General features: G+C 47.9%; 2 protein-coding genes across 4 annotated transcripts; both read right to left on the bottom strand.

Annotated features, from left to right (window-relative positions):
• Positions 1-44,082: 44,082 nt before the first annotated feature.
• LOC119978787 (peptidase inhibitor 16-like) lies at positions 44,083-72,088 on the bottom strand. The gene is made up of 6 exons (XM_038820665.1): positions 71,871-72,088; positions 69,895-70,113; positions 62,664-62,773; positions 62,259-62,347; positions 55,997-56,029; positions 44,083-44,237 (listed from the first exon to the last, which is right to left on the bottom strand). The coding sequence occupies exons 1-6, from the start codon at positions 72,036-72,038 to the stop codon at positions 44,137-44,139; spliced, it is 720 nt and encodes a 239-aa protein (XP_038676593.1). The 5' UTR covers positions 72,039-72,088; the 3' UTR covers positions 44,083-44,136.
• A 5,441-nt stretch (positions 72,089-77,529) lies between these two features.
• On the bottom strand, positions 77,530-131,963 carry LOC119978342 (peptidase inhibitor 16-like). 3 transcript variants are annotated; one of them, XM_038819915.1, is made up of 6 exons: positions 131,590-131,963; positions 99,906-100,124; positions 96,853-96,962; positions 95,944-96,032; positions 81,981-82,301; positions 77,530-79,098 (listed from the first exon to the last, which is right to left on the bottom strand). In XM_038819915.1, the coding sequence occupies exons 1-6, from the start codon at positions 131,590-131,592 to the stop codon at positions 79,001-79,003; spliced, it is 840 nt and encodes a 279-aa protein (XP_038675843.1). In that variant the 5' UTR covers positions 131,593-131,963; the 3' UTR covers positions 77,530-79,000. The 3 variants fall into 3 exon arrangements, with proteins under 3 accessions (XP_038675843.1, XP_038675841.1, XP_038675842.1); XM_038819913.1 differs by lacking the exon at positions 131,590-131,963 and adding an exon at positions 111,612-111,902; XM_038819914.1 differs by lacking the exons at positions 77,530-79,098; positions 131,590-131,963 and adding exons at positions 80,817-81,361; positions 111,612-111,904.
• Positions 131,964-132,529: the final 566 nt, after the last annotated feature.

Here is a 132,529-nt window from a genome sequence, read left to right as displayed (position 1 = left end):
CCAGGGTCAAATATAACACCAAGTTTACAAACAGCCTGTTTCAACCTCAAACAGTTGCCAGGTTGAGGAAGAGAGTTAATCACTAAGGAATTAAGTTTGTCCAAAGACAGCTGGGTTCTCCGTGGCTGGGATCCTCCATTTCGCCAGCAGCGCACTCACGCCCACGGATTTCCCAACGGCGTGGGGTACCCACAATGGGGAAACCCACTCATCAGCTGCCAGGACAGCGAGTCTCGTTGTCGGCAGGGCCAGGCGCCCACGAAAACGGGTGCGGCAGGACGGAGAATCCCTCCCAATAGTTTCAGTCTTTCCAATGTTTAGTTGGAGAAAATACTGCACATCCAATACTGAGTACTGAAAAAAGCAACCTGGTAATATTGCAGCAGTGGAGGAGTCGGGAAGGTGGTGGTGAGGTACAACTGGAAATGTGTACATATAAAAACAAAAGCTGTGTGTTTGGATGATGCCGTCAAGGGACATAGGGGAGTAAAAGGAAATACATACAAATTAAATATTTATGTAAGAAATTATAATTCATATGTCATATGTTGTGAATAAATCAGTTGAAGAACTGTTCTTATCGCATATGCATCGAATATGGAATTTAGTTTGGTACATATTATAGCATCATGGTTAAGACTGTTTGAAGAATGTGTCTGGAAAATACAATTATCATTCCTTTTACATTTTATTTATCAATGTCAACTTTTGAAAATATTTTTGCTGGACAACATTACTGTTGAGGCTATCCAGAAAAAATAAAGGGCAAAATTCTCCGACCCTGCCCAGGGCCGCCGAAAATCCCGCCCCCACCGTGGCAGAAATTCTCCGCCACCCGGGAATTGGCAGGGGCGGGAATCACCCCTCGCCGATCGGCGAGCCCCCTGCGGCGATTCTCCGGCCCGCGATGGGCCGAAGTCCCGCCGTTGGGGGGCTTCTCCCGCTGCCGAGGTTTGAACCACCTCGGCGGGATCAGTGGCGCGAGCGGGCCCCCGGGGCCCTGGGGGGGGCGCGGGACGATCGGACCCCGGGGGGTGCCCCCACGGTGGCCAGGCCCGCGATCAGAGCCCACACATCGGCGGGAGGGCCAGTGCCGTGGGTGCACTCTTTTTCTTCCGCCACCGCCACTGCCCTCCGCCAAGAATCCCCCAGTGCGCATGCGCCGGTGGTGATGTCAGCGCCAGTCGGCGTGGTGCCAATTGCTCCGGCGCGGGCCTAGCCCCCAAAGGTGCAGAGAATTCCGCACCTTTAGGGAGGCCCGACGCCGGAGTGGTTGGCGCCACTCCCCTACGCCGGGACCCCCCGCCCCGCCGGGTAGGGGAGAATCCTGCCCAAGGGGTGCAATTCTCCCAAAGGGAGACAAACAGCCAACGCCAGAGTGAAACCCGGAGTGTTTCACTCCGGCGTCGGAGGCCGCCACTCGCCCCCTATTCCCCCCCCCCCCCCCCCCCCCCCCCCCCCCCCCCCCCCCGGGGGGGGGCTAGGAGCGGTGGCACGTGAATTCTGAGCACCAGTCCTTGATGCTTACGTCAAAGCGGCACGCCGGGAATGACCCGGCCGGCGACGCCTAAGTGACGTCAGCCGCGCATGCACAGGTTGCCGTCTTCCCCTCCGCTGCCCCGCAAGACATGGCAGCTTGATCTTGCGGGGCGGCGGAGTGAAAAGAGTGCGTCTTTTAGAGACGCCAGCCCGACGATCGGTGGGCACCGATCACGGGCCAAACACCTCTTGAGCACTCCCGTGGTGCTCGATCCTCCCTCCGTCCCCCACAGGCCCACACACAGCGGTCCCGCGCTGTTGACGCCGGCAGCGACCAGGTGTGATTGGCGCCGGCGTGAACCAGTCGGGTCCGGCAGGCCGCTCGGCCCATTCAGGCCGCAGAATCCGATTTTAAGTCCACTTGTGTTTACATTTTCCATATATGGTACAGTTAAGCAGTGGAACAGGCATCTTGGCCAGCCGTTTCCTGGAAAACAATGTTAAACAGGACAAGATGGTCCTACAACACTTCAGAACATGTATTACACAGCCTGCTCCTTCCTACAGCCTTTATACATTCATCAAGCGGCCTGTCGCAAAACGCGACTCGCCATTTTGGGGGGGGGGGGAGAGAATCGCGGGGGTACCAGGGCAGCATGGCGTAATTCGCCAGGCCCTCCCGCGATTCTCCAAACTGGCATGTGGTGCGGAGAATCGCGCCCAAGGTGTTGCTATTAGAAAGTTGCAGATTATTTTACTGTGACTGCACACAATATTATTCTTCATTATTAGCAGCACTGTAGTGTCCAAACCTGCAAGGAATCCTGAGCCCAACAACATGGGTTAAGAGCAGCGATGATGCAATCAATCACAGTCACTTCCCCAAGTGATATCATCATCCCTTACTATTCAAACAATTGCTTTTCAGAAAAAGAGACAATTCAGCAAACAAACATTTGTATTACTCATAATTCTTTGTGAAAGGATTAGTAAAGAGGCCCTGATGGTGAATGTCCTTTTATATGATTCTGTCACCCAGGACATCGCTCAGAGTTTAAACAAATGCTTTACCAATCAAAGTAACAAAGAAAATCCCACATGCAAATCATTATTACAAAGTTACTGCACAACAGGGAAAATATGTAGCACACATATGTAGAACAATTCCTTAAAAATCAAAGGGGAAGTGAAATGAAAACCCACAGAATAGTTCACGGGTAAATAAACGGGGACGAGGCGGAACAGCACTTGTTGGGGGGGGTCGGTCTCCCAGGTGGTCAGAGGTTCTCGGGTGGTCAGCCTCAGGCTGGAACCCTGGCACTGCTGGTGCTACTCGGACATTGCCAGCCTGACATCTTGGCAGTGCCACTTGGCACCCAAACAGTGCCACCTTGGTGCCAGCCTGGCACTGCCAGGGTGGCACCACCAGTCTGGTAGGGGCACTGCCAGGGTTCCAGGTTGGCAATGCAAAGGTGCTAGGCTGTCATTTTGTCCATGCCAGGGATCGGGCCCGGGGATGTTCTGCATATGTGAGGTAGGGTGCGTAGTGGCCCTGAGGATCTCATTATAGGTGAGTTGGGACGTCTGGGGGTCACGCCTAGGGGTCTCTGGACCTCCTCAGTGGGAGGGGGGTATTGCCCTCCGAGACCTGAAGTAGCAACAGAGTGCTGTCAGATAACAGGGTTGTTCCCAGTGCCAATCCCGCTAATCCCGCTCAGAACAGACTCTGATTTTTGGGATTCTGCCCAAAGTGTGATTGAATACCGAGGCACCCTCAATTACGACGCGAGAGCGAGGTCGGTAATCAAAAGGCTTTAATCTACAGAGAACTGAACAGCATCCGAGAGATATGTGCTCACCACATGGAGCCTTATCCTATCTACCGTTTCCTGGGGGCGTAGCCAGAGGTGGAGTCCCCCAGGGTTCCAAGCCTCTTAAAGGGGCAAGGTATTAAAGGTCAGGTACCGTTTACGGCAGTTATTAATACCGTTCATCACATTCACCCCCTGTTTAAAAAAACACATAGTCCGTCGGGGGTGAAGTGGAGTTATAAGTTCAGTCTTTGTGGTGGTCTGATCGTCCATGCTGATGGTGGCGCTGTGGATGCGGTCGGTTCCGATGGTGGTATATCCGGGAGCACGGTTGACTAAGCCTTTGGCCGCCTTGGAGAGGGGCGTACCAGGGGTGATTAGGGTGATCGGTGCCAACGCCGGCCGGGGGGGCAGGGGGCGCTATGGGGGGGGGGCACTGCCGGAGTTGGCGATCGGTGCAGGGCGGGGAGCATCGGTAGAAGGGGGGGGGGTCGGTGGGGGAAACGTCGGGGTCGGTGGGAGAGTCAGTGGGGTCGGTGGGAGAGCCAGCGGGTGCCAGGTCTCGCAGGGAGACGGTATCCTGTCTGCCGTCGGGGTGCTCGACGTAGGCGTATTGAGGTTTTGCGTGCAGCAGATGAACCTTCTCGAATATTGGATCCGTTTTATGGCTCCTCACGTGTCTCCGGAGTAGGACTGGACCCGGAGTCATCAGCCAGGGTGGAAGCGAGCCCACAGAGGTGGACTTCCTGGGGAAGACAATCAAACGATTGTGAGGGGTCTCGTTCGTGGCCGTACACAGGAGCGACCTAATGGAGTGCAGGGCATCGGGCAGGACCGCCTGCCAGCGGGCGATAGGGAGACTCCTTGACCGTAGGACTAGGAGGACAGCCTTCCAAACTGTCGCGTTCTCCCTCTCCACTTGCTTGTTTCCCCGCGGGTTATAGCTCGTCGTTCTGCTCGAGGCAATGCCCTTGCTGAGCAGGTACCGACGCAGCTCATCGCTCATTAACGATGTACCCCGGTCTCTGTGGATATAAGCGGGGAAACCAAACAGTGTGAAGATGCTGTGCAGTGCCTTGATCACGGAGACCAAGGTCATATCGGGGCAGGGGACAGCAAAAGGGAAGCGGGAGAACTCACCGATCACGGTGAGGAAATAGATGTTGCGGTTGGTGGACGGGAGGGGCCCTTTGAAGTCCACACTTAGTCGCTTAAAAGGGAGAAAACGTGGTCTTAATGAGTGGTCGGTCTTTGTCTAGTGTGGATCTCACCCAAAAAACGGAAACACCCTGTCAACCTCACCCAAAATGATGCTTGGGGCAGCGAGCGGGAACTGTCCCGAGTTTTCCGGTGCTCGGCCCAACGAGGCCGGCAACGCCATACACCATTAATTGGTCCACTTAGCGAGGCCCCAAGGGCTTCTCGCAGCAAATGAAGGCTCGCCAGCCAATTCGCTAGCACCGCGCTTGCCAGCCCTCATTAACAATGTCTTTTTTTAAAAAATAATTTTTATTGAAATTTTTGAAAAATGTATAACAACAAACCAATAATAATAACAATAATAAACACCCCCTGGACCCGTAACAACGTATATAATGAGCCCCACCAACCCCCCCCCCCCCAAACCCGATGAACAACAAAATAAATTAAAAATAAATTAAATTGACTTCCGGTTGCGGCTATGACCAGCTAAGTTGCACGTTTGGCTGCTCCTGTTAGGAAGGTGTTTTCGGGCCGATTGGAGGGCCCCTAACGGCGCTGGAACGGCAATTCCCGGTGGGGGAAGGTTCCCAGAGGAGAACCCCGAAAAATTTATGGTCGTCACCCGAAGTGGGGCAGGAAAAAAAGCGGCAGCAGCTCCCCGAAAAAAGCGGGGGAAGAAATCCAAAATGGCGGCCGGCGGCGCACCCGAGGACTGGAGGAAATGGGCGGAGGAGCAGCAGGCCGCTCTCCTGCGCTTTTTCACGGAGCTGAAAGTGGAGCTGCTGGAGTCGATGAACGCGACGACCACCAGGCTGATGGGGGCACAGGCGACCCAAGAGGCGTCAATTCGGGAGCTGCATAAGGAGATGACTGTGAGGGAGGAGGAGGCCACGGTCCTCGTGGGAAAGGTGGAGATGCACGAGGCACTCCACCTGAGATGGCAAAACCGATTGGAGGAGATGGATACCCGCATGAGGCGGAAAAACCTGAGGATCCTGGGCCTGGCAGAAGGGCTGGAGGGGTCGGACCTCCAGGGGTATGTGGCAGAAATGCTGGGCTCACTGATGGGGGCAGGGGCCGTCCCTTCACCCCTGGAATTGGAGGAGGCCTACAGAGTAATGGCCAGGAAGCCAAGAGCAAACGAACCCCCGAGGGCGGTGCTGGTTCGGTTCCAGCGATTCAGTGACCGGGAGAGGGTGCTGAGGTGGGCCAAGAGAGAGAGGAGCAGCAAATGGGAGAACTCGACGGTGAGGATCTTTCAAGACTGGAGTGCGGAGGTGGCAAAGCGGCGGGCCCGGTTCAACCGGACGAAGGCGGTGCTGCATGCCAAGAGAATCAGATTCGGGATGCTGCAGCCAGCGCGCTTGTGGGTGACCTATAAGGACCAGCACCACTATTTCGAGTCCCCGGAGGAGGCGTGGGCCTTTGTCCAGGAAGAAAAGCTGGACTCGAACTAGAACCAGGGGATACTTGGCGGTCGTTGCCGCTCTGGTACTTTAAGCTGGACACGTGGCTTTCTTTTGGTTGGATTTTCACTTGGCCGTATTTTTGGACCCTTTTTGTTCTCTATACCAGTTTTTTCTCTCTTTTTTCTGTTATTTACAATGTTATGTTGGGAGGGCGGGGTGGGGGGGGAGTGCCGGGGGCATGTGTTTCTTGTGGGGTTTTGGTTGTTTTGTATTTATCGGTGTGAGATCGGGGACGGGGGTGGAACTGAAGATGGAGGGGCGGGGAGGGGCAGGGCGAAAGCGCGGGCTTTCCTCTGGTTTCCCGCGCACGGGGCAGAGGAGGGAGGGGGGTGGGAGTAAGGGGCGTGGTCAGCAATGGCTCCCTTTCCCGCGCTGGAGCGGGGTCAAGGAGGGGTGGTAAGGGGGGGGACGTCCCCCATGCCGGGAGGAGCCGGAGTGTGGCGGGGCAGCCGGGTCAGCGTAAACCAGCTGACTTACGGAAGTACTATGGAGGGTGCATCGCGGCTAGGAAGGGTCCTAGCCTGGGGGGGGAGGAGGGGGGTGTGGGGGGGGGGGAGGGGGAGGGGGGAAGGGGGGGGCCACCGGGTTGCTGCTGAAAAGGCCAGGGAGGAGAAGTTGAGGACTGGAGGGGTGGGGGGGGGGGGGGCGCCATCGCCATGGGGAGCGGGTCAGAAAGGGAGGGCTGACTCGGGGCGAGCAGGTGACAGGATATGGCTAGTCGGCAGGGGAAAGGGGCGGGCTGCCCTTCGACCCGGCTGATCACTTGGAATGTGAGGGGGCTGAATGGGCCGGTCAAAAGAACGAGAGTAATCTCGCATTTGAAGGGACTGAAGGCGGATGTAGCAATGCTACAAGAGACCCATTTAAAGGTGGCGGACCAGGTCCGCCTGAGAAGGGGGTGGGTGGGACAGGTGTTCCACTCAGGACTGGACGTAAAGAACCGGGGGGTGGCGATCCTGGTAAGGAAGTGGGTGTCGTTCGTGGCGGCGGAGGTGGTGGCGGATAAAGAGGGTAGATATGTCATGGTGAAGGGTAGGCTGCAGGGGGAGAAAGTGGTGTTGGTTAACGTGTATGCCCCGAACTGGGACGACGCTGGCTTCATGAGGCGCCTACTGGGCCTCATTCCGGACCTGGAGGCAGGGGGCCTGATCATGGGGGGGGGACTTCAACACAGTGCTGGACCCCGTGTTGGACAGATCGAGTTCAAGGACGAGTAGGAGGCCGGCAGCGGCAGAAGTGTTGAAGGGGTTTATGGAGCAGATGGGAGGGGTGGACCCCTGGAGGTTTGGGAGGCCGAGGGCGAGGGAGTATTCCTTTTTCTCCCATGTCCACAGAGTCTATTCTAGAATTGACTTTTTTGTTTTGAGCAGGGGACTGATCCCGAAAGTACGGGAAGTGGAGTACTCGGCCATAGCGGTCTCAGACCACGCGCCACACTGGGTAGATTTGGAAATGGGGGAGGTGCGAGACCAGTGTCCGCTGTGGCGCCTGGATGTGGGGTTGCTGGCGGATGAGGAGGTGTATAAGAGGGTCCGGAAGAGCATCGAAAGATATCTGGACATTAATGACATGGGGGAGGTGCAGGTGGGGATGGTATGGGAGGCCCTGAAGGCGGTGATCCGGGGGGAGCTGATCTCCATACGGGCACATAGGGAAAGGAGGGAGAGACAGGAGAGGGAGAGGCTGGTGGGGGAGCTTCTGGACGTGGATAGGAAATATGCGGAGACACCAGAGGAGGGGCTGCTGGGGGAACGGCGTAGTTTGCAGGCTAAGTTTGACCTGTTGACCACCAGAAAGGCGGAGACACAGTGGAGAAGGGCGCAGGGCGCGATTTATGAGTATGGGGAGAAGGCGAGTAGGATGTTGGCGCATCAGCTCCGCAAGCGGGATGCGGCTAGAGAAATTGGGGGAGTGAGGGAGAGGGGTGGGAACATAGTGCAGAAGGGGCCAGAAGTAAATGGGGTTTTCAGAGACTTCTATAAGGAGCTGTATCGGTCAGAGCCGCCGACGAGGGGAGGGGGGATGGAGGGCTTCTTGAACAAACTGAGGTTCCCCAAGGTCCAAGAGGAGCTGGTAGAGGGGCTGGGGGCGCAGATAGGGTTAGAGGAGCTAGTCAAGGGGATTGGGCATATGCAATCGGGGAAGGCGCCGGGGCCAGACGGGTTCCCGGTGGAATTTTACAAAAAATATGCGGATCTGGTGGGACCTGTGCTGGTGCGAGCCTTCAACGAGGCATGGGAGGGGGGGCTCTGCCCCCGACAATGTCGCAGGCACTGATCTCTCTGATCTTGAAGCGGGACAAGGACCCCGTGCAGTGTGGGTCATATAGGCCTATCTCGCTCCTGAATGTGGACGCCAAGCTGCTGGCAAAGATCCTGGCTACCAGGATAGAGGATTGTGTGCCAGGGGTGATACACGAGGACCAGACGGGTTTTGTGAAAGGGCGGCAGCTTAATACGAACATGCGGAGACTGCTAAACGTCATCATGATGCCGGCAGTGGAGGGGGAGCGGAGATAGTGGTGGCATTGGACGCGGAGAAAGCATTTGATAGGGTGGAGTGGAAGTACCTGTGGGAGACGCTGGAACGGTTTGGATTTGGGGAGGGATTTATTAAATGGGTGAAGCTGCTCTATTCGGCCCCGACGGCAAGTGTAGTGACGAATGGTAGGAGATCGGAGTATTTTGGGCTCCACCGGGGGACCAGACAGGGGTGCCCCTTGTCCCCCCCTGCTCTTCGCACTGGCAATTGAACCGTTGGCGATGGCACTGAGGGGCTCAGGGGGGTGGAGAGGGCTGACAAGGGGCGGGGAGGAGCACCGGGTATCGCTATACGCGGACGACCTGCTGCTATACGTGGCAGACCCAGAAGGGGGAATGCCGGAGGTGATGGAACTGCTAGCAGAATTCGGGGACTTTTCGGGGTACAAGCTAAACTTGGGTAAGAGTGAGGTATTTGTGATACACCCAGGGGACCAGGAAGAGGGAATCGGGAGACTCCCGTTGAAGAGAGCAGGAAAGAGTTTTAGATATTTAGGGGTGCAGGTGGCAAGGAACTGGGGGACTCTCCACAAGTTGAACTTCTCCAGGCTGGTGGAACAGATGGAGGAGGAATTTAAAAGGTGGGACATGGTGCCGCTGTCGCTGGCGGGCAGAGTGCAGTCCGTTAAAATGACGGTCCTCCCGAGGTTTTTGTTTTTATTTCAGTGCTTGCCCATCTTCCTCCCTAGGGCCTTCTTCAAAAAGGTGACGAGCAGCATCATGAGCTACGTGTGGGCGCACGGCACCCCAAGGGTGAGGAGGGTCTTCTTGGAGCGGAGTAGGGAGAGTGGAGGGCTGGCATTACCCAACCTTTCGGGGTATTACTGGGCGGCTAATGTATCGATGGTGCGCAAGTGGATGATGGAAGGGGGGGGGGCAGCTTGGAAACGAATGGAGAGGGCGTCCTGTGGCAACATAAGCCTGGGGGCCCTAGTAACGGCGCCATGGCCGCTCCCTCCCACGAGGTACACCACGAGCCCGGTGGTGGCGGCCACCCTCAAGATCTGGGGGCAGTGGAGGCGACATAGGGGGGAAGTGGGAGGTCTGATGGAGGCACCGTTAAGAGGGAACCATAGATTCATCCCGGGGAACATGGACGGGGGATTCCAGAGCTGGCACAGGGTGGGCATCAGGCAGCTGAAGGATCTGTTTGTAGATGGGAGGTTTGCGAGCCTGAGAGAGCTGGAGGAGAAATTCGGGCTCCCCCCGGGAAACGTGTTTAGACATTTGCAGGTGAAGGCATTTGCTAGACGCCAGGTGGAAGGGTTTCCCTTGCTCCCCAGCAGGGGGGCGAGCGATAGGGTGCTCTCGGGGGTCTGGGTCGGAGGGGGGAGGATATCGGACATATACAAAGTAATGCAGGAGGCTGAGGAGGCATCAGTAGAGGAGCTGAAAGCCAAGTGGGAGGGGGAGCTGGGAGAGCAGATAGAGGATGGGACATGGGCTGATGCCCTGGAGAGGGTTAATTCTTCCTCCTCGTGTGCGAGGCTTAGCCTCATTCAATTTAAGGTGCTACATAGAGCCCATATGACGGGGACAAGGATGAGTCGGTTCTTTGGGGGTGAGGACAGATGTGTCAGGTGTTCGGGAAGTCCAGCGAACCATGTCCATATGTTTTGGGCATGTCCGGCACTGGAGGAGTTCTGGAAGGGGGTGGCAAGGACGGTGTCGAGGGTGGTGGGATCCAGGGTCAAACCAGGATGGGGACTAGCGATCTTTGGGGTTGGGGTGGAGCCGGGGGTACAGGAGGCGAGAGAGGCCGGAGTACTGGCCTTTGCGTCCCTAGTTGCGCGGAGAAGGATACTGTTACAGTGGAAGGACGCGAGGCCTCCAAGCGTGGAAACTTGGATTAATGACATGGCAAGCTTTATCCAGTTGGAAAGGGTCAAATTCGCCCTGAGAGGGTTGGTACAAGGGTTCTTCAGGCGGTGGCAGCCTTTCCTCGACTTTTTGGCTCAAAGATAGGGTGTAGAGGTCGCAGCAGCAGCAACCCGGGGGGGGGGGGGGGGAGGGGGGGGGGGGGGAGGGGGGGGGGGGGGAGGGGGGGGGGTGGCAACAACGGGTGTGGTGGGTTATTTAAGGTTGTAATGCGGGCAAATTTGTTCGCAGTTCTTGTTGATGTTAATTGTTGCTTTGTTTGTTTTTGGGGGGGGGAGGGGGGGAGGGACAGCGCGCGCGGGGGGTCGGGCGGGGGGGGGGGGGATATCTGTTAAGAGGGAATATTCTGTAATAGTCTATGGTTAGGTGGGGTAAAATATTTTCATGTAAAAAATCTTTTCAATAAAAATTATTTAAAAAAAAATAAATTAATTAAATTAACATAAACAATACCCCCCTGAAACCCCCCCCCACCCCAGGTTGCCGCTGCTGCTGACGTAGTTCCCTATCGTTGAGCCAGAAAGTCGAGGAAAGGCTGCCGCCGCCTAAAGAACCCATGTACCGACCTTCTGCAGCTTAATGAATCCCGCCATGTCACTGATCCAGGTCTCCACGCTTGGGGGTCTCGCATCTTTCCATTGCAGCAAGATCCTCCGCCGGGCTACTAGGGACGCAAAGGCCAAAACACCGGCCTCTTTCGCCTCCTGCACTCCCGGCTCCACCCCAATCCCAAATATCGCGAGTCCCCAGCCTGGCTTGACCCTGGACCCTACCACCCTCAACACCGTCCTCGCCACCCCCTGCCAGAATTCCCCCAGTGCCGGGCATGCCGAAAACATATGGGCATGGTCCGCTGGGCTCCCCGAACACCTAATGCACCTGTCCTCACACCCAAAAAACCTGCTCATCCTCGTCCCGGACATATGAGCCCTGTGCAGTACCTTGAACTGGATGAGGCTAAGCCTCGCACACGAAGAGGAGGAGTTCACCCTCTCCAGGGCGTTCGCCCATGTCCCCTCCTCAATCTGCTCCCCCAGCACCACTTCCCACTTAGCCTTCAGCTCCTCTACCGACGCCTCCTCCACCTCCTGCATCACCTGGTAGATGTCAGACATCTTCCCATCCCCGACCCACACCCCCGAAAGCACCCTATCCCTTACCCCCCGCAGGGGCAGCAAAGGGAACCCCTCCACCTGCCGCCTAGCAAACACCTTGACCTGAAGGTACCTGAACATATTCCCGGGGGGAGCTCAAACATCTCCTTCAGCTCACCCAGGCTCGCAAACCTCCCGTCAATGAACAGGTCTCCCAACTTCCTTATGCCCGGCCTGTGCCACCCCAGGAACCCACCATCAATGTTCCCTGGGACAAACCGGTGGTTCCCCCGCAGCAGAGCCTCCACCGAGCCCCCCACTTCCCCCCTGTGTCGCCTCCACTGCCCCCACATCTTGAGGGTAGCCGCCACCACCGGGCTCGTAGTGTACCTCATTGGAGGGAGCGGCAACGGCGCCGTTACCAGTGCCTTCAGGCTCATGCCTCCACAGGACACCATCTCCATTAGTTTCTATGCTGCCCCCTCCCCATCCATTACCCACTTGCGTACCATCGAGACATTAGCCACCCAATAGTACCCAGAGAGGTTGGGCCTCGCCAGCCCCCCTCTATCCCTGCCCCGCTCCAAAAAGACCCTCCTCACCCTCGGAGTCCAGTGCGCCCAAACAAATCCCGTGATGCTGCTGTTCACCCTCCTGAAAAAGGCCCTCGAAATAAGAATGGGGAGGCACTGGAACAAAAACAAAATCCTCGGGAGCACCGTCATTTTAACGGACTGTACTCTACCCGCCAACGACAGCGGCAGCATGTCCCACCTTTTAAACTCCTCTTCCATCTGCTCCACCAACCTAGTAAAATTAAGCTTATGCAAAGTCCCCCAACTCCTGGCCACCTGAACCCCCAGGTACCTAAAACTCCTCACTGCCCTTTTTAGCGGAAGCCTACCAATCCCCTCCTCCTGATCTCCCGGGTGTACAACAAACAGCTTGCTCTTGTCCAGGTTCAACTTGTAGCCCGAGAAACACACAAACTCAGCAAGAATCTCCATCACCTCCGGCATTCCCCCGACCGGGTTTGCTACATACAACAACAAGTCATCTGCATAAAGTGACACTCGGTACTCCTCCCCACCCCGCACCAGACCCCTCCACCTCCCCGACTCCCTTAGCGCCATGGCCAGAGGCTCAATTGCCAACGCAAAAAGCAAGGGGGACAGGGGGCACCCCTGCCTCGTCCCATGGTAGAGCCTGAAGTACTCGGCCCTCCTCCCATTTGTCGCTACACTCTCCATCAGGGCCTCGTACAGCAACCTCACCCATTTAATAAACCCCTCCCCAAACCCGAACCTCTCTAACACCTCGCCCAAGTACCCCTACTCAACCCTATCAAAGGCCTTCTCCGCATCTAATGCCGCCACAATCTCCGCCTCTCCTTCTGCCGCCGGCATCATTATCACATTTAGCAGCCTTCGCACGTTAGTGTTCAGCTGCCTCCCCTTCACAAAACCCGTCTGATCTTCATATATCACCCCCGGCACACAGTCCTCTATTCTAGTGGCCAAGATCTTCGCCAGCAACTTGGCGTCCACGTTCAACAGTGAAATTGGCCTATATGATCCACACTGCAGGGGGTCCTTATCTCGCTTCAGGATCAGGGAAATCAGCGCCCGTGACATCGTCGGGGGCAAAACTCCCCCCTCCCATGCCTCGTTAAAGGTCCGAACCAGCAGAGGGCCCAACAGGTCCGCATATCTTTTATAAAATTCAACCGGGAACCCATCCGGTCCCGGCGCCTTCCCCGACTGCATGTGGCCAATCCCTCTAACCAGCTCCTACAACTCGATCGGCGCCCCCAGTCCCTCCACCTGCTCCTCCTGCACCCTTGGAAATTGCAACCTGTTCAAAAAGCTCTCCATTCCCCCCCCCCCCAACCACCACCGGCGGCTCCGACCGGTACAGTTCCCTGTAGAAGTCCCTGAAGACCCCGTTGACCTCTACCCCCTTCCGCACCACATTCCCACCCCTATCCTTCACTCCACCAATCTCCCTAGCCGTGTCCCGCTTGCGGAGCTGATGCGCCAGCATCCTGCTCGCCTTCTCTCCATATACGTAGACTGCTCCCTGCGCCTTCTCCCACTGTGTCTCCGCCTTTCTGATGGTCAGTAAATCAAACTTAGCCTGCAGGCTACGCCGCTCCCCCAACAATCCTTCCTCCGGGGCCTCCGCATACCTCCTATCTACACTCAGCAGCTCCTCCACTAGTCTCTGCCTCTCCCTCCTCTCCCCCCTCTCCCTATGGGCTCAGATGGAAATCAGCTCTCCCCTAATCACTGCCTTCAGAGCCTCCCACACCATCTCCACCCGGACCTCCCCAGTATCATTGACCTCGAGGTACCTCTCGATACATCCCCGGACCCTCCTACACACCTCCTCATCAGCCAACAACCCCACGTCCAGCCGCCAAAGTGGGCGCTGGTCCCGCACCCCCATCTGCAGATCCACCCAATGCGGAGCATGGTCTGAAATCGCTATAGCCGAATATTCGGCATCCTCCACCCTCGGGACCAGCCCCCTACTCAAGACAAAAAAATCAATACAGGAATAAACCCTGTGCACTGGCGAGAAAAAAGAGTACTCCTGGGGCTCGGCCTCCCAAACCTCCAGGGATCCACCCCTCCCATCTGGTCCATAAACCCCCTCAACACCTTGGCCGCCACCGGCCTCCTGCCCGTCCTAGAGCTAGAACGATCCAGTGGGGGATCTAGCACCGTATTGAAGTCTCCCCCCATGATCAGGCCCCCCGCCTCCAGGTCAGGAATGCGGCCCAACATACGCCTCATGAAACCAGCATCATCCCAATTTGGGGCATATACATTTACCAACACCACCATCTCCCCCTGCAGCTTACCGCTCACCATCACATATCTGCCGCCACTATCAGCCACCACCTCAGATGCCTCAAACGCCACCCTCTTCCCCACCAGGATTGTCACCCCCCGGTTCTTTGCGTCGAGCCCTGAATGGAAAACTTGCCCCACCCACCCCTTCCTCAGACGAACCTGGTCCGCCACCTTCAGGTGAGTCTCCTGAAGCATGGCCACGTCCGCCTTCAGCCCCTTCAGATGGGAAAACACCCGGGCCCGCTTAACCGGCCCATTCAACCCCCTCACGTTCCACGTGATCAGCCGGATCAGGGGGCACCCCGCCCCCCTCCCCCGCCGACTAGCCATAGCCCATCGACTGTACTCCCTCCATAGTACTCCCGTGAGCCAGTTGACTTCTGCTGACTCCGGCAGCTCCCTCCCTAACTCCGACCTCTCCCGATATGGGGTCACCCCCCCCCCCCCCCCCCCCCCCGCAGCAGCTCCTTGGCACCGCTTCAGCGTGAGAAAACAGAACTGATATCCACGCCCCTTGCCTCCAGCTCCACCCCCCTCGTCCCGCAGCGCGGGAAACCAGAGGAAAGCCCGCGCTTTCACACTGCCCCACCTCACCCCCTCAACGCAACTCCCGAATAGCAGTCCCAACCCATCCACCAAACCCGTACAAAAAAACCAGACCCCCTTAAAGCACAAAACCATAACCAACACCATCCGAAAGCAGAAAAAAAACAGAATAGCCAGCAACAGCATAAACAGTGAGACAAAAACCCCCACAGTCCCCAATCCCTAGTTCGAGTCCAACTTTTCAGCCTGCACAAAGGCCCATGCCTCCTCCGGGGACTCAAAATAGTGATGCCGGTCCTTGTAGGTGACCCACAAGCGCGCAGGCGGCAGCATGCCGAATTTCACCTGCTTGCTGTGGAGCACCGCCTTCGTCCGGTTGAACCCGGCCGTCCGCTTAGCCACCTCCGCACTCCAGTCCTGGTAGATACGCACTCCCGAATTCTCCCACTTGCTGCTCCTCACCTTCTTGGCCCATCGCAGCACACACTCCCGGTCACTGAACCGATGGAACCGCACTAGCACCGCCCGCGGGGGTTCATTCGCCTTAGGCCTCCTGCAGTGGCGTGCAGAGGTCTGGTGATGCCCGGGGCAAATCTTGATTGTATGCCCCAAAGTCCCACGTAAATATTTCATTAAATATCACCAAAAAACCTATAGAAAACGTAGTTGCACCCGTTCTAGAGCTATTCACTGACCTCTTTATCTTTAGAACATAGAACGATACAGCGCAGTACAGGCCCTTCGGCCCTCGATGTTGCACCGACATGGAAAAAAACTAAAGGCCATCTAACCTACACTATGCCCTTATCATCCATATGCTTATCCAATAAACTTTTAAATGCCCTCAATGTTGGCGAGTTCACTACTGTTGCAGGTAGGGCATTCCACGGCCTCACCACTCTTTGCGTAAAAAACCCACCTCTGACCTCTGTCCTATATCTATTACCCCTCAATTTAAGGCTATGTCCCCTCGTGCTAGCCACCTCCATCCGCGGGAGAAGGCTCTCGCTGTCCACCCTATCTAACCCTCTGATCATTTTGTATGCCTCTATTAAGTCACCTCTTAACCTTCTTCTCTCTAACGAAAACAACCTCAAGTCCATCAGCCTTTCCTCATAAGATTTTCCCTCCATACCAGGCAACATCCTGGTAAATCTCCTCTGCACCCGTTCCAAAGCTTCCACGTCCTTCCTATAATGAGGCGACCAGAACTGTGCGCAATACTCCAAATGCGGCCATACTAGAGTTTTGTATAACTGCAACATGACCTCATGGCTCCGGAACTCAATCCCTCTACCAATAAAGGCCAACACACCATAGGCCTTCTTCACAACCCTATCAACCTGGGTGGCAACTTTCAGGGATCTATGTACATGGACACCGAGATCCCTCTGCTCATCCACACTACCAAGAATTTTACCATTAGCCAAATATTCCGCATTCCTGTTATTCTTTCCAAAGTGAATCACCTCACACTTCTCCACATTAAACTCCATTTGCCACCTCTCAGCCCAGCTCTGCAGCGTATCTATGTCCCTCTGTAACCTGCAACATCCTTCCGCACTGTCTACAACTCCACCGACTTTAGTGTCGTCTGCAAGTTTACTCACCCATCTTTCTGCGCCCTCCTCTAGGTCATTTATAAAAATGACAAACAGCAACGGCCCCAGAACAGATCCTTGTGGTACGCCACTCATAACTGAACTCCATTCTGAACATTTCCCATCAACTACCACTCTCTGTCTTCTTTCAACTAGCCAATTTCTGATCCACATCTCTAAATCACCCTCAATCCCCAGCCTCCGTATTTTCTGCAATAGCCGACCGTGGGGAACCTTATCAAACGCTTTACTGAAATCCATATACACCACATCAACTGCTCTACCCTCGTCTACCTGTTCAGTCACCTTCTCAAAGAACTCGATAAGGTTTGTGAGGCATGACCTACCCTTCACAAAACCATGCTGACTATCCCTAATCATATTATTCCTATCTAGATGATTATAAATTGTATCTTTTATAATCCTCTCCAAGACTTTATCCACCACAGACATTAGGCTCACCGGCCTATAGTTACCGGGGTTATCTCTACTCCCCTTCTTGAACAAAGGGACCACATTTGCTATCCTCCAGTCCTCTGGCACTATTCCTGTAGCCAATGATGACCTAAAAATCAAAGCCAAAGGCTCAACAATCTCTTCCCTGGCTTCCCAGAGAATCCTAGGATAAATCCCATCAGGCCCCGGGGACTTATCTATTTTCACCTTGTCCAGAATTGCCAACACTTCTTCCCTACGCACCTCAATGCCATCTATTCTAATAGCCTGGGTCTCAAAATTCTCCTCCACAATATTATCTTTTTCCTGAGTGAATACTGACGAAAAGTATTCATTTGGTATCTTGCTTATCTCCTCAGCCTCCACACACAACTTCCCACCACTGTCCTTGACTGGCCCTACTCTTACCCTAGTCATTCTTTTATTCCTGACATATCTATAGAAAGCTTTTGGGTTTTCCTTGATCCTACCTGCCAAAGACTTCTCATTTTCTCTCCTTGCTCGTCTTAGCTCTCTCTTTAGATCCTTCCTCGCTTCCTTGTAACTATCAAGCGCCCCAACTGAAACTTCATGCCTCATCTTCACATAGGCCTCCTTCTTCCTCTTAACAAGAGATTCCACTTCTTTGGTAAACCACAGTTCCCTCGCTCGACCTCTTCCTCCCTCCCTGACTGGTACGTACTTATCAAGAACATGCAATAGCTGTTCCTTGAACAAGCTCCACATATCCAGTGTGCCCAACCCTTACAGCCTACTTCTCCAACCTACACATCCTAAGTCATGTCTAATGGCATCATAATTGCCCTTCCCCCAGCTATAACTCTTGCCCTGCGGGGTATACTTATCCCTTTCCATCACTAACGTAAAGGTCACCGAATTGTGGTCACTGTTTCCAAAGTGCTCACCTACCTCCAGATCTAACACCTGGCCTGGTTCATTACCCAAAACCAAATCCAATGTGGCCTCGCCTCTTGTTGGCCTGTCAACATATTGTGTCAGGAAACCCTCCTGCACACATTGTACAAAGAACGACCCATCTAGTGTACTCGAACTATATCTTTTCCAGTCAATATTTGGAAAGTTAAAGTCTCCCATAACAACTACCCTGTTACTTTCGCTCTTTTCCAGAATCATCTTCGCCATCCTTTCCTCTACATCCCTAGAACTATTAGGTGGCCTATAGAAAACTCCCAACAGGGTGACCTCTCCTTTCCTGTTTCTAACCTCAGCCCATATTACCTCGGAAGAAGAGTCCCCATCTAGCATCCTTTCCGCCACTGTAATACTCTCCTTGACAAGCAGCGCCACACCTCCCCCTCTTTTGCCCCCTTCTCTGAGCTTACTAAAACACCTAAACCCCGGAACCTGCAACAACCATTCCTGTCCCTGCTCTATCAATGTCTCTGAAATGGCCACAACATCAAAGTCCCAGGTACCAACCCATGCTGCCAGTTCCCCTACCTTATTTCGTATACTCCTGGCATTGAAGTAGACACACTTCAAACCACCTACCTGAACACTGGCACCCTCCTGCAAAGTCAAATCTGTGCTCCTGACCTCTATACTCTCAATCTCCCGTACCCCAAAACTACAATCCAGGTTCCCATGCCCCTGCTGAATTAGTTTAAACCCCCCCCAAAGAGCACTAACAAATCTCCCCCCCAGAATATTGGTGCCCCTCAGGTTCAGATGTAGACCATCCTGTCTATAGAGGTCCCACCTTCCCCAGAAAGAGCCCCAGTTATCCAGAAATCTGAATCCCTCCCGCCTGCACCATCCCTGTAGCCACGTGTTTAATTGCTCTCTCTCCCTATTCCTCATCTCACTATCGCGTGGCACGGGCAACAACCCAGAGATAACAACTCTGTTTGTTCTCGCTCTGCGCTTCCATCCTAGCTCCCTAAAGGCCTGCCTGACATCCTTGTCCCCTTTCCTACCTATGTCGTTAGTGCCAATGTGGACTACGACTTGGGGCTGCTCCCCCTCCCCCTTAAGGACCCGGAAAACACGATCCGAGACATCACGTACCCTTGCACCTGGGAGGCAACATACCAAACGTGAGTCTCTCTCGCTCCCACAAAATCTCCTATCTGTGTCCCTGACTATTGAGTCCCCAATTACTAATGTTCTACTCCTTTCCCCCCTTCCCTTCTGAGCAACAGAGACAGACTCCGTGCCAGAGGCCCGTACCCCATGGCTTACCCCTGGTAAGTCGTCCCCCCCACAAGTATCCAAAACGGTATACTTGTTACTCAGGGGAACGACCGCAGGGGGTCCCTGCACTGACTGCTTCTTCCCAGTCCCTCTTACAGTTACTCATCTATCTCGTCTTTGGTGTAACTACTTCCCTGAAGCTCCTATCTATGACCCCCTCTGCCTCCCGAATGATCCGAAGTTCATCCAGCTCAAGCTCCAGGTCTCTAACACGGTTTTTGAGGAGCTGGAGTTGGGTGCACTTCCCACAGATGAAATCAGCAGGGACACTGACGGCATCCCTCACCTCAAACATTCTGCAGGAGGAGCATTGTACTGCCTTCCCTGACATCACCTCTAGATTTTAAAAAAAACAAGAAGAAGAAAAAGAAACGAAGAGCTTACCTGATATTCCCTCAAACCCTGCTCCCGGTGAAAGATAAGCAAATTTAAAGGCACTCACTCACCTTCACGACAGGCCCCAAGCTGCATCTAGGTCATCTCTGAGGTATAGGACGGCTGCCTGAGGTTAAATTGCGCTGTAAGAGTTAGTCAATTTCCCCATAGCGCTGGGATTCTAGGGATATTGTTCTCTTCTTCAGTCATTTTGCTTAGCAGCAATGGGTGAGATGTTATGTCTCGAACGTTGTGCCTCCCTCCTCTGCAACCCCCATGGAGAAGGATACGAGCAGCAACATCATGGAAATACTGTTATGACCCTTGTGGAAACAAACTACAAACAACCCAACTAAGACCAATATACAAGACTTCACTTTTATATTAGCAATCACACCAAAATCAACGTAAATTAAACATGAATTAACAGGAAAATTGCAATAATATGACCGATAAATTACACATAGCAGATACAAAGACATATCTCACACATTTCTCAATCAGCCCATTCAGCACGTATCGCATTCATTTCAGCCACAATATCCTTCAAAACGTTGAACTTCTTCAAATCATCTTCAAATTCCATCTTCATTTCTCTAAAGCTTTAGCACCAAGTCTCATCAAACACCGGCATTACTTCACCCAATTTCCACAAATATAATTTTCACAGTCGACACATTTCCAGATCACTTCTTCTTCACAAAACCCTGCTCATGTGGGGCCTGTTTGTGCACTATGCCAGTGCATAAAGGGTCTCCAAATCCAGATATAAAGCTCTGTTCAAGATCCGAGCTCCAGCAGCTTGCAGTCAAGTAGAACATAGAACATAGACCAGTACAGCACAGAACAGGCCCTTCAGCCCTCGATGTTGTGCCGAGCAATGATCACCCTACTCAAACCCACGTATCCACCCTATACCCGTAACCCAACAACCCCCCCCCCCCCCAACCTTACTTTTTTAGGACACTACGGGCAATTTAGCATGGCCAATCCACCTAACCCGCACATCTTTGGACTGTGGGAGGAAACCGGAGCACCCGGAGGAAACCCACGCACACACGGGAAGGACGTGCAGACTCCGCACAGACAGTGACCCAGCCGGGAACCGAACCTGGGACCCTGGAGCTGTGAAGCATTTATGCTAACCACCATGCTACCGTGCTGCCCCTGTCTCTGAGAATCTCCCATTTATAGGACCCTGGGCTTTAAGTATAAAGGGTAAGAGGGCAAAAGTTAAGAGGCCATGATGAATCTTCATAAAATACTGGTTCTGTCCCAAATGGGTGCCCCTGGCCCAAATGTCAAATTCTGGGCACGACAGTTTAGTAAAGTTGACAACTATAGAGAGGGTGCAGAGAAGAGTTTAAAAATGGATCAAAAGATAAAGATAAAGAATAAATAAAACTCACCCATGGTGGCATTGATTGCCATCGATTCGGGAGAAGAATTCGCGCCCTTTTTGTTCACTCCGGCGCAGGCGCAGGCACACTCCGGCCGACCGCGGTGCGCAGGCGCGCTCCGGCCGACCGCGGTGCGCAGGCGCGCTCCGGCTGACCGCGGTGCGCAGGCGCGCTCTGGCCGACCGCGGTGCGTATGCGCGCTCTGGCCGACCGCGGTGCGCAGGCGCGCTCTGGCCGCCCGCGGTGCGCAGGCGCGCTCTGGCCGACCGCGGTGCGCAGGCGCGCTCTGGCCACCCGCGGTGCGCAGGCGCGCTCCGGCCGCCCGCGGTGCGTGCTCCCTTCTCTTCACGCTGCTGCCCCCATCCAATCGATGCCCGGGGCCAGCGCACCGTCGGCCCCCCCCTCTGCACGCCACTGGCCTCCTGGCCAGTACTCTGTGGGCCTCTTCCAGCTCCAGCGGCAGATGGAAAGATCCTGCCCCCACCAGCGAGTTCAGCATCACGGCCACATAAGCCGACAGGTCCGACCCCTCCAGCCCCTCCGCGAGGCCCAGGATCCATAAGTTCTTCGTCCTTGACCCAAACTCCATCTCCTCAAAACGATCTTGCCACTTTTTGTGGAGCGCCTCGTGCATCTCCACCTTCCCCACGAGGGCCGAGACCTCATCCTCGCGCTCAGAGGACTGCTGCTGCAACTCAAGGATCGCTGCACCCTGGGTTGTCTGGGTGATGTATCATAAATTGAACGCGAGACTAGTTGCTGAACAAAAGTATGGCTTTAATATACTAGATGTTAAGCCCTGCGGTCGATTACAGTAGAAGAATGACCGCCGGGAGTACTGGGTATTTATACCCCGCCCTGGAGGCGGGGTTAACTCAGCCTCTCGAACAATCGGGGAGCCGACACATGACTGGTCTCAACCAACCGGTCGAGAGGCACATGACAGACCAGGGCCAATGGTAAGCCGGTGTTCTGCACCAATGGCAGGCAGCTATGCTAATCATACCATCACATTCACCCCTTGCGGAGAAAGAAGCCGGGGGGGGGGGGGGGGGGGAGGGTGTCAACGAGAGCTGGGGGGGGGGAGAGAACTGGTGGTGTGAGTAGTAAGGAGAAAAAAAAATGTATCCTTGGCTTCCCACTGGCCCAGACATTTAGCAACTGTACATAGTGTCCATACAAGGTCCATGGTGGTGTTGAAGTTAAATGGACTCGACCAGCCTTTTCGTTGCCCATTACGTCCTGGCAGACTGCCGCAGGGGAGTTCGTGACGTTGGTTCAGCCGATGGTGGTGGTTCAGCTGAAGTCCTGGACTCCGGGAGCGGTGGTCCTTGAACTGTCTCCGTACCCCGGGCTGGTGGTGGAGACGCCATGGATGGGGAAGGGGTGGCCTTGGTGGTGTGCTGGGGGAAATGGGGTGGGAGGGTGGTCTGTGGTGAAGGGGGGGAAGGCCGCTCGCCAGCGGGTGCCAGGTCCCGGAGGGAGACCGTGTCCTGCCGACCGTCGGGGTACTCCACGTATGCATACTGTGGGTTAGCATGGAGTAACTGGACTTGTTCCACCAACGGGTCGGGCTTGTGCACCCGCACATGCTTCCGGAGCAAGATGGGTCCGGAGGCGGCCAGCCACGTCGGGAGAGGGGATCCGGAGGATGACTTCCTGGGGAAAACAAGAAGACGTTCATGAGGTGTCTGATTTGTTGTTGTACAGAGGAGGGAGCGGATGGAATGTAGGGCATCGGGGATAACCTCTTGCCATCGGGAAATAGGGAGATCTTTGGACCGGAGGGCCAGTAGGATGGTCTTCCAGATGGTACCATTCTCCCGCTCGACCTGTCTGTTACCCTGGGGGTTATAGCTGGTCGTCCTGCTAGAGGCAATGCCCCTGCTGAGCAGGAATTGATGCAGCTCGTCGCTCATAAATGAGGACCCCCGATCGCTATGTATGTTCGCGGGGTAGCTGAACAGGGAGAAGATGGAGAGGAGGGCCTTAATGACGGTCGATGTGGTAATGTCGGGGCAGGGAATGGCGAAGGGGAAGCGGGAGTATTCATCGATCACCGTCAGGAAGTAAATGTTGCGGTTGCTAGAGGGAAGTCTATGCTGAGACGTTCGAAGGGGCGGGATGCTTTGATCAGATGCGCGCGCTCGGTGCGGTAGAAGTGCGGTTTGCACGCTGCGCAGATGTGGCAGTCATGGGTTACTGTCCTGACTTCCTCGATGGAGTAGGGAAGGTTGCGGGTCTTTATAAAATGATAGAAACGGGTCACCCCTGGATGGCAGAGGTCCGCGTGGAGGGAGCGGAGGCGGTCTATCTGCACGCTGGCGCAGGTACCACGGGACAGGACATCAGGAGGCTCATTGAGCTTCCCAGGACGATACAAGATATCGTAGTTGTAACGTGGACAACTTGATCTGCCACCGCAAGATCTTGTCGTTCTTAATCTTGCCCCTCTGTGCATTATCGAACATGAAGGCTACTGACCGTTGGTCTGTGAGGAGGGTAAACTTCCTGCCGGCCAAATAGTGCCTCCAATGTCGCACAGCTTCGACTATGGCCTGGGCTTCCTTTTCGCCGCCGAATTGGAAGGTCAAGCTCTCCGAGGAGTGGCGGAGTTCGGAAGCCTGGAGGGTTCTGGAGAAGAAGGCCACGGGTCTGCCCGCTTGGTTCAGGGTGGCCGCCAGAGCTACTTCTGATGCGTCGCTCTCGACCTGGAAGGGGAGGGACTCGTCGATGGCGCGCATCGTGGCCTTTGCGATGTCCGCTTTGATGCGGCTAAAGGCCTGGCAGGCCTCTGTCGATGGCGGGAAGGTCATGGACTGAATGAGGGGACGGGCCTTGTCGGCGTAATTGGGAACCCATTGGGCGTAGTAAGCGAAGAAACCCAAGCAGCGTTTGAGGGATTTGAGGGTATTGGGGAGAGGGAGTTCCATCAGGGGGCGCACGCGCTCGGGGTCGGGGCCTATCACTCCGTTACGCACTACGTAGCCGAGGATGGCTAGGCGGTCGGTGCTAAACACGCATTTATCCTTATTGTAAGTTAGGTTAAGGAGTTTTGCATTTTGGAGGAATTTTCAGAGGTTGGTGTCATGGTCCTGCTGGTCGTGGCCGCAGATGGTGACATTATCAAGATACGGGAAGGCAGCCCGTAATCCGTACTTGTCGACCATTCGGTCCATCTCCCGTTGGAAGACCGAGACCCCATTTGTGACACCGAATGGAACCCTGAGGAAGTGGTAGAGGCGCCCATCTGCCTCGAAAGCGGTGTACTTGCGGTCACTCGCGCGGATGGGGAACTGGTGATAAGCGGACTTGAGGCCCACCGTGGAGAAGACTTTGTATTTCGCAATCTCGTTTACCATGGCGGAAATACGGGGGAGAGGATACGCGTCCAGTTGCGTAAACCGGTTGATGGTCTGACTGTAGTCGATGACCATCCGGTTTTTCTCCCCAGTCCAGATCACCAGCACTTGGGCTCGCCAGGGACTGTTGCTGGCCTCGATGACCCCTTCCTTCAGCAACCTCTGGACCTCGGACCTGATGAAGGTCTGGTCCTGGGCGCTGTACCGTCTGCTCCGGGTCGCGACGGGTTTGCAATCGGGGGTGAGATTAGCAAACAAGGAGGGGGGGGTCCACTTTGAGGGACGCGAGGCTGCCTACAGTGAGGGGGGGTATAGGGCCGCCGAATTGGAAGGTCAAGCTCTGCAGGTTGCACTGGAAGTCCAGTCCTAGGAGTGCCGGTGTGCAAAGGTCGGGGAGGATAAGGAGTTTATAATTTTAAAAAACCTTCCCCTAGACCGTGAGGTCCGCGATGCAGCACCCGGTGATGCGGATGGAGTGTGAACCTGAGGCCAACCCGATTTTGTGTCTTACAGGGTGGACAGGGAGCGCGCAGCGCCTTACCGTGTCAGGGTGTACGAAGCTTTCCGTGCTCCCGGAGTCCAGCAGGCAGTCCGTCTCGTGCCCGTTGAGGTGGATTTGCGTCGTCGTCTATGCGATCATGCGTGGACGTGACTGGTCGAGCTGAATGGCCGCGAGCCGTGGAGAAGATCCATAGTCGTCGTCGGCAGCCGAGTAGGTGCTGGCAGGACATTGTGTGCCAGTCCAGGATGGCGGCGCCCAGGACCCGCACGTGGAGTCGGGGCCCCAAGATGGCGGCGCCCAGGACCCGCACGTGGGGTCGGGGCCCCAAGATGGCGGCGCCAAGGACCCGCACGTGGCGTCCGGGGCCCAAAATGGCAGCGCCCGCAGGACCCTCGTGGTTGCTGGGGGCGGGGTTAGTGGTGCCAGCGGGCCGATCGGAGCGGCTGAGAGCGGGGGCAGAGAGGCGCGCAGGCCGGACGCAGGGGCCCGGGGGCGGGGTGGGGGGAGACTGACGCGGTGCGCTGGAGGGGCCCGGAAGGACCCGGAGGAGGAGATCCCCGGTCGCTGCGCGGCACAGCTGCGACCGATTTGGCCTGGCAGACCGTCGAAAAATGGCCCTTCTTCCCACAGCACTTACAAAGGGTGGAGCGGGCTGGGCAGCGTGGGCGGGGGTGTTTGGCAAGCCCACAGAAATAGCAGCGGGGCCCCGCGGACTTGTCGGGGCGTCCCACGGCGCAGGCCTGAGGGGGGTCGGGAGTGGCGAATGCGGTGGGGAAGTGTGCCAGGAGGCCCAGGGCGCTGCAGCGCGGCTGGGGACATAGGTGCGGGCGTTTATGTCGGCAACCTCCAGGGAGGTGGAGAGAGTCCGTGCCTCAGTTAGGCTGAGGTCGTCTTTTTCCAGCAGCCGCTGGCGGATTGCGGCGGACTGCATCCCAGCCACGTAAGCATCTCTGATTAAAAGTTCCATGTGCTCAGTGGCTGAAACTTGGAGGCAGGCGCAATTCCTCCCCAGGACAGCGAGGGCCCGGTAAAAATCATCTAAGGACTCACCGGGGAACTGTTGTCTGGTAGCCAGCAGATATCGGGCGTACACTTGGTTTACCGGCTTAAGAAATTGTCCTTTTAGCGTATCCATGCCCACGCTGGAATGGAGAATATGAAGTTTCTGTGCCATGGTGGGGGGGCTGCTTGCGGTCACCAGATAGCTATCGAAACATGCCAACCAATGCTTGAAGATTGCCGATGCGTTCGGAGTTTGCGGGCTGAAGCGGAGACAGTCGGGCTTGATTCGGAGCTCCATCTTCAAATTTCTAGTATATTAAATTGATGTACCATCAATTGAACACGAGACGAGTTGCTGAACAAAAGTATGGCCTTAATATACTAGATGTTATATACTAATATACTAGTTAATATATTAGTCCAAAGATGTGCGGGTTAGGTGGATTGGCCATGCTAAATTGCCCGTAGTGTCCTAAAAAGTAAGGTTAAGGGGGGGTTGTTGGGTTACGGGTATGGGGTGGATACGTGGGTTTGAGTAGGGTGATCATTGCTCGGCACAACATCGAGGGCCGAAGGGCCTGTTCTGTGCTGTACTGTTCTATGTTCTATGTTCTATGTTAAGCCCTGCGGTCGATTACAGTAGAAGGACGACCGCCGGGAGTACTGGGTATTCATACCCCGCCCTGGAGGCGGGGTTAACTCAGCCTCTCGACCAATCGGGGAGCAGTCACATGACTGGTCTCAACCAACCGGTCGAGAGGCACATGACTGACCAGGGCCAATGGTAAGCCGGTGTTCTGTACCAATGGCAGGCAGCTATGCTAATCATACCACCACACTGGTTCTCCAGCAGCTTACTTGTAGTAACTTTCAAAGAGTCCAGCAACTCCACTTTCAGCTCCGTAAAGTAGTGCAGAAGGGCCGCCTGCTGCTCCTGCGCCCACTGCCTCCACTCCTCGGGGGCTCCACCGACCGCCATTTTGTCCACCTTCCCCCGCTTTTCCAGGGGAGCTGCTGCCGGTTTTTGCCTCGCTCCACTCCGGGTCCGCACCATAAATCCCGGGGGGTATTACTCCGGACCCCTTCACACACCGGGAATCGTTGAATCAGCACCGTTTGGGGCCCTTAAAAGAGCTCACAAGTCCTACGCAAGCGGGAGCTGCCGAACGTGTGGCTTAGCTCCGCATTGCCACCACCGGAAGTCCCTCATTAACAATGTCGAGCAGCACTTAAATAGCTCTTGTTCAGGCAGCTCGCAACAATGGAACCCAGGAGAGCGGTCTCAAGATTCAGGGATGTAGATCTGGCAAGGCTCCTAGATGCAGCAGAGGCCACGAGAGATGGTCTGTTCCCTTGAGGATCCTGGAGAGTCAGTCACAGGGCTGCCAAAGCTGCCTGGGACAAGTTGGTGATGACTGTGAGCGCTGGGAGTGTGACCAGGAGGACTGGCCTGCAGTGCCGGAAAAACAGCACGAGTGAGTCAATAACAACGCTCCCCCCCCCCCCCCCCCCACCTCGAGACCTTTCCGCCCCACACCCCAATTCATGCAACACCCAACCCTCCCTCCACCCCTTCCGTTCAAACCCCCCAACCCTCCCTCCACATCCCCCTCTCTTGAACCCCCCCCAACCCTTCCTTCATACATCCCTCCTACCACTGTGAACCAGCCCTGTGGCTAACAATGGCCTCTCTGTGTCTCCTCAGGAAAAGCTCTTTCACAACCATGGGGAGAGGGTTCAGGCGGGCCAGCAGAGGTGAGGATCCACCAGACTCCACCTGGAGGACCTGTCAAATGTGAGTTGTTATTGCCTCACTGCCTGACCCATCCCTCCCACGGACCACATGTCCATTCTCCCGCAGGTCCTCCAGCCAATGGCGCCGGCCCATCCCAGGTGGCCCCCTCTGCAGCCTCCCTGAGACCACCTCGGAGGGGAGCTCCAAGGAAAACACGATCGAGGCGTCACAGCTGTTATCTCCACCCTCCACCAGCACAGATACACACACCTCTGTGGGAAATGTTAGTGGTCAGGTTTCTGGGGTACAATCTGGTGAGAACCACACAGCTGCTGATGCACTTCAGGGAGAGGCAGGGACCCTCGGGTGAGACAGCAATCGGAGGTCTGCTGGATCTCCAGGACCCAGCTGAATCCGCAATAAACAACCTTGTGCACAACCAGTATGATGCCTTTGTCACTTTCTTCTGCAATGTGGGCCAACCTCCAAACTCTAGGTTAAACACAAGAATGGATTTCTTTTAGTCTTCTTTCATACAATTTGTGGATAACTGGATTTACTGGGAGGCTAATTGCCAGAGGTTTGTGACCAGGGCAGAATGAAGGAGGAGAGGTGGAGACATTCTGTCTGACCCTTCATTGAAGCGGAATACCATTGGTACACAATCTGGATGATGTCACCAAAAAATATTTTCTTGATCATTGCAAAGAAGAATTTCCACTTCACCCAGAGGAGGGCTCTACTTTGCATCTTGTGTTATGGTCCCAGTTGATGTTACTGCTGAACAACTCAGATCCCAAGGTGGAACATGGCTTGACAGATCCTATCCTTTGTTTTTTTTCTTCAAACACATTGAAGGCGGCCACTGAGCAGAGTCAGAGGGGTCAGCTGATGAAGGTTCAACAAAGGAAAAAGACCTTATTAAACAAAACAAAGTGAACAATAATACTCTACTCCTTCATCCCAACTATGCAGTTACAGATTTGTAAAGCTAGCAGAAGTTACAAAATATATCTTATACTCTAATGTTCTCAGTAAATACACAGTTCACGTAAACCAATAGACGAAATGTGGCCCCACAGTCCAAAACCAAGTGACAGATGCCACGTGTAATATCCCGCATGGGACCCTCTGGGTGGGAATGCTTGTCTTCCCCGTGCTCCTCTGTTTATCTGGTTAATCACTGTATAAAAGGTCAGCGGTAAGGCACCAACCCGAGCAGAACCCTGTAGCGATATGTACGGTACTGTACATATCATTCTGGTAAATAAACTTTGTTCCTTATTTTATTGGGGGTGGACTCCCGTGTCCTTATTAAACCACCCAAAACAATTTGTATGGATAGGACACTGTCAGAGATGGGGAGAAATGTTTTCTCAGAGGGTTGTGTAACTTTGGAATGCGTTGCCTCAGAAAGTTGTGGAGGTGGGGGTCACTGGATATTTTTAAGGCGGAAGTAGATAGATTCTTGTTGGACCAGGGAGTAAATGTGAATACTGGATTTCGAAACTCAAACAGGTCTGCCATAATGCCAATGAATGGCGGAGCAGGCTCAAGGGGCTGAATGGCCTACTTCTGTTCCTATTCTGTATGTTCATATACAATTAACCCCCTTCCCCAAAATCTCACTTTATCTCTTCCTTTCAGGCACTCCTCACATTTTACCTCTATGACTAGGTTTTTGACCACCTGTCCCAACATCTCACTATGGAGATCGGTATCACGCTTTGTCTGGTAAAGCCTTTATGAATCGCAGTGGGATGCTTTACTACGTTAAAGGTGATACATAATTCCAAGTTGCTATTGAATCATACTCTTTTTTTTTATAAATGTTTTTATTCAGTTTTCATATTTTATATTGAACAAATTACAAATTGTTAGGAGAAAGAAAAAAGAAAAAAAACAAACACGCAAAAATTAACATACATATTTACAGGTAAGCATCTTCGTAGTAGTAACTGCCCCCCCCCCCCCCCCCCCCCCCTCAACATGTTTATTTAGTTTGGTTTTGGGCCTTAGCTAGCCATCGAACCCCCGTAACGAACCTGTAGCCCCCCCCCCCCCCCCCCCCCGCTACCTTCCCCCGACTATTCTTCCTCTTGTACATTGGCCACAAATAGGTCCCGGAACAGTTGCATGAATGGCTCCCACGTTCTGTGGAAGCCGTCGTCCGACCCTCGGATGGCAAATTTGATTTTCTCCATTTGGAGAGATTCCGAGAGGTCGGACAGCCAGTCCGCAGCTCTGGGCGGTGCTGCTGACCGCCAGCCAAACAGGATTCTACGGCGGGCGATCAGGGAGGCAAAGGCAAGGGCGTCTGCCCTCCTCCCCAGGAATAGATCTGGCTGTTCTGAAACCCCGAAGACCGCCACTATCGGGCATGGCTCCACCCTCACTCCCACCACTTTGGACATTACCTCGAAGAAGGCTGTCCAGTACTCCACGAGTCTGGGGCAAGACCAGAACATGTGGGCGTGGTTGGCCGGGCCTCTTTGGCACCGTTCACATCTGTCTTCCACCTCCGGGAAGAACCTACTCATACGGGTTCTTGTTAAGTGGGCTCTATGTACCACTTTTAGTTGCGTCAGGCTGAGCCTTGCGCACGTGGAGGTGGAGTTGACCCTATGCAGTGCTTCGCTCCAGAGTCCCCACCCGATCTCCATCCCCAGGTCGTCCTCCCATTTCCTCCTTGTTGCGTCCAGTACGGTGTCGTCCCTATCTACCAGTCGGTCATACATGTCACTACAGTTCCCTTTCTCTAGGATACTTGCGTCCAGTAGGTCTTCCAGTAGTGTCTGTCGTGGCGGTTGTGGGTACGTCCTTGTCTCCTTTCGTAGGAAGTTTTTGAGCTGCAGGTACCGTAGCTCGTTCCCCCCAGCTAGCTGAAATTTCTCTGTCAGTTCGTCCAGTGTTGCGATCATGTCGTCCGTGTATAGGTCCCTGACTGTCAGTGTCCCCCCGTCCTGCCTCCACCTTTTGAAGGTGGCGTCGGTCAGTGCTGGTTTGAACCTATGGTTGTTGCAGATGGGAGCCCTGTTCGACATTTTGGTCAGGCCAAGTTGCTGCCGCAGTTGGTTCCAGGATTGGAGGGTGGCTGTCACCACTGGGCTGCTGGAGTGTTTTTTGGGTGGGGATGGGTGCTGCCGTGGCGAGGGCCCGGAGGGAGGTTCCAATGCAGGAGGCCTCCTCCGCACGCACCCACTCAGCTTCTGGCTCCTGGATCCATCCCCTTACTCGCTCGGCTGTTGCTGCCCAGTGGTAGAATTGTAGATTCGGGAGGGCTAACCCTCCCCTGGTTTTTGTTTTTTGTAAGACCTTCTTTGGGATCCTAGCATTTTTACCCCCCCATACGAACGCCATGATGAGTTTGTCCAGCGCTTTGAAAAAGGCCTTGGGGATGTAGATCGGAATGGATCTAAACAGGAAGAGGAACCTGGGCAGTACGTTCATTTTGATCGTCTGAACTCTCCCCGCGAGGGAGAGCGGGAGTGTGTTTTTGAATCATACTCTTGAATGAGAAGGTAAATGATTCTGTCAAACATGGAAAACGGTGTGTTGTGTTTATTCTGCATTATATATTAAATTACTGTGTTCATACATGTGGAATGGCTAAACAATGTTGTGAAGTATTCAAACAAGTCAGTGTGCTGTGACCACTGTTTTAGATGCTAAAAGGTCCTGAGAACATTATAATACATCCTTCCAGGATAGCAGCATGCCATCACTTTAAGACACATTACAACATCCCCTTTCTTTTGAACTAGTTGCGCTTTCTTGAATGTTATGAAACAGAATCCATGCCTCTTATTTGTTTTGTTATCTATGATTCTATTGATTCAACTTCCCCAAAAGTGCCACAGTATTGCCTTAAAGGGATCATAGAATCATAGAATTTACAGTGCAGAAGGAGGCCATTCGGCCCATCGAGTCAACACTGGTCCTTGGGCAGAGCACCCCATTTAAGCTCAGGCCTCCACCCTATCCCCGCAGCCCCACCCAACATTTTTTTGGACACAAAGGGCAATTTAGCATGGCCAGTACATCTAACCTGCACATCTTTGGACTGTGGGTGGAAACCGGAACACCGGAGGAAACCCACGTAGACATGGGGAGAATGTGCAGACGCCGCACAGCCAGTGACTCAAGCCAGGAATCGAACCTGGGACCCTGGAGCTGCGAAGCAACTGTGCTAACCACTGTGCTACCGTGCTGCCCCAGATGGCATGCTTCTATCCCTAACGGCATATTACACCAGAAAGCCCTTAATACTATTACTGAGGGTAAGCATTCAACAATACTGGGACTCAATTCCAGAGACAACAAGGTACTCCATAGCTGTGTTTATACCTATTTCTGCTGTCACTCCTAGGGCTCTTGGGTCAGGGGCTCTTGGGTCAAGAAGAGCTTATGGCTATGAAGTCAGCAGGAAAGATGAAATGGAACGGAATATGGCAGGACCCCAGGTTATGAGAGTGGTGCTGTGTCCTTTATTTTTTTCTGCATTGAATCTTTGGGGATCCCTATGTAACACAGCAGTTGCTGATGTAGCCTAACTCTGCAAATACTTTCATTAATATGTGCCCTCTAGTAAAATATTAATGGAACTGATTTAATTTGTTGGCACTAATAGAACTATAGTATCTAGCACATTTATCCCCAGTGGTTGCTAAATCTATATTTACAACTGCTTTAGTCTTCATTGCACACATGAATGCTTGGCAAAGTAGTGCTCTTGAAAGATATGTAAACTATAATCTATATATAACAAACAGGTGTTCAGCCATGAATAAGCTCACAATTTGATTTAACTTTAGGAACAAAATAAAGTGTATTTGTAAGGTAATGAATTTCCAAAGAAGACCTGAATCTGTTTTTATACAGTAAGAATGATTAACCATTGGCAGGCTGAGTATGAGTTTACACATTTGACTCCAATCAGCCTGTGTAGTTCGTCAGGGAACATATATATCCATTGAAACATAGAAAATAGGAGCAGGCGTAGGCTATTTAGCCCTTTGAGACTGTTCCGCCATTCATTATGATCATGGCTGATCATCCAACTCAGTAACTGGTTCCCGCTTTCCCCCATATCTTTCGATCCCAAGAGCTGTATCTAGCTCGTTCTTGAAAACATAAACTGTTTTGACCTCAACTACTTGTGGTAGCGAATCCCACAGGCTCAACACTTCTAGATAGAGAAATTTCTCCTCATCTCAGTCCTAAATGGTTCACTACGTATCCTGAGACTGTGATCCCTGGTTCTGGACTCCCCCACCATCAGGAACATTCTTTCTGCATCTACCCTGTCTAGTCCTGTTATGATTTTTTAGGTTTCTATGAGATGCTCCCTCATTCTTATGAACTTCAGCGAATATAATCGTAACCGACTCAATCTCTCCTCATGTGTCAGTCTTGCTATCCAATGATGAACATCCTTCCTCAGATAAGGAGACCCTTATATATATTCCAGGTGTGGCCTTAGCAAGGCCCTGCATAAATGCATCAAGACAGCCTGCTCCTGTACTCAAATCCTCTCGCTATGAAGACCAGCCTACCATTTGCCTTCATTCCCATCTGCTGCGCCTTCATGCTTACTTTCAGTGACTGGTGTACAAGGACATTCAGGTGTCATTGCACTTTCCCCTGCCTCAATTTATAACCACTCAGATAATGTCTGCCTTCCTGTTTTTGCTACCAAAGTGGATAACCTTACATGTATCTACATTACACTGCATCTGCCATGTATTTGCTCATTCACTCAGCTTGTCTAAATCACACTGAAGGATCTCTGCTTCTTCAATTGGCAACACCTTGGCCGGGATTCTCCGACCCTGCGCCGGGCTGGAGCATTCCTGGGGGGAATAGCAAATCCCGCCCCGCCGCCGGCTTCCCTATTGTCCGGCGCCGTTTTCTGCCGGCAGCGGGATTCCCGCCGTGCCGGTTGGGGGCCATTGACAGTGCCCCCCCCCCCCCCCCCCCCCGCCGATTCTCCGGGCCCCTATGGGCCGAGTGGCCGATGAGTTTTGCCCAGTCCCGCCGGCGTGAATTACTCAACTCACACACGGCAGGACCTGGAAGGTAAGTGTGCGGAGGCCGTTCTGGGGGGGGGGGGGGGGGGGGGTGTGGGATCCGTGCCCCCACGGTGGCCTGACCTGCGATGTGGGTCTACCTATCGACGGGCCGGCTGGTTCCATGGGGGGCCTACTTTAATCCGCGGCGGGCCCCTGTAGGGCTCCGCCATTTTGCCCGGAAACTCGCACCGGCTCTTCAGCGCCGGCTGGAGCTGCGGGAACCACTCTGGCGTCAACCTAGCCCCTAGAAAGGGGAGAGATCCTCACTCTCGGGGGCCGTTGACGCCGGAGTGGTTGGCGCCGGTTTTCAAGCCGGCGTGGGGACTAGCCCCATTATAGGAGAATCCTGCCCTATGTGTTTTAATGTGTTCACCCGCCATGTTGCATTGTTAATAAAAAATAAGGGAATGATCCATAATTTGGGATAGAAAATCCGACGGCACCTGCTCTCAGTTAGAGTTGGCTTTGCAGATTTTTTGCATGGCAACTTCTGGAAGTGTGAGCAACGAGGGAAACTGGGCACCTGGGCCTGAGAATTCAGGGCAAGAAAGTGTATATCTTATTAAGTAATGAGAGTGAAGGGTTGTGAAATTAACAGTGCAAGGACTGAGAAGGAAGTATAAGTTAGAGTGGCTTCATTCAATGTCAACTCAAGGACAGAAAGATAAAGAGGAGCAAAAGAGACTGGATTATCAGAACAAAAAATAGGAATCAACCCATTAAAACCCGAAGGAACATTGATTTCCACTTGAAACGGTAAATTTTCAGTGCCAGACAGGTTGTCTGACAGTAATTAATACTTATCACTTTGCTAAAAGAGTATTTAGAATTTAAATGAATTTACTTAAGTTTCAGTGGTGGGTTTGACTCATATCTACTGTGCAAATACATCACACGGCATTCAATACAGTCAGTGATAGGCTATTTTCATGACGCTAATGGCAAATCAGACAGCAGCTTTTGAATTTCTGCATTTAATCCCACACTTTCCCTAATACGAAGTTGCAGTAGCATTTACACACATATGGTGCAAATATGGCTCCACCATTATTTTAACAGAAAATGATGCTACATAATTTCTCTTTGTAAAAAAAAATGTAAATTGTGTAATACTCTTCATCCAAAAGGGTCACTAGATAATGTTTCCATTTCTTCTTAGTCACTCCTCCTCCTTTGAATTTTTACCTGGGTCTCTGGTTGGCTCAGATACAGTAACATTTTGCCATATTCTTGTTTCTGGAAAATGGATACCATAAGGGCAGCTCTAAATGAGCCATAGAGGTCGATTTACTGTCACAGGTTTATCTGGATTCTGTAAAAACAAGAGCAGACAACTGCAGCCTCTGCCTGATTGAGGGAGCTGGTATCAGAAAGGGGTAAGAAAAGTGGATACTTTAATCACATGTGGCTTCCTTCAGGCTCAGGTGGTGCCAGAAGCTTGTGTCTCCCCATGAGGTTGGCCGACCAAAGGCTCCAAACACCTCCACACTCATTGTACATTCCCCACATGGCGCTGTCCATTTGTCAGCCAGCTTCTCACTGGGCAGGCACTCCATATTTGGAGGGACCCATTATTGGAATGGTGGTGCTGAAAGCAATACCTTGCCTGGGGTTCGGACCCCCCTGTAGTGATCTATGTATGTGCATGTACATAAGGGGCCAATGTGTAATCAGTAGAATCAGATGATCGCTAGAGGGCAGTACCAACAGGGGTATAAAAGCAACTTCATTTTGCTCCTCTCGCTCTTTTGGGTGTACTGTGATGAGAGAGCAGGAGTGTGGATTAGCTCAGAGTGTTAGTGTAGTTAAACATAGTTACTGTATTTAGATCTTGTTAACCTTGTTGCGAGTATTAATATTACAGTAAAGTACTCACAAATTTATTGTTTTAGTTACTCAATACGATTTCTTTTCCCCAATGGACGACTTTGAGTCTTTCTCATCAAGATTCAGAAAACCTCATCAACAACAGTATTGAGTAACATATATTACATTCAGTAGCATAACATAATATACTACCAGAAGTGTAATAAAACACCCCTTCCTTCTTTTCCTTGCAACCCCCCTCTCCACCCTGCAATCTGCATCCTTCCTTCACTCACCTCTGGTCTGGGCATTTGGTGGGTTGCATTGCCTGTAGCTGCCACCTCTCCAGCTGGTGGCATTACAGGCTGCCAGCCTCTGATTGGCCAGCAGCTATTGGTGGATGGGATGTCTGCCGCCTGGGGCATCAGTCATAGGGAAGGTCCGATGGTGGCCGCTTAAAATACCATCAGGTCTCCCCCGTGAAACTGGCGGGGGTTCCCCACTGGTTCTCCAACGGGTGAGGATCTGTCAGCCTAACAGAATCCTGGCCATAGAGGCCACGGTAAAAGTACATCTCGTATGCACACAAGAAAGCAACAGGCTGAGGAATTTTATAAATCATTATATTTCTTTAATTTCATTTTGACCTTGGCTTCACCCATAATTGGGCCATGACATCCCTTTCTTGGGACCATAACTGGTATAATTTATTGGTTTGGATTGTATTTGATTGTATTGTATTTGATTTATTGTCACATGTACCGAGGTACAGTGAGAAGTATTGTTCTCTGTACAGTCCAGATGGATCGTTCCATACATGAAAAGCATAGGGCATACGATAAATACACAATGTAAATACATTAACACAGACATCAGGTGAAGTATAGAGTGTAGTACTACTCAGTAGAGAAGGTGTGTGGAGAGATCAGTTCAGTCCAGAAGAGGGTCATTCAGGAGCCTGATAACAGCAGGGAAGAAGTTGTTTTTGAACCTGTTTGTGCATGTTCTCAGACTTTTGGATCTCCTGCCTGATGGAAGAGGTTGGAAGAGAGAAGGACTCGGGTAAGAGAGGTCTTTGATTATGCTGCCCGCTTTCCCAAGGCAGAGGGAGGTGTAGATAGAGTCAAAGGATGGGAGGCAGCTTTGCGCAATGGGCTAGGCTGTGTTCATGACTCTTTGCAGTTTCTTACAGTCTTGGGCCGAGCTGTTGCCATACCAGGCTGTGATGCACCCAGATAGGATGCTTTCTATGTTAATTTTAATAGAAAACACCAACCCTTCGCAGTCAGTGAGCCATTGAGCCCCCTTTCAACTAGAAAAATGCAAACTGTTCTGTCTGAAAAAACTTGCCTGACTTAATCTTATTTTTACAAGTTGTGTGCCAGACCTATTTGACGCTTATTGTAAGGTCTTGCATGCAGATGCAGCAGGCAATTAGGAAGGCACATGTCATGTTGACCTTTATTGCAAGGAGTTTTGAGTACAAGAATAAAGAAGTCTTGCTACAATTGTACAGGGTTTTTGTGAGACCACATCTGGAGTACTGTGTGCAGGGCAGCTCGGTAGCATAGTGGTTAGCACTGTGGCTTGACAGCGCCAGGGTCCCAGGTTCAATTCCTGGCTGGGTCACTGTCTGTGCGGAGTCTGCACGTTCTCCCCATGTCTGCGTGGGTTTCCTCCGGGTGCTCCAGTTTCCTCCCACTAGTCCCGAAGACGTGCTATTAGGTCATTTGGACATTCTGAATTCTCCCTCTGTGTACCCGAACAGGAGCCGGAATGTGGCGACTAGGGGCTTTTCACAGTAACTTCATTGCAATGTAAGCCTACTTGTGACAATAAAGATTATTATTATTAGTTTTGGTCTTCACATTTTAAAAAGGGTATATTTGCATTGGAGGCAGTACAGCAAAGTTTCACTAAATTGGTCCCCGGGATGAGAGGGGTGACCAATGATGACACACTGAGCAAATATGGGCTGATAATCTCTGGAGCTTAGAATAATGAGACACAATTGCACTGAAACCTACAAAATCCTGAAGGGGCTTTATAGGGTGGACACTGAGAGGTTACCGCTGGTCAATGAATCTAAAACCTGGGGACACAATCTCAGAATAAGGAGCTGATCATTTGGGACTGAAAGGTGGAGAAAGAAACTTCTTCACTCAAGGGGTTGTGAACCTTTAGAATTCTCTACCCAGAGGTTTGTGAATACTTAAGATGGGGATAGACAGATTTTTGGTTTCTCAGGAAATTAAGGAATATGAGGAGTAGGTGGGAAAGTGAAGTTTTTAAAAATAAATTTTGGAGTACCCAATTATTTTTTTCCAATCAAGGGTCAATTCAGCGTAGTCAGTCCATCTAACCTGCACGCCTTTGGGTTGTGGGGTGAAACCCACGCAAACTCCACATGGACAGCGATGCCGGGCCAGGATTGAACCCGGGTCCTCAGCGCCGTAGGCAGCAGTGCTAACCACTGCTGCCCTGGTAAAATGGAGTTGAAGCCCAAGATCAGCCATGATCGTATTGAAGGCCAGAGCAGGCGCAATGGGCCAGGTGGTCTACTACTGCTCCTATTTCATATGTTGTAATTTGTGTACAGCAAAGGAAGTTGACAGTAATTCAGTATTACTGCGGTCCAATGATCTGTCAGCTATAATGATTCATGCAGATCAAGGGCAGCCTCTAATGGTGACAACCTGATACTACAGAACATGCACTACATGCGTTTAAAAAGCTGAGTTTTCAATACATACTTCAACTGTACATGTTGTGTACGTCAGTTAGGTGTATCAATCATAACCTACATTGTGCAATCTTATCTGGGTGTTAAAATTTAATAAAATCGTGATATGAATATATTGTACATTGTTGTATGGTGCACATTGTCTAAGTTGTACATAAGTTTTATATATATATATATACATTATATTTTCATTCCAAGTATGAGTATGAGAATAAATGTTAAGCAATTTGACCCAGATTTATTTTATTTTGTAAATCCAGAATTTAGACAAAAGGTGTTTCACAAGGAACAGTACTAGGTGGCAGCAATTTTTACAACTGCACCCTCACAGTAAACTTGTCCTTCTCCCTGGTTACTATCTCGCGTCAAACTATTGTGTTTGCAACCTGTGCCGTGTAACCTTCAGCTGAGTTTCCGACTCCATGTCTTCTCCAGCACAAAGACCACCTTCTTCTATCTCGATAATGTTACCCACTTCAGTACATCTACAGCTGACCTGGTGATTTCAATTCTCTTTCCGAACCCCACCCTCCCATCCTCCTTCACAAACCGAAGTTCATCCAAAACAAAGCTTGCAGTATACTCTCCTGCATCAGATACTGCTCATCCATATCTCCCAATGTTCATACATTAACTCCCAGTCTTGCAATGTGTCAGATTTCAATTTTCCCAGGCCACACACCTCCTTATGCCACGAGCCATCTTTACCCCTCCAGCAACACCCCCCACCCCCACCAAACTCTAGCTCTGGTGCATTTCCCTCTATTTTTACCCGATCATTGATGCATGCTCCTGTGATCACCAGGGCCCCATCCCCAAGGATTCCCTTTCTAAACCCAAACAGCTTCTCACCCAACTCTTCTTCTTTGTAAAATCCACACTGCTTTGATCAAGCTTTTGGCCACTCCTCCAGCCTGCCCCCTTTTATCTCATAGATCATAGAATTTACAGTGCAGAAGGAGGCCATTCAGCCCATCGAGTCTGCACCGGCTCTTGGAAAGAGCACCCTACCCAAGGTCAACACCTCCACCCTATCCCCATAACCCAGTAACCACACCCAACACTAAGGGCAATTTTGGACACTAAGGGCAATTTATCATGGCCAATCCACATAACCTGCACATCTTTGGACTGTGGGAGGAAACCGGAGCACCCGGAGGAAACACGCACACACAGGGAGGATGTGCAGACTCAGCACAGACAGTGACCCAAGCCGGAATCGAACCTGGGACCCTGGAGCTGTGAAGCCATTGTGCTATCCACAATGCTACCGTGCTGCCATTGTCCATTTTTCTTTTTGTCCCTTGTGAAGAAAATTGTTAAATAAATCATAAATTGTATATAATTAGTTTAGCAAACATTGGCCGTGATTCTCCGCTGCCCACGACGGGTCGGAGAATAGCAGGAGGGCCTTCCCGACAATTTTCACGCCCTCCCGCTATTCTCCCCCTCCCCCCCCCCCCCCCCCCCCCCACGGCCGCCCCACGCCCCCCCCCCACCCACGGCCGCCCCACGACACAAATCGCTGCTCGCCGTTTTTTACGGCGAACAGCGATTCTCCCCAGGCCAATGGGCCAAGTTCCCAGGCCTTTACGGCCGTTTTCACGAACGCAATCACACCTGCTCTCACTGTTCGTGAAAGCGGCCGCAAAGTGCTGTCCCGGACAACCATGGCACCGATTGGCATGGCCGCACCACGGCCGTGCCAAGGGTGGCATGGGCCTGCGATCGGTGGACAGTGGGTCCGATACCTGCGCACTATTTGTTCTTCCGCCGCCCCGCAGGATCAGTCCGTGAGGCGGCTGAGGGGCATGACGGCCCACGCATGCGCGGGTTTGATGCGTCTGCGTGATGACGTCATCCGCGCATGCGCGGGTTGGAGCCGTCCAACCCGCGCATGCGCGGCTGACGTCATCGTGCGCATCAGCCGGCGTGACGCTTGGCGCGCGGACTTAGCGATGGTCGCTAAGCCCGTGATGCCGTGCTTCTCGGGGCCCCGCTTTTAGCCCCGCCTGGGGGGAGAATCGGGTCCTGGGAGGGGACGCGGAGGCTGCCGTGAAACTGCCGTTTCACGGCAGCCTTTACGACTTGCCGCATTTGCAGAGAATCGCGCCCATGGTATGTTTGGCTATAAGTAAATTGTATTGCAAATTTCATAAGAATTTGAAAAAAACTCTTTGTTCTTGAAGACTGAAGAATGCAAGTCATTGGAAAAATAAACTCATTTGATGTGCTGTCAGTGGTAATTGTTAATTGTATATTATGTTTAATTGGATGCCAGTGGGGGGCGCTAACTTCTGCCTCTACTGAAAGGACGAGTTGCTTCCTTGGTGATCAAATGGTTAAGACTTGATGCTTTCATCACTTTGGCCTGGCTTCATTTCCTGGTCAGGGAATGAAGATTTATTGCTCTTGTGCAAACTGTCAAAACTATTACTGTGTACGGGGCTAGCTCAGTCACTGGAGCATGGGACTAACTTGCGCTCAATGGTTTGAGCCCCACATTGGGCACCATTCATCGTTTATTTCTTTTTTCCCCATTGGTTCTTTAAAGAGTATGAAAAGGAAGTGAAATTGTGCTGATCATGTGAGGAGATGCACATTTAGAGTGCATATCCCTGTAAATAAATGTTTATTAAAGTGTGTAAAGATGGTTGTATTTCTAACCTTCATCTCCTGGTTTTCTGGAGCGTAACAGTAAAAAACTGACAGAATAAGCCCACGCTCTGCCAAGCAATATTGCACATTTCGCAGTAGTACATTAATGTAAATCAATGCGCTGTTGACTTTGTTCCACAATTCATAAAGAATCTATGTCCTTTATTTATACACTCCTGTTTCTTTGTCTAGTTTACTTAACAAGCTCTATTGATATAAAATATATTAATTAATTATTTTAAAGAATTTGGAGTAACTATTATTCATACAGCATTGTATCCTCAAGTCAGTCGCAAGCATCAAATACATAGCAGTACATTATTTTCCAGTAAAAGCTACAAAGTAGTCTAATTATCTGGTAGCTAGATTGCATCTTCCTCGACAAACAGCATTATTAAAATGGAACCCCTTCCTTCTTTCTCTACATTGTCTACTACGTTGAGAACTATTCTATGCTCTGATTCCTGAGAGGTTCAGGTTCCCTCTGTGTATTTCCGGACTGATTCTTGTCAGTAAAATAGCGTTTAATCAGGTGGTCATGATACCTTAAAAAATTACAGAGCAATGACATTGACTATGCATTACGAGGCTACTGGTGGTTCACACCCTATCCCCCCAAAAATAATTAGAGGATTTCTGATGGATTTCTTGCTTTTGGACCTGTCGACTACTGACAGAACTGTTTGGCAAAGTATTGAGAAAACCCGTATGGAATTCTAGGTCACCTTCAGGACAACATGTGGGGTTAATGGTCCAGCAAGTGCTCTGTAAAGCCTTACCATAATTTCTGGAATTTTCCTTTCTTAGCCCAGGTACTAACATTATACCGATTTTCAACACCCAAATAAAGTGAAGAAGCAATTTTTAGAACTAATCTAATGCTCGTATAACTAGTCAGTGCAGTTGGACACAAGGGTTCAGGTTTTACAATACTTTGTTCCTTAGAACTTTGGGTTCATGTTACATCATCTCACAATAATTTAGGAATATATAGATAGAGGCAAATTACTGCGGATGCTGGAATCTGAAACAAAAATGTTTCAAGCCTGGATGTCTCTGTGTCAAAGCTAGAGAGGTTTATATTATTGTGGGGGGAGGATGGGTTGTGTGGAGCAGTGGGGCTGGATAGAGGGCCAGCGATAGGTGGAGTTGACAAAGATGTTGTGGACAAAAAGACAAAAGGAATGTAAATGGTGATCATAATGACTAAGAAGGGTGCTGACACCAGCACATTAAGAGATCAGAATGTGTTAATGGAAGAACGGAGGTAAAGAAGGACAACTTGGAACAGGGGTCCGAGCAGTGTGTGCTGTGTTGGGAATCTATGAGGTTGGAAACTGTGGAGGGAAGGTCCCCAAAGGAGATGAGGTCAGTGACAGTCCTGGACACAATGGCTTGATGCTCGTTGGTGGTGTCATGATCCAGGGGAAGGTAGGAGGACGTGTCTGAGAGTTGGGTTGGGAAACTATGACCCCCACCCCACTAGGGCCATATGCTCCCTGTTCCAAGCTGTCCTTTGACACACTGCTTACCTCTGTTCTGCCATTAACAAATTCTGAAGTCTTAATGTGCCTATCAGCACCCTTCTTAATCATTATCACCACCATTTACATTCCCCTTGTCCTTTTGTCCACAGCAGTTTTGCCAATCTCCACCTATCACTGGCCCTCTATCCAGTCCCACTGCTCCACGCAACCACACCCACCCACAAAGCAATATCAATTTCATCCTATTTACACTTCTTTTAATTTTGACAAAGAATCATCCAGACTCAAAATGTTAGCTCCATTCTCTCTCCAGAGATGCTGTCACACCTGCTGAGATTGTTCAGCATTTGCTGTTTTTGTAAAGGAATATATAAATCGGACAGAGTATGGGGAGAACAACAGTAGCAAACAAGTGGACAGAACAGTAACTATGAATGCACCTCGGAGATGATCACATTTTACAAATCGACAGTGGTTAAGGGGGACCTTGTTAAATTATATGAAACAGTAAATATATTAACCAGAGTTGGGGGACATGTACAACTGCCTGAAAATTCAACTTATTAAAGATACAACTTTGTTATTAATTATGTGAATTCTATGTTTAGCCTCACCAAAGTGTTGTAGAATTTGTCAAAAAGTGTTCACAGGGTGGTGAAGGTTATGAGTTGTTCAGTCAAGGCAGAGGAACTTGAGGTTCTATTGGACTTTGTGTTTTAATCCTGGCTTTGGACTTTCTGAATTTAAAACGAAATAGGACAAATTTGAAATGAAAGCAAGTACAATCACTAAAGGAATTAGTTCCATTCAAATGGTGGATAAAACAGGTCATGAGCGATCTTGAGATCACTTTATACTTCTTCAAGTAGTAAAATATGAACCCTCCTATTAAAGCGAAAGTAAAGAAAATTAAATAATCCTCAAATCCCTATTGTCCCTTGCTTTAAATGTTTTGAGTCTCTCAACCCGTACTCAGGTTAAATATATACATATAGTATGCTGAGATTATTTTTTTTACAGTGGGAATACACCTTGAAAATCACACTATTCTCACTGTTCTTTAACCTTCAGGAAAACTTGCAATGCATAATTTATCTCTTTGCTTCTTTTTTTTATGTCCTCTCGGCTTTTATTGAATATTCTTTCAAGATCTATTTTATTGCAAAATGGTTTGTAATACAAACAAAAATTAATTGAACAGCAGATATGACAAACTATTGTGTGTGAATTTCTTTGGTCTGGTCGTGGGTTTTCTTTCCACAGTTTTGTCTATGCCTCCCATGTCTCTAGATCCAAGGAACAGTGGGGCGGCTGGTGCTTCATAGATTATCCCAGAAAAACTTATTGGTCTAGACTTTCCAGCAAAAATAATGTTAATGCTAACAATGCTCAATGTCAGTAAAGAATAAGTCATGAAAGTAACATAGGTCAACCTTACAAACCGTTTAACATGAAAAACGGGAAGATAGAGAATGCTGGATTTCTAAAAACATCAAATTCCAACGCCAAAAATTTGCCAGGAAATATAAATTTAATGAATGACTAATGCCGTTCCTTCAGCACAGATTACAAAATCTGGGTCAGTGTTGTTCATGAGAGAAGGAAAGATATTAGAAGAATGCAGACTCTCCAACTAATAACACAACTAGTTTGAAAGGCAACATTCTTTTAGTTTTTTTTTCACTAACATACTGTTTAGGACCTGAGATTAATTTTGATCAGTGGATTTATTCTCACTGGTCAGAGAGTATCCATCTAAATGTTCCCAAGAAAACACTCTCATCAGGAAAGCTGAACAAAATCATATTGAGCGTATATTAATTGTAACATATACTGCTCTTTAACTTTATACAGAATATGAAACTGCTAACATCACAAGTGTCAGAACAAAATTATAACACAAAGTTGAGTTCTCATTATGATTGGTGTTTTCTTTTCCATGAGTACCTGTTGAATAACAAAATGGAGATGGTAAGTTTCGCGCTTTTCACCCATTTTTAATTCTAAATTAGTGCATTACAATTTTTAAAATGTAGAATTTGATGGTAATGCTCGCTTTTATCACCACAATATTTTGAGGAAACCATAAGAACATACCTTGCAACAACCTTCACCAAAATGTTCCACATTCACAATCATAAAGAGGATATATTCAGTGCTTGATGACGTTTTTTCTGATCCAACTTTCCTTAATTCTTGGCTACTTTTATAATTTTGACAATTTCAAAATGTTGGAATTTTCTTTCCTTCTTCCCTGTGGCGACTGATTCATGCCGGATTACTCCGTAGGAATTGGCAGCTCTCCACTGCCTCACCCACATCATTGTTTTCTTGGGCATGTTCAGTCATAGGCTATTCAACAGGACAGTCATCACAACCTTACTTGACCTTTTAACCTGAGGTAGTTTATCTCCACTCAATCACTAGCCCAGAGACAGGAAAACTAAACGGAGTTCCCCAATTGTTATCTGCCCAATCTTCTTGATTGAGTGTTTTAGTTTAGTTCTGGACAGAGCAGTGACTGTTGTTCACTAACTTGCTAAGTTAGTCCACAGTTCTAAATCACAGAATTGCTACAGTGCAGAAGGAGGCTCTTTGGCCCAGCTTGTCTGAACTGGCTCTCCGAATGAGCAACAGTTCCATTCTCCTATCTTCTCCCCGTAATCCTGCAAATTCTTTTTCTTTTCAAATAACAGTTCAATTTCCTTTGAATGCTTTGATTGAAACTGCCTTCATCATATTCTCAGGCAGTGCATTCCAGTCCCTAACCACTCACTGCGTTAAAAAGATTTTCCTCATATCGCTTCTTTTACTAATTACTTTAGTTCTCTGCCCTCGTGTTCTCGGTCGTTTCATGAGTGGAAGCTGTTTGGCTCTATCAACTCTATCCAGACCCCTCATGCTTTTCAATACCTCTGTCAAATGCCTTCACAGTCTTCTCTTCTCAAACAGCCCTAACTTCTTTATCTTCGTAACTGAAGTCCTTATTGCGGGGACCATTCTTGTGAATTTTCTCTGCACTCTCTCCCATGGCTTCACATCCTTTCTAAAGTGTGCTGCCGATACTGAATGTAGTACTCCTGCTGAGCCGAACTAATGATTTAAACAAGTTCGACATTACCTCCTTGCTCTTGTACTCTATGTCACTATTAAAGCACAGATATGCTATGTTTTATTAACCGCTTTATCAACCTGTACTGCCACCTTCAATGACTTATGCTCATATACACCCAGATGCCCCTGCTCCTCCACCTGCTTTGGAATTGTACCCTTATTTTATATCGTCTGTCAATGTTCTCTCTACCAGAACAAATCACTTCACATTTCCCTGCATTGAACTTACCTGCCACCTGCCCACCCACCCAACCAACTTGTCTATGTCCTTTTGATACAATCCTTCTCATAGTTCACAATGCTTCTGATTTTGTATCATCCACAAAATTTGAAGTTTTGCCCTGTACACCAAGATCTAAGTCATTAATATATATCAGAAAAAGAAATAGTCCAAAAGCTGACCCCTGGGAAACTCCAATACCAACCGTCCTCCGGTCCAAAGAACGTCAATTAACCACTACTCTCTGTTTCCTGTCACTCAGCCAATTCTGTACCCATGTTGTTAGTGTCCCTTTTATTCCACGATCTATAACTTTGTTCACAAGCCTGTGGAATAAAGAGCAACATTCTCCCAATTTTCCTTCAATCGTGTGTTTAATTCTTCCAATCTCAAAAGATCTTCTATAGCATGTAGGTGACATTGCCATTTCATAAATCAACTATGGAAAAGTGCATTCCTTCCCAGTTGAACATGCCTTTTTGATTCCAAACTATTGACATTAACAATTTGTGTAACTGGTATTGTACACTTAAGTCAGAAAACATTTTATCTACTATGGTCTTCCATACTTTATGGGATCATAGTGTACGAACCATAGTTGACTGTTTCTGACTATTTTGAATTTTGTAAAGATAATTGGAAGGTTACATGATTTGGAGAAACATTGACATCTATTGACTCACAGGAACAATGGTAGGTTGAGGTTCCTAGAATATGTTTTTAAAATATTTTTACTCAACATTTTCAATTTTATACATAACAAAAACAATAACAAGTAATAACCCTCCTAACAGCACCCCCTCCCCCCCCGAACCTGACCCCCCAGAACACCAAACAAAAAAACCACCAGCTACATCCAACCCCCCCCCCCCCCCCCCCCCCCCTTCTCCTGAACAACTAATGGTGGCCAGCTCTTTAAAAGTACAAAATAAACGGCTGCCATCTTTGGTAGAATCCTTCAATTGCTCCCCTCACCATGTACTTAACTTTCTCGAGAAGCAGAAATTCCGTGTATTCCCCTGGCCTTACTGAGGCGCTGGGTGGAGAAGCTGACCTCCAACCCATCGTTTGAACAATCAGCGAGGCAAAGGCCAAATTATCTGTCCCCACCACAGTCTGCAGCTCCGGCAGGTCCAATACCGGGACAAGGCTTCAGTTCGATTTGTAGGATCGCCGACATGGTGCCAAAGAAGGAGAGCCAGAACTCCATGAGCTTGGGACACGACCAAAACATGTGTACATGGTTAGCCGGGCCGCTCCCACAATGCTCACACTCATCCGCCAACCCTGAAAATAGCCTGCTCATCCTGGATTTGGTCAAATAGGCCCTGTTCAGTACCTTCAACTGTATTAGCCCTCACCTCGCACATGATGACGTGTTCACCATACCCCTAATCTCACATCCCACCCCCTCCTCCAGCACGGACCACAACTCCTCCTTCAACTTGGCCTTAACCCCCTCCAAGGATACTGCCTCCTCTGTTATAAGCCTCCCATAAATCCCTGAGGTATTCCCCTCCTCCATCCCTGCCAATGACAAAATCCTCTCCAGCAATGAGGAAGGCGACACCACAGGGAAAGTCGCAAAGTCGCTCACCTGTAAATATCAAACTGTAACCCTTGTGACATTCCAAATTTCTCCAACTCCTCGAAGCTCGCAAATCCTCCCTTCCAAAAACAAATCTTTCATCACAGCAACCTCCTTCTACTCCCATCCCCTAAACATAGCGTCCAGCCTTGCTGGCTCAAACATGTGATTTACACAAACCTGCACCAACTTCGATACCGCCTCCAATTTAAAGTGCTACTGAAATTGTCTTGAAATCTTCAGTACAGAAGCCACCACCAGAGTCCCCGAGTACTTTCCCGGAGAAAAAGGCAGTGATACCATCACCAACGCCCTTAGCCCCGGCCCTCCACACAAAGTCTGACTCCATCCATACCCATAAAGCCTCTGGATCCCCATACCATCCCAGCGCCTTCTCAGCGTTCGTCGCTCAACAATAATATATCAGACAAGCACCCCTCTGAAGCACTGTTTTCCGAATCCTAGTTACACTTGCCGCCCACTCTCCCAAAAAAGGATTTTGGCAAAACACCAGCAAGCACTAAAATAAAAACAGAAAACATGGCAAAACATTAATTTTCACCAACTTTATTCTGCCAGCCAAGGACAGGGGGAGACTGTCCCACCTCTGCAAGTCCACTTTAAATCTGCTCACCAGGCTCGTAAAATCTAGGGCATGATTTAACTGAAAGGGAACAAAGTCTCATAATGAGCGGGTTTAGTCACGTGTTTCCCAGCGCTCGCAGCCTCTGGAGCGAACCCCAGCCCCTCCCAAGCCCCAACGCACTAGGAGCATCCCCGCCCCTACTGCATCCCCCCAACACCCTTGCAAGGCACCCCCAGCTCAATTGCCACCTGAGAAAATTGCCAGCTGGGTACTTGACTGTGCCATGCTGGCATCCAGGTGGCACTGCCAGGATGGGCACCTTGGCTGTGCCATGCTGGCACCCTGGTGGCCCCAGCAGTGTCAGAATACAACCCTGAACTAAGGTCATGCACTTGGGGGCATCCAATTCCTTGGGAGACCTCGGAGGAGCACCGTTCCGTCTGGTTCCCATTTGTGGAGACCAGTACTGAAGGACGCTTACCCGAGGTCTCCGAGGCAGAGGGGACAGATCCCAAAGTCTTGGTTACCTCGGGAATCTGTACATTACAGCGAGACTCGCTGTCTCACTGTAAATGCAGATTTGCCAAAAGTGGTCCTGCTCACAATGGGCGGTATTCACATCTCAACATTGCGGGAGATCTTGTTAGATCTTGCGAGGTGTTTTGAGCCAGATAGATCCCGGGAGTGGGGTTTCCCGGCTTTTATCAGCCACGCTGCACCGCGGCGAGCTGCTTTGGGTGCAACCTGGCCATGAAATCACGTCCTCAATTTCCAAAGTCGGGCCACATGCACCCGTAAGTATCTAAATGGGAACTCGTAAGACGAAACAGCAACACCCCCTCCACATGACCCCTCTCCCAGCTGAGTTGCTGGGAAACACTCACTTTTCTCCCAATTCAATTTATATCCTGAAAAAGCCTCAAATCGCTTCAGCAATGCCATGATATCATCCATTTTAGGGGTGGGATCCATTAGAGATAAAAGAAGATCATCAGCGTACAAGGACAGCCTGTATTCAACCTCACCGCCCCACCCCTCCATCTTACTGTCTCTCTCCGCCTGTCCAAAGCCCTCAGGGCAATGGCTAATGACTCAAATTGCCAACATGAACAAGAGGGGGGACATACGTTGCCCCTGCCTCGTTAGGCTCGTGGAATATAATAAGTGATAACGTTGATGAGCCAGAATATAAAGCATGGAATATTAAAATCTTCTTGCCGTAAGACTGGACATGCTCACGTATTACCACAAAGCGATTCGAAGTCGAGCAACTCAAAACCTCGTAAATACTAACAGGTATTACTTTAATCTCTTACTTTAATAATAAATCTAACATTTGCATTTTACTACTCTACTCCTCGTATCACAGCTTATTTTATAGCTGTAATGAAGCACATTTGTAAAATGTATCAAAGATTGAATCCAATACAAGTTACTCAACTCAGCTAATTACTCTTGTAGTGTTTATTGCTAATTTAGAAAAAGGCCTCCTAAAAATACCTCAGGAAATGGAAATATAAATGATTCATATGGTGGGATTGTCTGGGAGATGGATGCCGATAATAGACATTTCAACATCTTTTTCCATTAAACCTGTTCAAACAATAACATCCTGTCCATGTTTGAGAAAACCAAATAAGTGCCAAATATCTGTTTTCACCAGGAACTAGGTTGGGCCCTTAGAGCTCTCAGAATTCAAACCCACTTTAAGTAAGGGAGCAAATTTTGTGTATTGACTCATGGCAGCACCCATTTCCCTTAAGCTTGAATGTAGTTGGCCTATGGCCACCACTCTTCAAAAATAGCAGAACACGTTAGGTACATATTTCTCACAGAGAACCACGCCATGTGAATCACTTCTATTTCCAGGCAGCGATCCTTCGCCAAATTGCGGCTCAAATCTCACAGTGCTCGATCTTCCACTCGGACTTTCGGGCCAATCTGAAGTACCAATCACACGTGCATGTTAAAACCTGACACTGTACGAAGACTGCATGGATTTCTCCAATCTCCACCCAAGGAGTGTGTGGTGTGTGTCGCAATTTATATTTTGCAACGGACATCAAAAAAAAAACACTACTGAAGAAGTGGACATAACAATGCGCTATGATTTATTCTGAGATTCATAATGATAGACTTGTGTTGTGTGCAAAGAAATTCTAGCTGTATTTGGAATGAATGAGCACTCACAATGGTTTGTTTAGTGGCAGTCCGGAAAGGAACGTCTACTTAGTAGAAGCCAAAAAGTTTTTAACTAACAGGGGACAGAAATTGAAAAGTGAACAAATGCTGCTTCAGTTGCAGAGAATATAGTTAGACCTCATCTCGAGTATTGTATTTAGTTTTGAGCACCAAACTTCACGAATAATATATTGTCTTTGGATGAGCAGATCATATGCACCAGAAAGATACCACGGCCGAAAGGGTTGAAGACAGGTTGCATAAACTTGGCTAGTACTCCCTTAAGATTAGAAGGTAGACATCCTGTTGCTATGGAGGCGATTTTGTGCCCGAGTTCACCGTGAGCACAATGGCAAATCTTGCGAGAAACGGAAAACGAGATTTTCACTGGCGAGATCTCATTTTCTGACTTCCCCGTCCCTCACCGGTGACATAATGAGGTTCCTGCCCTTCTCATTCAAATCAATTTAAATGCAGTTAAAGGCCCTCCCTGCCAGATATTCCTCCCAGGTATGGAATTCTCCCGCCACGATGGCAAGCTTTCCAACGGATATTGAAAAAAAACCAAAGCAGTCGGGGGGAATCTGCTGGGGGTGAAAGGTAAGTATAGCCACGGGGTGGGGAGGAGGAGGGAATGAGGGACATGCCCAGGGTGGCACTGACAGAGGGCTGTGCCAGGAGAACCATGGAGGAGGAGGGAGGATGTATGAGTAGGCAGAATCCAGTGGGGTGTTGCCCCAGTGCTGTAGGGGGGAGGGGGGGGGGTTTGCCCCAGTGCTTTGGGGGAAGGGTTGCTCTGGTGCCTGTGGGGGGTGGAGGGGTTGCCATGGTGCTTGTGGGGAGGGGAGAGGTCCCCTATGTCTGAAGGGGGATGGTGGGGAGTTTTGTCTTAACTCAGATCAGGAAGCCCTTTATAAAAGGCGCTATGATCTCTGTGGAGCCTCTGTGTTGTCAACTCTATCAGGCCGCACACTGCTAGCATGACGGCGGAAAGCACATCCTCAGATTTTCTGTACACAGAGTGCCAGAGAATCTGGAGAGGAAACACGGCTATGCAGCTGGAGAGCTGCACAGCGGTCCCCCCCCCCCCCCCCCCCCCCCACCACCAGCCAACACTCCAAAAATAGAGTGGAAAATTTCACCCCATGTTTTTAAGGGACTCTGACTAAAGTTCAGAAAGTATTCTGTTGCCGGTTGCAAATTTCAATTTGAAGTCATATTGAGGCGCTGTTAAAATAAAGAGCTTCACGCCCTTTATTTGTCCATGGAAAGAAAAAAATGTGAATTCTTCTTAAAATTCAGATTCATGGTAGACTTGAGATTCAGATTCAAGCAGGGCAAGGAAGGAAACATTTATAGATCATTGATATGGATGAAAATTTACTCGTGAAGTTAAGGTCAATATATGGAAACATAAGCATTTTGCCACATGTGGAAAGAAATCAGGAGAATGTCAAGGGAAAATGGTTTTCCAACACTTGCTTGTTCTTGAGTGAGTGAGAGTTCAGCACAGCAGACAGAGATTGCAATGACCTTTTAAAGATGCAGGATATCCAAACCAAACACTCTTCCCAACCCTCTTCAAACAGCTCATGCTGGCCAGCTCCAGGGCTGCTTGTCCTCATCTAGTCTGGTACCCCGCTTCCATCCAGGGCTTTAGAAAAAAGGTGCAGGAGTAGGCCATTTGGCCCTTCGAGCCTGCACCACCATTCAATATGATCTTGGCTGATAATGCAAATTTAGTAACCCACTCCCGCTTTCTCTCCATACTCCTTAAACCCTTTAGTCGCAAGGGCCACGTCCAGCTCCTTCTTGAATATGTCCAATGAACTGACCCCAACAGTTTTCTGAGGTAGAGAATTCCACAAGTTCACAACTCTCTGAGAGAAGAAGTTCTTCCTCATCTTAGTCCTGAATGGCTTACCCCTTATTCTTAGGCTGTGACTTCTAGTTCTGGACATCCCCAACATTCTTCCCGCATCGAGCCTGTCCAGTCCCATCAGGATTTTATATGTTTCTATGAGATTCCCTCTCATTCTTCTGAACTTCAGTGAGTATAACCCTAGTCGATCCAGTCTTTCTTCATATATCAGTCCATCCATGCCGGGAATTAGTCTGGTGAACCTTCGTTGGACACCCTCAATAGTAAGAATGTCCTTCCTCAAACTAGGAGACCAAAACTGCACACAATACTCAAGGTGTGGCCTCACTAATTTCATGCTTAATTGACTCCACCATTTTCCCCACTACCAATGTCAAGCTAACCGGTCTATAATTCCCTGTTTTCTCTCTCCCTCCTTTTTTAAAAAGTGGAGTTACAACAGCTACCACTTCCACCGTCTATAAAATGCTGGAAAATGAGCAATAATGTGTCCACTATTTCTAGGGTCACTTCCTTAAGTACTCTGGGATGCAGAGCATCAGGCCCTGGGGAATTATTGGGTTTTAATCCCATCAATTTCCCCAATACAATTTGCTGACTAATAAGGATTTCCTTCAGTTCCTCCTTCATGCTAGACCCTCTGTTCCCCTAGTATTTCCGGAAGTTTATTTGTGTCCTCCTTAATGAAGACAGATCCAAAGTATTCATTCAACTGGTCTGCCATCGCTTTGTTGACCATCATGAATTCACCTGATTCTAACTGTAAGTTATTCTATTTGTCTTCATCGGTCTTTTTCTCTTTACATATCTATAGAAGCTTTTGCAGTCAATTTTTATGTTTTCTGCAAGCTTACCCTCACATTCTATTTCCCCCTTCCGAATGAAACTCTTTGTCCTCCTCTGCTGAATTTTAAACATCTCCCAGTCCTCAGGCTTGCTGCTTTTTCTGGGCAATTTATATGCCTCCTCTTTGGCTTTAACACTATCCCTGATTTTCCTTGTTAGCCATGGTTGAGCCACTTTCCCCGACTACCCTTGCACCAGACAGGGATGTACAAATGTTGAAGTTCATCCATGTGTTCTTTAAAGGTCTGCCATTGCCTATCCGCTGCCATTGCCTATCCGCACATCTTATACCATCAAAGTTAGTTTTCTTTAAGTTCAGGACCCTAGTCACAGGGCGGAATTCTCCGCTCCCCACGTGGCGTGGGAGAATCGTGGGAGGGCCTCCCGACATTTTTTACGCCCCCCTGGCGCCCCAGCGATTCTCTACCCCTGCCCCCTCTCGGAAAAATCGCCACTCACCGTTTTGCACAGCGAACGGCGATTCTCCGAGCCCGATGGGCCAAGCAGCCGGCCCTTCACACCCGTTTCACCATGGCAGCAACCACACCTGGTCGCTGCATTGGGACAGGAGCACCGCGACTGTGCTCTGGAGGGGACAGGCCCGTGATCGGTGCCCACTGATCTTCGGGTCTGCGTCCAAAACGGACGCACTCTTTCCCCTCCGCCGCCCAGTAAGATCAAGCCGCCACGTCTTGCCGGGCGGCGGTGGAGAAAGGCGGCACCGCGCATGTACGGGTTCGCATCGTCTCCGCGCTGATGTCATCCGCGCATGCGCGGGTTCCTGCGCATGCGCAGATGACATCCGCGAAGCACCGTTCGGGCATCATTTCCGGCGGCCGAGGCCGCGGCCGGGCACGACGGGGGCCCGCTCCTAGCCCCCCGGGAGGGGGTGAATTAGGTGCGGGGAGCGGGCCCCGAGGCCGTCGTGAACCTCGGCCGAGTTCACGACGGCCTCCGCGATTTTTGGAGCCGGCGGAGAATACCGCCCTCAGACTTTATTGAGGGGAAAGTCGAGAAACTGATATTAGTGGGGATACTGAGGAAGTGAGCAAACTAATCTGATGGACAGTAGGACCCTGAGGGTAATGTGTTCACAGACAAAGAACAAAGGAATTTAGCAAAGCCTGGCTAGAGACCCTTGGGGGAGGGTAGCCTCATGGAGAGAATGGTGAAAAGGATGCTGGGTAACAAGGGGCCCAGGATAGAGAAATGCAAAGTGACCCAATCAGGATATATGGCCAGGTCAGGAGGTGTATAGAATGACCAATGGGGAGCTTATATGTGAATCTTACTGTGATTTTGAATATATCTGTCGAGACCCTTTGTCTTCCCAGTCTCTTTATCCTGGGCTCTGCAGAAGACAGTGTGTGTGTCCTGAGGTCCTATGGATTGAGTCAGCCTTGCAAGTTAGTTATTATTAAATGATATGATACCTGCAAATCCATCTCAGATTTTATTGAATCTAGACTGACAGCAGAATAATCAGGGATTAACAATACAATTCTGAAGGAATTTAGGACAGATAGAAAGTGAAGGGTAGACTTACAGGGAAAGTGCTATATCGGACAAATACCCAGACAATTATGCTGTGGATTCTCATTAAAAAGGAGTTTCATCTCTATGTCCTTTACTCCAGCTTCAGAAAGCCATTCTCCCACTGCATCACTTGTCCGTTTCCCACTTGCTGGATGATGTACCATCAATTTAACGTGAGACGAGTTACTGTACAAAAGTATGGCTTGAATAAGCTAGATGTTAGCCCTGCGGTCGACTACAGTAAATGTACGACCACAGGGCGTACTGGGTATTTATACCCCGCCCTGGAGGCGGGGTTAACTCAGCCTCTCGACCAATCGGGGAGCTGTCACATGACTGGTCTCAACCAATCGGTCGAGAGGCACATGACCGACCAGGGCCAATGGTAAGCCAGTGTTCTGCACCAATGGCAGGCAGCTATGTTAATCATACCACTACACTGGAATTGTCGTCTTTCTAAATGAGTCAATCGATTTAGGCTGAGGAAAGGTGCTCATCTGGAACTTGCCAGAAACTCATTTCGATTGGTTTCTTAGAGCTGGAGAAAGCGAGGACTTTTATTCAAATGCAAATCGTAGACAAGATAGGAGAACAAGAGTCTTTATCTCATGTCCCACTGTTGATCTTTATGTTTCCAGCTCACCACATGTGTCAACATTTTGGGGCTCGCACTCACTGAAAAAAACTGTTAATTTAAAAACTCCATGCACAATTCAGCACCAAGGATGAAAATGGAAAATGATTGGATGAACCCCCAATAAAATGCCATAGTTGAGGGGTATCCTATTTGGAGAAGCAGCAACATACATTTATTAACAAACCCAAATCAATGATGCACAAATAAAACTGATACAATAACAAGTGTGAGAGTTGAACATTCGTTCCATTTCACACCCTGTTGAGTTGTAAGGATTTGAGTTTCTTCGAATGATGATTTACTACTCACTGATAGACTACTCAAAATCATGAGGGAGCTGGACAGAGTAGATAGGGCGAAACCATTCCCGCTCGCAAAAGAATCGAAAACCAGAGGATACAGATTTTTTATTTTTTTATTTTTATAAATTTAGATTACCCAATTATTTTTTCCAATTAAAGGGCAATTTAGCGTGGCCAATCCACCTACTCTGCACATTTTTTTTGGGTTGTGGGGGTGAAACCCACGCAAACACGGGGAGAATGTGCAAACTCCACACGGACAGTGACCCAGAGCCAGGATCGAACCTGGGACCTCAGCGCTGTGAGGCGGTTGTGCTAACCACTAGGCCACCGTGCTGCCCTGGAGGGTAAAGATTTAAAGTGATTTGCAAAAGATGCAAATGTAATGCGAAAAAAAAGTTTCTTCACACAGCGAGTGGTTTGGGTCTGGAATGCTCTGCCTTAAAGTCTGATGGAGGCAGGTTCAATCGAGGCATTCAAGAGGGTATCAGATAATTGTTTGAAGAGAAACAATGTGCAGGGTTTGGGGGAAAAGGCAGGGGGATGGCACTAAGTCATGTTGCTCATTTGACAGCCGGTACAGATACGTTGGGCCAAATGGCCTCCTTCTACACCATAATTCTGCAATTCTGTGATACGTTTGCCTCAAGCATAAATGTCAAAGACTAATTGCTCATTCATGAAGGCAAATAAAGTCATATCAATCACACATTAAATCCTGATACAAGCAGTATGCCTCTTACTTTATACACAATACAAAACTGTCGACCTTACAGGTATCAGAATAAAATATAATACAGTGCTCGGTTCTCACCCGCAGTGGTAATGGCTTGAGGTCTTTCAGCGCCTGTTGAAAAATAGAATGAAGTTCATTTTGATGCAGAAGTTTAAAAAGGATTATTCATCTGTTTCCCCCAGCTCGGCAAAATCATTGCACTGCTTCCATCACATCTGTTCCCGCCCCCATAACATTTGTCCAGCAAAATATTTGTTTTTAGCATTCAAGTCTCACTTTTTTCTTCTTGAAAGGAAATGTTAAAGCATGAAAAATTCTTCCATATCAATCAGTAGCAGGAAGGATTACAGGGAAGGAAGGGAGACAAGTCCGCACAATACTCAAGCCATTTCTAGGGCTTGCTTTCTGTAATATAGAACCATAGAATCATACAGAACAAGGAGACATCTCGCACATCTTGTCTGTACCAGGTCTTTGAAATAGTTATCCAACATTTTCTTAATTCATCAGTGAAGCACCTTGGAGCATTTTTCTCACCTAAATGTGATTTCCAAGGGCAACCTGTTGTTATCAGTTGGTCACAAAATGCTAGATTGTTCAATCCACCAGGATCAATCCAAACAAAGACATAAAATCTAAGAGAGGGCAGCACGGTAGCATTGTGGATAGCACAATCGCTTCACAGCTCCAGGGTCCCAGGTTCGATTCCGGCTTGGGCCACTGCCTGTGCAGAGTCTGCACATCCTCCCCGTGTGTGCGTGGGTTTCCTCCGGGTGCTCCGGTTTCCTCCCACAGTCCAAAGATGTGCAGGTTAGGTGGATTGGCCATGATAAATTGCCCTTAGTGTCCAAAATTGCCCTTAGTGTCGGGTGGGGTTCCTGGGTTATGGGGATAGGGTGGAGGTGTTGACCTTGGGTAGGGTGCTCTTTCCAGGAGCCAGTGCAGACTTGATGGGCCGAATGGCCTCCTTCTGCACTGCAAATTCCATGATAATCTGGCTATCATTCTTTTTCTGTTATGCACATGGTTCCTCTACTGAACCCACAGTATTAATACAGTCATGTTGGTAAGTGATTTTACAAAAAGTATATATAATGTCACGCCTTTTTCTATTCAAAGATAAAGTGAAAATATCTCAGGATCTCTTCACAGTCCATGTGCGTTTAACAGGGAAATTAAGATGCTTGAAGTTCCTTTAAACTGCTTTTACAACATCCTCATGGCACGCTTTCAAATTAAGAATGGACATTGAAGACGACGCAGGTTTTTTGCCACACAAGTAAAAAGAAGTACTATAAATAGGAACAAGGGGAGAAAAGCTTAACTGAGCACAACATCCTACAGCAGTGGAATTGCACAGCCCAAGAATGTTATGGCCCACCCCATTCAACAACAAGAATTTTGAATATAGGTATAGTTTATAGAATACTGAGACCCGCTAACTGAATTCCCATTCGTCAAGTTACTCTCCTATATGCATGCCTGCTTTCTGGACGTACTGGACTCGTACGTTCTTGGCACTTCCTCCAACCCGGAGTTGGATCCTCCATATTCCTATTGGGACATCTCCTTGGAAGGCAGAAGTCTTTTTGCCAGCCAAAGAGAAGCAACTCTGCTCCCAGCCTATCTACCAGTCCGGGGGAGTCTTGAATAATAGCAGCAAGTTTTGGTGCCTCCAGACCTCCGGCTGCAGGTAGCCTTTGTGTTATCTTTCCGAAGCGGAATTATTTTTAAAAATTCTGATTATCTGACAAGTTGCACAGTATATCGATCTGAGTGGGGTTGCACATCACCAATAAGCCACCAATATTCTCAACCTCCCTCCTACACCAGTCGAACATTGGCTTCTCAGACTAACAGATATTGTGACAAGAATAGAGGATCATTTGTCAATGGATTCTTTGCGTTAAATTACAGCACACCCATACATGGGTGAACATGTAGCATGTAGTCTGCCACTGGGCCTGTACAACATAACATGCAAGAAGGCGGGTGGGGGCGAGGCGGGGGCGGGGGGGGGGGGCGGGGGGGAGATGCAGGAAACAGCAGAAGGCAAGTGACGAAGGAGCACAGACTTGAACACATGTTTAACACCCACTCACTCCAGGTCAGCTGTTAATCTTCCCTGGTTCTGGAGGGAATTCGAGCTATAACTTTTAGTTTGTCTCTCGCGAAATTAGCCCTATCAAAACGATGATATGGAGTTTGACATTTCCGTAACATTATACACAGGATTGGGTAGAATTACAGTGTGCACTGTCTGACAGGACAGGCTGAGACATGTAGTGAGTGAACAAACTTAATTTTCCAAAGAACAGAATAGTAGAGTGAAAACTACTAACAGGTTGCCCGATCCTTAAGAATGTGATGATGCCTTTAGCAAGAATGGACTTTTTTCCCCCTTTTATAATTAGGTTCCCAGGTTAGCTGTCACATGGACAAATACAGTAAAGTTACCCCTACAATACTCTCCAATATCTCAGAGGGCTAGGGAAACCACAAATAGTTCAAAATTCTAGCTTGCACTTCACTTCACAAGTTTTTACAAATAGATTTAGAGTACCCAATTATTTTTTCCAATTAAGGAGCAACTTAGTGTGGTCAATCCACCTATCCTGCACATCTTTGGGTTATGGGGGTGAGACCCACACAGACACGGGGAGAATGTGCAAACGCCACATGGAATGACTCGGGGTCGGGATCGAATCCGGGTCCTCGGCACCGTGAGGCAGCAGTGTTAACCATCACTCCACCATGCCACCTTGAAATCACAAGTTAAAAGGAAATGTCCACTGACTATGACTCTTGAAGAGATTAAATAGGCCAATAGAGATTAAATATTAAATAGACCTCCCTCTCCAGACCTCTCAACCCCCAATGTAATTTTTCCTGTAACCAACATTCACAGAGGACTAGATTTTTGAACTGTTCATTATTTCCTTATGCCCCCGTGATGAGACCATCAATTCATGCGACACGTGGTTAGAAGTGAACAGTGGCTTTAATCGTCTTGCAACAGAGCCTGCCTGTGACGGGATGAACTCTAGTTGAACTGGCAGGCAGGCTCCGACTGCCAAGCTTTATACAACCAGTGGGGAGGTAGGAGTCATGGGCGGAGCCAAGGGTGGAGCCCAGTACAAACTTCCGTACATTCCCAGTACACCTCTCCCTAGGGGCAGAGCCGCGCAACTGCTCGTGTGCCGAGCTTACAGAGGCATGGTACAACATGTGTGATAACAGTGTGAATTATGCTATTATGATTCACCACACCCCGTGAAACATTAAAGCTACCAACTGCATTAATGAGAGTTATTGTGATCAATGGATAGAAAGCCATTTTACTGCAATAGAACTGGATTTCACAAGTGAAGAAAAGTGATACTTCTGTTATACTGACCCTTGGCAATATTCCATCTGGAGTACATTCAGTTTTGGACACTGAATCTGAGGAAGGGTGCAAAGGTCTTCAAAGGGGTACAGCGCAGATTCAGCAGCATTGCATACAAGTGTTTAACTTATGAGGACAGGATATTGTTATAACATGCATGAGACCTACAGGGTTGGAGCAATCCCCGTTAGTTTCGCTGAATACGAGCTGTTGCGCTAAGGGGGCGGGGAGCCCGAGATCATTCATGATTGAAATCATTATACAGTCAGCCAGGTATGGAACCAACAGAGCAGACCTGGCTGATGCATATTGTAAATATAATTGCTTTGCAATGAACCAAGTTTTCTTTTTACTAACTGGATCCGGACTCGTTTGTGGCCTACTAGAGATATATAAATCTGGCTTGCATTGCCTTGAGTTCAGGATATTGAGGAGTTCCCTAATTCAGGACAAGGTGGCATCATTGTCAAATTAGAGCTCAGTCATTTAGTACAAAAAATAGTTAAAATCTGGAACACTCTCCTCAAAAATCTGAATAAGCTCCATTAATTGAAATATTCAAGACTGATATTGATATATTTTGCTGGTAAGGATATGAAGGGACGTGAAACAAAGGTGGGCAAATGGAGTTCAGCTCCAGGTCGGCAATGATTAAAATGAATATAAGGAAAAGACTCAAGGGTGGAATTGTCCACTCCATGTTTCTTTGTTTCTATGTTTCCAAGGGTTGTCAAATTTAGAAGCAGTTTCCTCTGTTGACGGCACAATCTCAATGTGTAGTCATGCTGATAAGGGATATCACAATAAAGACATGAAGAGTTCCACGCCCTCTATTATTCCAAGGAAAAAAAGCAAATCCTTTTTAAAATCTCCATACAAGATATAAACATCCATGAAGGTCAGGAAGAGAAAACATTCAAAGATCATTGAGATTGCAGTGCAGCTTGTAGATAGTATGCACCATTGCCACTGGGCAATGATGGTGAGGGGAATTAAAACATAACGTGGTGGGCAGGGTACTGATCAAGCCGGCTGCTTTGTCCTGGATGGTGCTGAGCTTCTCGAGTGTTCTTGGAGCAGCATTCATCCAGGAAATTGGAGAGAATTAGATAGGGAATTCCAGAGCATCGCCAGAGTTATTAAAATTGACAAAGAGTCATCCAGACTCGAAACGTTAGCTCCCTTTTCTCAACACAGATGCTGTCAGATCTGCTAAGATTGTCCAGTATTTTCTGTTTTGGTTTGTAATTAAAATTGGGAATCTTCATGATCAGAACTTGTGGAGCACAGAAATCTCAGAAGGTTGCAAGACTGGAGGGAATTACTATGATGAGGAAGGGGCCAGGCCATCGAGGGATTTACAAACATAGATGGAAATTTTTATATTGACATATTGCTTAACCAGTAGCCAATGTAGGTCAGCAAGCACAGGGACGATGGATAAACAAGACTTGGTCTGAGTTAAGACACAGGCATCGGAGCCCAGATTGATGTCCAGTTGTCTCAGGTCCGTCACATGGTGCTGTACAGGGTCCAGCACAGGGAGTTACCTGATGATTTGAAAGCCTACATGTCCAGAGTTCCAGGGCTCTGCATGGAGGACAGCATCCTCCTTTGCTGGACCAGATTGGTCATCCCGGAACATGGGCGAGCCAACTTACTAGAGGACCTCCATAATGACACCTGCATGGTGTCCAAGATGAAGATGTTCGCCCGCAGTTATGACTGGTGTTTGGGCATCAACACAGAGAAGCTGGCCCAATACTGTGGGCCATGCCAGGAGCACCAGAAAGCTCCACCAGAGGTGCCGTTGCACCCTTGGGAATTGCCGGCCCGATCACGCCGCGCCTTCACATAAACTTTGCCAGTCCTTTTCAGTGACCGGTGTTGCTGATCATTGTAGAAGTGGCTCGATGACCACAGGATGCAGGCAACGACTGTAAAGGTGACTGTGGACCACCTGCACTACACCTTCAGCATACATGGTATCCTGAAGGTACTGATCTACGATAACAGAGCCGCCTTCACTGTGGAATTCAAGGAATTCATGGCCACGAACGGGATCCGCAATGTCCGGACCGCCCGGCCTTAAATGGACTGGCCAAACGGACGGTTCAAGCATTGAAGAAGCTGACCAACGGAACCTGGAAAACCTGATTGGCATGTTAAACTTAGTCATTCCGAACATCGGAAGAAGGCCCAGAACGGTGAAGAGCGGTCCAAAGCCGACGTAGCACGTCAGAGGCCGCTCTGCAGTTTCACTTCTGGGGGCGCCATCTACATCCGGAAATTCGGTGATGGAGCCACGTGGATTCCGGGGATTGTGCTACGCCAAACGGGGCCGGTATCCTACTCTGTATGGGGCATTGGGCTGGGAATCTAACATCCATGTGGTCCATATCAGTGGCTGCTTCCCCGATCTGCCAGCGTCGGTTACCGACACCCAGATTCCGCGAATCTTCCAGCCAAAGCTCTGTCGCAACCGGCGCCCCTCCGGCCATCGATGGCCAGGAGGTCGAGATGCCTGCCGCCATTTTCTAGGATCCCGACGCGGAATCCGACATGGACGTCCAGCCACAAGAAGACACAGATCCCCGGCATCGACACCCGCGCCAATACACGCTCCTCCTCCAACACCAGCTCCACAGGTGCTCGGTGTGGAAACACCACTCACTGATCAGGTATACGCCCCCTTCAACGCCGGAACGCCAACACAAGGAAAAATGGAAGTAGGGTCCCACAGATTAGTCAGAGGACATGGACATTTCTCTGGACTTCAGGGGGGCGTTGTATTATGAACCCCTGGGAAGTATAGGACATCAGAGTTGACACCATATTCATGATTCAGTTTCTGTGAAGGCCAGAGGAAGCTAATCATCAGATACACTAAATAACAGAGGAAGCAGCATCATTCAAACAATACTTTCAATTATTAAATACGGGAATACTTACTGCAAAGTTTATTAAGGCATTGAAATCCAGCTGGGCATGCACTGCAGGGAATTCCTTTTTTATATGGCAGAAATCCAACCACGTTACCCCTGGAAATGGAAGTGTTAGGCAAAGGTTTGAGTGGATTGGCTAATGGTCTGAGAGAAAAATCCTGCTCTTGTTACCTCACTTTTTTTACAGCCTTTGAATTTGATGCCATAAAGCACCATGCTTCGATTTACAACAACAATCCAAAAGTATTTTTAATGACAGAGTTTGTGAAACATGTGCTCGTACATGACCTTATTGTACAGAATTTAACAAAACTAATGGTGTAAATCAGAAATATAAAACTACAACATCATATTTAAATCTGGAAAGCAAGAGATGGCTATCTGCAGAGATTTCAGTAAGATTTATACTTACGGAGGTGCATAGTTGCATACCAGAATAGATAGGTTTTTATTATCCAGACCTTGTAGTTTATCACAAAAATGTGAAGCGCAGCCCACCTTGTCAGTATTTGCCCACACAACCTGTAAAATGAATAATCCGAAATGTCAATTTGAAAAGTTTTTTGGCAAAAAGTGCAATTATTCATTGAGAAAATAGGCTGTAAATAAGGTATAAAATTATCTAGAGATGTGTGTCTTCAGTGCAGATAAGATACAACAGTAAGTTGCTGGTCATTTTTGGAATAACTCCTGCATTGATATCAACCCAGATATTGTGAAGCATATTGACTTGGGCATTTGATTTCTCCGCCTGATTTTCCCCTTTCCTTTCTTAAAATCACTAACATCTGAGGATGGTAATACAACTGTCAGCCATTCTGTCATACCTCTCCTTCTGTGTATCCCTTTGAGTCGGAAGGTGGAAAGGAACTTATGGATCAAGGATCCTATTTTAGTTTAGCCATTTGGGAAAACCCTGCAGTGTCCCATTGCAGCATTTGGGAGGCAGCACGGTACCACTGTTGCTTCAGAGCTCCAGGGTCCCAGGTTCGATTCCCGGCTTGGGTCACTGTCTGTGTGTTGTCTGCACATTCTTCCCGTGTCTCCGTGGATTTTCTCCGGGTGCTCTAGTTTCCTCCCGCAAGTCCCAAAGGACGTGCTGTTCGGTAATTTGGACATTTTGAATTCTCCCTCTGTGTATCTGAACAGGCGCCGGAGTGTGGCGACTAGTGGATTTTCATAGTAACTTCATTGCAGTGTTGATGTAAGCCTACTTGTGACAATAAAGATTATTATTCTTAAAATGGTTCTTAAATTTATTCCAGGGCTTTCACCTTCACTACTTAATCCAGGAATCCATTACTTGGGCTGATTATTTTGCACATCTTTGGCCTGTGGGAGGAAACTGGAGCACCTGGAGGAAACCCACACAGAGAACGTGCAAACTCCACACAGTCACCCAAGGCCAGAATTGAACCCGGATCCCTGGAGCTGTAAGGCAGCAGTGCTAACCACCGTGCGTGCATTAATCAATTTGATCACACCTTCCTCTAACTCAGTGTTTTTCAAACTTATTTGCCCGGGACCCATTTTCACCCACTGGCCATCCTTCGATACCCACAGCGGCCGACGTTCACGACCTATGCTGGCTGTCCTTTGTGAACCATGCCTGCTGTCCTTGGCGACCCACGTCAGCCAATCTTTACGGCCCACACCAGCCGACCTTTGCGACCTATCATTTTCACTCCCCTTTAATGTGACAGCTGAGCCTGCTTGGTCCTCACACTATCACTTGCTTTGCTATTGAATGTTACATTTTGAATAATGATTTCTGCTGATGATTTAAAATTAAAATGTCGTTGAAGTTTTGAAGGTTTTAAACTTTCATTTGCCAGTACTTCCCTGCATATAACACACATACACTTTGAATCCTGATTTGCAGTGGAACAATTAATAGCCCATACTTCAAGTAATCATCTTTATGTTGTATTATTCCTGTTTTCAGCTTCTTCTTCATGGATTGTTCACCAGAGGCCCTGGAGCTCACACCAGCACTGCTGGCAGCTGCAAAATGGAGGAATCTCTCTTGCGCCAGAACACGCGACCTCAGCGTACCTGCTTTCTTCCACCGCTTCCGGTGGGAGAACTCCAGCGTTTGCTGAAAAAACCTGGCCCTGGACATCGCACTGACATCAGGAGGGGGCGGTCCACCCTGCTGGGCTCTGGGCCTGCGCACAGCTTGATCCAGTATGGCGGCAGTCTCAAAAGTCCATCGTGGCCGGCAATTTTAAAAGCTGGTTGCGGCCCTTGGGTGTTCCTCCTGCAATTGGGAATGACACGACCGAGCACCGCAACCCTCCCGTAACCTGCCTGAGCCCAGCCGTGGGTCGTGACCCTGAGTTTGAAAATCCCTGCTCTAACCTGGAGGGCGGGATTCTCCATCGGCCGACGCCGGAATCAGTTGTGAAGCCAAAAGCGTGGCCAGCGGCAGGCGCCTGCCAGAATGGCAATGCTCCGGTGGCTTGACATGATGTCGATGCATTCTACTCCACACATATCGTAAACACCGTTGGCACAAGACCCATTTTTTTCCAGGGTCTCCGCGATGCTCCGCCTCTGCCGGGAGGAATTACCAATGGACCCTCCCTGGCTGAGGTCTCGGCTCCTGGGCGGTAGGGACTAGGCAATGCGGCCTTGACTGATTACACCTATCCAGAGGCAATAGACCAATGCGGAGACCTGCTACAACGCCCATGCAGCAACCAGGGGCGTGACCAAGCAGTGCTTCGGCATCCTGAAGATGCAGTACAGGTGCATGAGCCACTCTGGCGGGATCATCTCGTACAGCGTTAGGAGAGTCTTCCACATCGTGGCGGCCTGCTGCACCTTCCACAACATCGCGCAGCAGAGGGACAACATGAAGGAGGAGGGAGATGAACTCCAATGAGGAGGATGTGGGGAAGGGCGAGGATGGGCAGGACATGGGACCCAGACAGGCACGGGAGGCCGCAGAAGGTATGCCCCTGGGCCGACGTGCATGGGATGCTCTAATCACTTCCAGGTTCACTGACTAGAGGGCCATCCCATCCCACCCCCACATGCCCCCCCTGCCCACCCAGTTGACCACCCCTCTCTTAAACACCTTCCTGTGCAATCCCCCCCCCCCCCCCGCCCCCACCCTCCATTGCAACTCCTCCATGATTCCTACGGGATGTGGCCTTGGGTTGGCAGTAACAGTGCGTCTGGCCCAAGGGATGGAGGATGATGACAACCCGCTCTGGGATGAGGTCTGGTGCTCCACATCATTCAACAATGTCTGACTCCTGCCCATGGTAGCACTTTCCACTGTCCACCTGGGTGATTCCTGCTTGGAACGACATGGTGGCACAGTGGTTAGCACTGTTGCTTCACAGCACCAGGAGCCCGGGTTCAATTCCGGCCTAGGGTCACTGTGTCAAGTTGGTACAATCTCTCAATGTTTGCTTGGGTTTCTTCCAGTGCTCCGGTTCCTCCCACATGTGTATGTTAGGTGGATTGGCCATGCTAAATTGCCCACTTAGTGTTCAAAAGGTTGGGTGGGATTACTGAGTTACAGGGATATGTAGGATTCTCTTTCACAGGGTGGGTGCAGACTTGATGGGCCAAATGGCCTCCTTCTGCACTGTAGTGATTCTATGAATATATGAAGACATTTTTAGGGAACAGAGCAAGCTTTGCAAAGGGCCTGAAGATCTTGCACTGATGTTCCTATCAGATAACATTCGAAAAAGTGCAGTGCCCTTTAAAGAGCTTCTGGTCATTATGTGAATGGACAAAGCAATTGTGTGTGGTTGAAGAATCATTCAAGATGAGAGTAATGATGACGCAGAAGGGCTTGTTCTTCAGATCTGAAATCTGGGCAAGGATACTCCCCTACCCGGTGGGGTGGGGGATCCCGGCGTAGCGGAGTGGTGCCAACCACTCCGGCGTCAGGCCTCCCCAAAGGTGCGGAATTCTCCGCACCTTTAGGTGCTAGGCCCGCACCGGAGTGGTTGGCGCCACGCCGACTGGAGCCAACACCGGCGCCAACGGGCTTTGGTGCCCGCCGGTCGGCGTCGGGGCTGGCCGAAAGGCCTTCGCCGGTTTGCGCATGGGCCGGTGCATCAGCGGCCGCTGGTGTCACCACAGGCGCATGAGCGGTAGGGGGGGTCTCTTCCGCCTCCGCCATGGTGGAGGCCGTAGCGGCGGCGGCAGAAAAAGAGTGCCCCCACGGGGCACAGGCCCGCCTGCCGATCGGTGGGCCCGATCGTGGGCCAGGCCACCGTGGGGCACCCCCCCGTGGCCCGATCACCCCGCCCCCCCCCCCAGGACCCCGGGGCCCGCTCGCGCCGCCAATCCCGCCGCCACCAGAGGTGGTTGAAACCACGTCGGCGGGATTGGCCTGCAATGAAGTTACTGTGAAAAGCCCACGCGGGCCGGAGAATCGCCGCGGGGCACGCCGATCGGCGCGGGGGGCACGCCGATCGGCGGGGCGCGATTCCCGCTCCCGCCGATTCTCGGGTGGCAGAGAATTCCAGCCACGGCGGGGGCGGGATTTACGCCGGCCCCGGGCGATTCTCCGACCCTGCGGGGGGGTCGGAGAATTCCGCCCCTGGACTCAGAAAGGGATTCGCAGACAAAAAACTCATAACCAATCCACACATCAAATTCTGACAGCACCATCCGGGTTATCAGGACCTGGACATTATCAATGTTTGTGTATACTGCCAGACCCGAACAGGTGCTGGAATGTGGCGACTAGGGGCTTTTCACAGTAACTTCACTGCAGTGTTAATGTAAGCCTACTTGTGACAATAAAGATTATTATTATTATTGTTATTATTAAGATCCAGAAATGATCAGTTAGAATATTGAATTCAATGTCAAAATAAAAAGAGGGAAAGACTGCAGTAAGAGAGCTACAAAAGAAACAGAAAGAAATAAATAATAAATATCTGAAGTTCATTATTAGCACCAGTGAGGTTAATTGCCAATATTTAAGAGCATTCATACAATTAAAAGTGTGTTTACACTGGGATAGTCCAGCATTATTTTTTTTCTGGACAATTTAGTTTATATATAATGGGTCAGCACAGCCCATGTATTTTTGTTTTTTGCCTTTTAAAAAAAAAATGTATTTATTCAAAGTTTTCAATACGTTTACAAAACCTTCCAAAAAGGAAAATAATACAAAGAAAGAAGGGCAACATGCAAACAGAACAGAACAATTTAACCCTCTAAACGATAGTTTAGCAAATTAACACCCAATTCAAAACAGGATAGAGCATGGGCCCCTTACAAAAACGAAAATAAATCGCCCCCCTCCCCCCCAGGGTTGCTGATGCTGTTTTTTTTTAATTAAGGTTTTGCAAAATTTTCCATATTAAATAGTAATAATCTTAACACAGCAAAGTAGTGAACATTAACATAGTGCATAAAGAGAATAGACATCAGCAATCCACTAGACGTTACCCCATGCGCCTCAGTCCTCCCACCCCCTCCCATCGGGGTACTCACCCACCCCCCTCCCCCCCCCCCCCACCCCATGGGTCGCTGTTGCTGCTGAAGTGTTAATTTTCCCCACGAAGTCAGCGGACGGTATTGTGCCCTTGCTCAACAGCGGCAGCTCTGTACCCTTGGCAAAGTTATTTCCACACATGTGTAGGCATCCGTTCGTGGTGTTGTCCCTTACTTCTTCCAGATACTTCGCTGACGTTGTCGTCTCGTGCGCACTTCCGCTTCTGCAGCCCTCCCGTCTTCCCCATTTTCTCTGTTCCTGTGGATGCCAAGTTTGTTAACATTTCCCTGCCTCCCCCTCCCCTTCCCTGGCTCTCCTCTATTGTTCCCTGTCTCTCCCCCCCCCCCCCCCCCCCCCCCCCCCCCGCCAGCCCTGTGGTTCGCCTTTCCTTTCTCTTAGATTTAGCTGTCCCACACCCCCCCCCCCCCCCCCCCCCCCCCTCCCTCCCGGTCTATCTCTCCCTCTCATGCTTTGACTACATTCCTGTTTCTTGGCTACCTGGCTGCTGTTCTGCTTGTTTGTTGGCCACGAACAGGTCCCAGAACAATTGGGTGAACGGCTCCCACATTCTGTGGAAGCCGTCGTCTGACCCTCAGATAGCGAATTTGATTTTCTCCATTTGGTGAGATTCCGAGAGGTCGGACAGCCAGTCTACAGCTTTGGGTGGTGGTGCTGACCGCCAGACGAACAGGATTCTACGGCGGGCAATCAGGGAGGCAAAGGCAAGGGCGTCCGCCCTCCTCCCCAGGAATAGATCTGGCTGGTCTGAAACCCCGAAGACCGCCACTTTCGGGCATGGCTCCAACCTCACCCCCACCACTTTGGACATGGCCTCGAAGAAGGCTGTCCAGTACTCCACAAGTCTGGGGCAAGACCAGAACATGTGGGCGTGGTTGGCCGGGCCTCTTTGGCACCGTTCACATCTGTCCTCCACCTCTGGGAAGAACCTACTCATACGGGTTCTTGTTAAGTGGGCTATATGTACCACTTTTAGTTGCGTCAGGTTGAGCCTTGCGCACGTGGAGGTGGAGTTGACCATATGCAGTGCTTTGCTCCAGAGTCCCCACCCTATTTTGATCCCCAGGTCCTCCTCCCACTTCCTTCTTGTCGCGTCCAGTATGGTGTCGGCTCCTTCTACCAGTCGGTCTTACCTGTCGCTACAGTTTCCTTTATCTAGTATGCTTGCGTCTAGTAATTCTTCCAGTAGTGTCTGTTGTGGTGGTTGTGGGTATGTCCTTGTCTCCTTTCGTAGGAAGTTTTTTAATTGCAGGTACCTTAGCTTGTTCCCCCTGGCTAGCTGGAATTTCTCTGTCAGTTCGCCCAGTGTTGCGATCCTGCCGTCCGTGTATAGGTCCCTGACTGTCAGTGTCCCTCCGTCCTGTCCCCACCTTTTGAAGGTGGCGTCAGTCAGCGCTGGCGTGAGCCTATGGTTGTTGCAGATGGGAGCTTTACCTGACATTTTAGTCAGGCCAAATTGCTGCCGTAGTTGGTTCCAGGATTGGAGGGTGGATATTACCACTGGACTGCTGGAGTATTGTTTGGGTGGGGATGGGAGTGCCACCATGGCGAGGGCCCAGAGTGAGGTCCCCCTGCAGGAGGTCTCCTCCGCGCGCACCCACTCGGCTTCTGGCTCTTTGATTCATCCCCTTATACACTCAGCCGTCGCCGCCCAGTGGTAGAGTTGTAGGTTTGGGAGGGCAAGCCCCCCCCCCCCCCCCCCCCCCCCCCGGATTTTGTTTTTTGCAAGACCTTCTTTGGGATCCTAGCATTCTTCCCGCGCCATACAAACGCCATGATTAGTTTGACAGCTCTTGTATTTAAGTGACAATTTCCACATGTATTATTACGCTGTCGCATTAGAACAGCAACTTCTTGACTTACACATTTAACTGTGCATGCGCAGTTATCAGAACCAGTTGTCCAATTTGTATAGAAATAATGGCGAGTGCTGTCAGCTTCACTGTTATCTCAAACACAAAATCCCACACGTTATACTTTTGAGATCTGACAGATGCATTGGAACTTTTCTAGTTAATGTGCAGACCACAAATAAACTTGATTTCCACTGTCAGGAAACTCCTCAACTATAACAGAAAATCTTAGATGTGCTCAGTAATCAAACAAAGTCAGAAATCTATCAGCTCTGAGGAGTAACTAAAGTTCATACCTGTGTATAGTGTCCACACATTTTCCCTGGAGCGCAGCTCATATTCTCATATGTGTAATCGAAGATTTCTAAGTACCAATCCTCAACTCCTGTTGGGGGGTCCATTGGACCATTTGTTGCAAACAAATTTTCTCCCACTCTCCCCCTGTCTTTATTATGTTTCCACAGGCATTTCTTTGCGTATTTCTTAGCAATTTTTTCCAAGTGTGTATCCCATTTCTAAAAGCAAATTAATTCTGAGTTAATATACACATATGTAGTACAGGATTCATTAGTATGCAGAATGCTTAAAATTAGGACAGATCAGAAGGGAATTCATTTGAATTGAAAAATCCGTAATAGTTTAGCCACATGCAAGAAAGGAAGTGCAGTGGTATGAAATGTTGTCCATGACCAACATTTTCAGTGGTCAATTAATACTATTATGCAAAACAGCTGTTTATTAGTATTGTGAAGTGATCAATCCAATATTACAGCATTCAAAATGTATGATCCAACCCTCAATTAAGGATATACTGGATTTAGAGAATTTCAACAAATATTCCAGTTTCTGAATAACACGTTTCTTTGGATTAAGATGTAGTTTATACAGTATGAACCTTCCCAAAGTACCAATGCAGCACAAAGAGAAAATTAGATAGATAACCAGAAAATCTGTCTTGGGAGCATTGGGTTAGGGATCAAAAGTGACGAGGATAATGGGAGGATGTCCTAATTTTTTTTTTCAAATAGCATCATAGAATTTCTCATGACATCCAGGCAGTCTGTGTCCCTGTCTAATTTCTCGACCAAAAGATGGCACCTCTGACATTGCAGGAAGCCCTCATTACTGTACAGCAATTTAGATTCAAATTCAGTCCAAAGGTATGCAGGCTAGACGGACTGGCCATGCTAAATTGCCCTTTAGTGTCCAAAGGTTAGATGGGGATACAGGGGTAGGGTGGTGATTAGACCTGGGTGGGGTTCTCTTTCTGAGGGTTGGTGGGCTGAATGGCCGTCTTCTGCACTATCTGGATTCTATGATCATGTACTAGAGCAGGTCTTGAATCCACAATGTTCTGACATGGCAGTCAACATCCAAAACTGAGCTATATGGCTGCATCAGATGTTCAATCAAGAATGAAAAGTGGTTTGGTGCCCTCTTAATTGTATAAAACTTTACTAAGAAACGCAATTTCACCCTGGCTTCCCATTATTGGCTGTGAAACTGCCTGAAATGTAAAAAGATAAAACAAAACCAGCTTCTGGAATTACCAAAAATAAAGCATTAATCTGATCAACCAATAAAATATTATCAAGAAAACTAGATATATATTCCTCTAGTAGACTCAAGCTTACCAAACCGTCAGAGAGGAAGCAAGTGAATGTTCATTATAAATATTGGACAGATTCCAACTGAGTAGCCACAAAAAAATGATCACCTAATTTGTTATACCTGCCTTTCGATTACACCTTTTTACATGATCCCACATGTCTTCCTATGTCGGTTAGCTACATGCTTTTTTGGCCTTTATAAGGTAATAGGCCATTCACTCCATCCACAGGAGTCTTGAGGGTAGCATAACTAAATCTTGCTTCTTCCGATGCCTTTGATCCATTCTGAATAATTCCCCTCAGTTAACCCACCCAACCCAGCCCCATGGATGGGTTTATTCATTCGGGTATTGTTCAATTCAGGAATGTTGACCCTAGGAATGGTTGATTCCATCCTGAGTATTGAGTAGCGCGAGCCCTACACTAAAAGCCTTATCAGATCATGGGCAAGCCAAGCACTTGCGTGTTTCAAACCAATCCCCATCTAACCTGTTGGAAGTCATGCCTCCCCCCCCCCCCCCCCCTCATAAATTTGAAAAAGATGAGTGCGATGCAATCAACTTTCAAACGACATAGTTCTCGAGCGACGGGGGCAATCTTTCGCTCAGACATTCAATGTTCCCGGGGAGTGACTGTGGACCCCCCCCCCCCCCCCCCCTTACCATAGTCAGCATGTTGGATGCATCAAATATCGAAGAGCGAAACTTATTGTGTGCATCAACCAGATCATCCTGCTCTGATTTGGTCAGAGAGTGGCTCAGCTCGGGGAATGTGAGAGAAATGAAGAGGAGCACCGCGGGCAGGCTGAGTGATGCCAATCCGGCTGCCATCCTCCTCCTCCTGCTGGCAGCTCCCCTGACAACTTAGACTTTATGGAGAGGGGGAGTCCCGGCTCACAGGGAAAGGAAGCCAAGCGCAAAGCCCATGATTGTGACCGCGGAGACAATGACGCGGCGGCCACTTTGTGACACCGCCAGGTTATTTCCCGGCGCCGTTTCACATTGATGCTCGGGAGAAGTCAATATTGAAGGATTTAACCGCAAGAGGCAACTGCAGAAAGTCTTCGGAGAAGGTGGCGGCCGGAGGAGGCCCGAGTCATTTCCTTGGGGACAATTCCCTCTTGGAAGTTCCCTGCTGAGCATTTGCACCACAGTTGCCCAGAGGCCCCAACAATGCAGGCCCACTAAAAGCTAGAAATGGTGATACTGGGGGAAATGGCAGACAAGTTGAACAATTACTTTACCTCATTATTTACAGTTGAAAAGCAAGATAGCTTGCCGAACAGTCCCGAAAAAATGAATGGTCCATAGAGGACAGGGACTTAATACAATTAAGGTAAGTACAGCATCAGGAACTAGGAAGTGAATGGAACTAAAGAGCGACAAATCCCCAGGACCTGACGGTTTCCATCCCGGGGTGTTAAAGGAAGTAGGGGAGCACAGTGTAGATGCCCTAACTAATCTTCCAGAGTCCCCTAGATTCAGGGACAGTCCCTCTGGTTGTAAAATTACACATGTCAACCCACTTTTTAAGAAGGGTGAAAGGGGGAAACCAGGGAATTACAGGTCAGTTAGCCTAACATCTGTGGTGGGGAAGACGTCCGATGGCGGCCTTGAGTGAGTGGTCTGGTTGCACACGGCAGCTCTGGCTCAAAGAGCTTTTTTTTAAACCCCAAAACAGGATCATTTTGACGGGAAAGTGTAGCTGAAGATGTGGAGGAGACGTTCCTCCTGGGAGTGGCACGTCTGCTGGTTATCAGACCCGGCAAAAGAAGATTAAAGACCTGGCCAAGGAATTGGAAGAGACTTGTGGCGCAATTGGAAAGATGGCAGAGGGGGAAGGGTTGACGCATGTTGGATAACCATGGATGGAGCGGCTGATGCCATTTTCCAGAGAGGAGTTCTGCCAGCAAAGAAAAGAGATGCAGGAAGACCGAACGAAGGCCATTAAAGTAGCGGTTGTACCCCGGAAAGGCTTAATGGAGAGAGCTGAGAAGTGCTCGGAGGCACAAGGTTTTCAGATGCGGGAGATGGAGAGGGTGATGACTGATGATAGTGATAGGGTGGTGGCATTTGAGACAGAGGTGGGGCTCCTGGGGGACCTTTGCAAGACATTAAGAGCAAAGGTAGAGGAGCAGGAGAATAGATCAAGAAGGCAGAACCAGCGTGCTGATGGTCTGCCTGAAGGTGTGGAAGGCACGAGTGCAACGAGATACATCTTGAGGATGCTGGCTGGACTGGTGGCAGAGGGGGTGCTGTACAAGACCCCAGAGGTGGATATAGCGCACAGGTCCCAAAGCAGAAGCCAAGAGCAGGGGAGCAGCCACGGACGGTGTTTGTAATGTTCCACAAGTTTGTGGAGAAGGAAAAGAGCCTGCGGTGGGCCAGGAAGAAACGGAACTGTGATTGGGAGGAGAACAAATTTCGAATATATCAGGACATTGGCGCGGAGCTGGCGAAAAGGTGTGCTGGGTTTAACAGGGCCAAGGCGACTCTCTATCGATGCAGATCATGTTCGACGTGCTGTACCCGGCAAAACTGTGGGTGACGTTCGAAGACCGGGAGTACTATTTTGAAACCCCAGAGGAGGCCAGTTACTTTATTAAAGAGAAACTGGGGGAGAACTGAACTTTGATGGGAGATGAAGGAGTTGGCATAATGGAGTTTGGAGGATGTGGGTAGTGAGGGGCTGGAGGGTGGTTTTTTTTCTTTCTTCTCAGACAGGGGGATTTCATTGTGGTGAATATTTGTTAAGGGGTAATAAGTTTGTAAGGGGGAATTTGCCCCCCTCCCTGTCATTAGCCTGTGGTCGTGTTTATTTCTTGGAGGAGGTGACCTGTGGTTTTGGATGTGTCTTTGTTTGGGTGGGGGAACGGGAGGTCCACAGGGAGCCGCCTACACAGATCAAGGAGGAAGGGTGGGGGGAGAAGTAGATAGAGGAGCCTTCGGGCAGGAGCTGCCACGCTGGCAGGTAATGCTGGTTAACAGAAGTGAGGTGGGGAAGATGGTTGTGAAGGTTGGCCGAGGGGGGTGGGGTGGGGGGGGGGGGGGATGCGGTGTGGCAGTGTTGGAGGAGAAGCATGGTCACGGGCGGAAGAGGGGGCCATCATGGATGGGACTGGTTTAAGGTGAAATGAAAGGGAACAGAATCAGAAGGGGAGGATGGTGGACAGTAGAGGGGAATGGAAGCACAAATCTCAGGTAAGGCTCATAACATGGAATGTGTGGGATCTGAACGGGCCGGTGAAGAGATCGGGTATTTATACACTTGAGAAGCTTGAAGGCACGGGGGGGGGGGGGGGGGGGTCTTTCTGCAGGAGACCTCCAGGTGAGGGATCAGTTTAGGCTGAGAAAGGAATGTATGGGTCAGGTGTTTCACTCGGTGTTTGACTCGAAGTTTAAAGGGGTGGCTATTCTGCTGAGTAAGAAGAGTTTGTAAACGCCAAGAAAGTGTGGGACACGGGTGGAGACATGTAATAGTGAGCGGAGTGTTGGAGGGGGCGCCGATGGTGCTGGTAAATGGATATGCACCGAATGGGGATGACGTGGGATTCGTGAGGGAGTTGCTGGCAGTGATTCCGGACTTAGCCACACATCAGTTGATTATGGGCTGGAGCAGAGGGTGGACAGGTCAAGCCCAGGCCAATGGGAAGGCTGCGGATGATGAAGGAGCTGGGAGGATTTATGGAAAGGATGGGTACGGTGGACTGGTGGAGGTTTAAGAATCCGGGTGTGAGGGAGACTCCTTCTCACATGTGTACAAAGTATACTCCAGAATCAATTATTTTGTGGTGAGCCGTGAGGTGTTGTTGGGGATGGTGGGGACAGAGGCTGGGATGGAGGCTAGACTCGTGGCTGTTCGCTGACAGGGAGTTCTGCGATAAGGTATGGTCGATGATTAAGGATTGCGTGGAGTTGCACCAAAATGGGGAGGTATCGATGGCCACATTCTGGGAGGCATTGAAGGCGATGGTTCGGGGAGATTATCTCGTTCAAGGCGCATGGAGATAGAATATAGAACATAGAGCATACAGTGCAGAAGGAGGCCATTTGGCCCATTGAGGTTGCACCGACCCACTTAAGCCCCCACTTTCACCCAATCCCCGTAGGCCAATAACCCCTCCTAACCTTTTTGGACACTCAGGGCAATTTAGCATGGCCAATCCACCTAACCTGCAAGCCTTTGGAGCACCCAGAGGAAACCCACGCAGAAATGGGGAGAATGTGCAGACACCGCACAGACAGTGACCCAGTGGGGAATCGAACCTGGGACCCTGGCGCTGTGAAGTCACAGTGCTAGCCACTTGTGCTACCGTGCTGGAGAGAGGAGCATGGCCAATTATTGGATGAGACAGTCGAGGTGGACAGGGAATAATCGAGGGACCCCACCTTGGAGGATTTGGCGACAAGAAAAGTTACAGTGGCAGTTCAATAGGCTGATGACAGGAAGGGTTGTTGGGCAGCTATGGAGGGCGAGGGGGATGCGGTATGAAGAAGGAGAGAAGGCAAGCCACATGTTAGCCCATCAGCTACAGAGGCAGGTCACGTCCATAGACATTCAGAGGGTACGGACAGGGAAGAGGGTGGTAGTGTCAAAGCCAGGGAGGATAATTGAGGTGTTCAGGAAGTGGTATGAGAAATTGTATAGGACCAATCCGGGGGGTGAGGAAGGGGATATAGGGTGGTTTTTGGATGGGTTGGAATTCTCACAGCTGGATGAGGAGAGGAGGCAAGTGCTAGAGGAGCCATTAGGGTGAGAGAGGTGATGGGAAGCATAAGAGGGATGAGAAACTTACATTCTTTCAATGGGACCTTTAAACCCACCAGCTTTACAGCGTAAAAATGAAGAGTGTCGTCCTTCATTCCGCTCCTTTTGCACTTTGCCGCTGGAACCGGGGACACACTTCGCTGCCTGAGTGTCCCCCAGCCTGAGTCAGGAAGGTCGGGCAAAACCGCTTTAGAATTTAAATGCAGACAAGTGGTACAGAATGGGAATCCACCACTGATTGCCACTCTGATCTAGTTATGGGCCACTAACCTCAGGGGATTCCTCCAAAGTTACACTAATGTAGGGTCAATCAGAAAAGGTTAGAAGAAATAAAACCTCTTTGAACATCTGAAAAACTATTTTAACACTCTAACCGATCCCCATATAGGACTACACCTATATTCCTGACCCCACAGGACTCCCACAACCCCCTACATTATTTTCCACCCATCCCCATGGGATTCCCACACTCCTAGACCACCCACATGCATGGGCCTCTCCCCTCCCACAGACCTGAATCTTTCCTGACCTGACTCCGACCTAGCTGACTCTCCCAAATCTGACCCAGCAGGACCCACCCCATCCGACCTGACCCCCCCCCCCCCCCCCCGAACCTAACCCCACACATCCCTGAACTGACATCCTCGGCCCCCATACCCGCTCCTCCCAATATCCGACCCTCCATCCTGATGTTCGACAGTCCCGATGTCCGATCCGCCCACCCATCTCCCGACTCTGGTTAGACATGAACACTGGCTTCGGTGAAAGCTGAGCTGCCTGGCTCTCACCCGGCCTGAGACAGGAAGGTCTGGTGAGACAGGCATGGAAGGTCATTGCTGCAACAATGGAACGGCAATCTGACGCTGATTGCCAATCCGAAGAAGTTACTGCCCAATGAATTGACCATTTGGAGCACTACTTGTGGATGCAGTTCACACATCTGGATATATTCCTAGTTGCATGGCCAATTAGAAACTTTTATTTACATATTTATACAAATAAAAATTTTGGTTGCTGGATTTCCTTTATTTTCAGCATAATGCACAACATACCAGGAATGTATCATATAAAAGTTTACAATCATTTCATAATATAGTAAAATTAATTTAAAATATATGATAAAATTACATGAGTAAAACTCAATCCATTTAAGACACATCATTTTCTGGGACTTTGCAAACTTCTAGCTTGCCTTTTATATGTAGATGTATCCTCGTCAGTTTAGGGCATCTGTCAGGACACATGTACAGCACACATCGCACACACATACATAAACACGCACACACACAAATGCATACACATACATACATACCACACTCACATACATATACACACATCGCACACACATATACAAACACACGGACACATACAAATACATACACACATACATACGGAGACACATTGCACACACGTACATAAACACACGCACACACACAAATACAAACACACACATACATACATACCGTACACATTCATATACACACATCGCACACACGTATATAAACACACGCACACATACACACACATACATATGCACACACACATGTATGCACACATACATACACATGTATACATACACACCTGCATACATATACACATATACATACACACACAATCCATACATACACATTCATACATGCACACACACACAAACACACACGGGCTGCATGATTTAATTATCAAAGTAATGCGCTGCCTGGCCCAAGTGAAAAGTGGTTAAAATAAACACTCATGAGCGTAATTCCCAGTGGTAAAGTTTCTAATAGTTGTTCAGTGGTACAGAACTTGTGTATTGCTCATTGAAGATTGTTGTTTTCCCCTCATACTGACATTCTCGCAAAGTGTCCTGATAGGTGCAAGATGAAAAGGTTCATCTTGGGGGCATTTTAGCATGTTAAAGGCAGCAGATAAACACCAGTTGTTGTTTTTAAAAACGTTTTCCAATTAAGGGACAATTTAGCGTGGCCAATCCACCTAACCTGTGCATCTTTGGGTCGTGGGGGTGAGATCTACACAGACACGGGAAGAATGTGCAAATTCCACACGGAGAGTGACCCAGGGCTGGGATCGAACCCGGGTCCTCGGCACTGTTTGGCAGCAGTGCTAACCACTGCTCGCCCCAGTTGTTGTTTTGCTGTAATAATTTATTTAAGCAACAAATTTTGCCGAAGAAAGAGTGAAATATACAGCGGGGAGCAGATGGAAATTTTCAACCAAATGCTGCTCAGTTGGTTAAAGTCTCTTGGAGCTGAGCATTGCTCAGCTGACTGAAGTCTTGGTCCTCATAAACACAACAGCAAATTAAATGCCCAATGGTAATTGATGGAACGGATGCTTAGTCACGATGTTGCCTTTATTCCTACTAACGGCAACACTGAATCGACTCATATAATATTGGCAAACTTCAGATTGAACAGATACCCCACCAAAGAGTTTAGCTGTTCCGTTATTGTACTAACCCCTCAGTAAATTAGCTATTTGCTACCTGGTTATTTAACATCCATTCGTAACATGCTGTTTGATCTTCCCCTGTAAGCTAATTAATAAGGCCTTCAAAGGCATTAATGAGAAATAAATCTATTTTAAAAAAAAGTCCACTCCCTCCCCTTGTTTTTTCGGTGAAGAACAAGAAACAGCACAGGAAACAAAATGGCGGCTGCACTTCATCTCCTGGTTTTCCATCAGATTTAATGCTCCACTCAGCTGCTGCTATTAAACAACAGAGGGGTACACAAATCTTCCTTGGTCTCTTATCACAAATCAACAAGTTTGCTATTTGAACAGCAACGGTAACATGAACATCAAATTACAATCTGAAAAATTTCAAGCCCATTTTAAAAGATCCAGCAATAATGCCGATCAAGGTAAAGCGTTCCAGGAATTGGTCTTCTTCCATTTTTTTCAAAATTCGGGTTGAAAGCTTTGAAAGCTGGTATATTTACAATCATTATGTTTACATTGATAAGTTGAATATAATACATCATGGAAGCCTAAAGGAATCTTACTGAGAGACTGATGATGATTTCTAACTTGATGCAGAATACAAAACAAATAACATGATGAAAGTCAGAATAATACCAGAGGGGAGTGCTAAATTTCCATTATCAATAGCTGATTCATCACCTGTTGAAAAATAAGATGAAAGTTGTGAGTTCCTCATATTTTAAGTTCAGAAATAATAAAATAATTTTTTACAATCCAATATACTTAGCAGAACTAGTATAGTTTTCTTTTACCACAAACGTACAACATTGTGTCATATAAGCTGTCACTCCCTTATTCATCAATGGCAGGAAGCTCCCTGCTTGATAACCACCAGGTCCTCGCCTGCATTATCTTGCGTTAAGCTGGTCTATTTTGGTCTTCCTTTGCAACTTTAATTTATTTTGTAATTTTAAGTAAGTTTTCCTGGTCTTTGTAAAGCTCATAGTAGACAGGATGTACAGAATCACAGAATTGTTACAGCACAGGAAGAGGCCATTTGGCCCATCATGTCTGCACTGGCACTAGTCCAGAGTGCAAGATCCATAAAACCCTCAAAGAATGACATGTTAGGGGTATTAAAAATAATCACTAGATTGTTGGATTGCCAAATAACAAGGTCCATGGCCCCCATAGTGACCAACACAATTTTGGTTTGACAGGCAAACATCTTCTGCACTGTTTAGATTTGCACAATGTTCAGTTAATTTTGCTGCTGCTTTGAAGTAGAGTGTTAGGGGTAGAAGGGCCAACACGGAACAGAATTGCAAACACACATTCAGAGTCCAAGACCAAAAGTGAAATAAAAATAAAGGGGGGGAAAAAAAGATTGTAAACTAAAGAGAGAGTGAAAAAGCAAGAAAATCGGAATGACAAAGGAAAGAGAGGGCAAGAAGACTTGGACATCGACTTTCAGTTAAACAGTGCCATTCCCAAAAATAAATAATCCAAGAGATTGACATCCTGGAACTCCCTGCCCAACAGCATTGTGGAAGCAACATCACCACATGGATTACCGTGATTCAACAAAATGGCTCAACACCACCTTCTCAAGGGAAACTGCGGGTGGGTAATAAATGTGCCTCTTACCACTGTCCTGTACCTCACAATTTAAAAAAAAAATTCTGTTGAATTCTGAAGCTGGCAGAATTGAATTAATTTGTTTCATACTTTGCCAGTGATGCTCACACAATAAACAAGCTTTTTTGTGGGAATAAGGAGAATAGCCACAAACTTAGTCAAGGAAAATAACTTTCAGAGTATTAAAGGAACTAGTGTGTAGGTTCAGGATAACTGCTAGACAGAAGGAGGGTTTGAGAATGAATTCCAGAGACCAGTGACCAAGATGAGTTTAAGACCCTGCCAGCAATTTTAATCTCCACTCCTCATTTCACAACTTTAAATGCTATGAATGCATATCAGGGAATTATGACTATGTACGAGTTGAAAATGTGTGCCCCCCGCAAGCAAAGGTCTGCGCTTGCCGTGTTGAAGATCATAATTTATCTTCGAAAGCTTATTTGTGTTTCAGCATCACCAAGGGCACAAAACAGGGAGTGGTAAATGGAGACCATGTCTGATACTCCTTGCTATTGAAGCCAGTGGAAAGGAAAATTGGATGGGGAGTCAGGTGGACAGGGGATTGGCTATTCCCTTTCTACTCACCATAAGAGTTGCAAGTTACCCTCATTGTCACATACTTTTTTCAGCATACAGGGGCTGGTTTAGCTCAGTTGGCTGGACAGATAGTTCGTGATCAGAGCGAGGTCAAAAGAGCGTGGGATCAATTCCCGTACTGGCTGAGGTTATTCATTAAGGCCCACCTTCTCAACATTGCTCCTTGCCCGAAGTGTGGTGATCCTCAGATTAAATCATCAACAGTTAGCTCTCTCCCTCAAAGGGGAAAGCAGCCTATGGTCATCTGGGACTATGGTGACTTTACTTACTTACTAATACAGACTGTAACATGATTATTGTCTGCAGCAAGGTGCTGAATTCCCACCTTATATGATGCTTCCCAAAGTAATGTGAAAATTAATTGTACCTTCTTTATTTTATAAAGGTTAGTCAAGGTTGCTGTTATAACTCCCATGAGACTCACGGGACGACCCGATTGATCTCCCCGTGCGGCTTGAGGAATATGAGCTCCCCCCACTAAGGGGAGAAGGCAACAGCTGGGCTTCTTAAGTCCCCGAGATAAAAGCAGGCTGAAAAGGGAGCCGGCATCGCAGCATGGTCCCAGTTGGGACTTGGAATGTTGCTTAGTTACTGTATTTCCTAGCTGTGAGTAGGAAATAAACTACTTTTAATTAAACCTTTTGGGGCTCTTGATTGACTACAATAGTTTAGTGCAATTAGATAATTGATTGATACATTCCCAAATATTTAAGAGCTTGTGGGAAGTCTAGAGTGTGTAAGGGAGGCAGTGTGTGAGAGAGAGAGGGAAAGATAGGGGAAAGAAAATGTTTCGTAGAGAGAAGAGGAATGAAAAAGAAACATAAAAATTAACACTTAAAAAAAATAAGCTTAGGTAATCATAAAATACAGCCAAGAAAATTAGTGCGTGGTATGAAGAAATTTCTTGCTATATTAAGGAACTCTCATCTCCAAATACATTGATGGCAAAATTTGAGCCCCGATACCGATTACTCAATCTTTATCCACTTTGGGGGGTTTTTTCTCAATAAAATAGAAATTTGTTTCAAAAGCTTTTTACAGTTGCATTTTAATTCTGAATATCCCAAGATGAGGTATTGCTGGGGCAAATAAGTTTGAAGATGAAAAGCGAATTATTTTTTAAAAAAGCCTTGAACATTGGTTTGCTTATTTTGAGTTACAGGCAAATAAGAGGGATACTCGCCATTTATTCAAATGAATAACTGCAGACAATTTATTGGCAGGAGGGAAGAGACTCCACATGGAGAGCACACACACTAGGGATCTGGGAGAATGCAAATGGGTGAGGAAGAATTTGATACAGTGAAAGAAATTACACCATCATTAGATAAAGAACAATTTCTTACTTTTTGACTGTTGTCCTAGCTTGAACTCTGTCTCCTGACTCAGTTTTGAATTTCTCTCCAATTGCAATTTTGGCTCTGGTTTTGACGCTGTCTCTAGCTCCATTTTTGGTTCTGTTTTTTTCTCTGGCTCTGTGATTGGCTCCAGTTTTTTCTCTGGCTCTGTGATTGGCTCCAGTTTTTTCTCTGGCTCTGTGATTGGCTCCAGTTTTGTCTCTGGCTCTGTGACTGGCTCGAGTTTTGTCTCTGGGCCTGTGACTGGCTCTGATTTTGGTTCTGCCTCCAGTTTTGGTTCTGACTGTGTCTCTGGCTCTTGCTCAGATGCTAGAAAAAACAATTTATAAGTTGATCTAAAACCATTTGTTCTCAGTAACTATCATTTCTAATGCTCATAACTAAGAGTTTTGGATTTGGATTTGGTTATTGTCACGTGTACCGAGGAACAGCGAAAAGTATTTTTCTGCTAACAGCTCAAACAGATCATTAAGTACATGAAAAGAAAACAAAATGCATAATAGGGCAACACAAGGTACACAATGTAAATACACAGACATCGGCATCGGGTGAAGCATAAAGGGGCGTAGTATTAATCAGGTCAGTCCATCAGAGGGTAATTTAGGATAAAAGCAAATTACTGCAGATGCTGGAACCTGAAACGAAAGATAAAATGCTGGAAAATCTCAGCAGGTCTGGCAGCATCTGTAAGGAGGGAAAAGAGATAATGTATCGAGTCCAGATGAACCTTTGTCAAAGCCAAAGAAAGAGAAAGTGGGAAATATATATAGACTGTGGAGTGAGAATGAAAGATGAGTCATAGCCACAGAAACCCGGGGTGCTAATAGCCAGAGAAACCCCGGGGTGTTAATAGCCACAGAAAGCAAGGGGAAAGTGTGCTAATGGCATTCCCCAGAGAGAACAAAAGGCGTGAAAGGCCAAGCTGCAGAGAAACCTCTGATGTAGAGGTGGGGAGGGGAAGGGGGAAGCAAAGGGGAGAAAGGGTAATGAAGGGTGGATAAAATGGGGGGGGGGGGGTGGTAAATATATATAAAGAAAGACAAGAGAGAAAGAAATGGTAAAAGACAGTTAAAATGAAGTAGGATGAAAATAAATGGGTTGAGGTGGGGTCGTTTAGGAGTCTGGTAGCAGCGGGGAAGAAGTTGTTTTTAAGTCTGTTTGTGCGTGTTCTCAGACTTTTGTATCTCCTGCCCGATGGAAGAAGTTGGAAGAGTGAGTAAGCCGGGTGGGAGGGGTTTTTGATTATGCTGCCTGCTTTCCCCAGGCAGCGGGAGGTGTAGATGGAGTCAATGGATGGGAGGTAGGTTCGTGTGATGGACTGGGCTGTGTTCTCAACTCTCTAAAGTTTCTTGTGTTATTGGGCCGAGCAGTCACCATACCAGGCTGTGATGCAGCCAGATAGGATGCTTTCTATAGTGCATCTGTAAGTTTTGGTGAGAGTTAATGTGGACATGCTGAATTTCCTTAATTTCCTGAGGACGTATAGGCGCTGTTGTGCTTTCTTGGTGGTAGCATCGACATGACTGGACCAGGACAGATTTATGGTGATGTGCACCCCTAGGAATTTGAAGCTGTTAACCATCTCCACCTCGGCCCCTTGATGCAGATAGGGGTGTGAACAGTACTTTGCTTCCTAAAGTCAATGACCAGCTCTTTAGTTTTTCTGGCATTGACAGATAGATTATTGTCGTTGCACCACTCCACCAGGTTCTCTATCTCCCTCCTGTATTCTGACACATCGTTATTCAAGATCCATCCCAGTATGGTCGCGTCGTCAGCAAACTTGTTGATGGAGTTGGAACCAAATTTTACCACACAGCCGTGTGTGTACAGGGAGTATAGTAGGGGGCTAAGTACGCAGCCTTGCAGGGCCCCTGTATTGAGGACTATTGTGGAAGAGGTGTTGTTTTTTCTTACTAATTGCTGATTGTGGTCTGTGGGTCAGAAAGTCAAGGATCCAGTTGCAGAGTGAGGAGCCAAGTCCTAGGTTTTGGAGCTTTGATATAAGCTTGGCTGGGATTATGGTGTTGAAGGCAGAACTGTAGTCAATAAATAGGAGTCTGATGTAGGAATCCTTGTTGTTGAGATGCTCTTGGGATGAGTGTAGGACCAGGAAGATGGCATCTGCTGTGGACCGGTTGCAGCGGTATGTGAACTGCAGTGGATCAAGGTGTTCTGGGAGTGTGGAGTTGATGCGCTTCATGACCAACCTCTCGAAGCACTTCATTATGACTGATGTCAGGGCCAGTGGACGGCAGTCATTGAGGCACGTTGCCTGGTTCTTCTTTCGTACCAGTATGATGGTGGTCTTCTTGAAGCAGATGGGGACCTAGGAGCGGAGTATGGATAGGTTAAAGATGTCCGCGAACACACCTGTGAGCTGGTCTGCGCAGACTCCGAGTGCACGACCAGGGATCCCGTCCGAGGGTTCACTTTCAGGAAGGCCGATTGACTTTGGAAGCTGTGACTGTGGGTATGGGTGTGTTATGGGCTGCTGGGGCACTCGACAGCGGATCGTTGGTTTCCTGCTCGAACCGAGCATAGAATGGATTGAGTTCATTGGGAGGGGTGCGCTGCTGCTGGAGATACTGCTCAGCTTTGCTTTGTAGCCTGTTATGTTGTTTAGGCCTTGCCACAACCACCGAGAATTTGTAACGCTGGTTTGTGACTCTAGCTTGGTCTGACATTCTCTCTTGGCATCTCGAATGGCTTTGCGGAGGTTGTACCTGGATTTCTTGTACACGTCACGGTCGCTTTACTTGAACGCCTTAGACCTGTCCTTCAGTAGGGAGTCAATGTCACGATTGAGCCATGGTTTCAGGTTGGGGAATGTATGTACTGCTTTCTTTGCCACGCAGTCGTCCACACATTTGCTGATGAAGTCTGTGATGGTGGTGGCATACTCATTTAAGTTGGTCGCTGAGTTCTTAAATATGGACCAGTCCACTGTCTCCAAGCAGTCACGTAGAAGCTCTTCTATTTCCTCGGACCAGCACGGCACAACCTTCTTCGCTGGATTCTCCCGTTTGGGTTTCTGCTTGTATGCCGGGAGAAGGAGCACCATCTTATGGTCTGATTTTCCAAAGGTTTAAGGAAATTTAAAACTAATATCAGATTTCACAATAACGTAAATAGTTCTAGGTAATGAATTATCTTGTGTGCCTTTTAACGCATTTATTGGAGCTTTTACTTGGAAGGATTCTGGGCGGGATTCTCCAGCCATGCCTGCCCGGGGACCGGAAATTCCCGCCTGAGGTCAATAGGCCTTTCCATGGTCCGCGTCCTGCCCGTGGCGATCTTGCAGCAGGCGGAATGGATGAATCCATCCCAATTCCCTTCAAAGAGCTGAATGCCAGGAAAGGTGTGAGTTCCTCACTTCCCATTATGACAATATTTGATTGAGTGTTAAGAGTGTAGGATTGCACCCAGCAGAAATCGAACACGGCGACGGCTCTAGAGGTAGAGGATCTGTGTGTCGTCCACCCCATTGCCAATGGAGCAGTTGATGGGGTTGATTAAGGGGAAGCTTTAGCAGCATCGGCTAGTGATGCAAAAGGACTGGTTGAAGGCGATTGAGGAAACAGTAGCCCCTCTTTGCGAGGCCAGGCAACTGGTGCAGAAGTGCCTTGAGTCGCAAGGTATGATGATCCAAGAGGGGGAAAAGGGCGGTCATGGACCACAGTGATCGAATTGTGGAGTTGGAGGCAGAGGTGGCGTTGTTGGGAGCGGTCTGCAAGGAGCCGAAGGTAGGATCAGGAGAATCGGTGCATGCGGCATAATTTATGTATTGTAGGCCTGCCAGAGGAGATGAGGGGGAACGAGAGCCACGGACTATGTCTCAAAGCTGTTGACAAAGCTGGTGGACGAGGAGTTCTGTGAGAAGGCGGCAGAGGTGGACCGGGCATAATGATTGTTAAGCCAGAGACTGAGAGCAGGAGAGTCACCGAGGGCGGTGATAGTAAGAATACACCGATTGCAGGAGAAGGAGAGGATCTTGAGGTGAGTGATGACGATGAGAGACTGCAATTGGGAGGATCAGTGGATCTGAAAATACCAAAACATTGGGGCTGACCTCGCCAAATGGCAGGCGGTCTTTAATCAGGCCCAAGTGGTACTTTTTTTGAAATAAGGGCCGCTTTGGGGTGCTGCATCTGGCCAAACCTTGGGTGATTTTTAAGGGGAAGGAATATTATTTTATGATGCCCGAAGAGGCACGTGGTTTAATTAAGGAGCATGGTTTGGAGGAGGGTTGATGGTGGGATTGTTCTTGGTGTTTTGGTTTCGGAGATGTTTGTAGAATATTTGTCAAAATTTTGTTTTGTTTTCACATGCTGGCCTTGTTGGTATTTTAGAATGGTTGAGGGAGGATGGGTCAGAGTCTTGGGTGTCTCTCTCCTGTTGGAGGGTGAGGATCTAGGTGGGGGGATGAATCTGGGCTGGGACTCCTCCAAAGGTTGGAGGTGGGTAGCCATTTTGGGGGGAGGGGCAGTTTGGGCGATATGGCCGGAGGCGTTTCTTTCGGTCTTCAGGTGGGAGTTGCCACGCGAGCAAATATGCTGGTGAACAGAATGAATGAGGGGGTAGATGGGAGGGGGTGTTGGGGGGGATAGGGTTTGGAGGGAGGGGTGGATACTAGTGACGCGGGTGCTGCAGACAGTTTGTTGGGCAAAGGCAGGGCAGATGAGAGGGGGCGGCCATTCTGGGAGGACTTGGACAAGAAAGGAAAATGAATCATTTGGGATTCAGTTGAGAGGGGTTGTGATTTTATTCAGTAAGAGGGTGACATTTGTGGTGGCCAGGGAGGTGCGGGACCCAGGGGGTCAGTTTGTGATGGTCAGTGGGGTTTTGGGGGGACGTCGGTAATGCTAGTAAACTTTTATGAAATAATTGGGATGATGTGGAGTTTCTTAAGCAGATGGTAGTAGACATCCCGGATCTGGACTCGTATAAATTAATAATGGGGGGTAATTTCAACTCCGTGTTAGATCCGCAGTTGGACTGGTCGAGCCCAATAACACTGGTTAGGTCAGGAATGGTGAAGTAACTTGGGGTGTTCATGGGCCAGATTTGGGGGAAAGGGTGGATCCGTGGAGGTTTAGACATCTGGGAGAGAGGGAGTTTTCCTACTTCTCCCATGTGCATCGTGTGTACTCCCGTATAGATTTTCTTGTGGTGGGAAATACGATTCTCCCGGGGATAGTATGGGCAATCGTGGTTTCTGACCATGTGCCGCATTTTATGGATGTAAGGCTTGACGTGGGCCAGGCACAGGGACCATCATGGAGGATGGCCGCCACGCTACAGCTAAACAAACGTTTTGTGGAATGGTGACTGGTAATTAATGAGTATATAGAGTTCAGTCAGAATGGGGAGGTCTCACCCTCCACATTTTGAGAGGCTTTGAAAGCAGTCGTATGGGGTGGGGGAAGAGATTTTGTGCAATGTTCATAGAGATAAGGTGGAGAGGACAGAAAGGCAGTGTTTGGTGGACGTGATTTTGGAGGTATTCTATGGCCTCGACCTGGGAGCTCTTAATGGAGTGGAAGATGTTGCAAGGGGGATTTTGATTTGCTGACGACAGGGAAGGCAGTGCGCCAGCCTCCGAGAACAAGGGAGGGTTTGTAAGAGTATGGGGAGAAGACCAGCCACCTGCTAGTGCATTAATTGAGATGACAAGTGGCCAAGTGGGGGATAGTACAAGTGAGGGATGAGGGGGGTGAGCTGGTGAGAATTAATAAATCATTTGAAATTTGTTTTTGGGGATTGTACAGGTCTGAGCCTCGAAGAAAGGAGGTGGAGATGGGGCGGTTTCTGGATGGGCTGGTGACCCCAGAGGTTGAGAGGGGATAGGGGGAGGGATTGGGGGTGTCACTAGGGCTACAGGAGGTTATGGAGGCGATTAGGTCGATGCAGGCGGGAAGGTGCCAGGCCAGATGGCTTCCCGGTTGATTTTTACAAATGGTTTGCGGCGGCGTTGTCCCCACATCTCCTGGAGATGTTCTCCGATTCTTTGGTGCTGGTAAAGCTGCCGGCCACGATGGCTCAGGCATCGATTTTGTTAATCCTGGTGGAGTGTGGATCGCATAGGCCTGTCTCCCTATTAAACACAGACATGAAGGTGCTGGCTAAGGTATTAGCAAGGTGCTTGGAGAGGTGTGTGCTGGACATGATGTCGGAGGATCAGACGGTTTTGTGAAGGGAAGGCAGCTGTCGAGCAGTATTAGACGATTATTCAATGTGGTCATGATGCCGTCGAAGGGTAGGGTGCCAGAGGTTATTGTGTCCATGGATGCGGAGAAGGCATTTGAGAGGGAGGTATTTGAGGTCCTGGGGAAGTTCGGGTATGGGCCCACGTTTATCTCATGAGTGTGTTTGATATATGCAGCCCACACAGTTAGCGTTAGGATAAATTTGATTAGTTCGGGTGATTTCCGGTTACGCAGTGTATGAGGCGCTGGTGCCCATTATCCGCACCTCTATTTGTGTTGGCTATCGAACCCTAAGCCATTGCGCTCCAGGCATCAGACGAGTGGTCGGACATTGTAAGGGAGGCAGGGAGCATAGAGTCTCACCTAACGTAGATGACTTGCTGCTGTATATTTTCAATCCATTGGAAAGTATGGATAGGTTAATGGGTATATTGGAGGGTTTGGTGCTTTTTCAGGCTACAAATTGAATATTGCCAAAAATGAAGTGTTTCCGGTGAACCGCCCTGGGGAGAGGGGCAGATTTGAGTGCCTGGGGTAGGTTCAGGTACTTGGGTATTCAGGTGGCCTATGACTGGACCATGATGCATAAATGGAATCTGGCCAGCTTGGTGGTGGGAGTGAAAGGAGATTTGAGGAGGTGGGATGCCTCCCACTATTGTTAGCAGGGAGGGTGTAGACGGTCAAATTGAACGTCCTGCCAAGAATTTTGTGTTTCAGTCTCTCCCGATATTCCTGCCAAAGCCGTTTTTTGTAAGGTGGATAGGCTTATTTCGGCGTTCATGTGGGCTGGCAAGACGCCTTGGATTCGGAGGGAGTTTCTACAAAGGAGCCGGCGGGTGGGAGGGCTGGCGCTCCCGAATATGTTGTATTATTATTGGCGGCAAACATGGAGATGGTCCGGCAGTGGTGGGGGGAGGGACGGAGTTGGTGCAGGTGGAGAACACGTTGTGTTGGGGTAAACTTAAAGTTAAGGCCCTCTTCTGTTCTACCCAGCGAGGCATATGATGAGTCCAGTGGTGGCATTGTCCACAAAGATCTGAAAACAGCTGAGATAGCATTTTGGTGTGGGAGGCATGTCAGTACTGGCCGTATTTATGAAAATCACCGGTTCACCCCAGCAGGACTGGATGCGACATATAGGCGGTGGCATAGGGAAGGGGTGGAACAGGTGAGGGACTTGTTCATTGAAGGAAGGTTTGCAAGGGTGGGCGAGTTACAAGATAGATACCAATTGCTGGAGGTGGCGGGTTTCAGTTATATACAGTATGAGATTTTGTGTGGAAGGAGGTACCCTCGTTCCCTCAGATACTGGAGCACAATCCATTGGACAGGTTGTTCTCTCCAGACAAGTTGGGGGATGGGAAGATTGTGGATATTTATGGATGGCTAGTGAGCACAGGGAAAGCACCAATTGAGGAGATTCAGCGGAAGAGGGAGGGGGAGTAGGGTGTGGAGTTGGGGTGGAAGGTTTGGAGTAAGATAATGCATTTTGGAAGGTCTAATACAGGTAGGGAATATAAAGTGAATAGTAGAACCCTCAAGAGTATTGACAGTCAAAGAGATCTAGGTGTACAGGTCCACAGGTCACTGAAAGGGGCAACACAGGTGGAGAAGGTAGTCAAGAAGGCATACTGCATGCTTGCCTTCATTGGCCGGGGCACTGAGTATAAAAATTGGCAAGTCATGTTGCAGCTGTGTAGAACCTTAGTTAGGCCACACTTGGAGTATAGTGTTCAATTCTGTCGCCACACTACCAGAAGGATGTGGAGGCTTTAGAGAGGGTGCAGAAGAGATTTACCAGGATGTTGCCTGGTATGGAGGGCATTAGCTATGAGGTGCGGTTGAGTAAACTCGGTTTGTTCTTACTGGAACAAAAGAGGTTGAGGGGCGACCTGATAGAGGTCTGCAAAATTATGAGGGGCATAGACAGAGTGGATAGTCAGAGACTTTTTCCCAGGGTAGAGGGGTCAATTATAGGGAATATAGGTTTAAGGTATGAGGGGCAAAGTTTAGAGGGGATGTATGAGGCAAGTGTTTTACACAGAGGGTAGTGGATGCCTGGAACCCGCTGCCGGAGGAGGTGGTGGAAGCAGGAACGATAGTGACGTTTAAGGGGCACCTTGACAAATCCAGGAATAGGATGGGAATAGAGGGATACGGACCCCGGAAGTGTAGAAGATTTTTGTTTAGATGGGCAGCCTGGTCGGTGCAGGCTAGGAGGACCAAAGGGCTTGTTCCTGTGCTGTACTTTTCTTTGTTCTTTGTTCTAAGATAATGCACCAGGTGAATGTACTGTCTTCCTATGTTAGGATGTGTTTGATACAGTTCAAGGAGGTGCATAGGGCCCACGTGATGCGGGCTCGGATGAGCGGGTTCTTTCCAGAGATAGAGGATACGGGTGAGAGATGTGGAGGGGGGCCGGCAAATTGTATCCACATGTTTTGGTCATGTCTAAGATTAGTGGGCTTTTGGGGCCCGACATTCGAAGCATTATCGAAAATCGTGGGGGTGGAGATGTTACCAGGCCCACTCGTAGCAATTATTGGGTGTCGGATCTAGTGTCGGATCTACTGGAGCTGCTGGAAGAGAAGAGGACCAAAGTGATGGCCTTCACCTCTCTGATTGCTCGATGACACATTCTACTCGAGTGGAGGTTGGCGGAGCCACCGAGAGTGTCGGCGTTGTTGGGGGATGTAGCACAATTTCTTAAATTGGAAAAGATTAAGTTCGCCCTCAGGAGGGGTCGGCGGGGGGGGGGTTCTTGGTGAGTTGGATGTTGTTCTTGTCCCTGATTGAGGATTTGTTTGTTGCCAGAGGGTAGCGGTGGGGGTGCAGGGGGATGGGGGGGGGGGGGGGGGGGGGGGGGGGTCAAGGGAAGGAAAACGGAAAAAATGTCAATGTGGGGATTGTGTTATGTTCTTGAAAGTTTATGTGTTCATGTTTATGTACTCTCTGATGTGAATAAAAATATTTTTAAAAGGAATCAAGGCTGGAATTGCTCCCTGAAGATCCACAATGTTCCACTTAATTTACTGCTCCTCCAATCGTGAAACAGCCCGTGCTAATTTACACATGGTTTGAGTGATTTTCAGCTTTGATTAACAAGTGATGGATAATATTTGCAAAACCTAAGTGCCAAATAATCAGCATCGTAAACAATTGAATCATCAGCCATCATCCCCTGAATTTCAACTAAAGCATCACCTCGTCCCCCGTCTTCTTGGGGTCACCATTAGCCAGAAGGTGAACTGCACCAAATATATTTAACAAATGTGGCAATAGCAGCAAGGCCGAGTCTGGGTATTTTAATCATCTCCAGACCCCTCAAATTCTATCTAGAATCTACAAGGCTGAGGTAAGGACTGAATATGTGCAACTGCAACAACATTCAAGAAACATGACGCCATCGAAGACCTAGCAGATCATTTGGTTGGTATGCCTGCCATTGCACACAATATCTACTTGTTCTGCCACCAAGGCACTGTAGCCACAGTATGTTTTATCTACAGGATACACTGCCCTCTCTCTCCCCTGCAGACACCAAGAATGATAAGGGCAGTAATGCCATGGAAACAACATAAGCTCCAGGTTCACCTCCAAAGCACAGACAGTCAAGAAGAAGGCCCATTCCCATCTTTCTTCTCATGATAACAAGGGTTGGTCAATAAATGTGGACTTACCATCATCATCAACTCATGTACAAATAAAAAACGAATTGAAATTTGAAGCTGACAGAAAGTCGTAAATGTTTCTTTTAATCCCATTCCTAATTGCCCTTGAAGCGATAATGATGAGTTGCCTTAATAAACCACTTCAGCCTGTGTGTGAAGGTAACAAAGAAAAGTACAGCACAGGAACAGGCCGTTTGGCCCTCAAAGCCTGTGCCAATCATGCTGCCCTAACTAAAACAGAACCTTCTGCCCTTACTCAGTCCTTACCCCTCTATTTCCTCCCTATTCATGTACCCATCCAGATGCGTCTTAAATGTTGCTATTGTGCCTGCTTCCAGCGCCGGCCCTAGGGTTGCTGGCGCCCCGGGCAAGCTGAACTTCGGCGCCCTTGGGGGGGGGGGGGGGGGGGGGGGGCGGGGGGGGGGGGGGGGGGGGGCGGCGAGAGGGGGCGCCGAGGGGGGGAGCCCCGAGAGGGGAGGGGGGGGGGCGGACCGGGGGGGGGGGGGCGAGAAGGGGGGGGGCCGAGAAGGGGGGGGCGGACCGGGGGGGGGAGCGGACCGAGTGGGGCCGCCCTGGGGGAAGGCGGCCACCGCGCATGCGCTGGTTGGCACCGGCCCAACTGCGCATGCGCGGAACCCGAGTCTCTGGCGCCCCCTAGCACATGGCGCCCCGGGCGACTGCCCGAGTTGCCAGTGCCTTGAGCCGGCCCTGCCTGCTTCCAACACATCCTCTGGCAGCACGTTCCTGGCACCCACCACTCTCTGCGTGAAAAACTTTCCCCGTGCATCCTTCTTAAACTTTCCCCCTCTCACCTTGAACCCATGCCCCCTTGTAATTGACACTTCCATCCATGGGAAAAGCCTCTGACTATCCACTCTGTCTATGCCTCTCAGAATTTTGTAGACCTCTATCAGGTCTGCCCTCAGCCTCCGTCTTTCCAGTGAAAAACAATCCTAGTTTAATCAACCTCTCCTCATAGTCAACACCTTCAAAACTAGGCAACATCCTGGTGAACCTTCTTTGCAGTCTCTCCAAAGCTTCCACGTCCTTCTGATAATGTGGTGACCAGAACTGCACGCAATACTCTAATTGCGGCCTAACCAAGGTTCTTTATAGCTGCAACATGATTTCCCAACTCCTGTACCCAATGCCCCGGCTGATGAAAGCAAGCATGCCATATGCCTTCTTAATTACCTTGGCCACCTGTGTTGCCACTTTTAAGGAAAGTGGACTTGCACACCCAGATCCCTCTTATGTTAATGTTCCTCAGGGTTCTGCTATTTACAGTATAATTCATACCTAGATTTCATTCTCCAAAATGCATCCCCTCGCATTTGTCTGGATTAAACTCCATCTGCCATTTGTGTGCCCAAGTCTCCAATCTATCTATACCCTTTTGTATCCTCTGACAATCCTTGGCACCACCAGCAACTCTGCCAATCTTTGTCATCCGCAAACTTATTAATTTAATTTTCCACCAGATCATTTATATATACAGGGCAGCACGGTAGCATTGTGGATAGCACAATCGCTTCACAGCTCCAGGGTCCCAGGTTCGATTCTGGCTTGGGTCACTGTCTGTGCGGAGTCTGCACATCCTCCCCGTGTGTGCGTGGGTTTCCTCCGGGTGCTCCGGTTTCCTCCCACAGTCCAAAGATGTGCAGGTTAGGTGGATTGACCATGATAAATTGCCCTTAGTTTCCAAAATTGCCCTTAGTGTTGGGTGGGATTACTGGTTTATGGAGATAGGGTGGAGGTGTTGACCTTGGGTAGGGTGCTCTTTCCAAGAGCCGGTGCTGACTCGATGGGCCGAATGGCCTCCTTCTGCACTGTAAATTCTATGGTATACTACAGTACAAACAACAGAGGTCCCAGCACTGATCCATGCGGAACACCACTAGCTACAGATCACTATTTGAAAAACACTTTTCCACTGCTACTCTCTGCCTTCTATAACCAAGCCAGTTCTGTGTCTATCTAGCCAGCCCACCCTGAATCCCATGTGATTTTAGTTTTTGTACCAGTCTGCCATGTTGGACCTTGTCAAACGCAGTATGCAGTTCCAGACTTTTTACCCGGTGATGATGAATAAAGATGATGGGGGGGGGGGGGGGGGGGGGGGGGGGTGATTTACCGCACCTCCCCGCAGCGTGTATCTCGGTGGTTGGAGGCAGTCCGCCATGGGCAGTGGGCTGGATCTTTCTGGTCCCACTGCCCATGGCGGACAGCCTCAATGGCATTTCCCATTGAAGCCAACCCCTGCTGCCGGGAAACCCTTGTCAGGGATTTGCCATTGGCGGGACCGGAAGATCCAGCTGCCGGGAATGGCAGGAAAATCCCCCCGATATATTTCCAAGTCTGGATGGAGCATGACTTGGAGGGAAGCTTGGAGTTAATGGTGTTCCCATGTCCCAATTGCCCTTGTCCTTCTTAGGTGGTAAGGGTTGTCAATTTGAGAGGTGATGTCAAAGAAGCATTGGGGAGATACCGCAGAGCATCATGTTGATGGTATTCACTGCAGGCATGGTGGTCGCTGGTGGAGAGAGTAAAGGTTTATGGTGGTGGATGGGGCGCCAATCAAGAGTTTAGCTTTGTCCTGGATGATATTGAGCTTGAGTGTTCTTGGAGGTTCCCTCATCCAAGCAACTGGAGAAAGTATTCCATCACATTCCTGACTTCAGCCTTATAGATGGTGCAAAAGCTTTGGGGAATCAGGAGGTGAGCCATTTGCCACAGAATACTGAGTCTCTGACCTGCTTTTGCTTTCATGGTGTTTAATTGCCTGGTTCAGTGAAGTTAGTGGTTAATGGTGATGGTGGGGGGTTCAGTAATGTAATTGAGTGCTAAGGGAAGGTGGTTGGAGTCTTTCTTGTTGGAAGACAATTATTATCTGGAGTTTTACTTGGCACATACGAGCCCAAGCTTGAATGTCATCCATGCTTTGCTGCATGTGGACGCAGACTGCTTCGTTATCTGAGGAATTAAGAATAGAACACTGCGATCGTCAGTGAAAATCCCAACTTCTGACCTTATGATCAAGGTAAGGTCTTTGATGACTCAGTTCGATGAGTTCATCTTATGCGTATTTAATTAACTGTTGAGGAAGTCGGGCCAATGTGTGGGGCCCCTGGGATGGGACACATCTGGAAGTCATCAAGGAAGCAATGTCTGGCCAATTTCGATAGACAGGTCTCATGAAGATTTTAAATCTGTCCCCTGCCAGCAGGAATAACAACAGGGTCGGTAGGCAGGAGCGTGACTTGGAGCATGAGCCAGACAGTGATGGGACCCAAGGGAGCAGGTTCCAACATAAAATAAATATGAATGGTAGGGTTGCCAAACAAATGCTGGTTGCGGCGGAGAAGATTGAGACAGGCCTGGAGTTGAGGAAACTCAAGTAGTCCTTCTGGGGTCCAAGGGAGCACAGCTTCCAAGTAAAATTTTGAAACTTGTCTTGGTCTCAGCTGACCACTCCATGCAGTTCTTATTGGGACGGATGTTAGACTTGGCCCCTTGCAGGACTCCTGAATGCCAAAATTAAAAAGCTGTTGCAGCCCGTTGATGTCATGTTAAGTTAAGCCCCTGTCCTTCTGCAGAGGAAAACCTGGCTGACTTAAAGGTCAGTGAAGATAAAATGTGTGGAAACACTTTCTTCACTGCTCCCGAATTTGCAGGACGAATAGGGAACATTTGTAATGTTCTTCAATCTGCAGCAAAGAATCACACACAGTGAAAGAGCTTAGAATGTCATAAGAGCAAAGTGGTAGCAGGAATCAGTCTCAGAAACAAGGCCATATTGTAGGAAACAACTTAACTTCTGGCTCTAGCTCAAGGTCAAACCGTAAATGGGTGGATTTTGATTATTTTTTTCCAAGATAGCAATTCTGGTAAAGGCCCAGAAACAGTTCCAATAAAATTGAAATAGATGGAAAATCATGGGACGAAAATATCCCTGTGTTCCTAAAACATAATCCTGGCAGATAAAGTTTCTGTCAGACAGGTGGTTTTTGCAGAATCTAGACTTGGATTTAACTAACTTAAACCCAAAACGTTTCACAGGGGGATACTCACTGCAAAGATTCTCAATGCATTTGGTTCCATCTGGGCATTCACTGCAGGGAGTTCCTTTCTTATATGGATGTTGTCCGACTACGTTACCTCTATAAATAGAAATAAAGTTTGAGTGGGCTCACCAATTCTCTGATAAACATGGTGCACAGAAAGAAACCTAACTTTTACCACTTCAGAGCTGTGTGACTTTTTAAACGTGGCATCACAAAAGAGTAGATACAGTTGCTTTACAAAAGTACTCAAATAGAGAGAAGTGCTTCCAGTTTGTGTTAACACAACATGTAAAAACATACCGCAGGATCATAGATTTAGTTTACCTTGCAGAACTTAACTGTGAAAAGTAAAGTTGCCATAGTCCGAGATGACCACAGGGTGCTTTCCCCTTTGAGGAGGAGAGCTGACTGGTGGTGATTCAACCTGAGGATCACCACACTTCAGGCGAGGGGCGGGTTAGAAAAGACACGGGCAGCATGTGGCACAGTGGTTAGCACTGCAGCCTCACGCCACTGAGGACCCGGGTTCAACTCCCGGCCCTGGGTCACTGTCCGTGTGGAGTTTGGACATTCTCCCCGTGTCTGCGTGGGTTTCACCCCCACAGCGCAAAGATGTGTAGGCTAGGTAGATTGGCCACGCTAAATTGCCCCTTAATTGGAATAAAAATAATTGGGTACTCTAAATTTATTTTAAAGGTTTGAAAAGACAAGGGCCTTCATGGATAACCTCAGTCAGTACGGGAATTGAACCGGCGCTGTTGGCTGCGCTCTGCATCACGAACTAGCTGTCCAATCGACTGAGCTAAACCGACCCCCATAACCAAACAGTATTTGTGCAAAAGTAACACATATAGATTTTAACATGGCAGGATTAGAAATGGCTACCTGTAGAGATTTCAGTAATATTTATACTTACGGAGGCAAATAGTTGCAGACCAGAAGAGACATGTTTTTATATTCCAGGCCTTTCACTTCATCACAAGAATGACTACTGCAGCCCACTTTATTACTATTTGCCCAGATGACCTGCAAACATAGTATAATCACAGATTTTAAATAAATATGAATTTGAAATGTTTTATGGCATCAAATACAGTTACTAACAATAAACTTTAAATATAACATTTGTATGGGTTCTTCTTGTTGATTTCCTTAGTTCCTATTTCTTTTATTTTCTCCTTATTGTTTTTGGTCCATGGATAGTTGATTGAGACATACCTTTAAGAGCAGAGCAAGTCGTGAACTCGAAAGTTTCAAACTGCGACACCGTGTTACGAAGTTTTATGTTTGGAGCCAGAGAGCTCAGACTTTCAGGCACCCAACAGACTGGAGGGATTTGATTCAGTTGGCGAAGTGGCAACCATTGGGTTGGCCAGTGACAGTGTCTGACAACAGTCAGCGATTTGGTTCTGGCCAGGTGATGTTTCAAGCAGAATCTGGCAGAGGGCTCAAGACGCTGGAAGGAAGAAGATGCTGTGTTTTCTCCATCCCTCTGCCAGTGCTCTCAGTGAGTGCCTGTTTTATCCCATGCAAAGAAACCCAACGGTTCTGCAGTGAAGATTACAAGCAGAGGAAAAGGAAATACCCCAACGAAAGGCCTGCACTTGAGAAAGAAACTAACTGGAAGACGTCCATCTGAAACAATGACCCTTATATTTTTATTTTGTTTGTCTGTGTGTGTGTAGAGGGTGGGGTGAGTTGGAAAGGGGGGGGGGGGGGGTTGAAATCAGATAGCAGATACCAGTTGTATTTATTTTGTCTATTTAATTATAATTACTGTTAATTATAAAAAGTTCACTGTGTTTATATTTACAAACCTAGTGACTGTAGTTCTTGGGTAACAAAAGACCTTGGGTATTTAAAATAAAAATGAATTTCGCCCCTTTTGTGACTCTGGGTCAGGTGGGGCTGGAATTGACCGCACACTAGCCAAGGGATCCGTAACACATTTTTAAATTAGATGATGAACATTAAAATGTTTTCCTCCACCAAATCAATAATGTGGGTTCAGCAGCAATAATTTGTTGATCACTTGTTGTATGCACATAGTCCTGGATTTATTGACAATTTCCATTATTGTCAATCGCACTATGAAATACCATATTATAATGAACACAATGATCACCTTTGGTGGTTGGGGCTGGGCGGTCAGAGAGATATTTCTGAGCTTTTTCATAAATTGGCAAAAGGATCATTCTCTGGTTTTTGCTTCCCCAGAAGATTTTCTGGTTACTGGTTGTGAGAAGGCCATTGATAAGTTTCACGATGGGGGAACTCAAACTATCAAACCATGATGGTTGGGTTCACCAAGCTTTCATTTTTGTATGTTTCTAACTATTTAGTGAGACATTTGGCTATGCCTTTATTAGATTTTTCTTTCCAATTTTCTACTCCGATTCCACTCCTCTCTTGAGGTTGCTGACTGCAGTAAACTGATACTTCCAACATGGTAATTTCTCATGTGTAGGCCAGGCGCAGAGTATCAGCAAGTTATTCACCATGCTCTAATCACACGCCGGAGAATCCTGCTCGACTGGTGATCAGCAGCACCACCCACAGCTGCAGATTGGCTGGCAGACCTGGCGGAATTCCTCCATATGGAAAAGATCAAGTACACCATCCGAGGGTCGGAAAAAGGCTTCCTCAAAGCATGGAGGCAATTCGTTGGCCTATTCCAAGACCTGTTCGTAGCCAACAGCAACTAGGGAAAAAGCGAGAGACGAGAGAAAGCAGACAGAGGTACACAACTCTGAGGGGAAAGGGAGAGGAAGAGAGATGGAATCTCATGGGAACTACAGGGAGAAGTATTGGGGAAGGGGGGGGGGGGGGGCGGAAGGCCCTACCCCCCTCCCGAACCCACAAGGCCGGCAACAGAAAACATAAAAGGAAGTGGAGGGGTGTGGAAAGGGAGAATAGGAGCTAGGGGACAGAACTCCCTGAATGAAAGAGGGGGAATGCCAAGGAAGAGCCAGGGAGGAGGGGGGAAGCAGGAAGAGGGGAAAGGGGGGAGGAAACACCAAGAGCGATTGAATTTACTGCACTGCACGTGCTGTAAATATTGAATGTAAAGTTTTACCGTGTATAATTGAAAATGCCAATAAAAATATTCAAAAACAAAAGGTTATTCGCCATGAAGGGGCATCCCATTCAGTAATCATAGACTGATTTTCCAATTGCCGTTATTGGATATCGATCAGAAATCGTCCTTTCCTTCATCAGGTTGACAAAGACAGGCAGACCACCACAAAACAAAATCACCTGGCACAACCTAACCCATTGGCTCAGTGGTTGACCTGATAGTGTCTTTACCCGTTATACAGTGAGTTGGCAATTAGTAAATGAGTTTGTTTACTGGTACTGAGCTTTTAGTCAACTTACTGGAATTCTGTGTATGAGCATGCGTTTGTCCATTTTGATCAGTGACCAACCAACCAGTCAATTCATCCTGCATATTATCAATGGTTCCATGTGAATTAGGTAAAGTCGCCATAGCCCCAGATGAGGGGAGAGCTGACTGGTAGTGATCTAACCTGAGGATCAACACACCTCAGCTGAAGGGCACATCTGAGAAGGTGGTGCCTTCAAGAATAATCTCAACCGGTACAGGAATTGAACCCGCGCTACTGGGCTCGCTCTGCATCACGAACCAGCTGTCTAGCCAAATGAGCTAAACTGGCCTCATGTGGAGCAATGCAGACAGAGAGAAACTAAGAGTAAAATAGTGAGAAGTAGCTTCTTTAAAAATGGGAGCAGGGAAAGATTAATATTGAAATGATTCATTGTTGAGACCTATGACATATCCAAATGTTTAAAATTCAATTTTTCCTAATTGCTATTCATATTATACCTAAATTTGGTTCAAATAATCTTAAAATGCACCTTAGCTGTATTGAAAAACTTTAACTATGCCCTCTATCCAAATCAGTAAAGGCGATCTATTGATACATATAATACAATTTAAATTCTTACCTGCGTATAGTGACCACACATCTTTTGCGGAGTACAATCCATAGTCTCATATGTATAATCTGTAAATTCTGAATACCATTTCTTCACTGCTTCCTTCAGATCAAGTGGGCTGGTAACCACGTATAAATTTTCCCCAGTTGGTCCTCTCTCCTTATTGTGGCCCCAGACACATTTCTGGGCATATTCAGCAGCCATTTCTGCTAAATCGTTGTCCCAATTCTAAAAATGAATGAATTCATTGATGAACAACCACGAGTCAATGGGTTACCACAGAATAGGGACTTAATTGTAAATCACTCACTAAGTTAAGAGTTAAGGGAAATTCGGATTTGCTCCATCCGAATAGAAAAAAAACCCAGAGGTGTCTCCCTCATAAACGAAGGAGATAAATAAATGTGTTGCCGCAAATTAATCATCAAAATCTGCTAAATCAGAGCAAGGAATAGATAAAGCAATACCAGTCTGGAACAATGCTCATTCAACAGATGTGTGACACAATCAGTTGTAAATTGTGATGTTGGGTGATGTACAGATATTGTAATCCATGTATTTTCGGCTATACCTGGCATTAACTAAGACATTTCTACTTTGTCGTTGGGTCACAGGTAGCAAGTGCACATTACTCCCGGGTGTGGGGGGGTGTGGGTTGGGGGAGTTGGGGGGAGGGGGACTGACTGTGTTAGTGGTGACTATGGGTGATTCCTGATTCCATTTTGTTATTTGTTTATGTTAACATGCGGGCTAATGTTTGGGGGTTTGGTGGAAGGATGGGATTGTTGTTATTGATATGGGGATTGACATTCCACTTGTTACTGATTATTGTTTATTGTTGCTGGGTGTAAATTTGGGAGAAAATGTGAAAAAAGAGGAGAAAATTTAAAAAAAAGTAATGGTGACCATGAAACTATAATTGATTGTTGCAAAAACCCTGTTGTCCCTTAGGAAAGGAAATCTTCCATCCTTAATTGGTCTGGCCTATGTGTAACTCCAGATGCACAATAATGTGGTTGACTCTTGACTGCCCTCTGAAATGGCCGAGCAAGTCACTCAGTTCAAACGCAATTCAGGATAAGCAACAAATGCTGGCTTTGGCAGCAACCCCACATCCCATGAAAGAATAAAGAAAAAACACGACGAGCAAATATGAGGAACTGAAAGAATTAATATTCGTGAAAAAGTAGTACAGGAGCAATTAATAGGACTGAAAATTGATGATCTACATCCTAGAGTTTTGAAAGAGGTGGCTGGAGAGGTAGTAGATACATTGGTGATCATCTTCCAAAATTCTAGCAATTGTGGAATGGTTACTTCAGATTTGAATGTAGCAAATGTAATCCCACTATTTAAGAATGGAAGCAGTGAGAATATAGGGAATTACAGACTTGTTAACTTGACATCTGTACTAGGGAAAATTCTAGAATGCATTATAAAGAATGCGACAATTGGAAACTTAGAAAATAATGGTGGGATTGGCAAAGTCAACACGAATTTGTGAAAAGAATTCATGTTTGACAAACCTGTTTTGGATGATATAACTAGCAGAATTACAGAGATTAGGAATAAATGGGTTATTCTCATATTGGCCGGCTATGACTAATGAGGGACCGCAAAGATCAGTGCGTGGGCCCGTTATTTATAATTTATGTTAATGATTTGGATGTAGGGGCCAAATGTAATATTACCAAATTTTTGATGACACAAGACAGTGAGATGTAAGTTGTGAGGAGGATGTAAAAACTTCAAGCTGATTTAGACAGGGATGGGCAAGAATATGGCAAATGGAATATATTATGAAAAATGTGAATTTATCCACTTTGGTAGGAAAAACAAATGCAGAGTATTTCTTAAATGGTGAGAGATTATGTTGATGTCCAAAGGGATTGTGATGTCCTTCTTCATAAATCATTGAAAGCTAACATGCAGGTTTAGCAAGACATTAAGAAGTCAAATGGACTGTTAGCACTTAATGCAAGAGGATTTGAATATGGGGTTGGTCTTGCTACACTTATACAAAGCTTTGGTGTTCCCTGCACCTGGAGTATTGTGTGCAGTTTTAGTCTCCTTACCTAAGGATGGATACACTTGCCATAGAGGGAGTGCAACAATAGTTCACCAGACTGGTCCCTAGGATGACAAGATTGTCCTATGAGCAGAGATTGAGGGGACAGGGCTTCCATTCTCTATAATTTAGACGGATTTGTAGTCATTGAATTGAAGCATACAAAATTATTACAAGGTTTGACAGGGTAGATGCAAGAAGCATGTTCCCCTGGTTGCTGTAGCTGTGTGTGTGTGTGTGTGTGTGTGTGTGTGTGTGGAGGGGGTGGGAGGGGGCTGTTGATCCAGAGTCAGGGTACACTACAAAGTCTCCCCATAAAAGATAGGCCATTTAGGACTAAGATAAGGAGGAATTTCTTCACTCAGTGTGGTGAATCTTTGGAATTCTCTACCCCAGAGGGCTGTGGAGACACAGTCATTGAGTATCTTCAAGACAGAGATCTATTTCTAGATATTACGGATATTAAGGGATACAGAGATAGTGCTTGAAAATGGCATTGAAGTAGGAGATCAGCCATTATCTAGTTGAGGAGCCTATTTCCTCTGCTGCAAAATGGAAGAAGGTTGCAATTCCTATCCTCGGGCTTCCGCCTAGGACTCCGGTACACAAACAAGAGTTCTAAAATGAAGTTAGAAGCTCGTAAAACGACTCAAGGATGAGAATGACAGCACGGTGGCAGAGTGATTAGCACTGATGCCTCACAGCACCAGGGACCTGGCTTCGATTCTGACCTTGGGAGGCTGTCTGTGTGGAGTTTGTATGTTCCCCCAGTGCCTGCAAGGGTTTCCTCCAGGGTCTCTGATTTCCTCCCACAGTCCAAAGATGTGCAGGTTAGGTGGATTGGCCAAGCTAAATTGTCCCTCAGTGTCCAAAGTTTAGGTGGGGTTATGGGGGTGACGCGGGGGGGGGGGGGGGGGGGGGGGTCTAAATACGGTGCTCTTTTAGATGGTCGATGCAGACCTATAGGCAAAATGGCCTCCTACTGCACAGTAGGGATTCTATGATTACAAAGAAAGACAGAACAAACAGGACATTCTAAAGAGCTTCTCAGCCAAGTAAGTATTTTTGAAGTGCAGAAAGCTGGCAGCCAATTTTCAAACGAGACCTTGCAAACAATAATGATCTGATAACTGGTTTTAGTGGTGTATGAGGTTGAAGTGTTGGCAAAACACTAGAAGAACCCCATTTTGTTTTTCAAAATAACACCCTCATTTTTAACATCTTCCTAAGAGAGCAGAAAGGGTTTTGGTTTCATATCTCATCTGATCCTTCTTGGAGATTTCAATGCCAGAGTCAGGAAGAATCTCTGGAAGGGTTTGATAGGCAGGGAAGGAGTGGGGAAGGCAAATTCCAATGGAGTCCACCTCCTAACCAAAGGTCTAGAACATAAGATTGTTATAACCAACACCCTGTTCCATCAATAGACCTCATGGCATCATACATGGTCCATATACTGGCACTTGCTCGACTACATCATTATTCAGTCAATGATTCGCAGGAATGTCCACATAACCTATGTCATGACAGTTACTGGCAACTGCTGGACAAATCACCACCCCATTACCTTATTTAATCTACCATCTCCTTCAACCTGGTCCCCAAATAGCGAAAGCAATGGAAGCAATGCCGTAATAAAATTAACATCGTATGTCTCAAAGATTCCACCAAGGCAGCCCTTCTCAGTCAGCGCTTCACTGCCAACCGCTCAATCTCTCATCACCAGGAGCTCAGTGTGTCCATAGTGCCTGGATGATGCTAAATTCCACTATAACAAGCACCTATGAAGAGATCTTTTATATCTCCACTGGGAAACATCACAACTGGTTTGAGAAAAATGATCAAGAGGTACAGAATCTATTCAAGTATAAGTGAAGAACTTTCCTGGACTAGAAACTTGATCACATCACACGAGAAAAGCAAAAGTTTACAGTCAAAGGCAGTAGCACAGCATAGAACCTGTGACATAAAGAACAAATGTTGGGTGGAAAGAGTGTGGGAGATACAACAACCCACAGACACAAATGACATGCATGGTTTTTAGAGCGCTATCATGACCATCTTTGCCCCAAACACTTAAGGGCCCAGCTTGTTGAATGCCAATATGGAGGGGAGCTCAACAAGGACAAGAAGGGAGTCTATGCTCGCTGAGGTGAACATTTCAAAGAAATACTCCACCTAGATTCTGTCAATATCTGCAACATCCTCAACTCCATTCCTCAGTAACCCATCCAGCTCAGTTCCGGTGCTACCTTGGCCCTAAGCGAAGTTGAAAATTAGGTCAACAGCTGAAAAACAACAAGGCCTCTGGAGCAGATGGAATCTCTGTTGAAATTCTGAATTGTGGGATCTGGAGACACTGGGTGCAAAGTCTAAGGAATTGAGTGCTGAGGGGTGGTTCTGGGAATGCAGGGGTGTCTAGGAAGGGCTTATCTGTGGTCCAGCATGTCTAGCACTTTGGAGAGGAGCAGAGTCCAGCAGCTTTGCTGGTTGTGAATGTCAGGTGGAAATTGGGATCTACTGGGAAAGGAAGGCAGAATGGAGTGGGAGCAGAAACACCGGTATCTCCTTTTGATACACCAAGTGCCTGCAATGCTCAGAATGCACAGATCGCATATTGGGAAATTCCTCAAACTACAACAGTCAGGATCTAAGAATGTGATTGAAATGTCTTGAAGGTAAAAATATGCAGCTGACGCACAAATTTATGTAGAAGCTGAGACTTCATAGTTTTTTTATTAAGATATCAAAACACTGAAAAGCTAACTGAATGAATGTGGATATTGCTGTGAGATTTGTAAAGTGTATATGTATTTTGTGCATAAATAACTTGTTGCTGAAGACTTTTTTTAAAAAGCATTCTGAGTAAATTGATTGGTTGACTGACAAGTAATGTTGACACAGGAAAATGAAATGCAAAATGTAACAGGAATTAACAGTCGTAAAAGTTGGCACACAAGTGTGACAAAAACAAGACAGCACAAATTAGGTTTACAGACAGGAAAAGCACACAGATTTATATTTTATTAAAACAACTATCCGAATTGTCAAATCACTAAATGTTCTCGGAATCCTTTTATCATCGTTGCTGGAGCTTTTTAAAAATTATTTTAATTCCATTTAGTCCTTTCCACCTGACAACGTTGGACACCCACTTTACATTGGAATAATTTGAATGAACCAGCGTTGATGAAAACATACCTCCATAGTGTCACTATGCCATCATCCATTTCAGGTTGGGCACCTTCAGCATTGGCAGGATATAAACACTGAAAATTGGATTGGTGCCAAAATGTGGCTGACGGTTCCCAACCCTATTTCCTGCCCTCACATATCAGAATACTGTCCCCACCCAAAAAATATCCAGACCCAGGTCTGTATGAGATTTCCACCCACATCCATAGATTACAGGTCAGGTGGTTCAACTCTCACAAAGATGAGTATTACCCTCTCTCCCAACCCCATCGCAACAGGGAGATGCTGAGTTTATCACACTGACTGCAACTAGCTAAGTTTCTATAAGTAGCCTGCTCCCCCCTTAGGGGCTGGGGTCCCAGGGACACACACTGAGACAAACATCAACTGCTGTTGGATGATCGCAACTTGGTGAAAGACGCTCTTTGCCCAATATCTGCTGAACGTCCAGAGCAAAGGATTGTCTTCGACGGAGTGTTGCAGATTGGCACATTCCAAGGTCCAGGCCTATGCATTGAAGGATGCACTCAAGCACGGGACAGCCACCACCAAGACACAATGGGGAAAGACCACTGTGCAAGGCCTTTCTGCAAATGTACACCTAGGGGCTTGTAACCGGGTAAAACCCCTCAGTACTTAATCTTAACCGTATATAACTGTATTGAAGCACCGCAGAGTGTGTCATGAACGATGTATAGTTTGAAAATAATTGTACTCCCCATCATGAAAAATATTGAAATGTATTAAATGTTCTCATTACTGTCAGAGTGCATCTTGACCTCTGGAGAAAATGTGAAAAATCGTTTGTGTAATGTGTCTTTCAGAGATTTTATGAATAAGGTATATTTTTGCAAAAAGAAAAACCTGCTCCCTGTTGGTTAAGATCAAGTGTAGTATCTATTCTTATCAGTTTTTGCAAAGAACCAGTGGATATTCATGTGGATGATGGATTGAAGAACACAGCAGGAAAGAAGACAACATTCGAGCTCTGCGGCTATTGATGGATCTTCATGTAGGTTTAAGCCTCTGGCTTGGACTTCATGGCGGTACAGCTTAACACCCTAAGATATAGGAGCAGAGCCTTAGCTCAGTGGGCTAGAAGCTGGTTTGTAATGCAGAACAAGGCCAGCAGCGCGGGTTCAATTCCCGTACTGGCCTCCTTCAGTCTGAGGCTGTGCCCTCGATTTCTAGACTCTCCTACTAGTGGAAACATCTTCTCCAAGTCCACTATATCCAGGCCTCTCAGTATTCTGTAAGTTTCAATAAAACAGGGTGCCACATATGCACAAATCATCAGTGATGGAGGGCGAAAGAAGATCAACACAGAGGAGGCTTATGTACCCTCCAACACCAAAAACAAAGACACTGCTACATAAGATACTGCAAAAGGCAACGTGGAAGCCCCAGCAGAGCCTTACAAAACACCCCCACCTCCATCAGAAAAGGAAGATTCAATAGTGAGGCGGGAACAAAACAAGAAGGGCCCGAGCACACAGTGACCAGGGGAATACGCAAGCAGAAAACACTGAAGAAATTAAATGCTGATATTTTTGTGAACAGTAAAAAGTGGCAGCTTTCAACTGGCACTTCCACTGTTACCTCCTCCTCAGATGAGGGAGGACCAGCTGGCCGCTGTTGACAAAATAAGCGGCTAAGCACCAAATCAGTATGGGAACCACAGAGCCCCAGACCACAGACGATGGAGGCAATGGAACGCCCCGGGAACATCAACTACTGGTCAATTGGAGCAGCAATGCAACCCACGCACCCCAGACCCCGGAAGATAAACGCAAGGACGCACACCTGTTGCAAATAAAACACAGGAGCAGAAACATGCGAGTCGTAGATGAGCATGCAGACCCAACACCGACTGAGTGCAATGTAAGAACACCATGGATACAATACCACTACTCCCCCATGTCACCCAGTCAAAGTTGTGGACCTGAAGTAGATCAAGACTGTCTTCTCAGTTCTACACCTCTGAAACAGTTCGTGAACACCACAGATATGCAGAAACACACCCAGCAACCTGAATCTGCAACTGAATACACTCTGGACTCTGTGACTGGTAAATCTACTTTTTAAAATGGGTTTCAAAATTGCATCAGTTAACATGTGAAGAATTAAAGCTACTTCAAGATGTGTGGCTGACTTTAGTTATCTGCCCAAAGTTAAAGCCGACCTGATGTTCCTGCAGGAGTGTGAGATACCGCACCTCCGTAACTACACACGGTAGTCGAGCTGGTGGTCTCACAAGCCATCCATCTGGTCAGGAGGAAACGATTGTCAATCCTTCAGCCTGGATATTCTGCTACGGGGTGGCAACTTCACCATCACCGAAGTTGAGGAGGTGGTGGGTGGAGGCCTCCTTGTAGCAGATAGCACAGACAAAAACATTCACCTCAGACTGATTAATGTGCACGTCCCGGCCATAAAGAGTGAGCGGCTGGCAGGCCTTCAGCAGATCCCACTGCTGCTGGCCACTTCCAGGCCAATCATTCTGGGGGGTGACTTCAACAGCATTATCAATGTGGCTGGTTGATGCGGCAAACTGGACATCACCTTCAGACGCCTGATGGAAACAGTAAACGATGCCAAGCTGCACAAAGTCTTCTGCAACCCTGCCATCAGAGTGCAGCGCGGATACACATGGTCGCGGCCAGATGGGTCCGTCCACTCCCGGATAGACTTCTTGATTGTGTCCCGTGCGCCCACGGTCAGATCCACTGACATCAAGCCAGTGTTCTTCTCTGACCACTGCCCCCTACTAACCACCGGTCACCTTCTGTGAAACCAGAAGGTGGGCAGAGGGGCATGGAAGCTCAATGTGAAACTCTTGACCCCAGAGAATCGACAGAAACTCAAAAAGGGAATACAAGGTGAGAGAACGTGAAACCCCTCTGAGTTTCCATCGCTTTGGTGGGAAGCAATCAAGGCAACATCAAGAGGATTTTCACCGCCGAAAGGTGTTCAGAAGGTGAGAGCGAGAAACAAGGGCAGGGGGATGAAAGAGGACTCCAGAAAGACATGCAGAATCTGCTCAGGTTACAATCCATGGGGGTTGATGTCAAGGAGGAGCTCCAGAGGTGAAGAGCTAGAAAGCCTCGCTCTTTGCCTCAGAGGCATCCAAGATCATCTTCTGGTCCAGAGTCTGCTCTATGGAGCAGGATGAGACAAGCTCGTGCTTCGCATGGTGGCACAGTGGTTATCACTGCTACCTCACAGCACCAGGGATTCAGATTCAATTCCAGCCTTGGGTGACTGTGTGGAGTTTGCATGTTCTCCCAGTGTGTGCATGGGTTTCCTCTGGGTGCTCCGGTTTCCTCCCACAATCCAAAAATATGCAGGTTAGGTGGATTGACCATGATCAATGTGTGGGGTTACAGGGATAGGGCAGGCGAGTGGTCCTTGATAGAGTGCTGTTTCGGAGGGTGGTGCAGAGTCAATGGGCCAAATGACCTCCTTCTGCGCTGTAGAAATTCCATAAGGTGCACAGAGAAAGCTCTGTGATCAGCATTCTGAAGGAAGATGATGGTTCAGTAAAGCCATTTCAGTCTGATATGCTGAAGATCAGCAAATGCCCTGATGCAGAATGACCTGAAGCCAACAGACAGCACATCCTGCCAGTCCTTCCCGTCAACAGCGAGCAGGAGACGACAGAAAGTGAGAGAGTTTGGACAAAATGCTAACCCTGTATGAGCTGACAAAGGCTGTCAATCCTTTGAGACAAGTAAACCCCCCGGCAGTGATGGCTTACCAGCTTCGTCACTGTGGGACTAGATCGGCCCAGACCTGCTGGAAGTGTATGAAAGTATGATTCTAGACGGCACCATGTCAGAATGCAAGAGGAGAGGCATCATCGCCCTCATCTGCAAGTGGAAGGGAGAAAGGGGAGAAATTTGAAATTGGTGACCAATTTCTATGTTCAATGTGGACTATAAAATTCTGTCCAAGGTCTTCGCCAATCGGATCATCAACCGGATCGGCTCTGGAGTCAGAGATCCACCCTGACCAGGCCTGCACTGCAAACAGCAGGAAGATCTCTGATAGGCAATCATACTCTTGGTTATGTGCAGGAAAGGAGAGTGGACACCTGCCTCAAAGTCCTGGACCAGGAGAAGGCGTTTGACAGAATATTGCACACCTAATGATAGATGTACTCTCCAAAATGAAGTTTAGCGAGGGAATCCACAATTGGATCCAACTTCTCTGCACAAGTATCAGTAGAGCAGTTTCAATCAATCAATGGGTGGGAATCAGAATGCTGTCAGATCAAATCTGGAGTCCTACATTTTGTATAAAGCTTTTGCAGAGTCAATCATGAAAGATTTGGGCATAAGAGGAGTGACAATCCCAGGCAGCGGAGGCATTCCAGTCAAAGCTTCCCTGTACATGGACGATGTTGCCATCTTCTGCACAAATCTGAGGCTAATGTCCATCTGCGACCAATTTGAAATGGCTTCAGGAGCAAGGTAAATCGTGGCAAGAGTGAGCCCATGTTATTTGGGAACTGGGATGACTGATTCCTTGTCCCACTCCACCCTCAGAGCAGATTACATGAAGATGCTGGGAATAAGATTCAGAGTGGCTGGGGTGTGCACCAAAAACTGAGGCAGAAACTTGGCATGTGGGAGCGATACTCCCTCTCCATTGTGGGTAAGAACCTGGTCATCAGTTGTGAGGTACTTTTGGTGCTGCTGTACATGAGTCTGGCCCATACCCAGATCTTGTGCTGCAACAGTCACCTGAGCCATCTTCAAGTTCATCTGGAAATCAAAGATGGATTGTGTACGAAGGAGCACCATTTATAAATCTCCAGATAAGGGAGGGAGAAATGTACCCAACATTGGCCACATCCTGATGGCCACCTTTGTGTGTGGCTGCATCAAGTTGTGCGTAGATCCTCAGTACGCAAACACCAAATGTCACGACGGTATTGAGGTTCTATCTGTCCCCAGTGTTGTGAAGGATGAGTCTGACCATGTTGCCATGGAACATCCCGAGTAGTTGGACCATGCCGTATCATCTGTCCATCATGAAAAAATTTGCGCAACACCTTTGACCACGAAGTGATCAAGCAGTGATCAGCACATAATGCCCTAGTAAGGCCAGTGTAAGGCCTTTCCGCCAATGTAGACTGAGAGGCTAGTAACCGTGTAAAACCCATTGGATTGTGTTCTTAATCTTTTGTTTCCTTTAAATTTTGAGTACCCAATTCATTTTTCCAATTAAGGGGCAATTTACCCTGGCCAATCCACCTAGCCTGCATATCTTTGGGTTGTGGGGGCGAAACACGGGGAGAATGTGAAAATTCCACACGGACAGTGACCCAGAGCCGGGATCGAACCTGGGACCTCAGCGCCGTGAGGCAGCAGTGCTAACTCACTGCGCCACCGTGCTGCCCTCTGTGTGCTTAATCTTAACCATATTGAACTGTATTGAAGAACCACAGAATGCAACATGACCAATGTATACAGTTCAAAAAGATTTCTATTCCTTGTTATGAAAATATTGAAAAGGTTACTGAATTGAAGCACCTCAGAGCCCATCTTGACCTCAGGAGAAAATGGGAATATCATTGCACTTTACCATTACCGTGCTTAGCACAGTAGCGCAGTGGTTAGCACCGTTGCTTCACAGCTCCAGGGTCCCAGATTCGATTCCCGGCTTGGGTCACTGCCTGTGCAGGGTCTGCTCGTGTCTGCGTGGGTTTCCTCCGGAAGCTCCAGTTTCCTCCCACAGTCCAAAGACACGCGGGTTAGGTGGATTGGCCGTGTTAAATTGTCCTTAGTGTCCAAAGAGGTTGGGTGGGGTTACGGGCATGGGGCAGAGATGTGGGCTTAAGTGCTCTTTCCAAGGGCCAGTGCAGGCATGATGGACCGAATGGCCTCCTTCTGCACTGTATGCTCTATGTCTAAGAAAATTTGAAACGTTTTGTAATTGCGAGATATTTTATGAACAAAGTATATTTTTGCAAAAAACAAGCCCTGCTCCCTGCCCATTCACAACTCCTCCAGTCTCCTATCAACCAAAACGTAAAAAAACCCAGAAAAAAATCAATTAAGTCGAATTTTTAAAAAAACTTTTGGAATGTTATATATTTATTTCAAAATCTAATTTGAATAATTGTCGCCAAAAAGAAGCCAAACGATACAGATGGATTGAAGGCAACTTTCTGAAAATGGTCCCAATTAAAATAAATGTAGGACCCGAGTTATAAAGGTTTTGTTAATTAGGTAATTAAATATTGCGGATCTGCGAGAAAAAATTCCCTCCTTTAAAAATAAGTGCGATTGCATTACTCCTGCAAAAAATATATAAATGTATCAACTCAAGTCAGTGTCAATATCACCAGTGTAAATACAATAATGTACAAGAGAACTTGTAGCCTCGAGGAGCAGAGTGCAGTAAAAACGGACAGGTCCTTCATCTCCAGAAGGACTCGAGCCCCTTACCATTCTCAGCATGCTGGTTGCATCAGGTACCTCGGAGCGATAGTTATTGTGGGCATGGACCACATCCTCCTTCTCTGCTTCGGACAGAGGGCGGACAGGCTCGGGGAATGTCAGACAAACGAGCAGCGCCACTGTCACTGACCAAGCTGCCATCCTTCCTCAGATCCCGACTCCGCTGGGCACAGATCAGCTCCACTTTATAGATGGGGGTGTCTCCGAATCAGCGGAAAGGAGGCGCGATGCTGGTGTTTATAACCGCGGAGCGGACGACGCGGGCTCTCCATTGCGCTGCACAGTTTGAATATTATAACCGCTGCGAGTTTACATTGATCCCTCTGTCGTTCCAAAACATTCGACATGCAAGAACTGAATAGGGAACACCCGGGGGAGTGGGAGGAGGGGGAGAACTAAGTCACGTAATTCCCAGGAAATTCATAAATCTAAAATGCATAGATTTATTCTATGTTCCAATCCCACAATATAGAGAGTTTCAGACAAGCTCATCTCCCTGGCGAGTCTTAGCCTGGATATCAGATCAACCGTGAGTTTAATGGGATCAGGAGCTGTTTAGGACAAAAGTCTGGATATTCCAAGTAAAAGGGAACACACGGGCAACATGTTCTTCCCCGAAGGGGAAAGTGAAATACCCTTATCCAAAATGCTCTATAATTTAAAGAGATTGCGAAAACATTTGTCAGACATTGACAATAGAACTGATTAAAAATATACATTAGGAGCCTAATATTAACTGGCAAATATCAGTCAACTTGTATTCAAGAGGGGAGATCCTGTCAGACTAACCTTCTGGGTTTCTTGCAGAAATTAAAATATCAACTTGAATGTGTTAGAAACCGACAGTAAAAATGCAGTTTTCTTAGACTTCAGTATGGCAGGCTCAATGCATCCACTTGCAGCTGAAAGGCCACCTGCTGTATTGGATACATAGTGTTGGCTGGCGGCTTCAACAACATTCAATTGATTTATTTGAATTTGGATTCTGCTGTTCTCCATTTTGGATCAATCCCACATTTTTTTTTATCACCACCTGTTCAACTCGCAGCATCGCATACTAAGGCATTCCTATTTATCGGAACGCCATGTTCAGGAAGGCTCCATCTCAACCCACTTTGAAAGGTGGCCCTCTTCCCACCCACCCTGTACCCCCCCACTCCTCAACATCCCCGGAGCCGAAGGCATTCTGTACTGGGTTGGGTTCAATAAAAGTAGCAGGACAACAGGTACGGGTTGAGGGCCCCTGCAAGTTTCTACTGGATTTCCGCTTACTCCAGTAGAACCGCCAGTTTAGTAGCCGTCTCCACTAAAATTCAGTTGAGACCACTCAAGCACCACCTTGGATCGAGGAACTATGCGCATCCTCCCCAGCTCAAACTGGAGTGTCCTTCTTCAATACTGAAGTTGCAAAAACGTGCAACATGGTGAAGATAGGAGTTAGGAATAAAGTCTGCACCCATAGAACATACAGTGCAGAAGGAGGCCATTCGGCCCATCGAGTCTGCACCGACCCACTTAAGCCCTCACTTCCACCCTATCCCCGTAACCCACCTAACCTTTTTGGTCACTAAGGGCAATTTATCATGGCCAATCCACCTAACCTGCACGTTTTTGGACTGTGGGAGGAAACCCACGCAGACACGGGGAGAACGTGCAGACTCCGCACAGACAGTGATCCAAGCTGGGAATCGAACCTGGGACCCTGGCACTGTGAAGCCACAGTGCTATCTACTTGTGCTACCGTGTTGCCCATGTTTTGTTGTTTCCTCTGCACGGGGCAGATTTCTCATCTGTTCCCAAAAGTGTTTTTTTTCCTGAACCAGCCTGTCGCCAGGGACTAGTTGACACTCAAACCTGTTCTGTGGTTAACAGTCACAGCTCCAGGGTCCCAGGTTCGATTCCCAGCTTGGATCACTGTCTATGCAGAGTCTGCACGTTCTCCCCGTGACTGCGTGGGTATCCGGTTTCCTCCCACAGTCCAAAGATGTGCAGGTTAGGTGGATTGGCCATGCTAAATTGCCCTGTGTCTAAAAGGTGGGGTGGGTTTACTGGGTTACGGTTATAGGGTGGAGGTGTGGGCTTGGGTAGGGTGTGTCATAATATCCACTCATGTATATAACGAGATGCAGACAGGCAGTGATTGACACACAGAATAACCAATGAACACACACGACACAGAACAACCAATCACCAGACAGGACACTAACACTAAAAAACACATAAGGCATCAAGACTCTCCCTCTCTCACAGGACACAGCTACTGAGATGGTTAGAGTGCACAAGCCAGTGAGCACCATCTCTATGTGGTAGAGAGCTAGTCTGGTCAAGCCAGTAGGAGGTTATCAGTTAGATTAATAGAGTGTCAACCCACAGCAGATTATGTACAGCAATCAGCACGTTCAATAAAACAGTGTTGGACCATCTCCTGTGTTGGAAGCCTGTTTCTAGTTTCATTGCATCCAGTTGCAGTCAACGCTGAACCAACCTACCTAACACATCATGGTACCAGGGAGCTATTAATTCTAACAAACCTACCTTGAGTGAATCTGCAATGACCAGCAAGCAGCCATCCAGCGGCATGAAAAATATCCAACCTCCTCTGCAACTCCGGATCTTCGACAAGCTCGGCGCCAACTGGAAAGTCTTCAAACAGAAGTCCCTCCTGTATATCAAGGCCTCCGGCCTTGAGGCAGCATCGGATGCCAGAAAGATCGCGCTGTTCCTGTCCACTGTGGGGGAACACACCATCCACATCTATAACTCGCGCACGTTTGCTGATGAACCTTTTCAGTCCTTCTTGCCCCATCTCCGCATCCTAGCGCAGTCATGTAATTATGACTTGATGGCTGATTCCATGATCCGGGATCAGATCGTCTGCGGGAGCAGCTCCTCAAAATCAAACAGTTGACTCTCTCCGTCGCCATCGAAACGTGCGTTGTCCATGAGCATGCCACAACTCGTTACTCCCGCATCAGGGCGGCAGAAACTGCAAAACTGGCCTCCCATGAGGCAGAAAGGGTGCAGGCCATCACAAAAATGCAAGGCCTGAGCATTGAGGAGAGAGGCCATTTTGCGCACTTTTCCCGGGTCCCTATGCATGCACGCCACGACCGGGTGGACAATGAGGCCGAAGACCCTAATGCACATGTGCGAACATCGGCCGACTGCAATGCGCATGCGCAATGGCGCACAGAACGCGCTGGTGTTAGCGGCATGACGTGTCCAAATTGTGGCTCCGCCCATTTAAAGCGGCAATGTCCAGCCAAAGGAAGGTGATGTCTACAGTGTGGAAAGCCTGGGCATTATGTGGCCTTCTGCAGGATTGCTCCACCGAGCAACAGCCAGCGATTGCAGCTGCAGCGCAGACGTGTCCACTGCGTACAACAAGGCATGCAGGATTCTGATCCCGACAGCCCAACGGACCCCAATGCTGACTACCTTGAGTCTCCATATCGGGTGGGCATTATCACCACACGCGAACTGGTCTCCACCGCGCCTGCAAACCGCCTTCCAATCCTCAGTGTGGATCCTGACGACGAGTGGTGTGCTGTCATCACGGTCAACCAGTCTCGCATCCGATTTAAATTGGACACTGGCGCGTCTGCGAACCTCATATCAGTCAGACCTCGACAGCATCCGAGACCAACCCAGGGGGAGGCTGCCAGCTCCTTGACTACAATAGTAATGCCATAGCTGCCAGTGGATCGTGTCAGCTACGTGTATCTCACAAGGCAATGTTACGATTCAAGATCGTGCGGCCTGACAAGGCGTCCTTGCTCAGTGCTCGCGCATGCAAACTCTTAAATCTGGTCCAGCGAGTCCATACCATGTCCTCGACACCGGCGACTGCCTCGCCCAATTCAAATCTCCTGACTGAGATAGACGACATTCTCACGCAATACCACAATGTGTTTGATGGGATGGGCACGCTCCCATATCGCTACAAGATTTTACTCAAGCCGAATGCCACCCCAGTCATCCATGAACCTCGCCGGGTGCCGGCTCCTCTCAAGGATCATCTGAAAATGCAGCTACGAGAGCTCCAAGACTAGGGCATCATCTCAAAGGTCACGGAACCAACAGACTGGGTCAGCTACATGGTCTGCATCAAGAAACCCTCTGGTGAACTCCGCATTTGCATTGATCCCAAAGACCTGAATCGCAACATAATGAGAGAACACTACCCGATCCCGAAGCGTGAAGAATTAACCTGTGAGATGGCTCAAGACAAATTCTTTACCAAGCTGGATGCCTCCCGTGGTTTCTGGCAGATACAGCTGGACGAGTCCAGTCGGAAGCTGTGCACATTTAACACTCCGTTTGGCAGGTATTGCTACAATCGCATGCCTTTTGGTATTATATCAGCTTCCGAAGTCTTTCATCGCATAATGGAACAAATGATGGAGGGCATCGAGGGGCTGTGAGTCTATGTGGACGACGTGATCATCTGGTCCACAACGCCCGAGGATCATATCGATCGCCTCAAACAGGTTTTCCAGAGGATTCATGAAAACGGTCTCCAGCTCAACAGGGCCAAATGCTCATTTGGTCGGTTCGCTATCAAGTTTCTGGGTGACCACATTTCACAGCAAGGTGTGCAACCTGATGCTGACTAGGTGCTGGCAATCAATGCCATGAAGACCACAGAGGACAAAAAGGCAGTCCTCCGTTTCCTCGGGATGGTAAATTTTCTCGGAAAATTCATTCCCAATATGGCATCCCTCACCACAGCCCTCCGGCATCTCGTTAAAAATTCGACAGTGTTCCAGTGGCTTCCCGCACATCAAGCGGAGTGGCTTGAGCTGAAGGCGAAGCTCACCACAGCCGCAGTACTGGTGTTGTTCGATCCAACCAAGGTATCCACAGACGCAAGCCAGGACGGCATTGGGGCGGTGCTCCTCCAGCGAGACGAATCGTCGTCCTGGGCTCCAGTGGCATATGCCTCCAGGGCCATGACTCCGACCGAACAATGGTATGCCCAAATCGAAAAGGAGTGCTTGGGTGTCCTGACAGGAATAGTCAAGTTTCATGACTACGTATACGGTCTGCCAAAGTTCACGGTGGAAACAGACCACAGGCCTTTAGTCCACATAATCCAGAAGGATTTAAATGACATGACACCTCAGCTGCAGCTGATTCTTCTTCGTCTCTGTCGATATGACTTCGAACTCGTCTACACACTGGGTAAGGAGCTGATCATCGCGGATGCCCTATCCATCACCACGCCATGTGAACAGGGCGACTTCATTCGCCACATTGAGGCACAGGTGCAGTTGTGTGCCAGCAACCTCCCAGCCACTGATGAACGAGTTGTCCAAATACGCAAAGAAACTGCCAAAGATCCTCTAGTGCAGCGCGTGATGCAACACCTCGCCCATGTCTGGCAAAAGGGGCAGTGCCCCCAGTTATTCAACATTAAGGATGAGTTAACAGTTATTGAGGGGATCCTTCTTAAACTAGATAGAATCGTCATTCCCCAAAGCATGCAAAACATGGTGCTCAGACAGATCCATGAGGGTCACCTTAGGGTCGAGAAATGGCGACGCAGAGCTCGGCAGGCAGTTTACTGGCCTGGCATCAGCCAGGACATTGCCACCACGGTCCTCAACAACATGCCAGAAGTTTCAACCAGCTCAGCCCAAGGAAACACTGCAACAGCACGAGATTGTGACTTCTCCATGGTCCAAGGTGGGGATTGACCTCTTTCACGCAAATGGGCGTGATTACATGCTCTTGGTCGAATACTTCTCCAGCTACCCGGAAGTGGTGAAACTGTCGGACCTCACGTCCAAGTCAGTCATCAAAGCCTGCAAAGAGACGTTTGCCAATCATGGGATACCACTCACAGTAATGAGTGACAACGGTCCATGTTTCTACAGCCAAGAGTGGTCGCCTTTGCATGATCATACCACTTCAGTCATACCACATCCAGTCCCCATTCCCCGCAATCAAACCGGAAGGCCGAGAAAGGGGTCCATATTGTCAAGCGTTTGATGTGCAAGACTGCAGACTGAGCCTCGGATTTCAACCTGGCGCTGTTGGCATACAGAGTAACCCCTCTGTCGACTGGTTTGTCTTCGGTGCAATTGCTCATGAACCGCAACCTGAGTTCCAGCCATCCATGTTCCAGACCTTGACCACCTCACGGTGCTGCAGAAAGTGCAGTGATCCAAGGACCAGCAGAAGATCACGTATGATGCTCATGCCACGGATCTGCCTGTGCTGGCTCCAGAAGATGTTGTTCGCGTCCAGTTGCCTAAGGGAGGTTGGTCAGCCCCAGCTGTTGTCATCAGACAGGCTGCTCCCAGGTCTTTCGTTGTTCAAATGGCTGATGGCTCCATTTTATGGCACAACAGGAGGGCGCTGCGCAAAGTTCCCTGCCCACCACCCGACCGCACTTTTCCACATGTCATCATGCCTCATCCTGACATCTTGCACCACGAGGCCACCACTCTGGCAGCGATCCCGCCTGTCCATGAGGCCACCAAAATGGTAGCAATCCCACCTGTCCAAGTGCCGCCGTCCCCCCCCCTCCACCTCTGAGGTGATCGACAAGAATTCGTCGCCCGCCACAAAGACTGAATCTATAGACTTACATCTTGTAAATTTTGTTCAGTTTGCTCTGTATCTGCATGATAAATACCTTCCCTTTTACATATGTTCATTCACTCACCACTTGTACATAGTCATGCATGTATATACAGCCACGTTCCAAAATTTATTTTAAAAAGGGAAGATGTCACAATATCCACTCGTGTATATAATGAGATGCAGACAGGCAGTGATTGACACACAGAATAACCAATGAACACACACGACACAGAACAACCAATCACCAGACAGGACACTAACACTATAAAACACATAAGGCATCAAGACTCACCCTCTCTCACAAGATACAGCTACTGAGATGGTTAGTATGCACAAGCCAGTGAGCACCATCTCCATGTGGTAGAGAGCTAGTCTGGTCAAGCCAGTAGGAGGTTATCAGTTAGATTAATAGAGTGTCAACCCACAGCAGATTATGTACAGCAATCAGCACGTTCAATAAAACAGTGTTGGACCATCTCCTGTGTTGGAAGCCTGTTTCTAGTTTCACTGCATCCAGTTGCAGTCAACATTGAACCAACTTACCTAACACATCAGGGTGCTCTTTCCAAGGGCCAGTGCAGACTCAATGGGCCGAATTGCCTCCTTGTGCACTGTAAATTCTATGATGATTATGTGAACTCACCTTCCATGACCATCCAGCCTTGGGCTGACTCCAACCTGGAGCTTCTGGCTCAAGAACAAGGACACAATCCACTGTGCCACAAGGCCTCCTTCATTCAAGTACTAACCAGGCCCGAATCTGCTTAGCTTCCGATATCAGGCGTTTTCATACTATGTCTGTGCCTCCTCAAATGGGGTGATTTGTAAGGAGATATTCGATGATGAAAGGCTAGCCTGCCAGTCAAGTTAAGAAGAGGTTGTCCATGAACTCAGGAGCAGGGTCACACTCATGGCATTGGGGCGCACTCATGCACGCGATGCTAACATTGGTTCAAGTGACCGAAGCAGGGCAACGGGATTAGTGGCACATTTAACAACAGCCTGTTGAATGTATTGACATCAAGGCAAAGTAACCTTCTTGATCGGAAATGCATCCAGCACTTTCAACATACACTCCCTCCCACCGACGCATTGTGACAGCAGTGTGCACCATCTACAAGGTGGACTGCAGCACGTCACCAAGGCTCCTTGACAGCACCTTCCAAACCAGTGACCTCTACCTAGAAGGAAAAGGACAGAAGATACATAGGAATACCACCGCCTGCAAGCTCCCCTCCAAGTCACACACCATCCTGATGTGGGACTGTATCGCTGTTCCTTCATTTTTACTGGGTTAAAATCCGGCAACTCCCAAACAGCACTGTGGGGTGTTCCTACATGTGGGCGGCAGCAGTTCACAAAGGCAGCTCAGCACCTTCAAGAAGGGCAATTAGGGATCGCCTGGCCAATGACATCCTATGAATGACTACTCCTGCACATCACTCCTCACAGCGATTTACCTTATCGGTACACTCAGTCCTCTCCATCTATGCACTTCCTCACATTCCCATCTGTTCCATACACAGACAAGCCCTCATCTAATTTGATTTGATTTATTGTCACATGTACCACAGTACAGTGAAAAGTAATTTTCTGCGACTGAGGGAATGTACAGAGTACGTACACAGTAGACAAAAAGAATAATCAACAGAGTACATTGACAAATGGTACATCAGCAAACAGTGACTGGTTACAGTGCGGAACAAGGGGCCAAACAAAGCAAATACATGAGCAAGAGCAGCATAGGGCATCATGAAGTGATCTTACAGGGAACAGATCAGTCCGAGGAGGAGTCGTTGTACCTGTGGGGAAGCTGTTCCTATGTCTGGATGTGCAGGTCTTCAGAGTTCTGTACCTTCTGTTTGGTGGAAAGGTCTGGAAGGCGGCAATGCCTGGGTGGGAAGGGTCTCTGCTAATTCTGTTTGCCTTCCTCAGGCAGCGGGAGGTGTATACAGAATCAATGCGGGGTGGCAAGCTTGTGTGATGCGTTGGGCTGAGTTCACCACACTGCAGTTTTGTGCGCTCTTGGACCGAGCAGTTGCAATACCAGGCTGTGATGCAGTCGGATAGGATGCTCTCTATCGTACATCTGTAGAAGTTTGAGAGTCGATGCAGACATGCCAAATTTCTTTAGCTTCCTTCGTAAGTAGAGACGTTGTTGGGCTTTCTTGACTATTGCATCAACGCGAGTGGACCAGGACAGACTGTTGGTGATGGTGACTCCCAGGAACTTAAAGCTATCAACCATCTCCACTTCGGAGCCATTGATGCAAGTGGTGTGCCGTGCTATGCTTCCTGAAATCGATGATCAGTTCCTTGGTCTTTCCGACATTTCAAGAGACATCTTGTCACTGTCATGTCTCTCTCATAGTCAAGCACAACAAATGCTTTCCATCCATCCAATCCATACAGGCCAATAGGTTCAATCATGGGTCTCTTCTAAGCCTCATTGCAAAAGATGTTGGGGAGAGGCAGAGAACCAGAGAAGGCTCTCCTGCTGTCTTGCATCTCGCAGTTGCAGCGGAGATAGCCCGAGACCTCAGTGGACACTTGGCTTGTTTGGCTGTTAGATATGTGGCGGTGGGGGGGTGGAGTCCCACCTACCTGGTGACAATATTAGTCACATGGAATACAATACTCGTACTGTTGAGGTCAGCACCAAGGAAAACAGCACAAATTACATCTATTTCAATCTGCTTGAAACAGAACTCCAAAGTGGAAATCAGGCATACATCTCCAAAATGTCACAGCAACTAAAAGTGTGAAAGTCACTTCTCAGCATTATACTGTGATGCTCTTGCACAGCTGAGGTGTCAGTACTTGCTGACACATTTCCTCATTGTCTTCAGCACCAGAAATTACTGCTGTACATAGAATAGTACAGCACAGCAGAGAACAGGCCGTACTCTTACTATCATTTGCAATTTCCATGAACCCAGAAAATCCATGGACTTTCAAATTGCAAACGCCCTGTTACCATCACTGTAATTGAACACTTAACCCGTTTGAAATTGCAACCTCCTTGGGAAAGGGAAGTTTGGCTTGCGCACAGCCTAATGCACTGGAGTTAAATGCAGAATTTAGCAGGTTGAAGCTGACTTCTCAATCTGGTCAATTTCCCCACTCTTCACAACCCCAACTATCCCCAAACCCATGCACCATAGCACTAAATTACATCCCTTACACTGGAAGCATCTCGGGAACCATTTTGTTGCAAGGATCATGCCGTGCCCCTCCGCACATCCACCCAAATGTTGAGGCTGACCTACCGAGACTTTCAAAAGCCATTTCCACCGTGAGTTGTTGAGGTAAAAACTATGTCAATACTCAAAATGAGATTGCATTTCTGAATGAAGGAAAATGCTGACCTAGATTGGTTGGACTGAATCATAGAATTTACAGTGCAGGAGGCCATTCGGCCCATCGAGTATGCGCCAGCCCTTGGAAAGAGCACCCTACTTAAATTAATTAAATTAACTTAAATTAATTATCACTGTTCCTAAGTTTGTGCAATGGTCCAGAATAGCCCAGAGAACGGATATTATCTTGGACTGCTATTGTTTCTTATTAAGTACTCACAGCTGTTTTGACTTGATGGTTATATTCCAAAATCTGTGCATACTTTGAGTCGTTGGACTTTGGCACAATAAATATTATCATTCATCAAGAAGGATCCAAATGATGATTCAGATGTAAATGGGAGTTACAAGCAAAACAACCAGCTGTTTCCATCTCCACCCTTGTGGACACGAATCCAACGCACAGCTGCTTCTTGTAAAATTAACAGAACGAGTGAAAAACATGTTTTAGAGAAAAAAGGAATTGCATTTATATTACAACTTTTCTGAATATGGCTTAAAGCATTTCACATCCAATGAATTGCTACAGAAATGCAGTCAATACTATGTCAACAAAGACGATCCTACAAACACCAATTATTGCTCTTCTTTATATACCACTATATGTTCTTTCACCACAGGGTGCTGTGCGTGTTTAATAAGACTAATACCAAAGTTAAAAACTTAGTGGTTCCTATTCATTATTCAATATAAAATTGTACCCCACAAACATCTCTCAAAAATCACCCAGCTCATCAATCACAATTAGCCAGCAGGACAAATGTATATGCAATGCATTAATTGCAAACTAGCCGAACTCTTCATGCGATAAAATCAAAGGGAATCTGTGACAATATAATCGCACACAAATGCTCCAAGTAAGTCCCGCTCATGCAGTGTACCCTAGACCTGCTAGCTGCCTATTATACCCAACAATCCATTAAATTATTTTACTTCAGGTACCATCTTTGATTATCTGCAGACACAGGGAATTTCAGGGATCCTTGGATGGCTAATTTTGGGAAACGAACTTTCAGCTGGCAAAGATTAACCTCACAAGGTACAGTACTATTGAAGTTTTTAAAAACTTGGGTGCCAGAATAGTAGCTAAACATTACAAAAATAGATTAGTTTTAAATGCAAGTATTACATTCGAAAAATCTTCCCCTGCATCCATTTCATTATGCCTATTTTTATTTTTTCACAGGAAGTGGGGCATCGCTGGCTAGGCCAGCATTTATACCTCTAATTGCACTTAAAAATAATACAGTATTCAATCCTGAATTTTTTAATTGTTTTTTAAAGTTTAAATTTCTTTTGCTTCTATTTTCCTCAGTCGCTATAGAGATGAATGTCATCTTTCTTTAAGCTCATCCACATTCACAAAAATTTGCATTGGTCCCAGTACAGAATATGCAACCAAGGTCAAACAAGAAGCACTATAACTGGATGGATCACACTTCAACAAGGCACCTGGAGTCAAAATGCAAAAGACAAAAGTCAGTAATCACAGAATCATAGAAGTTACAGCGCAGAAGGAGGCCATTCGGTCCATCGACTTTGCACCAGCCCAGGCAAAGAGCACCCTACTAGAGACCATGCCTCCACCCTATCCCCGTAACCCCATCTAACCTTTTGGACTGTAGGGGGAAATTTAGCTTAGCCAATCCACCTAGCCTGCACATCTTTGGACTGTGGGAGGAAACCGGAGCACCCAGTGGAAACCCACGCAGACATGGGGAGAAAGTGCAAACTCCACACAGTCACCCGAGGCCGAAATTGAACCCTGGGTCCGTGAGGCAGCAGTGCTAACCACTGTGCCACTGTAATCTGTTGAATTATTCGATGAAACCGGTATGATTACCTTCTTTCAACTTTTCTATGCCAAATAGCACTGATCAAATAAACAGCATGATAGACAAAAACAAACAAAGGCACCACAAGTGACCCTACCCCAAAAAGCACGCACTAAAATGAATATCGATATACATGAAAAGAGCATAGATGCGATTAAGTAAATAACTGTCAAAAAAGTGGGAGCAGACATCATTAACTAGTGTACTTTTCATTTTCTAATCTATTTCTCCAATGTACCTATCACAATCATTTTTATTATGCCATATTTCACATATCCGAGCTCTAATCTATAAACAGAGTCTGATCTTTGACAAAATTTGCATTTCAATTGCACCCAAGAAAATGAATAAAGAACATTTATAATACCTACACAAGAATTCACATCTGCTAAAGCTCTTGAGGGTTTAGTTTTAAATGTTTTCCGTAAAATGCTATTTTTAGGCTCCATATTTTTAAACCTCTGAATTAGCTAATGGCTTTCACTTGTGCAATAATAAACGTAAACAACCTTTGAGCTAATTGAGACACTTCAGCCGTGAATATTCAAAGCTGCAAGAGAAAACAAATTCTGTAGATGCTGGAAACTTGACATAATGATCACAAAGTCCTGGAAATGTCCAACAGACCCATCAGCGTTTAAAAACATAAAAATCTTGGTTGGCTAGAGTCTACAGCAGCCTTCATCAGAATTAAATTTCAACACTCCTCAAGCATTAACTATTTTCAATCCAGAAACTGACAAGAGTGCCATATATTTCCAGTGTTTTTAATTTTGGTAAAACATTCAAAACTGAATTTTTGAAACCAAAATCTATATCTTGTATTCATATTCCAGGCTTTGTATTGATTAAAGTTGCACTTTGGTAAAACAAGTAATTGAATGCAGAGCACAATCCATGCCAAAAGATTAGATAGAGTCATATAATAGGGGTAACATTAACATTTGGTGATATTGAATAATATACTTTCCCCAATTTTCCTTTTTATTAACCACATTGGAGCGAAAACCTGGGAGAGATGTTTAATGTGGCTGATCCAATATCAACATTAGAAGTATTTACTGATCGTGAAGAAGAATACACAGGAAAAGATCACCCAGAGATAATAGAAAGGAAGTTATTATGAATCATCAACATGACACAGATGCAGAGATCAAACACAAAACAATACAGCACAGGAACAGGCCCTTCGGCCCTCCAAGCCTGTACCAGTCATGATTACCACCCTTGTCCAAATCCCTCAGCATTTCCTAGTGCTATATCGCTCTATATCCATCCTGTCCAGATATTTGTTAAGATGCCGTTTGAACGCTGTTAATATATCTACTTTCACAACCTCCCCTGGCAGCTCATTCCAGGCACTCACCACCCTGTATGTAAAAACCTGCCTCGCACATCTTCTCTAAACTTTGCCCATTGGACCTTAAACCTATACCTAGTGACTGACCCCTCCACCCAGGAAAGAATGCCTGCCCATCCACTCTATGCCCCTCAATCTTGTAAACCTCTATTAGGTCGCTCCTCAACCTCCGTCGTTCTAATGAAAACAGTCCACGTCTATTCAGCCTCTCTGCACAGCTAACACCCTCTAGACCAGGCAACATCTGGTAAACCTCCTCTGCACTCTCTCCAAAGCCTCCACATCCTTCTGGTAGTGTGGCGACCAGAATTGTGCGCAATATTCCAAGTGCAGCTTCACCAAGTTTCTATAGAACTGCAGCATGACTTGCCTGTTTTTATATTAAGAAGTCTTACAACACCAGGTTAAAGTCCAACAGGTTTGTTTCAAACACGAGCTTTCGGAGCACGGCTCCTTCTTCAGGTGAATGGAAAGGCTTGTTCCAGAAATGTTTATATAGACACAGTCAGAGATGCCCCGGAATGCGAGCACCTGCAGGCAATCAAATCATCAAAGATGCAGAGAGAGAGGTAACTCCAGGTTAAAGAGGTGTGAATTGTCCCAAGCCAGTTCAGTCGGTAGGCCTCTGCAAGTCCAGGCTTGTTGGTGGGGGCCGAATGTAATGCGTCGCATTACATTCGGCCCCCACCAACAAGCCTGGACTTGCAGAGGCCTACCGAATGAACTGGCTTGGGACAATTCACACCTCTTTAACCTGGAGTTACCTCTCTCTCTGCATCTTTGATGATTTGATTGCCTGCAGGTGCTCGCATTCCGGGGCATCTCTGACTGTGTCTATATAAACATTTCTGGAACAAGCCTTTCCATTCACCTGAAGAAGGAGCCGTGCTCCGAAAGCTCGTGTTTGAAACAAACCTGTTGGACTTTAACCTGGTGTTGTAAGACTTCTTACTGTGCTCACCCCAGTCCAACGCCGGCATCTCCACATCATGTTTTTATATTCAATGCCTAGTCTAATTAAGGCAAGCATTCCGTATGCTTTCTTGACTACTTTGTCCACTTGTACTGACACTTTCAAAGATCTGTGGACCTGTACGCCCAGATCCCTGACCTTCTATATTCCTAAGAGTTTTGCCATTTACTGTATATTTCCCCTTTATGTTAGACTTACTGAAATGCATTACCTCACATTTGTCCGGATTAAACTCCATTTGCCATTTCTATGCCCAAGTCTCCAATCTATTTGGTCCTGCTGTATCCTTGGACTATCCACAACACTACCTGCCACTCCACCAACCTTGGTGTCATCCGCGAATGTATTAATCAGACGAGCTACATTTTCCTCCAAATCATTTGTATACTACAAACAGAGGCCCCAGCACCATTCTTTATGGAACACCACTAGTCACAACCTTCCATTCAGAAAAACACCCTTCTATTGCTACCCACTGCCTTGTGACCAAGCAAGTTCTGCATTCATCTTGCCACCTCACCTCTGATCCCGTGAGAAGAAAGAACAAAGAAAAGTACAGCACAGGAACAGGCCCTTCGGCCCTCCAAGCCTGCACCGACCATGCTGCCCGTCTAAACTAATATCTTCTGCACTTCCGTGGTCCGTATCCCTCTATTCCCATTCTATTCATGTATTTGTCAAGATGCCCCTTAAATGTCACTATCGTCCCTGCTTCCACCACCTCCTCCGGCAGCGAGTTCCAGGCACCCACTACCCTCTGTGTAAAACACTTGCCTCGTACATCTCCTCTAAACCTTGCCCCTCGCACCTTAAACCTATGCCCCCTACTAATTGACCCCTCTACCCTGGGAAAGTCTCTGACTGTCCACTCTGTCTAGGCCCCTCATAATTTTGTAGACCTCTCAGGTCGCCCCTCAACCTCCTTCGTTCCAGTGAGAACAAACAAGTTTATTCAACCTCTCCTCATAGCTAATGCACTTCATACCAGGCAACATCCTGGTAAATCTCTTCTGCACCCTCTCTAAAGCCTCCACATCCTTCTGGTAGTGTGTGACCAGAATTGAACACTATACTCCAAGTGTGGCCTAACTAAGGTTCTATACAGCTGCAACATGACTTGCCAATTTTTATACTCAATGCCCCGGCCAATGAAGGCAAGCATGCCATATGCCTTCTTGACTACCTTCCCCACCTGTGTTGTCTCTTTCAGTGACCTGTGGACCTGCACACCAAGATCTCTCTGACTGTCAACACTCTTGAGGGTTCTACCATTCACTGTATATTCCCTACCTGTATTAGACCTTCCAAAATGCATGACCTCACATTTGTCCGGATTAAACTCCATCGGCCATTTCGCCGCCCAAGTCACCAAATGATCTAAATCCTGCTGTATCCTCTGACCGTCCTCATCGCTATCCGCAATTCCACCAACCGCTGTGTCGTCCGCAAACTTACTAATCAGACCAGTTACATTTTCCTCCAAATCATTGATATATACTACGAACAGCAAAGGTCCCAGCACTGATCCCTGCGGAACACCACTAGTCACAGCCCCCCAATCAGAAAAGCACCCTTCCATTGCTATTCTCTGCCTTCTATGACATAGCCAGTTCTGCATCCATCTTGCCAGCTCAACTCTGATCCCATGTGACATCACCTTCTGTACCAGTCTGCCATGAGGGACCTTGTCAAAGGCCTTACTGAAGTCCACATAGACAACATCCCCTGCCCTACCTGCATCAATCATCTTTGTGACCTCCTCGAAAAACTCTTATCAAATTAGTGAGATACGACCTCCCCTTCACAAAACCGTGCTGCCTCTCGCTACTACAACCCCTTGCTTCCAAATAGGAGATCCTGTCTCGAAGAATTCTCTCCAGTAATTTCCCTACCACTGACGTAAGGCTCACCGGCCCGTAGTTCCCTGGATTATCCTTGGGACCCTTCTTAAACAAAGGAACAACATTGGCTATTCTCCAGTCCACCAGGACATCCCCTGAAGATAGTGAGGATCCAAAGATTTCTGTCATGGCCTCAGCAATTTCCTCTTTTGCCTTCTTCAGTATTCTGGGGTAGATCACATCAGGCCCTGAAGACTTATCCACCTTAATATTTTTCAAGACGTCCAACACCTCGTCTTTTTGGATCTCAATGTGACCCAGGCTATCTACACACCCTTCTCCAGACTCAACATCCATCAATTCCTTCTCTTTGGTGAATACTGATGCAAAGTATTCATTTAGTAACTCGCCCATTTCCTCTGGCTCCACACATAGATTTCCTTGCCTACCCTTCAGTGGGCCAACCCTTTCCCTGGCTACCCTCTTGCTTTTTATGTACATGTAAAAAGCCTTGGAATTTGCCTTAACCCTATTTGCCAATGTGACCTCTTTTAGCCCTCCTGACTCATTGCTTAAGTTCCTTCCTACTTTCCTTATATTCCACACAGGCTTCGTCTGTTCCCAGCCTTTTAGCCCTGACAAATGCCTCCTTTTTCTTTTTGACGTCTACAATATCCCTCGTTATCCAAGGATCGCAACATTTGCCATATTTATCCTTCTTCCTCACAGGAACATGCCAGTCCTGAATTCCTTTCAACTGACATTTGAAAGCCTCCCACATGTCAGATGTTGATTTACCCTCAAACATCCGCCCCCAATCTATGTTCTTCAGTTCCCACCTAATATTGGTATAATTAGCCTTCCCCCAATTTAGCACATTCACCCTAGGACCACTCTTATCCTTGTCCACCAGCTCTTTAAAACTTACTGAATTGTGGTCACTGTTCCCGAAATGCTCCCCTACTGAAACTTCTACCACCTGGCCTGGCTCATTCCCCAATACCAGGTCCAGTACAGCCCCTTCCTTAGTTGGACTATCTACATATTGTTTTAAGAAGCCCTCCTAGATGCTCCTTACAAATTCTGCCCCATCCAAGCCCCTAGCACTAAGTGAGTCCCAGTCAATATTGGGGAAGTTAAAGTCTCCCATCACAACCCTGTTGCTTTTACTCCTTTCCAAAATCTGTGTACCAATCTGCTCCTCTATCTCAAGCTGGCTGTTGGGATGCCTGTAGTAAACCCCCAACATTGTGACTGCACCCTTCTTATTCCTGATCTCTACCCATACAGCCTTGCTTCCCTCTGAGGTGTCCTCCCGCAGTACAGCTGTGATATTCTTCCTAACCAGTAGCGCAACTTTTCCACCCCTTTTATCTCCCCCTCTATCCCGCCTGAAACATCTAAATCCTGGAATGTTTAGCTGCCAATCCTGTCCTTCCCTCAACCAGGTCTCTGTAATGGCAACAACATCATAGTTCCAAGTACTAATCCAAGCTCTTAAATTCATATGCCTTACCCGTTATATTTCTTGCATTAAAACAAATGCACTTCAGGCCACCAGTCCCGCTGTTTTCAGCAACATCTCCCTGTCTGCTCTTCCTCAGAGCCATAGTGGCCCTATTTCCTAGTTCTTGCTCAATCTTTTCACCTTCTGACCTATTGCTCCGGTAGCCACCCCCCTGCCATACTAGTTTAAACCCTCCCGTGTGACATTAGCAAACCTCGCGGCCAGGATATTTATGCCTCTCCAGTTTAGATGCAACCCGTCCTTCACCTTTTGTACCAGTCTGCCATGAGACACCTCGTCAAAGGCTTTACTGAAGTCCACGTAAACAACATTCACCGCCCTCATCAATTATCTTTGTCACCTCCTCAAAAAACTCGATCAAGTTAGTGACGCACGTCCTCCCCTTCACAAAACCATGCCACCTACCCTAATGAGTCAATTTGTTTCCAAATTGGTATAAATCCTGTTCCTGAGAATTCTCTCCAATAATTTACCTACTACCGACATGAGGCTCACCGGCCTATAGTTTCCTGGATTATCCGTTACCTTTCTTAAACAGCGGTACCTACCACATTAGCTATTCTCCAGTCCTCTGGGATCTCACCTGTAGCCAATGAGGATACAAAGATGTCAGTCAAGGTCCCAGCAATTTCGTCTCTTACTTCCTCAGTATTCTGGGGTAAATTGCATCCGCCCAAGAGACTTATGTACCTTAATGTCTTTTAAAACACCCAATACCTCCTCCTTTTTCATGTCAACGTGACCCAGACTATCCATGCACCCTACCCAAGAATCATCTTCCACAAAATCCTTTTATTTGGTGAACACTGATGCAAAGTACTCATTTAGTACCTCACCCATTTCCTCTGGCTCAACAAATAGATCCCCCCCCCTCCCCTCAAGTGGTCCAATCCTTTCCCTGGCGACTCTCTTGCATTTTACATATGAATAAAAAGCTTTGAGATTCACCTTAATTCTACTTGCCAAGGACTTTTCATGACCCCTCCTAATTTCCCACTTAAGTACCTTTCTTTATACTCAACGGTTTTGACAGTCCCCATCCTTCTAGACCGTACAAAATCCTCTTTTCCTTTTGACGCGGTTCACAATATCCCTCATTATCCGAGCTCCCTAAACTTCCCATACTTATCCTTCATTCTCTCAGGAACTGACTTTCCTAAATCTTAATCAACTGTCGCTTGAAAGGCTCCCACATGTCTGAGGTTGATTTACCCTCCAACAGCCATACCCAATACAAATTCTTCAATTTCTGTCTGTCATCGTAATTTGCCTTTCCCCAGTTTAGCATATTAACCTGAGGCTTACCCTCATCCCGATCCAAAGATACCCTAAAACGTACAGAATTGTGGCAATTACTCCCAAAATGTTGCCCGACTGAAACTTCGACCACCTGACCAGGCGGTACTCCAAAAACGCACAATGGTTACGCAATGCCAGAGCTTGCAACAATAAATTATTCCAAGTGTTCAGAAGTTCCAAAGGCCCAGTATCTAAACAAGATCAGCAAGGGAAATCCATGCAAAAGGCCGCATTGGAAATCCCAGTTGTCAGCATTTTCAAGTTGATGGTTGATTTAAGCACCATGTGAATCTCCTGTTCATCAAAATGGAAATAAAATGCTTTAATTTTCATCCACCCATTGTTATCCTCAAGTACTTACAGGTCAGCTATAGCATAGTATAAGCTTCCATTCATTGTGACCCAACCATGTACCTTAGTTTTATGCGAGGAATTAAGGGCTACGGGGAGAATGCTGGTAGGTGGAGTTGAAATGCCCATCAGCCATGATTGAATGGCGGAGTGGACTCGATGGGCCGAATGGCCTTACTTCCACTCCTATGTCTTATGGTCTTAGTTCCAGCCTCAGAAAAAGCACACTGTATTTGACCAGGAGGAAAGTATGTCTTGGTGAGGTTGCATGTTACTGCAAAATAAGAGACAGTAAGCTTACCCTCAATAATAAATGGATTTCATCTGTTCAAATCCATTTTATGTAAAATTTGAATTCAATCTGAACTCGGGTCACAAAGATGATATGCTGAGCTAAGGATGGACAATTGGAAAATTAACTGTGACAGCTGTAGGTACAAACTCTAGCTTGCACCCATTATGTATGTTTCTTTATGCTGATTATCAATTGACAAATATTTCTTGGACTTCTGAATTCCTTTACACCTATAACTTGCTCACGTCAGATACTCAGAAATTAAACTCCATCTCATTATCCTGAAGGTCCAATCAGCTGCAACACGATTGTCGGCTTACGCAGCTTGGCAGGATCTTGTTACTAATTAGGAAAGGCCATGCCCCTGGTGTCTCACTCAGTTGCTGAGCAGGCAAACACACTATAAACTTTACAGCATTATTTGGATAGAATTTTTAAAAGAGCCCATAAGAATGAAAAGGTCATAACTGGAATGTTTTCTATCAACTGACATTAATTGAAGCTAGAAGAGGAAAATCGGACGAGGATAATTACCATTCACCTTCCTTTCAAGATATGATCCGGTATCCCAAAAGGGAAGAGCAGGAAAGAGGCTGGAGACATGAGCAACTCCACCCATGAAGGGAGATGCTCAATCACTGGCACAGCACTGTCATTTTTCCAGAGTTCAGTGGGAAACAAAGATCAGAGTGAATCAATCTATATCTGCCAAATGTCTACTATTGTCTCATCGTGATCAAGCGTCTGTTCCAATGATAATAAACTTAAAACAAGTTAGACATTAGGTCACACTGCATCTACAGAGGGAGCAGATAAGCTAACAATTCAGGTCCAGCTGTTCATGAGATAAAACAATTGATTTAATTTTTTTAACAACTTCAAAGCTGAAAAAGATTCATTTTGAAGTTGTTTTTCTTTTAAATGCAAGGCACCATCTATTTATAGAATTAAAATGTTGGCGACTGGTCCACGGAATTTTGCATCTCAGAAGCCTTATTAAAACCATATGTTCCATTAACTAACCATCGACCAATTAATAAGTTAGAAAACATTCTATTTGGTAAGTATTTATGAAAAACCAATGCCAAAGTATTAACCACTACAAACTGAATTTGTGCGCTTTTGAGCAAGAATGACATTCCCTCACTCACCTGCCTACATCGAAAAAAACATTAAGAAATGAGCAACAAAAACTCAAAGTTTAGCAACTCATCTTAAAAATGTTACCATGATTCATGCTGATTTCTGCTCCTTTACCAGATCTGGACGTCTCATGATCCTTCGCAACTTAAAACGTTCCTAAGTGACCTGCTGCCTGTTCCAAGCATACATGCATGAACAACCTCTCTGCTATTTTGATGTTGTAATTTTAAGATACCTTCATCTGTATTTCCTTCGTTCCCACTTTATTCTTTTGGTCTGTGGACTCATAATTTGGGTGTGGCTTTAAGTAGAAGACTCGAGTGAAACAGCC

This window comes from Scyliorhinus canicula, chromosome 15 (assembly GCF_902713615.1).
Source record: "Scyliorhinus canicula chromosome 15, sScyCan1.1, whole genome shotgun sequence".
NCBI classification, from domain to species: Eukaryota; Metazoa; Chordata; class Chondrichthyes; order Carcharhiniformes; family Scyliorhinidae; genus Scyliorhinus; species Scyliorhinus canicula.
This window is presented reverse-complemented; position numbering and strand designations above follow the sequence as displayed.

What these genes read in the sequence shown, in the direction of transcription:
- LOC119978787 (XM_038820665.1), bottom strand. Translation starts at nt 72,038, where the DNA reads ATGGCAGCCGGATTGGCATCACTCAGCCTGCCCGCGGTGCTCCTCTTC. An exon ending in GTATGCAACTATGCACCTCC is followed by an intron (nt 62,348 to 62,663) that starts GTAAGTATAAAT and finishes TTCCATTTCCAG; the next exon opens with GGGTAACGTGGTTGGATTTC. An exon ending in ATGCCTTAATAAACTTTGCA is followed by an intron (nt 56,030 to 62,258) that starts GTAAGTATTCCC and finishes ATTTTTCAACAG; the next exon opens with GCGCTGAAAGACCTCAAGCC.
- LOC119978342 (XM_038819913.1), bottom strand. Translation starts at nt 111,764, where the DNA reads ATGGCAGCTTGGTCAGTGACAGTGGCGCTGCTCGTTTGTCTGACATTC. An exon ending in TGTGTGGTCACTATACGCAG is followed by an intron (nt 96,963 to 99,905) that starts GTAAGAATTTAA and finishes CTATGTTTGCAG; the next exon opens with GTCATCTGGGCAAATAGTAA. An exon ending in GCTAGGACAACAGTCAAAAA is followed by an intron (nt 79,099 to 81,980) that starts GTAAGAAATTGT and finishes ATTTTTCAACAG; the next exon opens with GTGATGAATCAGCTATTGAT.